The sequence below is a fragment of the Pectinophora gossypiella genome, chromosome 14 (genome assembly GCF_024362695.1).
Source record: "Pectinophora gossypiella chromosome 14, ilPecGoss1.1, whole genome shotgun sequence".
Taxonomy (NCBI): domain Eukaryota; kingdom Metazoa; phylum Arthropoda; class Insecta; order Lepidoptera; family Gelechiidae; genus Pectinophora; species Pectinophora gossypiella.
In genome coordinates, this window is record NC_065417.1 from 8,902,806 (window position 1) to 9,046,984 (window position 144,179).

A 144,179-nucleotide genomic window follows, 5' to 3' on the forward strand; every position below is an offset into this window, starting at 1 on the left:
AGTAGGTATGCATGTAAGTGACACCGTAATCATTTGGCACTTGACTGTACTGTGATTGAAAAGCTTTAAAATCATTTTTCGATGAGGACAATATAAAACCTAAGCGAAATGACATCGAGTTTCTTTGCGATATAGCCTTTAATGTAGATAGGAAAATTGCTATCTAAACAACCTGAGTTTAACCCACACTTTATCATAGTCCAATTATATGTGAGTGAGTAAGTAGTAGTAGTAGTAGTAGTGTGTGTTGACCGTGCTTTGGAAGACACGGTGGGTTGGTCCCGGTTACTTTTTACTGATTTATGTATGTGGTTATTACGTGAGCCACGTCAGGGGCCTATGGCAGCTCAATAATAACCCTGAGCCAGGGTTGATACACACACGATACAAGAAGTAAGAGTATGTTTAAATACGCGACTCTTTCTCGCCTCGACATACGTCATCCGTCACTCTCTCACAGTGATGCAAAAAAAGAGCGAGAAAGAGTCGCCTGTTTACTGTGCTAAGTGTGCTTTGTGTGTGAGTGTGTGTATGTGTGTGTGTGTGTGTGTGTGTGTGTGTGTGTGTGTGTGTGTGTGTGTGTGTGTGTGTGTGTGTGTGTGTGTGTGTGTGTGTCGCAGTACACATTACGTCACATTCTTTCGAGGATAGTTTGATCTTCAGAGGTTGTTACTAAAGCTTTTTATATTGAAAAAGTGATAAATAACCTGTAACACACCGGTGCTTTCCCTTACCAATATGAATAATATATATGTATGACCCCCACACTACACACTACATAACACCCTTTTCAAGTACCTTGTGTTGAACGTATGTAATGTAATTTAGTTAATAAAAAATACAAAAAGAAGCCTAAAACAAATAGAACAATGAACAGAATTTCTTTTAATGAATTTTATCAGACATTATGCTCAGAATTTTGGTTCATTAGCACCAGACAACGTCTGACGTTTAATTACGAAACTACAGCAAATAGATACAATAGGTTGCCTGCAAAATTATACAAAATACAAATATTCTTTATTACACAGAGAAAAAAATGATTACAATGGTAAAAGAGGTTTATCTAATACAAAATGATATGTTAGGTACATTCGTGAATATATCAATACAATAGCCCCGATTCCCGCAAACACCTCATAATTTTACTATAAGTTATACCTGTCATTTTCTTATCCGCCGAAAAGGAAAGGGACGGATGATTGACAGCTCTTAATTTTAGGAAGAATGTGTAAATGGGTGAATACAAAATGTTAAAATTGGTGGCGAACATATTATTTTTTTATAACTTGGCACATTTTGATATTCACCCACATAAATGAATATCCCAGGCAAACCAAAAAGGTATCTCACTGGTATGCAAACCGTTTGACGTGTGCTGTCAACATAATTCTGTCGGATTATAGGCCAATGTAAAATTTTTAGACGGTTGTTTTAGATATGTGCTTAAAATTGACGTGTATTCCATAAATTTTATGCTTGTCGATTACCCGTCCCTTTCCTTTTCGGCGGATAAGAAAATGACAGATATAAATTAAAATAAAATTAGATGGTGTTTACAGGAATTAGCACCAATTACCACTTTTATAATTTAAAGCCACTATTATATTGTATTCACTAGGTATCTACTGACGGGTATTATTTGTTTGGATTTTATTCAACTTATTAGGTTATCAAATCACTAGAGACAAATATTGAAAGGATAGAGTCAGTGGTCATTGTCACCTTTAAGTATTTACCATAAAGATCAAAACAAAACATACAACAAAGTAGATGTTTAGTTCTGAATTCAAAGTCTGTTACAATATAATAATAATATATAATTATAATCATTGATGAACCTAATAGAAAGCAGCTTTTATAAAAGCATGTGCAAAGTAAACATATTAATGAGGCCAATGAAAATTGTAATGGGAAGGATTCGAAAAAGAAAAGTTCTTGAAGGAATAGAATAGAAAGTGTTTATTATAAAAGGACGCATGCCGCAGATAAAAAAAAAAACATCACTTAAAATTTTCACAAAACAATTAAGTACTACAAAGCAAAAAGGATGTTCGTCGCGGCGTGAACCATGACGCTTTTTATGGTGAGCTGGTAGTGAAGAATATTGTGCTTATCACTCTTTTGTTTCGATATCTTTACCAAATAAGAATAAGATTGGAAGGGAGTGTTAAATTCTTTTAGACACTTATAACGGATGAAGGATAATAGGATTACGAAAGTAGTATGTAAAGCGAAGGTTGGCGGTAGGACTGGTAGAGGAGGATCTAGAAGGACGTACAGTCATGAACAATATCATGTACCTACTTTAGAACCTTGTCGCACTACCATATTGGACATTTAATGAGAATTTCGGCTGAATTTGTTAAAAAAGTTAACGTGACATGGTTTCAAAGTGTACTCGCACACTCACATAGTAGTACTCGTGTCCGTACGTTGACCAAATTGGAGATGCCGTTTGAAAAGGTTCAGTAAGATCCACTCTGAACCGGCGTGCGTGAATGAAACGATTGATAAATGTGGTGGAAGCAAGAGAAGTACGTCAGGATCGAAGCAAATGGAATTCCATAGTCTTTGCTTACCCCGGTGGGGTAGGCGTGAGTTTATGTATGTACTAGCTTTTGCCCGCGACTTCGTCCGCGTGGCGTGTTATAAAAGAGAGATCTTTGTGTGTGTGGGAGTGCATATCAAATTTCAAGCATCTAACTTATGCAGTTTAGATTTTTTCATACAAATGTTTCTTTCCGCTAATTCCCGTTTCCGTGGGAATTTTGCAATATCCTGTTGCAACTAAGCTTTAAGTTAACTAAGATACCTGCATGCCAAATTTCAAGCGTCTAACTTAAGCGGTTTAGATTTTTCATACAAAAGGATTTTCTCGCTAATTCCCGTTCCTGTGGGAATTCCGGGAATTCCTTTCTTAGTGCACCTCTACGGTACCTAAGCTACGTCCCTTCCAAATTTCAAGTGCCTACGCTTAGCCGATTAGGCTGTGCGTTGATATGTCAGTCAGCCAGTTTCTCCTTTTATATATTTAGATGTATCTTTACCAAATGTACCCTCTTATTATGCTTTAATTAAAATCAATTTTGTATCTAGGATACAACAAAGTCTATTTCACTAGAACAGTATAAGTAGGTCTCAGGTACGCAGAGTGGCAAATCTTGTTCTATCGTTAACATGCAAATTCCCCAGGCAATGGAGTTTGGTGTACATTAGAAATACATTACCTACATAAGTTCACACGATGTCAAATTAATTCTGAAACTTCAATTGAACCTTACTGAAACACTAGTTCAGCACAGTTTGCGTAATTGCTGATCAATCCATTACCTTTGGCAGATTAAAAATAAAAAGGTGTTAAAACTCAATCTCGATTCCGTTATTTATTTTGTTGAGTGTAGAAAAATGAATGGAAATTGTAATTAAATTGCAGATTTGTCAAGTACTAAATATAGTAGAACATAGTATGTGTGATACCAGGGGAGTTAAAATGGCCACATCGAAGCAATTCATCAAACAAAGCAATATTGCAACTTGACATTTGCGCATATAAAAGTAAGTGCGCAATGCAAACAAATGTCAAATTGTATGTACAAGAATTTATAATTGAATATAACACTTATTTATTATGATTATTATATAATTTATTATTATGGATTTCGGCAATGAGACTGAAACAATTTATCTTAAGCGCAGTTTTCACTAACACAGTTGACTCGACCATTATAAACGGCGATACGATACACCACCTATCTTATCCACCTATTGGTCTAACAAAAAGCTCGGTGAGGTGTGGGTATTTAGTTCATCTTGCGATGGATGTACCTCTGAGGGTGCCTTTCCACCAGAGATGTGCTATGCTACGATGCTACGGATGCGTTTAATATCCACCAATCATAATTCATTGGTGCACATAGCATAGCACCGGTGGAAACGGATTCAACTAAGATATGTTTTTATATGGAAGGATGCGTGCTATAGATGTGTGCTATGGATGCGTACTATGGATGCGTGCTGTGGATGCGTACTTTAGCTATGTTCCGAGCAGAGTGAGTATGCCCACACAGTTACTTTGCGGAGGCGCATCTTAGCAGCGCATTTTCCTCGCACAGCTTAGTATTGGTGGAAAGGGTCACATAGTTTCGTAGCGCATAGCACATCTCTGGTGGAAAAGCACCCTTACTACCCTGTGGCAATATAGTCGTGAGCTAATATTATGTTATTACTATTATTTATCACATACCTATAGGTGAAAGGAAACATGCGCTTCGGAAGTATGTATCCAAGCTAACCTAACCTGTCTGAGCCATTTTGAAGGATTACGAAAAACGATAGTGTAATTGAATGAAATGTAATTGACATGTATTGTATTCCTATGTCACCTTACGTAAAATCTGATTTATTCTATCGATAACACGTAATTTATCGAAGACAAACTTGTTGAAGGTCAATTTAACATTTAAGAATCGACGTCATTTCGCAAGGTGTTATTAGCTGAGGAGAAGAAATGGCAAGAAACTGCAACAGCAACTCATCTTTTAAATCAATGTAGGTATACATTACAAGTTGTATAATGTGGGACCACATTTGATACCAGGCATTTGTATGATTTAAGTAATCATAAATCTTATAATAAGCTTTTTTACATAAAGTAAACATCACAATGAGCTTTAATTCTGATAAATTCAATATATTGTCCGGTACTTATTCTATTGTAAAAACGTATACATAACCCCAAAAAAAGATGAATTTAATTTACTTAATCTAGATTTTTTTATAGTATTTTTTAATTACATTTTAATGGTCTGTTCGGATTGGAAGGTTAAGGTTCACCGCTGTAAAAGACCAAACCTGTTAAATCTTCAGGTTAGATAAGTGGACCCCGTGAAAATAGAATAATGCAAACGAAGTGATCTTCTTCTATCGTGTGGGTTGTGAGGTGGATTACCAACCTCATCAAACCTGGTGTCAGGGTAACTATTGAGCCACCAAAGGCCGCTGACATGACTCATGTAACGACTTCGTACATACATCAGTAAGTAGTAACCGGGATAAAAGGCTTAACGTGCCTTCCGAAGCACGGATCGCCTTACTTTCAAACGATCAGGTGATCAACCGGAAATGTTCTAACCAAACTAGGGATTACAAAGTGATTTTTGTGATAAGTCCCCACCGGGATTCGATCCCAGGACCTCCGGATCGTAAGCCCAACGCTCAACCACTGGATCACGGAAGCCGTTAACGTTAACGAAGTGATGAAAAGCACTTTATAATTAAATCTCATTCCTCGATCATGCCATTACATAAAATGCCATATCAAAACAGCAACTACAAATAAATCGACTTCGAGTATCCTCTTTTACAGATTTGAAGGAACCTTTTGAAAACGATTTCACAATACAATTAACTTTTGTACTTATATGTTTATCTCCATGACAACTGACTTCTGTACTTGTTTACTACACCACTGTTATTGTTATTGTTACCATTTGTTTCAAAATATTTACTCATTAGAATTGGGTCGTGTTACTTAATCACTTTACTTAGTCAATTGTCAAACTGGCGTAAACAAGAGTGTTTGTATAGGTGAGCATAGATATGTGTCAGACGACAAATTAGAATCTTTTATATGTACTACCCTAAATTAAAGATAATAAGATAAAGATTTATACTTACCAAAAATATGTGGTGTTTCAGTTGTAGATGAGAGAACAATTTGCGTAAAAATTTTCATCAGACGCGAGGAAAAGAGATGCCACTGCGATTGGGGTTTACCCACAGATTCTAAATACAACATTGTTATCAAATTTCTATAAATATCGTAAACATACTCATCTTGACTCCGCCTCCGGCCCTTTGATTACGTTGTTTTGAACTTATTGTACAATCATAATTGACACAGGTTATCATTTCTATTTATTGGAATGCACAGCAGACGGAAGCGCCAGTCTGTGCCTGACACTAACTACAAGCATCCTCTTCCTAGGAAAACAATAATCCAAAATGTGTTCGAAAACATATTCCAAACTCCTGTGTATATTGTGCGCCGTAACACTTTGTGCGCGAGGAACAAATGCTATTCAGACAGTAACAGCAAGTGATTTTAGTTCACCACCTTATCGTTCGCGGCAAATAGTAAGCCTGGATTCCTGGATTATACAATGCAGCACACAGTTGGCCAATGTGATATATAAAGTTTGTACTGGAATTGTAAGGGTGACTGATACATCACCCGAAGAACTCCAGAAGGTAAGGCACCGTCGAGCTGCTTTGTTTATGGCGTCATTGTCAAGAATGAAGAGACAAGTAGCCAACGATTGCTGCTATCGTGCGTGCACTGTCTCCAACCTATTAGACTATTGTCCAGAAACTTGGGATTGAATCCGAAGAGACTGGGGTTTAGTCACGACCGGTGACTGTTCAAATAGAGCCGGGACTACAAATCCTGAAAGACAATGTTGGGAAACAATTTGTGGTTAGTAATACGGTGTGGATCCTCAATGCTGGTGTCTGCAATCTTCCTTTAAGTCTAAGTAAATTAATTGTCTCTGTCAACTACATTCGAATGTATGTAGAGCATTATATACGAATTTGAATTATTATGTACTAATTTGTAAGTATAAAAAATATCCGATCTTTATGTATTTAGATAAATAGTATGTATCAATAATATAGCTACTGATTTAGTCTAGAATAATCTAGTTGGGGGGTCTGCGTGACTTATGATAATAATATTTTTTTGTGATTTATTTTTATGTTTTATAACTATTATTTTCATTTATTTATTCACACAATAATTAATACATATTATGTTTAATAATTAATTGTGTTATAAATAAGAACATAATTATTGTCAAAGTTTATGTTTATTTTGGTGAGTGTGTGTAATAAATTTATAAATAATATATATAATATAGATAATAAGATATGCTTTTGAGTTATAAGATTTTTTACCGGGTGAGAGCTTTCAGCGTTCTTTATTTATCCGGGCAAGTGGCGAGTACCATCTGAAACAAATTTAGACTAAACCAGCAAAGTGCTTTTATTGAAAAATAAAAGCACTTTACTGTTTTATCCTATTTTTCAATAAATGCACTTTCTTGAAATAATTTCACAAAATTTCTACATGTCACCACAATAGTTCTATTTAAGTCAGAGCAACTTTACGTAAAAATATTTTATGTAGGTATGGTTCCAATGTGTTCAACCTTGATCTACACGAGATTGACCCATGCTCTGACAGTAGTAGATTTGTTAAGAAATGACCGCACCACACATGTCCACCTTATCATAAGATGTGCTTGTTACCAGTTATTTTGTTGTAATTAATATTTATTGCCATAATAATATCAATAAGTCTGCACATGTCGCATGCACTTGGCAATTTCGATTATCATATACTTAGTTTAGGTATTTAGATTTTGAACAAATTGGGTAAGAATAATAACACCTACATCTAGTTGGAGTAACATGCCTACCTATAAGATCCTGGACGCCTGATACAAAAATCTAATTAATAGTGTTGTTCGCCCTTCATTTGGCGATGTATGGGAAAGTAAATCTTTTGTCTATTATCTATTTTTGTGAAGAAAATTATACACCCCTAATTGTATCTATTTAGTCAATATTATTATTTAAAAAGCTTCCTTTTCTCTTTTAAACTTCTATTTTGTTGTGCCCGAAATATATATCGTTTGTGACGTGAAACTCATATTATGTAACTTACCAACTTGGTATGCAAATATAAAATATTGGAAATAATATACAGCTGTTAGTGGCATCTTAACGAATACTGAAGGGAATGATTGCGACCATGATTCTGAGTTAATATCAAGTGGAATTTTCCGTCGTAAAAGTATGGAACTGAAAATAATTTAACAAAACACAAAAAATTTTCATGAATAATTCGACAGGAAAATAACTTGGAACAACTCAGAATCATGATCTGAATCATCCTCCTGAGTATTTTGTTATGGTATCATTAACTCCCTGTATACATACACGTCGTGCTGCTGGGTACAGTCTTCAAAAAAAAAGCGTAAACGTAAGTTAAAAACATTAGTAATATCAGTTGAATAAAATTCACTGATGTCAATGGATAGATATAAGTTAATATTCTATGAGGGTGAAATAAATAATATATAACAATGATATCATTTAAGTAATTACATAATAATATACTTTATGATCTCATTTCATTGTAATTATAATTGTTGCTTTTATATATTGAAATAAAATTATATATGAAGCAGTTTTGTTTTATTTGATAATCATATGAAGTGTGACACCTTGTTAATTATGTAGATCTACATTTTTTTTTAAGTGTTTTAGTAGTTCACCTCCTATCACGTTTGTCTAACAGAAAGTTCAGTGAGGTACTTAGTGTCGTGGACGCGGCGTGGACGCGGTTCCCGTATCCTCGCCACACGGCGGCAAGGAGGAACACCGTTGGGTTTTAGTGGCTATACCGGGTGGCGACACCCGGGGGGTACCACATAGCCGGCGTGGTATGCGTAACGCATTTCCCAACGTTAAAAAAAAAGGTACTTAGTTCATCTTGTGATGGATGTACCTCTGACTACCCCAATTGGGATGTAGTCGTGAGCATATTTTATGTTAGTCAATTAAGGCAAGTAGTCTGAAGTAGACTGTAGTAGACTGGTAGCAAAACAGCAACTTTCATAATACATATATGGCTTCAGTTTCATACGTTTTCATACGTTTATAACTGCTAGAGCAAATGAGCGTCACATCAGCTACCCACATCAAATATATTAATTCCCTTTTGCAGTAACAAACAGTGGCACAGGGGGCGGACTGCGCCGGGTGTCACCCGTTCAGGGGCGATTCCCATTAAAAAATTAAACATACTACAAATACACACACACACACGTAGAAGCTTACGACTATATTCTAATTGCCGTAGTTAGTGGTATCCATCGATCGATGATCCGAAGGACGTAATATACGATCCCGACGACCTGGTTACTCTAGCCCGTCCCGATTAATCAGCTCGCAACACCGAACACTTCAGGACCCCGATACCGACCCCGTCGGCGTGGTTGACGATTACCCTCAATCAGCGCTATCGACTCTCTAGGGTCGATTAATTCTTTCAAATATTTTTCCTCTCAGACGACGCCCAGAGCCGAGGTTCGCGCCCAACTGGGCACCCTCTGGCCTGTTGCCTAAAACGTTGCACCGGGTGAGAGCCTTCAGCGCTCCCCATTTGTCTGGCCAAGTAGTTATTGCCATTTGCGGCAAATGAACAATAAGTCACGTCAAAAAAAAAAAGCGAGATGATCAAAGTATCCACACCTCAAAGAGCTTTCTGTTAGACCAAAATGATGGGTGATTAGCTGTATCGCCGTCTATAATGGTCGAGCCAACAGTATTAGTGAAAACTGTACTTAAGATAAATTAATAACGCATTCGTGCAAGTCTGGTATCGGGGTTCGATTCTGGACAACTGGCGCTCTCCGTTTCGGAAGCAATGGCGGATAAATGGCTACAGCCTGATTTATTTTACCATTCCGCAACAAGATCCTTAGTGAGATGATGATGATGACATTTCTTGGGGCGACACCATGATATCCAGACCGGGTGCCACATAACTACGCCACTGGTAACAAACTCCCATACATCCAGTTGGCTGTATAATTCTAAAATACCTATCTAGGTCATATATCGTAGCACCGTCATCTAATCGGACCTTAATTTGATTTGCGTGCAAAATGGCCGCTAGATAAAGCGCTTAGTAAAGGCGGAATAGAATTTATGTTATCATGGAAAACTCAACAAAAAGGGCTCGAATAAATTCTCCTTTCTAACTCAATAAAGCCTTGACGGCTTTATCGAAAGACTGGCTGCATAATATCTTTAGGTGTTATACATTTTGTGGAGGATAAAATTAGGATGATTCTATTCTTTAGTAGACATCCGTAGTACAGACTAACTACAGTACTATACTAGTGTCAATCTAGAGCTAAATAATACAGCCAACCTGTAATTAATGAAAGTGCAGCTTCACGAAAAAAAAATGGCTATATACAAAACTTTATTTAATAGATACCCAAAAACCAACAATAATTTTTAAGATACCAGTCAAAGACTACTTAGAGAAGATATAAAAAGTGCAGCTCTAGCCTATTAAGGCGATTATCACATGACGCGGATTTTGAACTGGTGCAGTGGGTGTACCGCGCGGCCAGGCCGTGATAGTGTATTGGCATAAGCGAATTACATACAAGCCAATGGCTTTGGCGGCTCAATAGTAAAGAGGTTGGTAATCCACCTCACAACCCACACGATAGAAAAAAAGCCTTATTATTCACTAACAAAAGTGTGGATTTTGGATTATATCACTTCATCCCATAAAAAATATGACTTGTCTAGTATTGAAGTAATAAAAAAACAAATCTCGTTGCAATCCCAGCGTTTGACGACAGGATATTTGCAATATTATGCAGGAATCTCAGATCACTTCTACGTGATATGACTCAGTTCCAACTACTCTTCCATTTTATACGAAATTCCGTATGGCGGCGGTAATACCTTGTACAGAATTGTGTCAATTGAATGCTTCTTGTCTTTCTAGATTTATATATTGTCATAATCTCTTCTGTCGTGTGGGTTGTGAGGTGAATTACCAACCCCATCAACCCTGGTCATAATAAAAATGTAACATAACATTTCGCCTGTTCCTCAAAGCGGTAAGCCGAAGTATAGTATATACCACAGATCATATAATACTAACGTACAGATGCCTCACGTCATACAACGAAACTGTGCCGTCCTAACTCGGGCAATTCTTCGGGCTATTTTTAGTTCTAATAAATGACCACTAGATGCCGCTAAAACGCCCCTTTTTTAGCGGCATCTAGTGGTCATTTATTGATGGGATCGAACGAATCGAGCGACATCTAGTGAAATTTCAGCTTACTGAGTGCAAGTTATTGCAAGCACAATATATTTACTTAGAGTTAGAGTAAAAATTAAGATAATAGATGGCGCAAACGGATTTTTTTTCTCAACGTTGACATGTTAGTATTATAATCTGTGACAATGATCTGTGACATTGTCAAGGTGACAGTTGTTAGTTGACATACGATTATATCTGATGTTTGGTGGGCAAAGAATACAAGGTCTTTGTTTGGTGGGGTTTATTGATTACGTCTTCATTTTGTATTGGCAAAAATATATCTCCAACTCCTGTAAGTATCTAATTAGTTACTAAAACTGGAAGATAATTAAAAACATGGCTAAGGTCCTACCTAGAACGCAATCGTCCCTTATCATCCCGGGCGTGTCGTAAACCCGACTGAGGAGAACCTTTATGAAAGACAAGTCTTTTCTAGCATGATGAAACATTACATTGGACCACCGGTTAAGCACCTGAGGACTTTGTATAAAGTGCTTCCAAATTGGTCTCTGCTTACTCGTGGCTCTGCCCACCCTAATCGGGATTACAGGCGTGAGTATAAGTATGTATGTAGTAGATACTTTTTTGTGTAGCTGTCACCTATCTATGGTACAAATCATAATATACTGTTTGTTGAAAAAAAGTTAAATAAGTCTAGTTAGGCAGTGAGCGTGTTGTGAATTTAAGCCTGTAATTTATTTCAGATCTCTAAAGACGATGATAACCATTATGAAGAATGACATGCAAAGGCTATTGGAACCACATATCAACAATTTTCTGACCATGACCAAGTGATGAATATGATACAAGTCTACCTCATGAAAGCCACACTACTTTTCAAAGAAAAATATTTTCTTTGGAGTTGTAGGTATTATAGTGAAAACTTAATCCTGACTTCTGTTCTGCATAAATGAGAATCGCACTATGCCAGGTATGTATGCTTAAATTATTATCCCATTAACCCATTTCTTTGAGCCCGAATATCTAAATGTTCAATAAAGTAGATAAATTTCAAACTCCTCGGATTACATGCGTAATAGGTCATCCATGTGTCTAAATGTAAAAAATAGAGCCTACTATTACTACTCATTGGTATATGAGAGTATTAACTCACACTTACTCTCCTTCTCAGGGCGGACAGAGCAGAGATTTGGCACACAAGTTTTGTCATACATTGCAATATACCTACTATTATTATATAGTCACTATTACTCTAATATAAAATAGGTCATAATGGTAGACTTGTTTGCATCTCAAACGATGAACCCGGTTCAAACCCTGGTACCGGACTTGCATTAATTTAATTTAAACAGTTCACATCTAGCACAGTTGGCCTGACCATTATAGGTAGCGATACCGCCTATCGTTAGCCTAACGGAAAGCTCGTGAGGTGCGTGTGCTTAGTTCATCTTGTGATGAATGTTACTTTGACTACCTCAATGGGATGCAAGATCTTGCTTATGTTATGTTATTATATTATCTGTGATACATAGATAAACTAATGCCTATAATACCTAATGGGTGGTAGAAATAAGGGCGTTTTACCTACCATTAAAACGCAGATTATATCCGGAGCCTTATTCGAAGCCTTGTAGACATATTTTGAGATAGCATTCCTGTTTCACGACTGTGGCAACACCTTGATACACGTAGTTTCCGCCCCTACCCGCCGTTTACCCCCACCATGTTCACCAGGCAGGTAAGGGTTTAGCTATGATGTGTCTTCATTGCGGGCTCAAAATATAATTTTAATTAAATATATAAAATACATATTAAATTTTATAAGATAAAATTTTCTCCCACCAGGCAGGTCTTGAAGCAAGGCTTCGAATAAGGCTCCGGATATAATCTGCGTTTTAATGGTAGGTAAAACGCCCTTATTATATCCTCCGCCGTTATTCGAAGCCTTGTAGACATATTTTGAGACACTGTTTGTTATCGCCTGGTGAACTAAACGCCAATGTGACAATAATATTAATTTTGATTATATTATATTAATGTTTTTTATATTAATAAGTAATAAATATACATAAAGTATGAATACAAAACTACAATATAGAATTATAGGTTTACGTATAAGAAAATTATATGTATATAGTAAAGAATACTCAAACAAAAACTTCAAATAGCTTCAAATAATGAACTAATGGAATGATGTACTGCCCGTCCACGTGTCCCACCTTGAATCTCTTTTCTGTAAAATCTTTTAAAAGTGTTTCCAGACCTCCAATTTGCTCTGGACATGATGACGTCCAAAGATTCATTATCCAACCAACTGCGGGAGGCTACAGCAGATCGAACACTACCTGGCGTCGCGTCTATACCAGCTTCTTTAAGAATAGACTTTACCCAACCTGCTATAATAGTTCTACTGGCCGGCCTTTCTATTCCACAAGCAGTAACAAATAAGCTTTCAGTCGAACATGCCAGACGTCTCTGTTTTCCTAACTCAATCAGTCTAGTTACCCAAGCGACTGGATCAAGATTAGGATATTGCTGATTGCTTAAAAGCTTCCAACCTGATTGAATATATGATTCAGAATCAGTTTTCGACCCGAACTTCGGCCAGAACACCACGCTATCTCTGGATATAATACAGGCATCCGGGGCTACACTCAATAACGTTAAATCATGGATTCTACGACCCGAACAAAGTAGTAACAAGATTGCACATCTGCGAGACACTTCAAAGAGATTGTCATTGTTAATCGTACTGTTTAATAACCAGTTTTCTAACACTTGAGAGTCCCATACATTTTTTGAATTTTGTTTAGGTTTTTGCAAAGAAATAGATTTTAAGATTTGCTTTACAAGAATATTTGAACTAAGACGTGTCTCGCTAGTCGCGTTACATAATTGAGAAACAACCGATTTATGCAACAATATACTTTTATGGGACAACTTTTCTTTTAGATGCAAATCCGCTAAGAATTTAGCTAAATCACTCCCCGATGGGTTGGTAACACAAACATCTGATACAGCGCACCATTGAACCCACCTTCGCCATGCAGGTCGATACGTATTTATCGTGGAAGCTCTCCACCCTCTTGATAAAAGCAGTTTTTGCGCATCAGACCACGAAGTTACAGCTTCCGACCACCCCCACATTTCCATACCTCCAGCGCTAGATCCTGGATCTTGGGAGGAGGACGGCCGGTCGAGGTATCCACCAGTACCTTCTCCAGTCTGTGAATTGTAAAAGGTGGTGCTATTGCCCGCGCCTTGAGGTCCGCTCTCCAGAATGACTGAGGCCACCTTGGGGCAACGATTAGATAAATCCCTACAGCTCGATTTAAATGCATCAGCACTCGGGGGATCAAATTCGGGGGAGGAAAGACCCATGCTATGTTGAACGACCACTCGAGGGAAAAGGCATTGTGTGCCCAAGCTGACGAGTCCCGCTGATCCAACGTTACGTACCTTGGAACAATGTGAGCTGTCTTCGAAGCAAACAGATCCACTTCCGGAGTGCCCCATTTTGCGACTACTACTTGCGTTACTTCTGGTAGCAGGTGCCATTCGGAAATTGTTGACTGACGAGACAGCCGATCGGCAATCGTGTTGTACTTCCCGGGGATGTGATACGGTAGAACATGAATGTGATGTTTGTAAAGAATCTGAAAAATATGATAAGTCAGGTCCATTAACCGTTTCGATTTGTTCCCTCCTTCGTTTTTCAGGTGAGCCACTACTGCTTTGTTGTCCGACTGTAACAGAAGAGATGAATGACTCAGAGAATGACCGTAACCTGACAAACATTTCAGTATAGTCAACATTTCTTTGTGGTTCGAGTGAAGACGCCCTTCTTCTGCTGTCCAATCCCCGCATAGAAGCTGACCGTTGAGTTCTGCCCCCCAGCCCGTCATCGAAGCGTCTGTTGTAAGAAAATTCATCTTCTGAGGAGGATGAAGGTTTGTCGTTTCCGTGCAATGTAACGTCCACCACTTCAACTCTGTTAGAGTTTGAGGAAGTAAAGGGTAACTGATACCTTCTGGAAGACGAAGAAGGACATTGACGTGGCGAAGCAAGTGACGAAAATTGAGACGACCTAGCGGTACAACTAGCCGAGCAAAGTTCAAAAGACCTACAATCCTTTGGAGCTCCTTCAGAGTCGCCGCCTTGTGCAGTAAGAGGCTGGTAGCAACGTCCCTTATCTTTTGAATTTTCGTCTCTGGAAGAAACTTTCGATTCTGCCAAGGATCCCATTGCAAGCCCAAATATTCTATTGATCTCTGAGGAGTAAGAATCGATTTGTCGAAGTTGACTTCCCAACCTAAACTCTGCAACGTTCGAGTTACCAAATCTCTCTGGTCTAGAAGAAGAGATTTGCTCTGCGAGACTATGAGGTAGTCGTCTAGAAATACCACTACTCGAATACCCTTTTCTCGAAAAATCTCGGCTGTCCAATTTGTCAGCGACGCAAATACCTTTGGTGCTGTGGCTAGCCCGAAAGGTAAACAGGTCATCTGTAGTAGCTGACCTTTGTATAACAGACGTAGAAAGCAGCGATGTGATTCCGCTATCGGGACGTGGTAATATGCCTGCGTCAAATCTAGTTTTATCATCCAGTCTTTTGGTTGCAAAAAATCTGGAATTCGATTGATAGAGATCAGTCGAAATTTGCTCACCTTCAGGTACTCGTTTAATCTTTTTAAATTGAAAATCGGCCGAAAAGACCCGTCGTGTTTGGGGATTAAAAACATATTGGATATAAAACTTGGGGTCCCGGGGGCTATCTCGAGAACCCGTTGTTCCAAAAGGCTGTGTATTATACGATCCATCTCCGGCGACGGAGGAGTCTGAAATCGGTTGATTAAGTCTGCCACCGACACCAGAGGTGGTTTGCTTTGAAAGGGGATTCGGTAACCTGATATTATATTTAACAGAGTTTCTGAAGCTCCCATAGTACGCCAAATTGGAACACAATCCTCTAAACATCCCCCCCGAAACCCCGTGTGGAAGTCAGAATTTCCTTTGGTTATTGGCAAATCTGGGGCGCAAGTTACATGTTTGTCCGGTTCTAGAGAAGCGCGGACCTTGTTGTTTTTGACTGGGCTGTGCCTGTTGAGTCCCTGTCCAACGTGGCCGGAACGCGGGACGAAAGGGCTGCTCACTCATGTTAGTAGTATAAGCAGGGAAAAACTGTCTAATTATGCCCTGATGGGGCGCAAATCTATAATTCATAGACGGTGCCCAGGAGCGAGCCGTCATTTGTTGGCCGCTGGAGCTAGGTACTTGCGTAGCCTGAGCTCCCGGCAGTATTCTTTTATCAGTAAAATTTGGTTTTTGAGCAATAAAAACTTTACTAATACCTCCAGAATTTTTAATAGAATTGGTAAAAGCTTCTTTGTCAAAAAGATGTTCATGTGATGGGGGTATTTTGTTAATTATTGTTTTTTGAAACTTGTCCTTTACATTTGTCAACAATAAATCGCGTCTTTGTTCTATTAAATCGGCACGGCGCCCACAAACCATTTGTAAACAATCATGAGAAATTTTTTGATAGTTGCCTGAAAATATTTCTTGAATTTTCTCTAATAAGGAACTTGCATCGACTAGGTCGGTGCCAGAAAACCACTCTAATAGTTGAGAAAAGCCCTGTTGCATTGCCTCATTTTGCATAATTAGACCATGTGTCAATGCAGCCATAAATCTTTCCGCCGAATTAAGACTACCCGGGCGGTCGAATGATTTAATTTCGTCGTTAACCTCCAATTCAACAAAGCCAGGCTGAGAGTTGTAAGATTTCAAAGTATCATAGTACCTAACATTTTTCCAATCACTAGATTGAAAATGTTGCAAGGACTGAAGCAAACTCAAATGTTCTGAGGATGTACCAGGGACCTTCGGATCTTTCAGATTAGTAACGAGCTCTAGGCCGAAAACATTATCTTTCTCCTTCGAAGACACCTGTCCGACAGGCACAGATGGGTCCACTTCATTATCAGCCTGATACATATGAGAATAGTAAATAAAATTTTGCAATTCACTTACTTGTTGGGTAAGGCGTTCAATTGCCTTACCTTCTTCGGTTTTCCGCCGCTTAGAGCCTGCATCCTTAGAGGCTCGCTTCCTCTTCCTTTCCGAGACACGTGGACGGGATTCCGGCTCTTCCGATTGCTCAGAAGTGCCGGAATAACTTGACGAACTATCACTATCCGCCATTTAGAACAAAATATAATACTAAAAAATTTAAATAAGAATATATATAATGAAACTACGTAATATTATATATAACAACCGAACACTAGCAGCGTTTCCTTTAAGACAGGTGTGCACAGCGCGAATTCAAAAACGCCAATGAAGACACATCATAGCTAAACCCTTACCTGCCTGGTGAACATGGTGGGGGTAAACGGCGGGTAGGGGCGGAAACTACGTGTATCAAGGTGTTGCCACAGTCGTGAAACAGGAATGCTATCTCAAAATATGTCTACAAGGCTTCGAATAACGGCGGAGGATATAATGTTTTGTTCTGAATATCATTGCCGATCAAAATTAATGTGCTCTAATAACTATTATATTTTCATTTGTAGGTAACATAATATAGCGAGTACCCTGGTTGAGTCAAGATAATATAAAATAAGTGGAAAGATAATGTGGCCCAAGTAGTAAAGGAAAGGATGTGCAAACAGCCGAATGTGAATCTGGCAATAATGTGCCTGTTTAAATGAGTTTTAGTTGAGTACCAAATAGTTACCTAGGTTTTCCTGGGAAAAACACTGATCCAGCTTTTCTGATTCAACTGAGTTTGTGTATGGTTTTGAATAAATAACTAAACAATAGAAATGTGTCTTTTTTATTTTACTATCCCCTTTCCATTACATAGATAGATATCATTTAAAGTAACTATAAATAATTAATTGTTCATTACAATTTGTATAAAAGTAGTATTAGTATATTATAATTAAGATACCTACTTGATTATTAAAATTAACAAATTTAATGAAGTTGGATTTTTTTTTAATGACTAGAATGAAAATACAATAAATATTCAATTAAACTACTTCTTTAATTCAAAAGGTATTACATTTTGTTATTGTTAGATACAATACTAATTTCTTTTTTAACACTTTGCATTTTGGCATGTCTTCAGTAATTGACAACCGTCTTCTCTTCGGCGTGTTGCACTGGTATGCTACTGCTGGCGGCTCCACGAGCTCTTCAAGTTCGCAGTCGCGAAGCCGTTTATTTTTGTACACCTTTTTCGGTGTCAGTACTTTAAAAGTACCTGATGAACCTAAAACGAAAAATAGTATGTATTAAATAATGTCGTGAATCTTATCTTCTTATCGTGGGTGGAATACCAGCCTCATCAACCCTAGTGTCAGGGTTATGATTGAGTCGCCAAAGGCCCCAAAAGATGAATGTAAAGCAAAGTTGTTGGAGATAACAATACCTAACATAAAGGAAGAAAAGGGCAATTATAACATTCATTAAAGTAGGTAGGTAACTAACGTATTAACGTAGCCATTTTATAAATATTAAAATGTGTATGATAAGTGATTCCTAAAAGATAGACATAGGTAGGTACTTATAAAAAACCACAATACATTGTTTTGTTATATCTCAAAACCATTAGGCAGCTTTTTCGATGAAAGCTCCCACTAGTCTTGATTTTTTTCGGACATAGATTGAACATCAACGCTCAAAAAGTGGGACGCAAAGTTACTGTTAATATAGCGACGTGACAGTATTTCTCCGCGGTGCGCGATTAGGCGCCGAACTGGCAACATGCGAAGTGCGTGGTAAAAAGTTGCAAATATAGAAGCTCAAAGAAAAAAATATGTAACACTTCTTGTAAGTCATGACATTGGTGTTAATTCCTGTAAACACATCTATCTAACTTTATTTTAAGTTATATCTGTCATTATTATTTTTTTCTTTTGAGATAGCCGCCAACAAACAGACGAGCGAATGGCGTGGGAGCTTTGTTTTATAATATTATTATAATGACAGATAGAATAAAAAAATAATAATGACAGATCTCTCAATGCGTCTTATCGGGGCTTCGGGGGATGCTAGGGCTGGTAGTTATTTCTGTCAGAGAATTAGCCTGGCGATTCAGAGGGGTAATGCTGCCAGCCTGTTGGGCACCTTGCCTCGATGTGACGCATTGGAGGAGGTGTTTTATTTATAGGGTGTGTTTGTTTTGTTTTTGTTTGAATAAATTGATTTTAATTATAATGACAGATATAACTTAAAATAAAATAAATAAAAATAATGATTAGATTACTGACGTGTTAAAGGCAACCAGACGAGATATAGAATGTAAACAAAGTTTCAGAGGTTCAAAACATTTATATTTGAATAAATTATCATAAAGTTCGAATTTTAATCGCTGTCGTCTGTACTAGACAAAGATGATTCGTCGGAAGAGTCCGAGTCAGCTGTGTTTATGATAAAACTATCTATCGTATTATCAATCATGTTGTCAATACTGTGTTTAAATCAACAACTACTCATAATACCAGCAAAAATCAAAAATAAAAGTAACAGAAACGGAATAATAAGAACAAAAATCTAAGTAGGTAAATACGGGGACGAATAACCGCTATAATATATACCTATAAGCCCTGTAAGCGCGGTGCACTGTTTTGTACAAGATTGTAAACAACTACGTCTCAATTCCGTGTGTCGAGCAACTATAGACTTTATGTCGTTATAAAGATAAGATCCATTCTAGCTTGTTGCGTTGCGCGAGGTCACGTGTTATTACGATTGTAGGTAAGTAGGTAGGCAGGTACCTACGCAAATGATAGGTACGTACGATGCGATGCGATGCGTAGTAGGTACCTAGGTATGTAGGTAAATCTGCCTGTATGTTTGTTACCCCTTCAGGCTTAAACAACTGGTTACGTTATGGTAGGTTACATTACCTACCCATCTACGACAATCGCCGTCTGCGTAAAGTTGAAAGCGAAAAGCTACTTTTCTACCTATAGCTACCTAACTTACCTAGGTAGATACTTACCTATTAAGGTATTATAAACTGCTTATATACGTCCCACTGCTGGGCACAGGCCTCCCCTCAATCAACCGGAGGGGGTATGGAGCATATTCCACCACGTTGCTCCACTGCGGGTTGGTGGAGGTGTTTTTACGGCTAATAGCCGGGACCAACGGCTTAACGTGCCTTCCGAAGCACGGAATCATCTTACTTTTTCGGACAATCAGGTGATTCAAGCCTGAAAAGTCCTTACCAAACAAAGGACAGTCTCACAAAGTGATTTCGACAATGTCCCCATCGGGAATCGAACCCGGACCTCCAGATCTTGAGCCTATCGCTCTAACCACTAGACCACGGAGGCTGTCAATTTGTCATTAAGGTATTAAGTAGGTATTATAGATAGTAGGTAGGTATCTTGGTATAGGTACAATAAAGTAATATTTTACGTCTTTAATTATTTTAAACCCTACAATTTATGTTAATACGGCTTTATTATAGTTTAGTTACTGAAAATGGTTCGGAATCGAGACGTCTATAGGCACCTATCGAACCTATATATCATCACAGCCCGGACACTTCATACAAACAACCTATCCCCTACTTTAAACATTTAACTAGGTAGGTAGGTACCTACATTAACTTGTCTACATCTAAGTAGTAGGTAAGTTGTAATTAGCTAGGTACCTAACATTTCAAAAAAACTCAAGGTCGGTAGGTATCATTCATGTAGGTAATAACTCACTATCACTATACTAAAACCCAATATTATGTAGATATTCAAGCAATAGGTAGGTACCTAACCTACAATAAAAATTTGATTGTATTTGTATTAATTTAGTGGTAGGTAAGTACCTACCTACCCAATTGTAGGTAATAACTTGACAAATTAATTGTGCTTACCTGGTGAGGAAGTGCTTGAGCGATTTTGAACGTCTTGAGTCTGATATGGTTCTGGAACTGCACTTCTCTGGAGTCTTTTTCTATGACCAGTCTCATTTCGTACATACTTGATATTGAAATGGTCAATGCATAAATACCTTGACCGCAAATTTTCTGCAGGCAAGTGGGCAATGTTCATATTACCTACAAGAAAAGAATATAATTTTCAATAAAACATAAATAGCCTATAGATGTTCCACTGCTGGATCGTCTCTACCCTCAAATAACAGGAGGTAATCGTTTTGGTGGTAGCCCGGACCAACTATATAATTTCTGAAGCAAAGCTTACTCTTACTTTTTCGGACAATTAAGTGACTTAGTCCGCAATGTCATAACTAAACAAAGATTAATGGTTGGATCATGGTAGTGGTTCCCTGGAAGAAATTGCTTAAACAGGCCTCCCATGTGTACTGTAGTAGGTATGTTGCATAAATTTTTGTATGTTCTAACTGTTTGTGATCATTAAAAATATTTGATTTGTGATGAATAATCTCACAAAGTAATTTTGATAATATCAGAAACAGTACCCGGACCTCCAGATCATAAGCCTAATGTTCTAATCAATAATACACAGAGGCAGAATCTACTAAAACAGCAACTTTTGACATGTCTTATTAAGTTCTTGTAGGTACCTACCTATACATAATGTATGTATAGATTGTTACCTGCTGAAAGGTGGTCAGGTGTGAGCGAGACCAAGATACTAGGTATACCTCATTTGGGTTCCTGGCTTCTGTACACAGTCCCGATGTGTGAAATTGGTACAAAACTGTAGGTTTGGTAGATAGTAGTTTATCTTAGGTATCTATTAAGACTGTATAAGAAGAAATAAATTAATGTTTTATTTTTATTTATTTTCATCTTAAATTAAAAGTAAATGTGTAAGTAGATATCTGGGGGGCCAAAATGGCTACATCAAAGCAATTCATCTAAGAAAGCAATATTGCTATTTGACATTTGTTTGCATCGCACACTTACTTTTATATGCACAAATGTGAAACTGCAATATTGCTTTCTTAGATGAATTGCTTCGATGTGGCTATTTTAACCGCCCTGGTCTATAAAATGTTCAATAAAATAGTCCAAAATTCAGCAATAATTATGTACTTGATTGACTTTTTTTAACTTTTGTCCCTTTTATTCCACAGTTCACTTGGAAATATAAATCCATCGCATACAGTATTGGTATATAGTAGGTACTTTACAAGTTTTTGACTATTCCAGTGCTTTAGTAGTTATAGCAATTGGTTCAGAATCTGGAGGCCCTGAGTTCCCAGTAAGAATATGTTAAAAATCACTAATTATGATTTTCAAGTTTGATTAGTATATCTATATGCCATGCTAAATTACCCAATTGTACAAAAGTTAATTTAATAATTAGTAGTAGGTACCAAAATAATAGTCTAGCAAGTAGGGGGAGTGGCAATAACTTTCCCACCATGTTAATTAGGTATTTCTTTTTATTTTATTCCAGTTTTGATTGTCATTGATTCTATCAAATTGTTTGTTTGATAACTTTTTGCAGTTTAATATTAAAAATAAATAAAAGTAAACATTTAACTACTTACCGCAATTCTCAAGCCATACTTTTAGGCGGTTGACGTAATCCCACGGAAAACGGAACATTGACTTCTGTTCCGAAGAATTTGTACAATTATAATAAGAACAATTGTGTGCAGACATTTTTTATAACCACTGTTCCTGTGCCGCTACGTGAAAGCAGGTTTCATGAAGCCAAATCAAAGTCCGATTTCAGTCCAGGGTCAGTTTGTAAACCACAATACACAAAACGTAGAAGGCGCGTTCGACTCGTAATTCAAACGAAAACAAACATTTTCAAACATAGGTAGGTTACTAACCTACCTATAGTCCGTTCAAGAATGATCTTCATAAAAGGTAAACAAATATGGCTGCCGATATTTTTTATCTGTGTCAAACTGCAAACTAGTGAAGTGCTGAATTGATTTTAGCTCAAGTTATTTTATCAAAGTGAACTGACTCTCTTGGGTTGTTTGAATATTTTGTATGATAATATTAAAATATATATTGTATGTTTCTTTGTGGTTACACTAACTCACTTTGAAAGTATTTTTTTCTGCGCATTTCGGCTTATTAAGTACAGTACACTCACTTAAGTTATTCACGGAACTGACTCGTTTTCCTGACCTGAATGAAATGTCTCATCACTAATCGTCAAATTGACAGCTAGCCACAGATTAACAAGAATTTATGATGTCAACTTTTTTGTGTGAGGTTTTGTTTGATTTTTGTTTTTACATGAAAAAATGTGTTTTTAATAATTATTTTACGTTAATTTCACATTGAGCTAAGAAATCATACATCTATTGAGTGCTACGGATGTTATTAGAAGAATACTTTGCGTAGTTTAGGTGAAATTCGAACATTCTTTGTAGTAACAGGTTTGTTTACCTTTTATGAAGATCATTTTTGAACGGACTATACGTTATTTGAAAGTTGCGTTTTTTTTGTTCTCAAATTTAGTTTTAAATGATATTTATAGGTGGTTATATTTTTTTTTTAAATTTGATATTGTATCTCCCATAATTTATGAGAATTACAACTAAACATTTAATTAATTCAATAAAATGTATTTTGCAAATAAACACAAACTTTTAAAAACGTAATATTTTATTATCTGTGGCAAAGCTAGATCGATGTTGCAATAATTAACGATAGATGGCGCAACTTTAAGCGAGCTTCTTACACATAATTATAGATGGCGTTAATAAAAACGAGAACGTTCAACCCCTCAACAAGCTCCATACTCGACGTAGTTCCGACGTAAATCCGCTAGAGTAACCACTAAATTTAAAAATATAAAAATCTCCATTAAATGCCAATATCTTTGATTAACTTTTGGTTGAGTATAAATTTTAAATTATAAAACATAATTTTAGTGCCTATTTATCGATTATTGGCTTTTAAAGAAACTTTAATTACAAATCGGTACTATTAGCGTCATCTATTGAAATTTTTTTGAACAATGTTTCCTAATGTTCGCGATGAGAACCCATGGTATATACATACACCCACCTCCTCGCCAGCTGTTTGAAAGAAAGAAAGGAAGGAGGAAAGAAAGAAAGACAGAAACGTTTATTATAAAGGGACACCACAGTAACAAATATAAAACAAATATATTTTATAAAACACGGAGGACTTACAATCAAAACACACAATAAAAACAACTTTGGTTTGGTTGTTTGCTTGTGTAATAATTATTCGTTTATTTTAGGCTATTACGCCCTAAAACAACTAGATAAGTACGTATTTCTTAACTTTTAGCGAACCTGTCAATCTTAATGACTATTAAGATTTATCTAATGTGTTTTTGTTAGAATTACTTATTTCTCGTATATGAGCTGTTACGAGCACATACCTACCTCTATAACACGTCGCGTCGTAATAGCAAAACACAGGCGTTTTTCATTACGACGTAGGCTAAATGAAAAGCGTTCTTCGTTAGGCTCCGCAAATTAGTTCCATTCATCTTCCTGCGAGATTATCTACAGCGTTCACCGCACAGATGAACTATTGTGCACTGATGCACCATGCAAGCTTGCATGTACATTGTATGGGGAGAGGATTTACACGTCCCCATAATCTAGTAGTGCATTGAATGAATACATCGAATATGATAGTATTTTTTTGACGTGACTTAGTGCTACACGAGAAAAAAAGAAAAGAGAGGAAAGGGAAGACCAAGAAGAGCTTATATGGAACAGATGAAAGAAAAGATTAACGTCGTGTCTTATGGGGAAGTCAAGGAATTGGCCTTTGATAGACTAGAATGGAAAATGCTACACCGACAAGAGCGTGGCTCTTAAATTAATGATGATGATGAGTGCTACTCGCCTAACGTGACTTACTTACTTTTTATGTAAAAGTATTTGCCTTGGATACCCTATAGGTACTTTAACTTGATGGTAGAAATGGGTAGCGCCGAAAGCTCTCCTCTGGTAAATAAAATATATCCTTTGTTTATTATCGCTGCTCTCTTGGGTATCTTCCAGCATGATGTCTTATGTATTTAGCAGCTGAGACTCTTCGCTCGGTATTTGTCCTGCTAAATAGTGAATCTCATCCAAAGTAAATCTTCCATAAAGCCTCGTCATCACTAGGAGACTCTTGTCGAGCGACATCAGACGACATCGCTAGACTTCGCCCAGCGACTACTTCTCTCTCCAACTCTACTATCTGGCAAACTTGCGAAAACAAAATTTCGTGTGATATTGGGCGATATCGCCCGACACTTGTCGTTAGGTAAATAAGGGAACGAGGCTTAAAACTAACGTCAAAGACAGTTCGTCTATTGAACACTTTACGTGTATTTGTAATTAGTTATCTTCATAATACCCGTCACTACACAGAATAATGCACTGATGCGCCGTACTAGCTTGCACATAATTTCCGGCCGTCTAGCGGTGGTTCGGGTTCGGGGGCAAAAATCATACATCTACACAATATACTGATGGAAAGGGGCGGAGAGGAAATGAAGATACGAGAGTGTTCATTCATGAAATAAAGTGCTTAATGGCTATTGATTGCGGCACGTTCTGTCGCTCCGACATTCTTGTTTTAAGATGTATACTTTATATTTCCTAATTGAAATAGACATATCACTAAAACCACTTTGTCTATTTCTTCTATCGTGTGGGTTGTGAGTTGAATTACCAACCTCATCAACCCTGGTGTCAGGGTTATTATTGAGCCACTAAAGGGCCCTGACATGGCCCATGTAACGACTACGTCTTACTTACATCAGTAAGTAGTAACAGGGACCAACAGTTTAACGTGCCTTCCGAATTACTTTGTGGTCCCTAGTTAGGTTAGGATATTACCTGCTAATCCCCAGATTGTCCGAAAGTAAGATGATCCGTGCTTCGGAAGGCACGTTAAGCCGTTGGTCCCGGTTACTACTTACTGATGTAAGTAAGTAGTCGTTACATGAGCCATGTCAGGGTCCTTTGGCGGCTCAATAGAAACTCTGACACCAGGGTTGATGAGGTTGGTACTTAATCTCACAACCCACACGATAGAAGAGATTGAAATAGAAACTATTTGAATCGTCAGAATTGAAAGAAAAGCGTTGTTCGTTAGGCTACGCAAAGTTTTAGTGTCTTTTTTATATTATTTTCAGTTCTATATTTTTGCGACGGAAAACACCACTTGATATCAACTCAGAATCATGGTCTGAATCATCCCTCAAAGTTTTAGTTACGGTGCCACTAACAGCCTGTAATAATTATTTCATAATATAAAGTAGGGACGAAATTATGAGTAATTGCTATGTTTAAACTTTTGGATGTACTTTAAAAACTTTTGAGGTTATTGTACTCGTTACTCGTGTCGTTTTGTCCGACCAAGTACTTAATGCCATCTGCGGCAAATCTACAATAAGTCACGTCAAAAAAAAAAAAAAAAAAACTCGTGTCGTTAGACGCCTTCAGCGGCTCTATAATAACCATGACATGCGACAGAAGAAGAGAGCCGTGGTAACCCAGTTAGTAGAACGCTTGACTCTCATTATGATGTTGCAAGTTGGAATCCATCACGGGCAAAATATTGCATTTTTTTTCGAATTTATTTTTAGATCATAAATAGGTGATTATCATGTACTTAGCGGTGAATGAAAACATCGTTCAGAGGGCGTAGGTACTAGTTATGAGCACACGTATTCCACCAAACGAATCATTATATACTTACTCTGATTGCTATTTTAAATTATATACTTAAAGGTACGTCATAGACATGAAGAACTACACGTACTTTATCAGGCTCCATCATGTACTTCTTCTCTTCTTATCGTGTGGGTAGTGAGTTGGAATACCAACCTCATGAACCCTGGTGTCAGGGTTATTACTGAGCCGCTAAGGGCCCCTGACATGGCTAATGTAACGACTACATACTTATATCAGTAAGTAGTATACGAGATCAACGACTTAACATGCCTTCCTAAGCACGGATCATCTTAATTTCGGACAATCAGGTGATCAGCCTGTAATATCCTAAACAATCTAGGGATCACAAAGTGATTTTTGTGATAAGTCCCCACCGGGATCCGAACCCGGGGCCTCCGGATCGTGAGCCCAACCCCAACCACTGGACCACGGAGGCCGATACGACCATGTATGTTATAAACATTGTTCCAAACACCCACATTATTTCATCCAACCGGCAATATAATGACGTAAATTTCAAAACACAGTTAAGCTAGACCGACATTGCAGCCGAAACGACCCGTGTCAGATGATAAAGTTTCTTTTACAACTCCATTTATTACTGAAATGAACCCCGAGTTCACAGTGTAAACACTGGTAAATGTGAAGTTATGGCACCCATCGGAATACCTCGGCAAACACGTGGCATCTAAGTTATTGCCTAGCACGGTGGTACCCAAAATACCAACGACAGGTGCCCAAGTAGCAACCGATTGTCTTAAATGAGAATTGTAGATATCTTGAAGGCAAGTAGACTAAATCAAACCCTTGTCTTGGATAAGTCTTATAGGTCTCCAAGATATCCCTCAAGATATCTTGAAGATACAGTTTAGTAAAAGTGGGCACATACTTTAACTCTTATACAAGACAGACTTAAGACAACGCTAAGTCAGACTTAAACCCTACTTTAGACAATGTTCTTGCATATTCTAAACTTAGAATTCTTGTAGTATCACTTAATACCAAGAATGTATACTTGAAGATATCTACAATACTTAGTTAAGACTATAGGATTGAATTGCACTGAGTCAATTGTAACTTAACGAAGTAAAACTTCAGGTCATACTAAAACGATTTTTACTTCACGCGTCTTTATTTTAGAATATAATGGCGAACATTTATATTAACACAAGAAATGAAGTCTGTAAGAAAATGGCGTCTAAAATATTTGTTAAGTTGTTTTAACAAAAGGTTATTCTGCCGTTTCACATACAGGAAATTATAAACGCATGATTGTTTCTCGTGTAAAATCGATAGAAAGTGTTAAAAAACAGAAGGGCCTTTAATATACCAGAAAAATAATAATAAAATTCGGATTGATTATACAGCAAATAAAAAAAATGGTGACATATAGTATAGAGAAATTCATTTTCTATTAATATGTGACAGCTGAACGCAGTAATTTTTACTACAACAGAAATATATATTAATTTACTTCAGTTTTTGACGATAATATTGTCAAAAAAATATTACATGTTTTCTTCCTGTAAGTGCAAAATGGCGTTAAGTAATATTTTTCTAAATGAAGTAAGACTTTAGAAACAATTGATTTCGTAAGAATCAGTTTAGAAAAGTAAAGTCAAGTTGCACTTCATCAAGTACTAGTTAAGATAAATTTTACTTCAATTGTCTAGGAGTATACCAACTTAAGACAAAAAGTATTTAGTGAATTCCTACTTAAAACTCTTATATCTTAAGTGATCCTCTATTTTGATTTAGTAAAGTAATGTCGTAAAATCATGTTTGTTTATTCTGTGCCAGAATCATCTATGTAACAAGTAACAATTAAAATCGAACAAGCTTAAAACCTATGGAAAGTATGTTTGTTTGAGAGGTAAGTTTTTCGACTCGTGGAAGATAAAAAAATATTGTTATGCTGAGTTCTTACTTGGATAGGAATGTGATTTACTTAATTATTTAATATTTATCACAATTGGAACTAACAAACATAAACTCAATTTGCTAATGAGTCTCCGCGCATACATTCTCATAGGTACCTACATGGTTCGCTGACGCAAAGTAGGTACGATCACCGCGCTTCTAATTGCCAAAACAATGTGATTATTGTAAAAATTAACGAGTATCCTTTGAATATTGTATACACGAAGAACCCTTGCAATTTGATTAACGTCGTGTGTGTGTGCGGTAGTTTCTAATCCCACCTAAAACATTATTGTTAAAAAAGGCGGCCGAATTCCCGATGTCTTTATCAAGCTAAAAAAATAAAGGAATCGAATCTAATGTCCACTTTAAATGCATTTAACCATACACAAGTGAATAAAGCTTAGTTAAAAATAGGTACATTTTTAAAATTATTAAAAGAAAGACTGAAAGAAGAAAGAAAAGTATCTAGACACGCGTTAGCATGTCAAGCCAAGTTCAAGAAATAGAACTGGCGAGCCGCACCGTGTGTATTATTACACGAACCATTTGGAGCCACTTTTGACCCCCTCATAAATCAAATACTATTTCACATAAACGTATCAAATTTGGCTCATATATTGAAACTTGTGAGATACATATATAAGTGTTCTAAATTTCATAAGCTTATCTCAAACGGTTATTTAGATATGTCCAAAATCCTCATTTTTATCATTGACTGACTGACTGACTGACTCATTTTTATCAAAACTCTAACCCAGTTCCAGATGACCTAGAGAGTTAAAATTTGGTATGCAGATAGGTAATTAGATGAATATAAAGGAAAAAATAAAAAAACTGGCAACTTTTTAATAATTAGATTCCATCATGAACGCTTAACATAAATACGTAATTAGTGCCTGTACCTAACTATAGATGTAAGAATCAGTAAGTAATCAAAACTCATGACAGCCGGCATTTTTGTGGTAGGTATGTAGATTAACTTAACATAACATACAATCACGCCTGTATGCCCTATCGGGGTAGGCAGAGCACTAAGTGATCATAAAACCACTTGATGCCACATTCGACAAGTACTTTAAGGGTAGGTAAGCAAGTTGGAACATGTGTTTAGCGGTGATAGGTTGTCAGCTTTTCGCCCACGATACAACACAACTCTCATCCATTTTACTGGCATATATTTTTTTTTAACTTAACGTGAATCTTAAACGAGCTTAATAGGTATTCAAATGTTTTATACCTATAAAGTCGACTTTTAGTTTTGAATTTGTCCTTTTAAAAGGACCCGCGCGTTACGAAGATATGTACTTACCTACAATAAGACAGACCTTAGGCTACAATATATTATCTTATGTTATAAGAAGATATGATATGTTATACTGTTACTTATAAATAAATTTCAGGACTGACCATTGAACTTGGCACGCATTTAGATCTCACTTCTTTTGTCGTTGAAGTCAACAACCAAAGCATTGCATAATATTGAACTTGGCTCTCATTTCACATTTATGTTTTTGATTGGATTTATTTATTATTAGACTAATAGGTACCTAATTTTATATTTGAACTTAGCAGGTTTTAATATAAAACTCGATTTTTCATGGTGTAGTCGTGCCGTGCGCTTAGACTAGGTTAGACTAGCTTAGTCATTTTTGAGAAGATTTGTGCGAGACGTAGGTACCTGGGCCGCCACACGCTGGATCGGATTTGAAAAACAGGAATTTACGATTTTTTTGCCAAAATTAAATGATTGTGTTATACCAATCGATATAAAAAAAATGATGGCAATGAAGAAGATATCGCATCGCTAACAAAAACAGTGGGATGTGCATTATCACAGGTTAATTTTCTGTATTTAATATTCTGCCTTCGAAAACCACCAGATCCTTTTATTATTTGGTCTTCATCCATCTTTTTGCTTGCTTCTATTTCGATTTTATCGTCCATTGAATAGACTTTTCTTATGTTTTACTTATTGTAGTCAAAAAAGAATAAAACAGTCTTGTATAGGAGCAACAAATAATAAAAATTGCCTTAAGTATATCTAGGCAATCAATTTTTACTTTACAAGACTAAACTGATACTTCACTAAATCAATTTAGTGTTAAGTGAGCCTTTAAATAATCTGAGTAAAGTAAAAGAATACTTGTAGACTTAACATTAGGCTGAGATAAGACTAAATAGTTTTGTGAATACTTAACTTGGTTTTGTGTATTCTAAATTATCTAAAGTAGGATTTGTTGAAAACTATATAGTATTAAAGAAGGAAATGAATTTATGAAGTCCTAATAAGTCCTATTTGATTTGGATAAATCTCACTTTAGCTAAAGTTTAGACATATATGACTTAATCACAATTCTTGATTGCTACTTGGGTGAAGGGAGACGGGATCGTTATCGAAGCAATAATTAGAAGAACAACTACTAACTAATACTACTGAATGTGGAGGAAGCAAGAGAAGTGTCTCAGGATCGAAGCAAATTGAATTCCATAGTCTCTGTTTACCCGGTGGGAAATAAGCGTGAGTTTATGTATGTATGTATGTACAACTACTAACTTAAATTGATCATCATCAATTTAAGAGTCACGCTCTTGTCAGTGTAGCATTCTCCGTTCTTGTCTATCAAGGGCCTTTGACTTCCTTATAAGACACGACGTTTACCATATCTTTAATTTGTTCCATGTTAGCTCTTTTTGGGCTTCCCCTTCCTCTCTTTCCTTCTTTCTTCCCTTTTATGATGTTTTTATTATATTCGTCGTGTATTATTAAGTGTATGTACGGTCACGAGCATTAATATGACAAATTGAACTGTAAGTCTCTGTAAATGTCAAATATGTCAGTGCGACAGAGTCCTAAAGTGGGTACATTATATTTTTTCTTGACTTGCGTATTCCTATCGATATGGGTAGAGCCAGATAAGTCATCAACAAGATGGTTCGTGGTCACGTATTCGTAGCCGTAGATTTTCATTATAAAATTAAAGAAAAAGAATTAATGAATTGTTTTTCCTTATATTTCGTACAAAATTAATATTTTCTAAAAATGTGTGTATTTGTCACCTCATTTTGTACAGTGCTCTTAATGAAATAATATCATTAATAATAATACCATTTACCGTCAAGATTTTAGACAAACTTTATTTATTCGAATTTTGAGAACCGCTGTCTAACACATTATACGGTTTTATGATGGCGGTGCATAAAGTCACGCAATAAGCAGACAAATTGTTATAATGTGATGAAAATGAGACTGTTTCAGGATTGTCCAATTTTGTTCGCTTGTTTTTTCGCTTAAAACTTTACCCATTTTCATGCATTTTAAATTATTTTACGGTAAATTTCGCTCAAGTAGAATTTTAATATTTTAATGGGATGAAGTGATTTTCTTTGTACAATTTAAAGTTTAAAAAGTTTCGCTTGCAGGTCGTTATACTTTGTTGAGTTACTTTAATTATTGGCAACAATTTTGTATACTTTTTGAGCTTAATAATAATCAGTTTTAATACAATTGTATAGGAGTTTTCTTTACAATCACGATTTTTTACAAAACGAGATTTTGTGTATATATCACCGCACTACACCATAGCAGTAGATAGACATAGTCTATGGCACATAACAACAATTTTTAGCATTCATGTCTTATTCATACGATAATTATGTAGTTAAAGGTTACTAGTACATAGTATTTATTCCTTATTCTATGCTTCTTCTATTGTATGGGTTGTGAGGTGGATCACCAACCTCATCAACCCTGGTGTCAGGGTTACTATTGTGGCCAAAGGCCCCTGACATGACTCACTTAACGACTACGTAACGACAACGTACTTACATCAGTAAGTAGTAACCGGGACCAACGGCTTAAAGTGCCTTCCGAAGCACTGATCGTCTTACTTTCGGACAATGCGGTGATCAGCCGGTAATATACCAAACTAGGAATCACAAAGTGATTTTTGTTATATGTCCCCACCGGGATTCGAACCCAGGACCTCCGAATCGTGAGCTCAACGCTCAACCACTGCACCACGGTCTTTACTTACATTATCAGCACGCTATGATACCAGTTTTCTAATTTTTCATTTAGTAATAACTACGTTAAAAAAAGCAATAGAAAGGCTGTAAAATTGTGTTCATCATGTTTCGAAAACGAATGTTTTTACAATCAATTTTTATTTCTTAAATCATGTACCTACACATAATTTGCTAAATATGAATTTGCACAACCAAACCATAAACCAAAAAGGATACAACTTTAGAAAATAATAAAGTTACCATCTTGTTATACGTGTGAACTAGACACAAAAGGAAAATAAATAAAAGTTAGTAGCTATCGGTCTTGTCCGCGCTCAAACTTCCGTGAACACAAACCCTTTGTTGTTAAATATTAATGTTCACACCACACCCCTTAGGGGATACAAGAATAGTTGCAAAAACTGCGCAACTGTTTATTTGTATCAGTTTTTAGGGTTATCTAGGCCAAATACCCTTTTGCCCGATTGAGGGTAACGAACGAAATACACTCTCGCCAGAAAAAAATAAAAATCGAACTTATTGCCATTAATCGATCGCAAATCTTGAACACAATTTCATATGTCGAACGAACGACCGGTGCGATTATGATTTATAAGTGTTCTACGTTATCTATATAATACTTATATATTGTTATTGTTAGAACTGTTAATCTGTTACCTATGATAATTGATGAATCTGCAGTGCACGGTAAAACTTTTCAAGTTTATGTGTGTATATATATATCATATATTATTATATTAAAAAACAAAACATAACTAGCCTATAATACGTCCCACTGCTGGGCACAGGCCTCCTCTCAATCAACCGGAGGAGGTATGGAGCATACTCCACCACGCTGCTCCAATGCGGGTTGGTGGAGGTGTTTTTACGGCTAATAGCCGGGACTAACGGCTTAACGTGCCCTCCGAAGCACGGAATCATCTTACTTTTTCAGACAATCAGGTGATGTAAGCCTGAAAAGTCCTTATCAAACAAGGGACAGTCTCACAAAGTGATTTCGACTATGTCCCCATCGGGAATCGAACCCGGACCTCCAGATCGTAATTAGGCTCACGCTCTTACCACTAGACTTATATTAATATCGATATCATAGGTAGATAGGTAGTATTATATAATACTGACTGTTTTTATTTTTTCACCTAGTGCTACACATGCTTAGAAATAGTTATGAAATAAAATAAAAGAAATATCAAGAAAGAGATAGCGATATGATGATTTCTGAAGTAAAGTAAAAAAGGTAGAAGGATATGACCCATGTCATATCTCCTAAACCATAAATAATTGCTGAACATACATGTTTCTGGTGTTTCTGGTAACCAATGAACCCCTCTATCTAATTTTCATTTTGATCATTTTAAAGTATCGTTGATCTAAATATCGAATTGAAACTCAACAAACTCGAATTCAGAGCAATAGCCGTCATATAGTGCCGCTATTTTACTTGCGTCTGTCCTTTTGTAAATGTCAAAATTTTATAAAAAAAATATTTATATTAATAATCCCTTTTGAACCTTTTATGTTGTAAGTATTTATGTATGTGCGTTTGTAGACTTCTAATAAACGGGGATAACTTATAAATTTGTATTATTTCGTTCTCCGACAAGCTAATAATTGGAATCGAAGCGTAAAAATATAATATGTCAATTTTGCGTAGGTATGTCATCTACACGTGTAGGGATGGAAACATCGATAGGCAACCTACTTTCGGGATTGTTACAATATGATATACGTGTATAATATAACACAAACAGTCTATATTGGTTCCATTTCTAGATACAAACAAATGTTAGAAATTGAAGCAACCAATAAATACTATAAGAATAAAAATTTTACCACTGGCACGAAAAAAGCAATAAAAATCTTTCGAATATACAAACTCTAAGTAAACTAACACATTATTATTATACATTATAAACGTTACATAATATAAACAGCATACCTATACGTCCCACAGCTAGGCATAAGCATCCCCTCAATCGACCAAAGTGTGAGTCTTTGGCGCAGGACAGCGACGCTACCTACTCCATTTCTCTCTCGGAGAACTTTCCACCGGGTTATGAGCTGACCAGGCCGATCTGGAAATCTTTAAATAGACGCCGCACGCAGGTTGGCCGAAGTAAAGATAACCTGTCCAGGTGGGGTTTTCTCAACGGATCGTACCTGAGCTGCATGTGTGGTGTTACGCCGTATGCCACAGACTATGGCTCATCTAACATCTTGCCCCGCGTGCCCTAATACCTGTACGCGAGAGGAGCTGATGAATGCCACCGAAAATGCTGTCCGAGTAACAAAATACTGGGCTGAAAAAATCTAAATGCCATCGAAATGGCAAGAAGAAGAATCAACTGGACGGGGTATGGAGCATTCTTCACCACGCTGCTTCACTACGGGTTGGTGGAGATGTTTTTACGGCTAGTAGCTAGTAGTCGTGACTAACGGCTTACTTTATTATGATATTGATTTTTTTTTTAATTAATAGGAAATATAAAATAGGAAAATACTAACATTTCGTATGCTATCTACTTACATGAGTACTCATGTGAGTAGTACTACTCACAGTACATACCTCCATTTGGTAGCGGTCGCATCCCGCAACGGAGTTATCCGTATCGCGGAAACTCTTCCACGGACTTCTGAACTTCGATGCGGACCACCCGGTCAACTTCGCCAACTTCGTAAACTTTAGCTAAACATTTTTTCCAGCCGAGTTCATAAATTGTCGACGAAATTTATTTTCCTAGTTCCGAAAACAGCGGCCATATTTCTTAGTCTATACTTAGTTAAGCCAGAACACAGGCCACTTACCCGACTAAAGTGTCGCTGAGATAAAAAGTTTTCTTTCATTTTATGCTACGCGAGTTTTGCTTACGTGAACTTTTGGTATGTTTTACACACGATTTAATGCCTAAGTGTGAAAATATATAGGCAACTTGTACTACTGAAAAGCGAATGAGTACCTAATGGTGTAGTAATCTACTTCTCTCCTGAACTGAGAGAAAATAAATATGTGCTTTCCTTTTAGTACACAACAGAGACATAGATACATCCCCTACTCAAGCATTAACCTTGCTGCCTGGGGTTGCCTCATAACTTTATGCTTAAAAACAAGAAATAAACACTTTTTACTTTTATTTATTTTATTTATAACATCACGCCTGTACCCCCGAAGGAGTAGGCAGAAGTGTATAGTATAGTATACACAAACTCCTCGCCTGCTAAGTTTAAGTCCCATGTATGAAAGCACATAAAATTAATACGCTAAGCTACTTATTTCACCTCAGGTTCGTTATTAAGTCACGGATCATAGAAACAAAGCAGATATATAGATATATGCATTCAGCACACCCATGTCGTCGGCGTCTGAAGCGGCCGCACCAAGACATATCTGGCTGGATGGACCACTACATCGATTTGTCCACGCTTCATTGCGTAGTAATATAAGCGCTAGTTGTGATTGCGCGATATCAAAGAAGGAATGAATTATGTGGAAAGTTTTGTAATACGATCGTTACCTCATAAAATATGATTTTGTGCATATTTCGGTCCCACCGACTATGCTCCCGCGGCATCTCTTCATAATAAGAACCTGGGGCCAGAGTCAACAATACCTACGGCATATTATAATACCAGAGCCATAAGTGGTACATAAATACCACTTTATGATAACTGTCTGAAAGCCTAACTAGAATTTATATGATGATAATATATATGAATGTACTCGAAACGCCTCACAAAGGCAAGGTTTATTTAAGCAACTAAGAGTTAGGAATCACGGTAGTGATATAGGTATCTTGCACACCCTTTTATCAGAGCCTACGAGCAGAGAAGCATATTTAATTTATGCTTTCATTCCTAAAAGTTAACCATCTTAGGCTGTTGTGTGTGTGTGTGTGTGTGTGTGTGTAGGGGGGGGAACATGAATTAAATACTTTTCTGATTTATTATTAGTTCTTGACAGTCTTGGTCGATGGGGCCCTAATAAACTTTGTTAAAAGCCCCTAACATAACAACATAACATAAATAGCCTACGTATATACGTCCCACTGCTGAGCACAGGCCTCCCCTCTATCAACCGGAGGGGGTATGGAGCATACTCCACCACGCTGCTCCACTGCGGGTTGGTGGAGGTGTTTTTACGGCTAATAGCGGGGACCAACGGCTTAACGGCGTGCCCTCCGAAGCACGGAATCATCTTACTTTTAAAAGCCCCTAAATAAAAGAAAAAAGCAGATAATAAGTATGTCCGCAGTAAGATTAGGTTAAGTCAGATAGTACAGGCGGTGAAACTGGCCCTCTGTCTCTTATCTCATCAATTCATATTTTTATCACAAAAAGTCAGAATAGATATATTAAGTTAACTTTTTCATTTAAGCTTATATACAAAATATTGTTAACAAGTACTTCTCAAGTTTTTTGCATCGTAAACAAAATTTCCTAAACCAATTGGGACTCACTTTGTTTTTTCAAAATTCCATTAAGTTAATAGGCCATTTCAATATTCAATTCATGACATAATGGAGTAAAAGCTTGAAAAATGAACGAGATAAGTAAGCTTTCATCGTAAATTATTATTTTTTATCAAAGGAATCGAAGGTAATTATGTAGACTATTATATTTTTGAGTACCTACAGAATAGCCTAAGTACACCCTGTCTACGACATGTGCTATTGTTCTCACATCGATTTTCTACCTTATTGATTTGAAATTATTGTGTACGGCGACCTGCTCTGAATTCGCATGAGTGTAGTTCTTCATTTAAGTAAGTTTTTATTTCGTCAGGTGCAGGTAACAGAATATAAAGATAATTTAAATAGATTACACACAACAGGACAAAAGTTAGTAACGTTACGTTTTAAGTTTATTTGTGAAGTAACATAGATGATTAATAACTGTAACATGTAGGCACTTACTTTGTTGTATATCTAGCCTATTTATGTACATTACTGAAAAAAAAAACTTAGTGAAAGTTTTCGAAACAAATTGACTCCTGAACTTTCTATTAATCATTCAATAAACTATGTTAAATAAAAAGTTATTTTACTTAGTAATACAAAGTTCAGTAGTCATACTGTTTTGTAAACAATAACCAAAGTTTTGCTAAATATTTTTTCAATACAAACCTACTTTGGCAATTTGCACTAGGTATCAACTAAATCAATTAACGTAGATACATAAAAGTAATTTATCATTCAACTTTTAAGCTTTTGAAAGCATTTTATAACAAAAGCTTTAGCACTTTTCGTTATTAAAACAGTATTTCAACTTATAGCTTTATTTTCCCCTAGGCTTAGTTTATTGGCCTCGATATAACACGAACCGTCCCGTATGTCATTTCGTAGCCTGCGGGCACAAGAAATTGCATGAAATGCATCTACGGTACATGACCAAGTATGATGGACCTCCCGCGTTCCCCTGTCTTCTTATAAACACACGCTTAGGACACGCATAGGGTTTAGTCGAGGGGTCGAGAGATACTGGTTTTAGTATTATTCGTGTGGGTTTCATATACCCCTACAGGGCATATTGGACGCAATCTGTGATACCTGACGGGATCCGGAATTTCATTATGGTCCATTGACTGCTTATGACGAGCAAGGGAGTGAAGCGTCCCGTCAAATTGTTCGCGACAAATATTGTTTGTTTACTCCAAGCTTGAGCGAATGATTTTTCGTCAAATATGGCTAGTGAAGATCGTAATGAACTGTTTATCTATACAGAGGTTAGTGACGTCGTAACGAAAAGTTTGAGGGATGATTCAGAACATGAATCTGAGTTGATATCAAGTGGCATTTTCAGTCGCAAAAGTATAGAACTGAAAATATTAATATAAAATAAAAACACTTTACAATTTTAATATTTTTTCATACTTATATATTTTTCTACCTGATATTAACTCAGAATGATGAGCTGAATCATCCCTCTCCGTATTCGTTACGATGTCACTAACATTCTATATCTGTCAAAGCTAATATTTGATAGAACTATTTACTTTACCTGTAAAAAGCATCATATTTTTTAACCTTAAATTCGATTTTCTCAAAACACGAATTTTGGACTTCTATTACATTTCACGGAAATTACAGATATATGAGTACCTTCCAAAGATTTTTTGTTAGACAAAGAAAGGGATACATTTGTATCCAGCCAAACCAAATAGCTATTTTAGTCTATTCTCGGGTGTTTTTCATTCAACGATAAACCTCTCTAGAAAAAATTCCTTAGGTCACACACCTCACTTATGAAAGAAGGAACACATCCACGTCATGTTATGAATTAAAATAAATATACTGACAGCAACGCATCGTGTGGTATGTTTCGCATATTTAAAACGAAGCAGCGTCATAGTTCAGACACCGCGTCGCGTCGCAACGCACAACGAGTCATATAGCCATTCTAAGGTGAAATAAAGACTGTTCTTAATAAATATAGTCCATTGTCCCCCCTGTTATTACATAGATTACAGGTTCTTTTGTATGCTTTCTCGAGACATTATGTCACATTGTAATGTGAAAGAAAACTGAATATTTTATCTTTGCCCCGCCTGTTCGAACGAGACGGAATAATTACAACTCGCTTCTCACTAAAGAAATTGTTCTAGTGACAATTATCAGGTTGGATTTGCTATGGAATAACGAATATTTCATTTATGTGTAATGATAGAGGGGTGTGTAAAAGCATTTTCATTTATTTAAGGCCCTTTACACAGTGCGACTTTTCGCTGCCTCACTGTCGCGATAAGGGTGCCTTTCCATCAGAAATGTGCTATGCTACGATGCTACGGATGCGTTTGATATCCACCAATCATATTTATTGGTGCACATAGCATAACACCGGTGGAAACGGATTCAATTAAGATATGTTTCTTTTTATATGGAAGGATGCGTATTATATATGTGTGCTATGGATGCGTGCTGTGGTTGCGTACTTTAGCTGTGCTCCGAGCAGAGTACCTACAGTATGCCCACACAGCTACTTTGCGGAGGCGCATCTTAGCAGCGCATCTTCCTCGCACAGCTACATAGCTTAGTATTAGTGGAAAGGGTCACATAGTTTCGTAGCGCAGTTTATACATCTCCGCAGCATAGCTGTATAGCACATCTCTGATAGAAAAACACCCTAAAGCATCGATACTTCAATCTTTAGGTACACACACGCGCTTCTTTATGTGGCGATCGGCAATACAAGCACGATGCAGTAGCGATACAGCTTCCGCTTCGGGACGGTACTGAAAAGTATCGGCGTCCGAAGGACGTAAATATACGATCCCGACGACCCGATTACTCTAGCCATAGAGGCAGCCAATCAGCTCGCGACACCAAACACTTCAGGACCCCGATACCGACCCCGCCGGCGTGGTCGACGATTTTCCTCATTCAGCGCTTATCGCTATCGACCCACTAGGGTCGATTAATTCTTTCAAATATTTTTCCTCTTAGACGATGCCCTGAGCCGAGGTTCGCGCCCAACTGGGCACCCTCAGGCCTGTTGTCTTAAACGTTGTACCGGGTGAGAGCCTTCAGCGCTCCCCATTTGTCCGGCCAAGTAGTTAATGCCATCTGCGGCAAATCTACAATAAGTCACGTCAAAAAAAGCGATACAGCATAGCATTGCAACTGTATCGCGCACATTTATTAATGTTGCTATGGCACATTTATTTATGGTACTATGGTAACGACCTCCATGCTCTAGTAGTTGAGCGTTGTCCTCACGATCCGGAGGTCTCGGGTTCGATTGTCGGTGGGGACATATCACAAAAAATACTTTATGGTCCCTAGTTCGGTTAGGACATTACAGGCTGATCACCTGATTGTCCGAAAGTAAGTTGATCCGTTGGGTCCCGGTTACTACTTACTGATGTAAGTAAGTAGTCGTAACATGAGCCATGTCAGGGGCCTTTGGCGGCTCAATAGTAACCCTGACATTAGGGTTGATGAGGTTGGTACTCCACCTCACAACCCACGTGATAGAAGAAGAAGAACTATGGTAGCACGGCGACTGCATCGCTACTTACGCGCGTCTGCATCGATGCAAACGCGATACTGCATTGCAATTGTATCTATACAAATTTCATCATCATCATCATCATCAGCCCATTAACGTTCCCACTGCTGGGGCACGGGCCTTCCCTATGGATGGATAGGGAGATCGGGCATTTAACCATCACGCGGGCCTAGTGCGGATTGGTGGTTATTAACGACTGCTAATAGCCGGGACCAACGGCTTAACGTGCATTCCGAAGCACGGAGGAGCTCGAGATGAAAACTTATTTTTTTGTGGTCACCCATCCTATGACCGGCCTTTGCGAGCGCGTTTACCGCTGCGCCACCGAGCTCCTCCTATAGCGACGTTATCGCGCTGCTGTAAAACGCGCGCTTACGTCCCTTCTTCTTCTTACGTGTGTGTTATGAGGTGAATTACCAACCTCATAAACCCTGGTGTCAGGGTTATTAATGAGTCGCCATAGGCCCCTGAGAAGACTCATGTAACGACTACGTACTTACATCAGTAAGTCTTAGTAGCATCGCATCGTTAACAAAAATCGTGGTTTTCACTATAAATCGTGAATAAGCACACAGAATATACCCAGTCCGATTTTTACCCGATCTAAACAACATTTATTATCGAAGTCGTACAACCAGTGAAATAAATCTAGTTTGTAAGTCGAATAGTGATATAAGTACACTATAAAGTAGAATTAGGAAGTTAGTAATGGAGTTATCGAGAACTCGACGAGAATAGCCGTAAGTAGAAAGTAAACACCTTCTTAGAGAAGTTAGCTCAAGATAAAGGCAGTTAGGATAATTTAATCAACGCTTTAGTTATTTGGAATAGTTGATTAAAATATACATCGTACTTAAATATCGATATTAAGTTTTAGAGTGGTATTAATAAACGAATCCTCAGCCTTGAGACTGCTCTCAAGATCATGTCAATGTGACAGTTCTCATATAAAAACAGAGACTTGAGCATGATCTTGAGGGCAGTCTCAGCTGAGATTCGTTTATTAATACCACCCTTAGTTTGATGTTCATTTTGATGCAAACATTTTTGATATCTACAAAAATGGAATGCGTTTAGCATAATGTAAATGAATAAATTAAGTACTTGTATTTTTTTAATACTTGTATTGAGAGTAATAAATAAACTAAAGACTTTGGTACACCAAAAGCAGGAGAAGGTCGAAACTAATCAGAAGCAGTTCCAACGCAGGTTCGCGTTACAACCGCTACAACTGAACAATTGCTGTCATATTTGATTCTCGTGCAATATTCTCGATGAACGATGTATTTTTCTAGTAATTTTACGCACTAATTCTTTGTTTTTTCCATCAACTGCGCTTTCACTGCGAAGGCTTGCCTTCAAACTGGCGGAGCGCCGTGCCTACGCTGTTAGTGCTTTTGATGTGCTGTATTTCACCCCGGCCATGTCATAGAAGTACTGGGGCAAAAGGCCACATCGAAGAAATTCATCTAAAAAAGAAGTATTGTTATATGACCTTTGTTTGCATTGCGCACTTACTTTTGTATGCGCAAATGGCAGATTGCAATATTGCTTTTTAGATGAATTACTTCGATGTGGCCTATTCAACCTCCCAAGACTATATTCGCTCGAATCATTGATTATAGAGCTTTATTAGGCGACACAAGTGATGTGGCCACCACATGGACGTTTTGCTAATTAGGAGTGTTGCTCATTAGACGTTACGCGCGTCGGGCGATTTGCTACTTAGACGTTCAGCGTGGGAGGGTGGGATGTTATCCATCTTAGAACTTTATAGGTATCATACGACTCTGTTATGTGCAGGAAGTATAACAAGCTAATAAACAGTATATTAAACAAATAATCGAAACCACACGACCGGTTGCACCCGGATTTCATAACAATTAAGTATATTAAACGAGTAGTGGAAAAGTACTCTTAATAATCAGTTTTAATACCGAGTGTTTGTTTGTACGACTTACTATAATACTAATTATACGAGTATTATCAAATTAAATTGGTTCCACATATTAAACCTTACATATTATGTATTCCGTGAAATAAATAAAGCACTTATCTAATTAATTACACGTTTTTAAATGATTTAAGTAATATTTCTTTTTATTATTGTTAAATTTCAGTTTTGAAACATATCACTGACTCAATTATGGAGGACCAAAGAACCAAATCGGTATTCCAAAATGGTGAATCTATTTGGGCGATGGACTCAATACTGCAGTGCGCGGCACCTCGATAACACGGTTCATCATGCGAAAAAAAGTCATCGAATTAGAATGTAACAATAAATGTTTAGATACATTTAGTATAATTACAAAACCAAATATTATAAAAATAACGTTTTAGGAGAACATTAACTTCTTTCACCCTAAGGTTGCCCGGCAGAAATTGCTGTTTAGCAATAAGGCCGCCTATTGTGCTCATTTTTATTCGTATGTATATGTATGTTATGTGCAATAAAGAATGATTGATTGATTGATTGGTTGAATATTACACTTAAATTGATAACTGAACGCCGAGGCGCGGTGAAAAAGCCCCGCGCTGTTTCTAACCTGATTCTGCTCTTGGTGTGTCGGAGCCTTTAGTCAGTAGAAAGCTCCTGTAGCTTGCAAGTTTACTAGCGTAGGAAGCCGGAACTTCGCACTTTGAGCTCTTAGCCGGTAATGAGGCAACTTCCTTGTTTTTCTAGTCCTCATCTACTACTTTACAGCGTCCATTGCCGTCTTTGTTTAGAACAAAAATGTGAATATGTACTCTCAGTTTATTTTTCTTAAGACTAGTGTAGTGTACTTTTTTTTAGTTTTGAAAAAGATGGCGCGACGTGTTAGACCATTTTTCAAACTGTGGCACGCACAAACTGGTGACAGGGAGGAGTGAAAGAAGGGAAGAGAGACCTTTGCCATGCAGTAGGACATTAATAATAATTATTATTTTAATTAAGTTAAGTAGTCACATCTAATAGTATAATTAACCATAATAAATATTCGTAAAAGGCCCAAGTTTCAAATGGCAAGGAATTGGTATGGTATCAATTCTTAAAATTATTATTTCTTAAAATATCTTATTCTCAGAAGGCTCGATTCTTTTAATAACTAATTTTCAAAGAATATGTAATAATTATATAATATATTATATCGATAATTTAATATTTATAATTTCTAAGAATTTTCTTTAAAAGAAGTAATTTCTTTGTATTCATTAGACGTTTGCCAACTAGTCTAGGGTGAAACGGGTCGTTGTACTACAAATTCCTGGGAGAGAAATTCACGCTTCATTTCGAATAAAAAGACTACAAATACCTTAAATTTAAGTCCATAATACTCCACTTTATTCAAATTTTAGTCTGAAAATAATAAGCTATGTAGCTCACATTAATTTCGTATACTTACTCCTTAAATTAACTCACCACATTATCTCTACAAAGGCAATATTTCAAGTAAGCCGTAACCTTACTTAATTTTCAAACACTTTATACCTTTCACCAACCTACTTGTATTACAAGGTGAAGAAAGTAATTTTGGATGGTTCTAGTGAACTTTAAAAGTGAGCCCTTGAAAGGGATAAATCAAGTCCCCAACATGTGACCCCTGGAAGGGTTCTGGAGGGCCCAAGTCCCACTGAAGGGTAGAGTGTTCCATGTTCCGTATGATTTGGGTAATTTGCTGTATTATGTTTACGGTTCGCAAAGGTGAAATTTTACCTTTGGTGGAAAATTCAGGTACTTAAAATAATTTTAGTAAAGACCATCTCAAATGTTTTGGAAAACCAGGTCAAGAGTTGGTTTATGTTGGATACTATTATAAAGTCAATACAAGCTCATGACTATATACGGCCTCCGTGGTTCAGTGGTTGAGCGTTGGGCTCCGGAGGTCCTGGGTTCGAATCCCGAGGACATATCACAAAATCGCTTTGTGATCCCTAGTTTGTCCGTCACCTGATTATACATTGTTTTAAGTTTACGCGGTTATTATTAAACGCGGTAAGAACCCGTTATTATGTGCGTTACCTGATTGTCCGAAAGTAAGACGATCCGTGCTTCGGAATGCACGTTAAGCCATTGGTCCCGGATACTACTAACTGATGTAAGTACGTAGTCGTTACATGAGTTTTATTGTTAATTTTTTTTATGTTTTATCCCTTCGCGGGTTGTAAGGTCAGACAGGCAGTCTGAAAAAAACCGGACCTGTTAAATCTTCAGGTTAGGTAAACGGACCCTGTGAAAAACGGGATAATGCAAGGGAGAAAAACCATAAAGCAAGGAAATATGTAAAAAAAAAATGCACAAAGATAAACATAACAAATGAGACAAACAGAAGAGGTACTTTATTGAAAAATAGGCAACTTCAAGGTGCAAGAAATAATCTTTACGAGCTAAAGCACAAAGTTGTGTTTTCAGTAAGCCAAGTAATCTACAACATCTATTATTATGATGCCTACACCATTTTGAATGCGATCCCGTAATAAGCGGACCCTGTAACAGGATAACGCTAGGGAGATGATTTTCCCTTAATAGAGTAATTTTTATTGATATTAAGCAAGTACTTATAGTTTTTTTTTCTACTCGGCCGCGAACCATTCATTTTAGTTATTACATTTACTATATCAAAATTCATCTGAAAATACCGTTTAATTGTTAACAGTGTACGTAACCAATAAAGACACTTATACATTTATACTTACGTAAATGTAGGGTTGGGAAACACGGTATCTTACGCCTGGGGATAATCTCGGCAACGATTTAGCGGGCGAGCGCTGTGCCCAACCCTATTGTCCCTAATTGGGGTATATTCGATTATGTCCCAGTTCCCGTTTACCAAAGCTGTAATTCCCATATTTTTTGTCTTTATCCTGACAGATTTAGCTGCGTTAGCCGAGATGGGAATTGGGCTTATTACCCAGGGCCTTATTTTGTGATTTCGGAGGTAACTTAAACCTAAATAAAGCAGCGATATTTATGGTAGTAATATAATCATTTTTGGGGATTCCTTCTACAATTATCCTACACGAAGTCATCACTACTTTAAGAGCCACGCTCTTGTCGATGTAGCAGTCTCTATGCTTTCCGTCTTGCCTGTACTTACGTTGCTATCTTAAAAACATAAAATATTATTTAATATAATTATTATTAGTTTCTTAAAACGTATCAATTAGGAACTTTCATTCTTTTTGACTCTCCCAACCCTGACATCAAGTTTGCTTAGGTTGATCACCGATCTCATTTTCATTTTCATTTAAGTACCTACAATTTTGAAACCACTAAAGTACTAACTTTTTTTAAAATATCTGTTTCTTATGAGTCTTCCAGTTATTATGGCCAGATTATTAATTTATAATCCCGTAACCTGTTTTTATGACTCAATTTTCTAAAGTTAATGCTGTAAAATAATTTATTTACGGCGACTTTTCCAAAGAAAATTGAAGTTTATATGTTTTATATTACCCTTGATAATGGTGCGCTGAAAGCAGACGTACGGGGCACGTTTATCGATCAACCGCTAATGGAGTTAACCGGAAAACTATAAATTCCACCGCCCCTTTCTAAAAGGATAGCCACACAGACAACTCCGTGGCAAATGGGAATTTAGAGCCCCTGAGCGAAGCCCTAATTGACAAAACATACTCGATTACAGTTCCCCCTTCGAGTGTGAACTAATCGGTGTCAACGCTAGAAACACACTAGAAATAGATAGACCCTTTATTGAGCACAGCACTATTTTACAGAAACAACTTAACAATAATGTGGACTAAGGCGGCTTTATACCTAAAAGTTTTCTCAGACAACCTTGAAGAGAACCTACCAACCAACCTTGGAGTTTTACTTATGGATGGAAAAGGTCTGTAAATTTGCCTACTAAATGTAATGTACACGCATAATATACACAGGGTAGTGACATCCTAACGAATACTGAGGGAGATGATTCAGACCATGATTCCGAGTTAATTGATGTGGAATTTTTCTCACGTACAAGTACGTACAGGTACTAGTACGTTTGGGTGTTAGTAATATCGTAACGAATGCTGAGGGGGATGATTCAGATTATGATTCTGAGTTAATATAATATCAAGTCGAATTTTCCGTCGGAAAATTCATGTAAATTTTTGGTTTTATTAAATTAATTTCAGTCCCATAATTTTGCGACGGAAAATCCAACTTGATATTAACTCAGAATTATGGTCTGAATTATTACCCCCTGAATATTCGTTACGACGTCACTAACACTCTGTAATAAAATAATTTGTGTATGATAATAAAATAAATATAAAAAAATACCGTAAAAGTAAGATGTTTCCGTGAAGAAAGGCATATTTAGCCCTTGATCCCATCCTGGGCTACTAGCCCAAACGCGTCCACCAAGCTGCATTGGAGCAGCGTGGTGGAGTATACTCAGCACCTCCTTCCGGTTAATTAAGAGTAACCCTGTGTCTTATAGTGGGACGTCTATAGGCTGTTTATGACCAATAAAAGAGCTCCATTCGATTTAAAACTGAACTTTTGTTAAGGCTCTATAAATTCTCCGTAAACCGTGTTTTACTTCATCACTTAGCTCATGAAAACTTCCCAGACACATTTTGTTGAAGCAAATCACTTTTTAGAAATAATAAAAGGAAATGTTTTTGAGATAGTTACTTGTTTATAGTGTCAATACCACACGTATATTATAAAAATGTTTTGCTGAAAAAAAATTTAGAATTTTATTTTTGATATTGTAGTAATGGAGTACAACTATTATGGCCGAGCTGATAACTTGTAAACAGATTTGGGTTTGTAATTCATGTTTCGATAATAAATTATTATCACGTGTTCAGCGGTCAAGGAAAACATAGTGCTGAGCAAACCCAAATTCCCGGAAAACGAGTTTCGGAGGTATGTGACCTAACCTGTATTGGGTAGGTTTTCCCTCCGCAGGTTGAAAGGTCAGACAGAATGACAAGGATTTCTTCAGGTAAGGTAAGCGGACCCTGTGAAAACGGGAAAACGCTAAGGAGATGATGACTATCTAAAGATTTATTTTCGTAAATGTACCGCCTAAACCACGCCCCTACCACAAGTACGTTATCAACCCGACACGTGGATATATTGGCGGCCTGAAGATTGACGAAAATAGCAAAATTTCCCTGCCTGTATAACCTTTTTATTAATATGGACAATGGTTTTCCTCAAAGCAATTCCTTTGTAATTAGTAATGTATTAAGATAACTTATTTGATTGACTGGCCAAATAAACATTATTAATACACATAGAACATGTGTAACAAACTCCGACATTGGAAGGGGAAGGGGGGAGTGGATAGTGTCCTTTCTAATATGATGGACAATTGTTATGGGCGATAGACTGATTCCTTGTCCGAGGTTTTTCTTGCAGCTTCTTTTCCCCGGGTATACAGGTTGTGAGAAGCTGCAGTAGTTTTAGGCAGATGAGACGTTCGTTATGTAAAAATCGACGATTCAAAGTGTAACTATGTTACCTACTGAATAAAAATATTTTTGAAATTTGAAATTTGTCACCATGAAGTTTAACATATCCATCTTAGTACTGCGTATCAACAGTTGCAAGTCGTCTTTGATTACTGGCCCTCCCCATTAGGATGTGGAACCGGGCTTCCAAAATCAAAAGTATTTCGACAAACACGTTATTTAAATTTATTTTGCATAAAAAAAAAATATTTTTTTTTATTTATTAATTATTCATTATTTTCAATAATGAAAATAAGTGCAAAATTGCTCCGCGCACACACAGTTACTCTCCACCATATATCCTCTTCCCCATTGCCTTCTCCACGTGATCCATCTTTCCTTTATCGTATTGTGTTCCACTTCATGCATACTTCACTCTACTACATGTATTACGATGCTGAAGGACCAGTTCAGTTCAATTAGCGATTATATTTCGATAAAGATAACATTTTACAATCAATCGTCTATCAGATTAGGTCGATTGAATATTTTTTCTCTAACAGTATGTCATCATTAGTCAATAATTTAAGAGCCACGCTCTTGTAGGTATAGCATTATCCATGCTACTTTTTAGGGAAAAATAGGGCAGGGGTTTTCCTCTTGCCTTCCACCCCGCAGTACTTTGTAGTAGAGTAGTCTATTTCAAACCCGTATTAGGACTTCTGTCTCCCGCCTCTGAATAGTACTGACAGTTACAGCTGCCCTCTGTAAGGTTGCAGGTTACAGTCCCTGTGACTTGCTCTTTCTGTCTTGCTTTGCCGTACCTATGGCTCGCATCTCGCCTCTGCAACCGTTGAGGTCTTCACCCGTATCCCTGGGCAAGGTTTTTACGTCATATCCCGAAGGCCTGGGCCGCTACTCCGAACTTAGCCAACATCCCACTCCGGTCTACTGGAATAAGAGGCGCCCATCCCCGCGGCAAGGACGCGCCGAACAGGAATTGCCCCAGTAGAGGGCAGAGAAGATGACTCTGCCACCCTCCTGAGGCCGAGTTACATACTTATATACATACATACATAAACTCACGCCTATTTCCCACCGGGGTAAGCAGAGACTATAGAATTCCGATTCGAATTTGGGGCAGAGTTAATTGTTTAAAACCAAAACCAAAGGCGACTACAATAATGTAAGTATGTAGTATCTAAGTTGCAGAGCACTGTCTTTCTCATACGAGAAATCTAGTCGAAAATGCAAGCTCATTTCTTTATAGCTTCTTTTAACCGTGGAAACTTGTATGTTCTGTGTATAAACCCGGGTGCATTGACATTCAGTGCTGATAAAGATGGGGATATTGAAATCTCGTACATAAAATGAAGTCCCTTGACGTTTCCAACTCTCTCAATATGCTGTAGAGAGGGAGATAATATGTAAATTATGTCATACTAAAAGAAATCTGCGATGTATATGACAATCTGTGCATGCATATGCATATGTGATTATGCTTTACGACCACGTCTTTTGGAATGTTTTTCTATCCTCATGCCAGACCCTTATGTAGTGTATATAAGTGTTTCATTTATTATTATTTTTATAAAATTAAAGATTTCCAACTATGAATCCGATATTCTTAAAGTTGACATTGAAATTAAATGGAGATATTGTTAAATAGATGATTTAAACCCAATCTGATGATTTAAGCCAATGGTCTGGTCACCAGAAGTCATAGAATAAACTGTAGGTGATAAATACTGGTGGCAGTGACATCGTAACAAATACTGAGCGGGATGATTCAGACCATGATTCTGAGTTGATATCAGGTGGATTTTCCTGTCAGAAAATTGATGTAAGTTTTTTTTTATTTTCCGTTCCATACTTTTGCGACGGAAAAAATCCACTTGATATCAACTCAGAATCATGGCCTGAATCATCCCTCAAAGTTTTCGTTACGATGTCACTAACACCTTGTATTGGATAGATTTTGCCCCAATACGACTGTGGGCTTTCGAGTGCTCGCAGCGGGTTTTCTGGGTGAAGCACAGTCAAAACACTCGAATTTAACACGAATATTTATTGCTAAAGGCACACGTTACTTTTTTTTTTGGAAATTAACGCGCTGGTACGTGATTCGTCGTGGATCGCGGCAGACGAAAAGCATCCCAGAAAAACGAAGGTGATTTTAAAACAAATGCAAATTGCACTCATGCCAGCAAAAAAATTACATAAGCGCCTGCACATTTAAAAATAGCAAATACATTTGAACATGTTACTAGTTTTGCAAATTACAAAATATTTCTACTTGGTGAGCTCGTCGCTAACAGCGACCATGGAGCGAACTGGATTTACCGTATCCTCCCGGTAGCAGCCACTTTAGTCTGTCTAAACTATAAGCTGTTGAGGAGTAAGGGAGAATGTATGTCTCCTTCGTACGCTCGGGATAAGGAGGCACACGGAAAAACAAGATTTTGTATGAAGTGTGCAGACTACGGTATGATCGTGTCGACTGATTGCCTTAAAGTAGTCAGCTAGTAAATAATTATATCCAAGAAGTACTCCGCATCCGCAACAAACTTAAGTAAAATATCGTTCTATCTTATAGGTGGGACATACTTCTAGATGCTCCCATTTTTGCGGTAAAATAAGTCCGCAATCGATACTTTTATCGACTCTTCGGTAAACTTGTAACGTCTTTTATAGAGGTTGCTGTTAAATATTTTATGGGGTCACTGACCGTCGAAAATCAATTTAAGACAAGGAACTTAAAAGAAGGGGTCGCTTATCTACAGTTGGCAGCTGGTCTGAGACAACAGAATCAATGGAGCTGGGGTGCTGATTTTATTAAAATTATATATTGTGGAATCGCTCTTGCAGATTTTCCTTTGTTTTCGCGTTATCGAACTCTCTAGCTCATTGGACATAATTATTTGGGTTTAGCTCGGGTATCGAATGCTGAATCGTATCGCGATCTGTCTGCAGGTGTCTTAATTCAAATTTGAACTTATATTAGGTTTTGGGACCGAAAGTAGCTACAGCAAAATATATAACTATGTATGGTAAATAACCTCCTTTATGTTTCGCTGTATTCGGCTAAATACTTAGCACATAAATCTGTGCCAATCTTACAGAATAGGCTTAATATTTAGCGTAACTAATTCAAAACCTACATAAAATAAGATCACGCATATATCTCGTTGCGGTAGGCTGAGACCATGAAATTCCACTTACTCCGATCTGACAACACACCTTCGCTTTTTTTACTCTCAAAACACTTCTTAATATATAATAAAGTCACCTTTAAATTTAATTTTTGTACTGTTTTCTGTAGAATATAGTAAGTATTTTAGTATTCGCAACGCAAATATAATACAAACAAATTATAACATTATTTCAATTTTACCTATTCAACAGCATTAACTCTTCTTGTTATCTTCTTCCAATCCTTTTATCTCCCGCTGAGTTGTAGATCTCAAACAACAGATTTCCACTCCTCGAGATTTTAGAGGTAACAATAATATAATATAATATAAAAAAATATGTTTATTACTCTCACATCAACACGATAATTGGTAATTAACAATAAAACAAGATTAAGATGCAGTTGTTGGTGAGAGAGACTGGGGTCTGTGAGAAGCGTTAGCTTGTAGTACAGAACCCCAGGCTCCCTCACCCCCCTCGAATGATTAGTGTCTATAGCTACTTATATTATGTTTATATAACACAAATTAGAAAAGATGAGATTTGATGATACATAAGACAAACATTTTAAAAACATAAGAGATATTGTATGTGCGTGTTTGTGTGCGAGTGCTTGTGTGTGTGTGTGTGTGTGTGTGTGTGTGAGTGTGTGTGTGTGTGTGTGTGTGTGTGTGTGTGTGTGTGTGTGTGTGCGTGTGTGTGTGTATTTGCGTGCTTAGCAATAGTCTAATTATCTTAGATATTTTTAGCTTGCTCCCATGACATGCCGAGAATTCATTAATAACTAATAATTTAATAAAAAAAAACTTCTGCTTTTGTCCATGAAGAAAGACTTAATGTCTTGGGTCTATGCGGAAATAAACAATACCAGTGACAGAGACTTAGAAGTACATTAAGTTGGGAAAGGTAGCGAACACGACTCCCCCGCCACTTACGCACCTCTACACGGAGCAAAGAAAATTAGGGGCGGCTTTTTACTACTTAATATTAATGTATTTACCTTTCAAGGGACGGAAAAAGTATGGAAAAACTCCGTAAAATGAAACGTTGCTGGGAGATGCACATTTCATGTCGGGCAGAAACAGCGTTTCAGGTTAATTGAAGTATTATTTATTAATAAGCTTCCACCCACGTCATTTACAAGTGAATCTTGAAACGCTATACAATATGTGCTTGGTAATTTTTAGAAGCAAGTATTTACTTGTTGAAATTTCTGTAACTCAATTATTTATTACTAAAGTAACTAATTTATTCACCCGTTTACCCACTTGTTGTTGTTATGCTTCTAAGTGGAATTCCGTGGTCTCTACCTACCCCACTGGGAAATAGGCGTGATCTTATGTATGTGTGTATGACTACGAATACGTACGAGACTACTCTGGGACAGTCATTGTTTCATTTCCTTTATAGTGTTTTTAGAAAGCATTTTGCTGTTTCAGCGCTCCCCCGCGAATAAATTCGATGTCCATTCGACCGTCACATCCAAATAAACACCTTCCCACATCCAAGAGGAAAAGTCATTGGGGAAATTCGTGGGGCGCGCACCGGGCGTGTTTTCACTCAGTGCCGTTTGCGACGACGCCGCGAGAGGGCGCGCTCACGCCCGCCGGCCACGTGACTTGTTGCTCGAAACACTCGCGACCAAAACATGTACACCCACCCTAACCTCACTCCATAACTCGGAAATGCACCACAAACCGTTTCTGACATGAATTTTATAACAAAACCCCTCTACCACCACGCCAAGTTATTCATGATACTCTCCTTCGCGTCAGCCGTTATCCTCGCCGGAATACTCCTGCGAACAAAAAGTAAACAATCGCAAGCAACATGGGAAGAAATACAAGAGTACGAGAACAACACTGAATACGAGCCGATGACAAATGCGACCGCCCGGGAGCCGAAGAAAACGCGAAGAAAAGAATACCTGTACCGGCTGTTGACAAATACGACCCGTTCTCTCATACAAATGGAAATAAAAGCTAGGAGACTGGAGGAAAATATGCGTAGGATTAAGGAGAAGACTGCAGATTTATTGTGGAAGAATAAGGATAAAGCATTGTGGCATATTCTATTCAAAAATATAAGCAGGCACATTTCAATACGACACGAATTCCACCAGCACTCGAGTCTGCGTCGGATAATGCAGGACAGCCACTCGCACAGACATAAAGTGGAACGGAGAAAACTTTTGTTTAGACGATAGACGTATTAGTAAAGTTACCCTATAAATATTTGTACGCGAAAGACTTTGAAATATATTGAACTGACAATAATCGTATTTTAAGTCGTATTACGTTTTGTGCAGTTGACTGGAGGCGAGCTAGTTCCACGATCACGTATGTACCATGTGTCTGTCTTATTCCTTCAGCTACAATTTTATTGTGCAGTAGTATATCTTCGCCTTTCTCGAGTCTTAACGACGCGACGCACGCTGAATGACATTATTGCTCGCGTATTTTGTAAAGGAAACGACAATTTGTTTTTATCTCCGGCTCGTAATGATATTAAACACGTACGCTTATCATTAATCAGATATTTGTAATGAGATCAACACAAATACAGTTAAAATATAGATAAAACAATTAATTAAATGCAAGTATTATCTGATTTTGTCTACTTATTTTACTCGTCGATACGATGATTACATCAAGAAGACAATTTTCGCGCACAATTGGTATTAGTCATATAAAATGAATACCTATGAAGAATCGTTTGGAAATATGGGTACCAACTTATCGCGCAAGAAGTTTTTTTTTTAAAGAGACATATCTTTAACTATATGCTCCGGATGATAAACAAGTTACCATATTCTTTATATATTTTTGCTTCTCCTGACTCCTGATTCATCAGACAAAATTAGAGGAGATAATATAAGTACATATATCGACGAGTCCAACATAAAAAGTTAACAACCATTACTGTTATCTATTAGGTACCTACTACTGTATGTAGCGTCAGCAACAAAAGCAAACTATTTTTTTAAAGGGAATAAATTTTTAAATTGTTCTTAATAACGATTGTAATATCATACCATTCTTATCGAAAACATGAATCATTAGTAGCTTTGAATATCTACTGAAATATCTACATATTGAATACTGAAAGCTATAGCCGTAACATGAACCATCTGTATTTTAATATACCTAAAGAAACTAGGTACATAAAAGCTTATTTCCTAGCGAGTTAAACAGAATTACCCTCCCTTCAGATTCTTTAATCGTTTTGTAAATGAAATATTTAATTTAAAAACTAAACGTTTTAAAAAAGGAACATTTATTTTTGCTGACAGTACAAAACTTGTCAAACGAGTGCGCGACGTATGACGAGTTTGTTTACATGAGACGCTTAGTTAGTGTTGTTATCGACCGGCATATAGTCGCATCAGTTGGATTATTTTATTCAAAATGTCTTGCTGTGAGTATTTTTTGCCTTATTTTAATAGAAAATAGACATAAGTAGGTAGCTGTGTATATAATTATAAGGTAGATTATTCAGGTAGAGTTTGTTCTTAAATCAGTTGAGGTTTTGACTTGCGAATTCAGTGTCGAACAATAATTAATGAAATTAAAACCAAATATAATTTTCGCTTCAAATTTATGTTTTATTGGTAAAATATAATTTGTTATTTATTTATTACATTCAAAACATTTTTTCATACAATCATTTTATGTATTACAATTCCACAATTCTATAAATAGGTACCTACTTCAGATAAAATATTACGATTGCATTTTCATTTTAGTTATCATTCGTCGTGATAGTAACAGTTCCCGGGAAGCACGTATCAATATCTGAGTTTTTTTTTTTTAATATAATCGTTGATACCTGTTACGATCAAAGTATTCAAAGTCAAACAATATTTTTCGTAAATAAGTTTTCGAACATTGATTTTGTTCGTCATTCCGCCGTAGTAACATCATATTCTTTAAAAAAAACAGTCACCAAAAACGGTTCAAAAGTGGTCGGATAGATGCTATAGAATAAGGTAGCAAATCTATCGAGCATATTTTCAATGACATATTGTACCTTACGAAATCCACAAACTGGTAAACGATCAAAATTACCAGACAATTTTCTTGTTAAAGATGTTATTATACCACTAGACGCAATAAAGAACTTCTTATAACCTGTTCATGCATGAGGCTAATACTAATTTTACTGTATAAACACTTAGTCCAAGCGTACAGCATACTAATTTAATGTCTATGAGAGTAGACGTAAACAAGTATACACTTAATAATGATGCAACGTAGTGTGTATTTCTGATAATATTAACGACTTTATTATATTATAATATTTTTTCGTCTATAGGCCCCTGACATGGCTCATGCAATGACTATTTGAGAATTGGTACAGTAGGTAGTCATGACTAATTTAAGAGTCACGCTCTTGTCGGTGTAGCATTCTCCATTCTTGACTATCAAAAGCCAAATCTTTCACCTTTTAAGACACAACGTTCTCTTTGACCTGTTCCATGTAAGCTCTTCTTGGTCCTCCCCTTCCTCTCTTTCCTTGTAGCTTCCCTTGTAATTATGATATTTTAAATAAATCTTTCGTGTCTTAGTGTTCAATCATGTTGTCTTTTCTTTTCTTTTTCTTCTCTTACAGTAGGTAGTAACCGTTACCAAATTCAAATTTAAAATATCTTTATTCGGTTGGTAAAAAAGTTAACAGTTTGAATCGTCATCCTTTTAGTTCTTTACATAACGAACGTCCCATATGCCTAAAAGTACTGCAGCTTCTCTTCTGCAGACGGGGAAAAAAAGTTGCAAGAAAAACCTCGACATGACGTGCTTTCCGAAGTCTGCAATGTCCGAAAAGCCAATCTCACAAAAGGGTTTAACTTACCTATCTGTCTTATCTATCCACTACCATCATGCGGCAAAGTCTTAGTGTATTTTTTATCCTTAAAATATTTAATTCAAACAAAAAGCGTAACATCGTATTTCTATGTTCTCATTATTCATTAAACAACTGTTTATTTACAGGAACATAAAACTGGTGTGTTTCTTTGTAGAGTTTAAAAACATATTGCCAATATTCTAGAACAGTTAAAGTCAAGAACTTGGCTAAATTATTTTGAACTTAATGGTTTTGCAGTAAGAACAATATTAATTTACCAACCAGATGTTACACTACTATAGGTATTTCTACTGGCTCGTAGTGTGTACGTACAATGTTAACATCAGTCAAAGTGTTTTACTAACAAAGAGAACAGTGTATCAAGAAATCATTCTACTTACTAGCCAGCAAATCTTCTGCAACTTTGTGATCACTTAATGATTTTTGTTTTTTACAGCACTTACCCGTGCTTAGGGAAACTCACAAAGAGAATATTTAAATCGAAAAAAAATATGGCTCCCGAACCAGATTTTTTTTTCGATCTAAAGGTTTTCTCTTTTTGTGATCACTTATTTAAAAATAAAAAGATTTATATTTTTGATAGGTACCTACTTTTTATGAAGTAAAAACCTTATCCGTATAACGCATAGTGCGTACTTTATTTATGTCCTGAAATATCACTTTCACTCGTCTCTAAAGCACTTTTACTTTCTATAAGTTAAAATGTCAAGTAAATGCACACTCACACTTACATTACATTATCATCCCACCCCTTCACGAATTCTATAGAAAGCGTTTAAGCATCAAGGCTTGCCATTTGCAGCCTATCCCCAAAAGATTTTCGGTGCAGATACAAGAATAGGATCGAAATGATACGCATCATGTGAAACCGTCCCTATTTGTCAGGTCTGTTAGGAGCTTATTCGTCCGTGTCACGTGATAAGCGAAATAAAGGAGACGGCAAAAGGTCAGGGTGTGAAAAAAGTGTCAGACACATCATGCCCCTTGCAATTTATCATGCCAGCCCGGAGGCGAGACTTCAAAGCGTCTCACTCGTCGCGTCTCAAAAGAAACTGCTCAAACACGCCCTACAGACTTTAATCTTACTGTTTAGATAAAACTTCTTTTTAAAATGAATCTTTAAGAAGTTCCCTGGAGTGAGATTGTTAAGATAGTTGGGAGTTGCAAAAATAGGGCAAACATTTTTTGTTATTTGAGCACATTTGACTTTGCTTTTGTCAGGTTGAGATACTGTTGGAACTTTTTTACTTGCCGTAAATGTTAGTAGATTTAGTTAACCGCATTTGTATCCGTAAAATATAGAGATAAGTTAATACCAAAAAATTACGCATACAAAAAATCATAACCTCATTTCGTTCCGTAATTTGTACTAAACAAAAACAGTACTTACACACTTTTGGGCCTATAATTTCTCTTGAGGCTGCCGTTAAAAACGCCATCTGATACTTCCACCAATTAAGCGAGGAAAGTTATAGAATGCGTACGCCAAAACAAACAATGGGCCATTGATGGGATTACCTTGAACAAAGGAGTCATTTATATGCGGCCTTTCTAACCAAAATCATTTATGAAGTCCCTCATTCCACATTGTAAGAGAATAGAAACCACGGGACTAGCTGAAAAAGTACCTGTCGTGATTACTAAAATTGCTAGGGGAGACACGTCCCTCTACCCAACCCTCGTTTGTGCAACGGAAAAATAATGTTTTGATGCCTATCGCCTATTTATTGAGAGTGACAGTTCTATTTTTTTGATAGGGAATTTTATTTCGGGGAGAAAATTGAGTGTCTTCAGCCGAATATTGGTTCGAAGGGAAATATTAATGGAATTTTGTATGATTTTGTTGTTGGTTTAGGATGTTTTCTGGTTCGTTGATTAGATTGGATTGTAGGTATTTGGACGTTCGTAGATATTAATAGATACTTACATAAAGCATTTTGAAATATTACTTAGTTTGCCTAGTTTTTACCTAAAAAAATCTGTATAAATTACTAGCCTTTTGAACAGATTCATTTTAATTGAGTTTTACAGTTCAGCTGTATAGAACACTAATTGCATTATCTCACTGTTGAGCATTAATAAGGTCTGACGGTTTTGGAAGTCACTTTTATTAGTTGGCAACTATAAAGCCGAAACGAATTTTGAAGTTGACAGACTAATTGTATTTATTTTAGGCGATTCATCAAGAGTGTTTTTGCAGGCAAGGGTCCAGGGTACGCCTCTCCGATGGCCGCGTTCAGGAATGGACCAAGAGAACAACTTCTGTACGTGGTCTGCGTTCAACCGGATAAGACGAAGCAGGATTATCTGGCTACGATAGACGTAGATCCCAAGTCGCCTACTTATTCCCAGGTTTGTTTCAAGTAGTTTCCGTATCATTAATAAACTAGGATGTGTATTGAATGAAGTTTCCTTAGCAAGTTTACAATGACAGTTGATAACAGAGAAAAAGTTATTTACGCGGCGTACTTATATTTATTTGTATTCGTACTTAGTGCATATGTCGCAGCCAAAAAGCTTAATTCGCCATTTAAGTAACAACCTAGGTTTCTTATTGTGTCATTTAACTAACGGCCTGAATAATATTCAACCCTATCGTCTAATACATCATTTAATAAACTGGTTAGCACATAATTAGGCCGTTCATACAATAGGGGATCATGCGAATAATGTACGTTTTTAATCTGCTCGAGGCACAGCTAAATTCAAATATTTTTTGGCACTAACTTTTACCGTTGCACTATATTTTTATTAAGACTTATTAAGATTTTATTTAGAGAGCTAGTTGTCTACGACATATAAACAGATTGGTAATAATTACATTGGTAACAGTAAGTACCCGATTGTCCAAAAAGTAAGATGATCCGTGATTCGGAAGGCAAGTTAAGCCGTTGATCCCGGTTACTACTTACTGATGTAAATATGTAGTCGTTACATGAGCCATTTCAGGGGCCTTTGGCGGCTCAATAATAACCCTGACACCAGGGTTGATGAAGTTGGGTATTCACCTCACAACCTACACGATAGAATAAGATAGGGATATTCCGGGAAAACTTCATTAAATTGGATCTTGATTGGGTCTTTTAATATTAGATATTAATGCTGCCGGTTATGTGTTTATTTACATAAGAATCAAATTATGAGATCTGAATATTAATACACTGTGTATAGCCATTATTTTGCTGGATCTTAATTTATTTATGAGCATTCCACTAACAAAGTACGTCTGTTTTGTTTTTCTGCAGAACCTTGCAAATACAATGATGCAAATAAATTCTCTAGTCTAAGTCTGTATACACTAACGCTTGTAGGAACACAGTGTTGGCAGAACGCAATAACGTTCAACTAATCCCCAGGATTTCTGTACCCCACCAGAAAGTATTATTGTATACTTTGCTAGAGCAAGGCTAGGAACTAAATTAACAAGAGGAATGTAATATAGTAGCCGAAGATTTGTTGCTAGGATTCACTAAAGCCTCCGGGAATGGAACAAGCTAGATAATAGTTTTAAATTACGTCAGACAGCTACGTAGGGAGTAATCGATGGTATGTTCTAGTTGAGTAGACTGCGGAGGTATTTGTTAAGGGATTATGAGGTCTTGCTGTGTCTTCTTCGTCTATCGTGTGGGCTGTGAAGTGGATTACCTTTTCATTTTTCTTCACGTGACCGTAATTCGCCGCAGATGGCATTAAATACTTGGCAGGATAAATGGGGAACGCTGAGGGCTCTCACCCGGTACAACCTGGTTTGTTTTTGTTTTTAAAAGTTCTTTATACATAATAACAACTCAACTCAACAAAACATAGTCAGCGATAAACAAAATGAATTAATGCAATACGCCACGTAGCCTTTAAAAAACTTATAAAAGAAAAATATTATAAATTGTATACAGCTTTATATACAACGTTTATACGTGTTATGGGCATGGTGTGGGGACAAAACCTCTTGGGGTTTATCGACGTCATATTAATAATGTTTTGAAACAATAAATGTTTAAAAAAACTCACTGTATAACTCACTATACACTTTATAATTTACTTGGACGACGAGGTCACCATCTCCCTAGCTTTATCCCGTACTCACAGGGTCCGCTTATCTAACCTGAAGATTTGACAGGTCCGGTTTTGTGCAGAAGCGACTACTTGTCTGACCTTCAGTTAGGTCAGATACCACCTGTCCTGAGACATTAAACTGATGAAGGCAGTCTTATTTTATAACTCATCAATCTCAATAAAATAGTTTTATTGAACACTTGTCAGAGATCATTAATGTTTAAAAAGCTAAAACCAATAAATTAAATATCGTTTTAACTTATCTGTCTAATTGAGACGAATTCATACCGTCAAATTTATTAACAAAGTTGTTGATAGGTTTCTAAATTAAAAGTCATATAATGTTATTTTTAGATGTAAGGATTACCTCTATTGAGGTAAAAGAATAAAGAATCTACGTTCTTCAAGAAAGTTTTAAAAAGACCTTATTTGCAAAAGGTGATCTGGCGTACTCACGTGGGAAGTGTTGGCGATGAGATCCATCACAGCGGGTGGAATGTTTGCTCTAGTTGCCATGACAACAAGGAGTTGAAGAGAGACCTCCTCATACTGCCTTCACTGCACTCCTGCAACATCTTTGCCATCGATGTCGGAACTGACCCTAGGAAGCCGAAGCTTCATAAGGTAAGGGCCACTGAGACTTTTTGTTTTGTTGGGGCTATTTTGGACGTTTGCCATTGCTGCACGAAAGCTGATGAAATAGCCTTTATTAATTTGTACTTATTTTTTATTTCTCTCTTCACATTTTCATCGTTCCTTTATGCTGTATGTGACTTTTTGCTTTAAAGTCACATAATTCACATTCCAAGATCGTAAATGGCTAACCGATACTTACCCTCATTGCAAACATATTTTTTTACCTGAAATCCCATACAATATTGCAACAAATACAATACATCTTCAATACAGAATTTAAACATAAACAATACGTAAACAACAAAGTAGGTGTCAAAAAACAAGTAAAGTATTTTGAACATACTTACCACTCAACTTCAGAAGTTACGATATTCGCACAAGATTGAAGAACAAACAATTCTCTTGTGTCATTAAAAATGTAGTTGTGGCCTTATAAAGTTGGACGTGAGGGTAGAAATTCGCTGGTGCAAGTCGAATCTTGTTTGGAAGCAAACTCGTAAAACTGAATTTTTATGTCAACAGTTCAGCAAAGTTTTTTAATTCCTCGCTTTTTATGCTTTGAATTTACCCCTAGAGCGCGGCCCCATAAGTTTGTTATTGAGATCTTAGAACTTCAACGATCAGGATATTTGCATAGTTCCCAAATTAAAATGAAATGTTTTTGAAATATAAATTAAGAGACTCGTTAAGAATTCTGAACGCGACGCCCGAGTATTGGTTCAGGTAATATTTTTTCGACGAACAGACTTCATCAAAGGAAGGAAAACGGTGTAAGAAAATATTTTATTATAAAAATACAAGAGGCAAGCTTTAAGTTATTTTACTTTGTCGTTGCTTTTCTTGGGACAATATTTTCACAGTTCCTTTCTCACTGTTTAAGTATTTAAAATCTGTCTTTTTTTTTACTTTTTTATGATGGTGTTTTCGCTACACAGAATCGGTAAATATTTCTCTTAAACAGTTCAAAGTCAATAATGCTTTATAACCAACGAATATATTTTTTTGACGTGACGTATTGTAGTTTTGCCGCAGATGGCATTAATTACTTGGCCGGACAAATGGGGAGCGCTGAGGGCTCTCACCCGGCACAAAATTTAAGACAACAGGCCAAATATTTATATATAAAGGAACTAATAATATGACAAAAAATATTATATTTTACTAGGAACAAAATTTAATAACGCGAACCGGTGATTGGCCAACTTCGGCTTTATAATTATCGCTGGAGCAGCAAATAGTTTGGAAGTGAATCGCGCTAGTTCCGAACTCATCTGGAATCTGTCGTCAAACTCCGAACATTCTAACTCTTGAATCACCTACTCTGGATACACCACTAGGTTTCTTCAAGTGAAAATTTCGCAAAATATTTAAATTACGTTGTGGTTCTTGGTCTTTGTATACATGATTTAATCAATGTTGTATATTTCCAATTTGAAATTTTAATCTTAATATATAATTATTAAGTTTTCTGCTAGACTGGAAGTAAAGAGAAAACATAAAATTTGTTCAGCACTCTAACCCACATTATGATACTGAACAGAACAGCAATTTCTACCAAAATTTATAGCATCATGGAGTATCATGCCACCACAGACGCGAATACAAGACGCTTCCCAATTCAATAAAGTTTAACGAGTTTTCTTTTCTAGACCGTGTCAAAGCAATCTCGAAAGTTCCTACACGTTCACGGTCTACTCCCTAATCTCTCACGTATCCAAACTTACTCTATTTAGCGGGAAAATAGCTCCCTTATCTTGGCTTCATTGCGTCGAAAATATCATTACCAGGTAATAGACGGGGCCGAGATGAGGTCATTCAACTGCAGCTTCCCTCACACCGCTCACTGCCTGGCAACCGGCGAAATCATGATCTCCACTATGGGAGATAAGGATGAAAACGGCAAAGGAGATTTTGTGCTCATCGATGCAAAGACTTTGAAAGTGACAGGTGAGACCTTACGCATAAGGATGAAAGATTTCCCAATATACGACCCTTGCTTGAAACAGATTTTTCTGGGAAATTGCATAAGTTATGTGGATAAAAAACTTTGTTGATGTGACATACAATTTTTTTTTGAAGTACTGAGTGTTGTCGTTTATTGGACGTTGAAAGTAAAAACGTAATACCTTAATACATGTGTACGTGTATGGATGATTGGAAATCGAACTTGTTTGACATTGTAAATGTATTGTAAACAAGGTCATTTAAAACATTGTGTCCAAAGCTATTCCATTAAAGACTCAATTTCGAAAGCATTTTCATACTTGTAAACACTGCATTTTCCTGAAGAAAGTAACTAAAAGAAAATACGAAAGAAAATAGACCCTGATCAGAACAACCGACTTATTAATAAATCGTGTAACATTTATTTCGTTTATCTTTTTTACTTTTTTGTCATGGCCAATTTCATAAGAAAAATGAAAGACTGGTCCATTCTTTCTGTAGAGATCGATATGAACTTCATTTATCATGATTATCTACGATGAAGCGGATAACATTATTCAAGCCAATTGGAAATAATTCCCGACATTTGTTCCAATCACTAATTCATTACAGGGACTTGGACGAAGGGCAAAGTTGCTAAATTCGGTTACGATTTTTGGTACCAGCCCTATCATGACGTCATGGTCTCTACGGAGTGGGGTACTCCTAAATATTTCAAGACGTGAGTACTTTTATTATTATTACTTTTTTTCGAAGGTAGGTCGAACCTATAGCTTGCTAGAGTGACGTAACTTTGACGTAACGTAGATTATAAGTATTGTGAGAGCTAATGCCACGTTTAAATACAGTTTCTTGTCATTTCTTCTTCTCAGCCATAAAACCTAGCGAAATGACTAACCTGATTCCAAGATGTTAAATTCAAATTCTCTGTTCTATCTTTATTCAGTAGGTAACATAGTTACACTTTGAATCGTCAATTTTTACATAACGAACGTCTCATCCGCCCTTCAACAATTGACCTTCAACAAGTTTATCTATGATAATTATGTTCAATAAATGAATCTGATCTCTGATATAGGTATGTAGTTTGCCCAACGTACATTTTTTATAAATTCATATTTTTTTTTCTTATATAAGTAGATAAGATCATTACAGGTCAACGCCGGTCATTCATGATTGAGGATAAGCCAAATATACATCTCATACCAATGACTACTTAAAAATATTAGAGATCGCAGGTTTCTTTAAATTGACCAGCCTGGTAGAAATAAAGCAGTGGTAACAAAAGTTTAACATCGGAGCGTGCAACTTATATTCCATATTTTTTCCAGCGGTTTCCATCCAGATGACGTCAAAAACCCTGAGCGTTACGGTACCTCACTCAACGTTTACAAATGGTCGACCAGGGAGTTGCAACAAGTCATAGATTTGGGTCACGAAGGCTGCGCGCCCCTCGAAATCAGATTTCTCCACGATCCAAAAGCCGCGCAAGGATTTGTTGGGTGTGCTGTTGAGGCTAATGTTTACAGGTAGGCGATTTGTAAGGGCTGATGCGGCTTAGGACGTAGATAAAACTTGCTACACTGGTTGTTTCGATATAGCATCGCGACGAATCACGTGGCGTAATCTTTGTGACTTATGACGTCACATCCTACAGGACATAATATCAGGGACAGCGTCTCCTTCATATTCCGTACCATTATCAATAAATAAATATGACATAAGATAAGGATGAAGGATAAAAACATGACGTAAGATGTCTTGCTCTGAAACAGTTAAAATCAATGAAACAGTTAAAATTTGGTATCCGTTACTTTCTTATTTCATTATGCAATTCATACTACATCCAAATTTTCTCTTTAACTCAGGTTCTATAAAACAGCTGATGGAACATGGAAAACCGATAAAGTCATCGATGTGCCGGCGAAAAAAGTTTCCAAAGATGGCGTACAATCCGAGCTTAACGGTAACTCGTACTTTGTTTGTTTTTACCTTATTTATCCTGTATTAACTTTAGGTCGAGACGAGAAACGCTCTTTGTTTCGGACTACACATTCTCGCAAAATGGCAAAGATTTTGCTGAACGTGATCCATACGTATTGTGCAATATCTAGAAAGCCAAAACCATATAAGCTTTGCTAACAAATATTGCCCAACATACTGATTTAAACATTACTGTAAAGCGTTATTCAATCTTTTCATAAACAAGAGAACTTACACGAATTGAAGATCTAATTATTTTGTAACTATAAAATTCAATTAACCCGTAATCGTTGCTAATAGTCTAATTTCTTTGTTCCCCTTTCATAAATTATGTGGCTTTGTGTTAAGCTTCAATGCTATTCTTCGTCCGTGACATGACAGTTCTATTAACTTTTTCCCCTAGGTTTAATGTCCGACATCCTTTTGTCTTTGGACGACAAATACTTGTACTTCACCTGTTGGCTTCACGGGGACGTGAGGCAATATGACATTAGTGACCCTGCACATCCTAAACTGACAAGCAAAGTTCAGCTTGGAGGTCAAATTATAGAGAACGACCTTCAAGTTGTTGAAGACAAGGAGGCAGAGGTAAGTCCCCCCGTTACCTAACTCCTATTAAATTAATGCTTCATGACTCCACACAATAATATTACTGCTGTGTCATTCTTTTCATTTCTGTTCGTGGCTTTTGTTGTTTGCTAAATTACTTTCAGACATTTCCCCGATGTTATTTCATTTAGCGTTTAGCTACTGGGTAGAATTTATGTTTGTTTAAATTAGTTTATCTCCGGCACTCTCGACTTATTTTAAGCAGTGATAAAGTAGTTGTTGTGTTCGGACTTATCAATGTTACTCGCAATGTCATTGGTTTTCATTGACCTTCAACAAATTCACTTAATATTTGTTTATTTTATAGAGAAGTTGATGTTTACCTTTTGTGACACAGGGTCCGCTCAAACCAGTGGTGGTCAAAGGAAAACGTTTGCATGGAAGCCCACAAATGCTGCAGCTCTCTTTGGATGGTAAACGTCTCTACGTGTCATCGTCACTTTATTCTCCGTGGGATAAACAATTCTATTCTAAGATGGCTACTGGGGTAAGTTATAAAATTTAGTGATTTGAATATAGAAAAATTAATAACCCCAAAAAACGAAAATTCTTTTGTGTTATAAATTATATTATTACATTTTTTGATCTTCGAAATATTAAAAACTGTCAAAAACACTTCCGAGTCTCAACACGGTATTAAATAAACTTTACGACCTAAAAGAAATGCAAAAGAAAATGAAAAACACGGAATGACGAAAGTGGTAATTAGCTGCGGCATAGCAACCGAGGCGACAAAATTTACAAATTAAATTTTCTTGAAACAAAGCCTTCTGAGAAGGGTCAAGGCCTTCTTAAAAATGTGAGAAAACGTTTGAGAACAAGTGTAATAACATTTAAGCTTGAAACAGTAACTGAAAGTGATTGTATATCGAGTGTACAGTTATATAAAGTTGGAAACAGTTTCGAAATATCCCTGTGTAGGCTATGTTTTATTGCCGCTACTGGCAGAAATGTTTACTATCCCCCATAAAATACGTCCCCACACAGAAAAATGCAGAATTTCCGCACTTTATTAAACATCACAGACCTCTGAGCTAGGTCATTCACAACAGACAAGTTACGTAACCGGGCATGAATAAGTTAGAAAATTAAAAACAAAAAGAAACAAAAATGCCTACATAAATAATAAATTGTAACTTTGAAACTATTTGTTTCCTTATTGGAAAAAATAACTTTAAGATTCTGCGAATATTACTTTAATTTATAAAAATAAAAACATAATTTACTCAGTTTATCTAGGGCGTTCTTTGCCAGATTTACGAGAGAGCAAAATATCACGTATTGTTAGCATAAAACTATGCAACGGAAGAAAATAAGTCGATACTCTCCAAAACACTTTGCAGATACCTGTTTAGGTACTTTCTGAACATAACGTGCTGATGTTTGTAACTACTTCAATTATCGAGCAGATTGCCGATTTGGGATTTGCCGGTTGGGAATACACCTGCCGACCAGCTCGTCGTACAAAGTATTTTATTACGGGACACTGTGACGGGATCACGGGACCCCAACAGACCGCAATAAACACCACTTATACTATACATCAAACCTTCGGTCTCCCTCTATTTATGCATTTTTCTTTGTTTATCCAGACCAAGGCTTCCGTTGTGTATTTTACGAGATCCTATGTCACCTGAGCCAACTGAATTATTTATAAAGATACGCCGGATTTGTGGTACAAATAGCTATCATAGTTTAGCATGTGAACTAGGGTAGTGGTTCGAGTAAAATATTCATATTACTTACTTTGTCTAGTATAAAAATGATACAATGTAATTTTCTCTTTACGAGAGTTGATATACTGTTTATATTTTTTCGAGTCTGTATTGTGTTCGCTGCTTAGGGATTCCTAGCACATCGCGGTCGCCGAGCCGGAGGCTAGAAACGAAAACTAAAAGGACTTGGCTGCAATTATTTTTCGATGAGCCGTGGATTTTATAGGACTTTGTTTTTTGTGTATTTTGCGTAGTCCTCGAGAAACTTCGGCGCTATAGAACTATTACAATATTAACTGCCGATCGATTACTATCGGACGTGTTACTATCCAAAGGCCGGGTTCAAGGCCTTTGTTTCAAAGGACAATGGTAGCTCTATATTGATTATGCGGAATTTATTTAACGATCTAAGTCAGAGGCTATTATATAGATCTAAGGAGAACTATTTCTGTTGTCTTTCTCTTGCTGTCAGAGGTCAATAGGTAAAGTTATATGTTTGATACATAAACTCACTGTTAGCTCCGTGATAGCCTGTTTGGAGAACGTGAGATTTTCATTAGGTGACGGGTTCGAATCCGGCACGGGCTCTAGACGACTGGATTCGAGTTAATGAGTTTAAATTCATTTTCAGATTATAAGTAGATAATTGATACGTGGTTTTCAGGATTTGAGCCCGGTTAATGGCAATAGGCTCGCCCTCTAAGTCTTAAACAGTGATGAGGAGTGGTTTACCATATACACATAATATGACTGCCCCTTTGGGGGTAGACGTCATGCTATATTATGTTATGTTACAATTATTTAACCTCTTTCAATTTGTTATTTTATTTACCTTTCATTTTGTTTTCCCTAGGGCGGATGGATAGTGAAACTGGATATCGACACAGAGAATGGAGGCATGAAGTTAGATGAGAACTTTTTGGTGCATTTCGGCGATGAGCCTGATGGCCCCGTGCTGCCACATGAGATGAGGTAAGCGGCAAATACATATGTGTATTTAATAATTATAATAAGTTTATTGCAAAGAAAGAATTAATGAATAAGTAAGATGATCCGTGGTTTGTCCCGGTTACTACTTACTGGTAAGTAAGTAGTCGTTACATGAGCCAAGTCAGGGGCTTTTGGCGGCTCAATAGTAACCCTGACACCAGGATTGATGAGGTTGGTATTCCACCTCACAACCCACACGATAAGAACAACTTTGGGTATCTTTTACTTTTTCACGTCTTAACCGCGCTGTGTCAGACTTCTCTGATATGCAGTAAAACTCAAGAGTCAAGGAGTACATCATCGCTTTATAGAGGAACCACGTTAACGCCTTTTTGAAAAATTACATTCGAATTAATTATTGAAATGAATAAAATTAATTTTAAGAATGTTATTTTTCAAGAACGCGCTTACTCAGTGAAAGACCACGCGCGAAATCGCGGGTAAAAAGCTAGTAATATACTTTTTTTACCCGTGTACAGAATAGGTATATGCGTTAAATACTAGCCTAGAATGCCCACCTGCCACTGCTGGGAATAGACGTCTCTATAGATTGTTCAGGACAGTGAGAAGTAGAAACTCTCTAATATACTTAATCATTATTTTTGCAATTTCAGATACCCCGGTGGAGATTGCACTTCGGATATTTGGTTGGCTGAAGACTAAAATATCGAACAGTGCTACAGTGCCAAAATATTTTTGTATCCGTAAGCATAATAACTACCTTTAAAATGTTTCATTTGTATTTTAATAAATATCAAGCAAAATACGAATCATTTTTGTACAAATATCGAATAAGGCGTATTAATAAATAAAAATAATAATGTCATATCAACTATGTTGTTTTACTTAATAAAATGATAGTATAATAAGTGATTTACTATTTAAATGAAATTTGAAAATAAATAGTTTTTTATTTCTATTCATGTTCAACCCGAAGATTTGTCCACCTCGATATGGATTATAGGCGTGTGTTATATAAGCACCCTTTGTTTGTTATCTTTACATTACATACTTGTTTTCCCGGACATGCGTATTTGTTTTTTTAAGACGTTACTTTTAGAATAGAGAATACCGCACTTTATTACAAAAATAAAGGAAGTAGACTATGTCCTAAATAATTCGGTATTTAAGGGAAAAAAAAGTTACGCTCATAAAATTCTAAAACTATTTCGAGATTCGTCGTAATTAGCTATATTTCTCTATTTTTAGATCTCAAATCAGTCGGATGGTGTTTATTTTAGCAATAATCGTGCATTTATTTGACCTCTAAAGGTAGTCTGTTTGTCGTTAACAAATGTTGTTGAAATAATAAATACTGTAGTGTTTACATAAGTACATAAACACATCTTATTGTAATACACGTAGGTATAATTAAATATATAAATAAATATGTAATTATTATTAGTAACACCCAGTGTCCCACTGCAGGCATATGTAATATATTATAAAATACTTGAATCGATATAATCGATTCACATATATATTCTGTCGTCTCGGGCAATGCACTACGCGGTGGCCACAATTAAAAAGTAAACTGTACGGGTATGTACGGGGGTGGAGTGAAGACGTAGTGTGTGGCAACGAGCCGATATTTATTTATATAATTATATTGAGACGAATACACTACATATTTTGGCGACGAGGAGGTGAGTATCTGTTTTGTTTAAAAGGAAAGGGCAAACATTAAGAACTGCAACTGTAGGTATGTATTAGAAAATTGTTCAGCGGCGGGATGTTTGAACGCGAGCAGGAACGGACAGACTATCATCCTTCTGATAAGTAAAAAGTCCAGAAGAATCAATTATGATGTGATTAAATAGTTTTCTTATCATTTGTAGTAATGTAAATAAATAATCCTCATAAGGATTATCGCGAAGGAATATCGTGAAAACCCGCCAAGTTATTATTTTTAATTTATTGGTAACTAGTGTTGTCAATGCGATATTCAAATAATCGAAAAAATATTTTTTTGGCCTGGTTTCAGAGTCGATGGCTAAATATTTAAATTATTTGATGAAGTTATTTTTAAACATTTTTAGTTGTTTTTTTTTTAAATTGTTAAATGGCTGTGACTTTATTATACGAACGTTTTAAATTTAATTTATTATTAAATCCTTTTAAAACTAGATACTTACCTTAAAAAAAAGGATTGTTTTTTTTATTAGTTGGCATTTAAATATAATAGAATAGAAATAGTTTATTGTTTTTTTTATATATTTTGTCGTTTACAATTAACAAAATATATAAAAGAAATTCTGCAAAACAAATTGTGATCTAATGGTGGTCTTTGACCATGCCTTAAATGGCGACTTGGTGGTCTTTGACCATGCCTTAAATGGCGATATGGTGGTCTTTGACCATGCCTTAAATGGCGACTTGGTGGTCTTTGACCATGCCTTAAATGGCGACTTGGTGGTCTTTGACCATGCCTTAAATGGCGATATGGTGGTCTTTGACCATGCCTTAAATGGCGACTTGGTGGTCTTTGACCATGCCTTAAATGGCGATATGGTGGTCTTTGACCATGCCTTAAATGGCGACTTGGTGGTCTTTGACCATGCCTTAAATGGCGATATGGTGGTCTTTGACCATGCCTTAAATGGCGATATGGTGGTCTTTGACCATGCCTTAAATGGCGATATGGTGGTCTTTGACCATGCCTTAAATGGCGACTTGGTGGTGTTTGGCCATGCCTTAAATGGCGATACGGTGGTCTTTGACCATGCCTTAAATGGCGATTTGGTGGTCTTTGGCCATGCCTTAAATGGCGACTCGATAGTTTTGGATCATGCCTTAAATGGCAATATGGTGGTGATCGACCATGCCTTACATAACGAAATCAGTTGTCGTTGGTCGTGCGAGTTGGGTGGTCCATTTCAATGGTCCATGCATCCAAATGAATAGAACAGAACAAAAAATTACTACAAGGGGGCGACACGCCTAGGAGCAGGACATTGATGTCACTTGGAGTTTTTACAAAATAGTAATAAAAGGGCATAAAAGGATGTTCATTGAAATAACAGGGTCTAAATCAGCATAGGTCGCGGCGTGAACCACGACCCTGGTATTATGTGGACGCTGCTGAGTGAGGCATGAATACTGTGTGCGATTTCAAGAGAAATGATTGCTTACAGCATGGAAATCTAAACGATAGAAAAAAAATACACTGTGACATGGTCCTGTGGTACAACGTGTAGCTTCTCAATCGGGGAGCGAAGGTCTGACCCTCGGTGCCGGACTTGCACTAGTGGGTAATTGGTTTGTCTTGAGTGTGGTTTTCGCTGGTACGGTTAGCTCGACCGTTGTGTGCGGCGGTATGGCTCACTTATCACGTTGGTCTGACTGAGGGCTTGGTGAGGTGTGTATGCTTGGTTCGTCTTGCGATGGGTGTGTCTTTGACTGCTCCGGTTGAGATGTGGTCGTGAGCTTATGTTATAAAAATATATATATTGTAAAGGTGAAGGTGATGGTTGTTTGGTGATTGGTTTGTTGCTGTTAGATAATAGCGATGGAAGAAGGATTTGAATATTTTATTGAAGCAGCTGGCGTTGATACAACAGTTAAAAAGAGACATTGCTTGTTGCATTTTAGAGGACATGAACTACAATATATATTCTATAATATTCCGGGAGCTTATGTCGCTGCTTACGGGGAAGACGTTTTGAATATTTCTATAAAACGGTGGATGAATATTTTGCTCTAAAGCAAAGTCTACGAAGTTCATAATATTTTAAGACTCCTCGCAAACGGGAATCATAAGGTAGCAAGAGTGTATTCACAAACATGGAAAAAAAAGTGCTTCAGATGAGTTATGGAAGAAAACCTTAGGTGAGGAAATAAGTTAACACAAGGTTGTACTTGCAGCGAATACGAAAAATAAATAAATTTGAAAGCTGTTGAACGACAGATAGTAGATTTCAAAAATACAGACACAGGGTGTCAATAAGACATTTAACTTCAAATAAAGCACAGTCAAATCTGACAATAATTGGAAACAAGAGTGTGAAATATGTGGAAGCAAGAGACATATTGCTCGAGACAACACGTCCCGCGACAGGAACAATCTGCTTAAAATGTGGGATACTTACTTGGACACTTCCGCAACTAATGTAAGACGAGACCAACACGAAAAATAGGAAAATTGACGCAGATGAAGAATCTAAAAAGAGGGAAAATTTGAGAAACAAGTAATAATGAAGGAACATACATACATACATAAACTCACGCCCGTAATCCCTAATGGGGTGGGCAGAGCCACAAGTAATCAAGACAACTTGCAGCCACTGTTGATACGATGTCGTAAGCTGGATATGATGAACCTTATGGTGATAAGGAACATCCAACATGAAGTCTAGTTGCAAACAAATTGATAATAATAAACTATTTATTTAAGGCTAGAAAGATCCATATAATAAATACCTTAACCATGAGACACGAGGCCTCGAATAAAAGCTCTTCAATGAAGCTTGATTTGTTATTTGAACCCTCTCTAACTAAATATAATAAACTATTGTAAACTCGTAAAACTTGGACCTTCCTAACAGCTCTTGAAAGATGGTGGATGAGAGGTTCTGATAGGGTGGATATGGCTTGAGGTGCACCTACCCCATATGGGTTGATGATTAAATATCCTGAGGTCGGTAAACGGACAAACATAAATATGCACTTGTACAGTTAACTGGAACAGAACTCGCATGCCGATAGCTTTGGCATATCAACAAATGATCCAAAACAACGGGAGGTGTTAACGAAGTGACGGGGAAACACCAAATTCGAAGGGTATGGAAATTTTGAAAGTGTGTTATCAGCGAGACATCTAGCCAGGACATCAAGTTGGTGCCATTAATCAGAAAGGTTGATATCGTTACAACCTAAGTATGAAATATAAAAAAAAAATACTTTAAAAAAGAACAGAAAACTTGTGGTGCTATTGGGAAAGAAAAATATTCGGCCTGAAAAGTGAAATTTCTTGGACATGAGCTCTTTGAAGAAGAAAAAAAAACTTTAGAAGAATACACAATACAATATAAATCTTTTTATTGCACTTAAAACAAACATATTAAACAAATATAAATAACAAATGTACCTATGTTTTCTATCAAAGATTCTCTACTACTCAAAGCAGAAAATTGATGAAATGAATTGATGATTGAATTTATCGATTTCATGCCATAATACGTAAGAGAGTGGTCTCTCTCTCTCTGTATTTAATTTAATTTGTTTATAGTTTTTTTAATTTCTTATTGTAAATTAAAGCTTAATTTTGACAATGTTTTTTTTTGGTAAATATGTCGAAATATGGACCCTGTGATGTCTGAATTAAAGAACATATTATTATTAAAGCGACTGTAGAAAAGCAAAGTTTCTTAATGTTGGTATTGGCAAATGGATAAGTACCAACCCAATTTAACAACAATAACGGAACCTTTAAAGGCAATACCGCGACAAAAATCTGGAAGGAACAAAAATATCATAGAAAGAAGGCACTAATTGGGAGAAACTTAATTGAAAAGCGTCCCTAAATTATTATTTAACTATTTATAACACACCGAACACCGTTACCGACAAAACACCTGCAGAGATAAAAAATGTGACGCGTAATAACCCCAAAGACCTGAAAAAAAAAAAAAAAACAACAAAGAACATAAAGAGAAAGAGAAAGACTATGCCGACAAAAGACGACATGCGATGATGCGACACAAAACCAAAATAGGTAGATATCGAAGATAGGAGTTGCTTGAATTAGGTACGAGCCAATTATCCTGCTGAAAAATGGAAACCTTGAACTACTGAACAATGAAACAGGGCAGCAAATAAAATGTTACATTGTCCAGTTCAAGAAAGTTTAAGGGCAGTGGCAAGTAATGGACAAGATGCTAAAAAATGTTATTTCATAATTAAACTTCTAACGATTTAGTTAAAAGATTTATTGAGGAGACTTTTATTATATTATGGCTAGATATTAATACAAACTAGGAATGAATAAAATTTGATTAAAATAAAGGTTTGTCAAAACAAGGAAGGGATGTAGTGTTTACATAAGTACATAAACACATCTTATTGTAATACACGTAGGTATAATTAAATATATAAATAAATATGTAATTATTATTAGTAACACCCAGTGTCCCACTGCAGGCATATGTAATATATTATAAAATACTTGAATCGATATAATCGATTCACATATATATTCTGTCGTCTCGGGCAATGCACTACGCGGTGGCCACAATTAAAAAGTAAACTGTACGGGTATGTACGGGGGTGGAGTGAAGACGTAGTGTGTGGCAACGAGCCGATATTTATTTATATAATTATATTGAGACGAATACACTACAAATACAATTTAATATAATCTATGGTCATCACTAGAGTAAGGTGTCCTACGAGTGTGCGCTGAATACTTAAATCACAGATTATATAATACTAACGTAAACATATGAAACGTAAAGCTTAAACTTAATGAAATAACTTCAATAATAATGAGGATAACTAACTAACCCACACAATTTTTATTAGAAGTACTAAAACTTAATTTAAAAAATGCAATGAATAACAAAGAGCAAAGGTATAAACGTCATTCAGCCTACTTTAGGACATTTTTTTTTAAATTGTAAAAAAATAACAATTGCCTAAAAAGCAAAAATATTCAAATTAGTTTTGTTTCGTTTCATCTAAGAATATAAAATAAACACCTTCAAAAATACCCTACATACCCAACGGGCTTGCCCTCGAGACTAGTTGGAAAGTTCAACTTTCATATTCAATTAGAAGTAAAATTCGGATAGGACAAACTAAGACAGAGTAGCGGTCAAATAACAAACTTTTATATTCAATTATTATACGAATCGCGTTGAAATGTCGTACAAATTCGTTTTCGCCGACGAATTTTGCATTTAAATGGCAAAAGTATTTAATTTGAAGATTTGATTTTACAAAATGTAAAATAAAATACTTCCCAGTAATCTACAAATCGTCTGTCATTAGGATGTGCAAATTATGATGGTAATAGCTTTTAAAAAAACATTTATGGAATAAATAATTGTATTATTTTGTTGTAGGCAACAAAATACGGTAACAATGGGGTAAATACATACATATATAAGATCACGCCTATATTTCCGGTTAGGGTAGACAGAGTTACTAACTACGTTTCCACTACGACTCCAACTGGGTAAATGGCCAGAACGATTATTATACTTTTTTACCAATTTACCAAATACCTGTTGTCCTTTCCCCACCAAACCGACCACAAAGGCGCCGTTATCGGATTGGGTGTGAAGAATAAATTTCCACCTTCTGGAGCAAACAATAATGTAAACTTCGATACCACACGTCTCCTTTACGGGGCGCCATAAAATAAATAACGTGCTTTATCTAACGGGCCCCAGTGAGCAGTTGGGGCCTTTATACGGACTTATTTATGCTAGCGCGTACTAGTTGCAGTTTCTGATCAAAAACGGTCAACAAAATATTATACAACGCAGCAGAAATAAAGAGTCCTTTGTATTTAATCATCATCATCAATTTAAGAGCCACGCTCTTGTTGGTGCAGCATTTTCCATGCTACTTTTTTAGGGAAAAATAGGGCAGTGATTTCCCTCTTGCCTTCCGCCCCGCAGTACTCTATCTAACGCAAGTGGGATGGCGCCCAGAGTAGTCTATTACAAAGCCTAGGACTCCTGTCCTCCGCCTCTGAATAGTACTGACAGTTACTGCTACCCTCTGTGTACCACGAACAAAATATAAAAATGTCTATGGTTTTGTTACTATTAAAAAGGTATTGTCATAGACAAAAAGATACTTCCTTCTTGGCATCAAAAATGGATGCATAATCAATATTTTCTGTGTTAAAAAATTATCTAAAACAATACTAAAATTATTATGGTGATTTATAAAATAATAATAATAAAAGTGTAAAAGAAAACAATAAACTTTAAAATATTACTTTATGTGGTCGTTTAATTACCAGCACATCACTCAACCATCACACCTAGAACGCCACACTCTGTCAGGTTCCAGGTTACAGTCCCTGTGACTTGCGATTTGTATTTAATAACATTATTTTTAAATCATGTCATCTTCATCTCTCTAGCATTATCCCGCTTTTCACAGAGTCCGTTAACCTAAAGATCAAAATAAAAATAAATATATATTTTTTAAAATCATGTGCCAAGAAATAAAACTTAAAAAAATGTCTAAGTATTACTATTAATTTCAGTATCACTAGATATTTGAGCATTATTATCTAAACAAGTTTCCGTTTCGGCCAAAATTAAGACCGAAACCTGAAAATCCTCACTTGGTCACTTACTAATTAACTAACATTTTATGATAATCTGATGGTGGGCGTATTTTTATATACATAGGTACTTTACCTACGCTACGCACGCACATACATTATCATTTATTATCTACTAATGGTACGAGGACTAAGAAGAACTTCACAGATTTTCTTAACCAATACACAATATCTTGCTTTCAGATGTGAAGATCCTGGATCTTGCCGTAAAAAGCCAGATACGAACCTTTTTCGTCAATTACGATCCCAATTTTACTTTTCAAAGCTTGAATAGGTCGTTGTCGAGGGTTTATGTCCAGTGGTGAGGCCGAATCTAATCTAAATACGATGATCGGTTCAGGGGCGTACTTACTTACCTTTGGTTTTAGAGGGTCCTGTTGGTTTTATTTAGGCTTCTCAATATGTTTTAATTCTCTTGGTTTTTTGACTTTTAGACACTAAGGTCTTAAACTTGTACCTAACTAGTTCTTACTGCAGTAAAAGCTAATTCTCAAATCACTGCAGGGTTGTAAAGCTAATGGTTAGATTGCTCTTGACCACAAAAAGCGAAATACAATAACTAAGGGAGGTCCTTATTAGCCCTACTAAAGTACCTGGACCAATGGCAAAGGAGCAAAATCGAGATTGCTTTCACGATAATGAAAGAGGCTTAAAAGGGTCCGAGAATGTCCGAGTGGCATTAGACGGTAGTCGTTACCATTACTGGTCTTAACAATAAGAAAAATTTAAATATTCATTTCACTGCGCCCTTCAAAGGGCACTTAAGCGATTGCTTCAGTTTTTTTGCAAAGGTAATAAGTATCTGGACCATCTACTGAGTGCGACGGTAAAAACGACTTCGTTATTTTTTTTTCGACAGAACCGATCTTGCTTTTATATTTTATTTGCATGAGCGAGTGGAATGATATTGACTCTTTTTGTCTCGTTATCGGTTTCATTATTACTTTTCAAAGGTTTAATGGTATTCTATTCATTATCGTACTCATCGTTTTCACCACAGATCCGAACCCAAATAATGAATGCTTTTGAGCGACGTTTCATTACCTATTCGGAAGTCAAACACTTATCTTGCCGCAGCGATAGTTGCCTTTGATTACAGAGATGTAAATTCTTTACAGAAAGATTAGTAATCTACCTCATCTAAGTAAATAGTGTACGAAAATTCCTTCCTAATCTTTGGAAGTATCAGCAATTCCAATACCACTGAAAGTATAGCAAGTTTGTCTTCTCTGCTTATTCAATTGGATTCTCACATTACGTCGCCCACACATGTGTATGTAGGTATATTGTGTATATAGATTTACTTTTTAAAAACACAACAGTTTGTGTTGACATTATTCACTTTCCAAGCTATTTGCATTGTAATTCCACAATTACTGGCACCTCCGACGTACAGGTGTAACGTACGAGTATGCAATATGCATAGAGCAATTACCGCTGGTGCTGGTGTAAGTGGCAGTTGGAACTGATTTTCACGGATATGGCTACGTGGTTGTATAATGTAGGCAACGGATTTCTTGGAACCACGTATTCTTCGTTTGAAATTTGCATGATGTAATCAATTTTTGCGTAGGTACTCTAGAAGGGTGTGGAAGTAATGTATTTTATGTGTATTATGTATGTAGGTATATTTTTTAGGACGAAAAACCTACGGACGATATTACGTTTTACGATAAATTTTTAAAATATTTTTTCAGTTTTACTGTAGTTTACGCATACTTTAGTTTTTGTTATTAACATGTTTTTCGACAGAAACTATTTGCTGTAGATTTGCGAATTTTATTTGTCTATTGGTCGGCACACAAATGAAATTAGAGTGGTACAATAGGCCACTGTTTACTCACATAGTAACCCTATCACCAAGGTTGATTGGGTCAGTTTTTAGTCTCACAACCCATACCAAAGAAAAATAAGAAGATGAAGAAGAAGAACGGGCTATAGAGCGCGCCATAATAGGCATCCACCTGGTAGATCAAACGTTTAAATTCGGCAGTGCACTACACTCGAAGGTCCCTTCAATTATATGAATTGTTAGACAACAGGATGTACTAAGGCGTTTACGGAATGATGGCCAAGAGATGGTATATGATATCAAGGCAGACCACGAGCTCAGTCGTCGGATGGCATTCTAAGGTATGCCGGACAGTTGCAGTGGAGAGGACTTGCAGTAGCAGCAGTGGGTGGATACATGCCTAGTAGATAGATATATTGTAATAGATAAATTGGTATACCGCGGGGTCGATCGTAAATAGAATATAGGTACTTATTTCTTATTACAAGACAACTAGAATCCCAGTTTCATTTTAGTTCAAGAAAAATTGCTGAACTAAAGGAAGTTCTTTCATAAATTCATCTTATTGTGTTATCATGCTGGAACTAAAAGAAATAGAGTTATGAAACTGCAGAAAGATTTACGGCGTCGCCTTATGGCGCGCGGAAGTTAAACCCGAAAAAGTCTGACCTAAATCCACCGACAACTTTAATCCATTTACTCGAATCTAAGCGTTTAACTTATTTTAATTTAATGACTAAGAAACGGCTGCGAATAAATTTAGAGATAAACCCGAGATAAATTATAAACAGAAAGTGGAGAAATGTTTCTCATTTCCTTTATCTAGTTTCTACCGGCTTAAATCAACGGATTAGCACTTCTCCGCGAGCGAGATGTAATAATCAGTTTGTACCCTTTAAATTGCTACGAAATTATTGCGTTGCCCGCCAGAGTCGGGCATTAGGAAAGAAATAACTCTCTGGAATGTTCCCATATAGGCCATAAGACGTTTCCTTGCGTATTTCGCATAGCAACGGGCCCTCCCATCCGTCTCCCAATATGTTCCCCGCCGTAGTCTTACGAGTTTCGTAATTTGATTCCACTGAAATATTAACTGAGAAAATTTGCACGCAGACAAATGGTGTATAACGGAGGGGCGTTGTTAACACATTCGTGTTTTGTAAGCTGTCTTGCTTACTTAATGACTACAAAAACAACTTGTTGAACTGAACTGTCGGGACTGAAATCGTATTATGTTTATTGATTTCTTTTAGCGTCTATTTACGTTCCTTTCAAGAGAAAAATTTCGTGATTAGGTGCTGCGTTGTTTACGCTAAATATTTAGGATGACGAACCATAAAACTTTATTGCAAATACCTAAGACAAAGATTAAATTCCAAGTAAATAATTGTGATTTTTGTAAGACTTACTTTAGAAATTGTATAGATAACTTGAGGAGTTATTTTAACGAGTATCCGATGTCGAAATAGGACGGTGTTACATTATTATAAATTATATTATGTTTCGAACCAATCTTTTTCAATATGGCCCCTATTGTGATTCTGTATTCTCTTTAAAGAACCCATCGCCTTACTAACAACAAAGGGCATTGAATTCTATTGTGTTTTTACGTAAACGCTATCGGTACGAAATTTGCAAGTTTTTCAAATGAAACTCAACGGTATCTCTGATAGGTAAACGTAGGTAAGCTCTTCGTAAATAGTCCAATTCTCGATGCGCAATTTGCATTTCACACATGGAGTTTTTCTCTTCTAAAGCGTTGAAGGTAGTCTCAAAATATCCCGTGCACGTCGAACAAGACTCCCAGGGTTAACACAACTGCGGCGGAGCAAAAAGAAGGGTTATGTGCTTTACCGCTTTGTATGTGTGTATATTTATGTTTATAACATAACATAACAAATACTTTATTGCACAAACAGGAAAAAACAAAATACAAAACAAAAGAGAAATAGAATGTTGATGCACGTCATCTGACAGAATTTAACAAATGAATCACAAGAATCGTCCTGATTGTCTGCTGGTTATAGGCTATGTGCCGTCATGCTAAATTTAATGTGGCGCTCTCTAGAAGACAATCTGATGACGAAAAAAATATATTTAAAAAAAATAGTTGTGTGTTAGGTATCAAATGAAAGAGCTTAATTTGCACATTTCAAATATTCACTATTACTAGTTTTTATTAGTGAGTTTCTTTGTATTTACGCGATAATCACGTTGAATTGATGACTCAGACATGGTCGGGAAAGGTTTTACCTCCAAATCTTGCATAAAATACGTATCGGAAGCATGTTATCTTAATAAAAGACCCCAAAATAATATAAATATAAGTTTCAAAACTAAAACACGACTAAGTACGAAAAAATTATGCTCTATGCCACTATGCTTTGTCCTAAGAGTTTACTTACCATGGCATGCGACCACGGCTATCTTCTAAACATCACTATTTGGAACAATTTCAGATAAATATACCTTTTTTCTTGTTTCATACTTTTTAGAGCATGATTTTTCCGTTGTCGGGTTTTAGTGTTTAAACTTGCACATGGTGTTATTGAGATCGCAACGAATATTGAGGGGGAATGATTCCGCTCATGATTCTGAGTTAATATCAAGTAGAATTTTCCGTGGATAAATTCATGGTTTTTTGTGTATTTTTAAATTATTTTCAATTTTATACTTTTGCGATGGAAAATTCCACTTGATATTAACTCAGAATAATGAGCTAAGTCATCCCACTCAGTATTTGTTACGATGTCACTTACACCCCGTACAAGTACGTACATGAAGCCATACAGTAAGTATGGGTGTTAATGAAACTGTAATGAGGGAGATGATTCAGACCATGATTCTGAGATGATATCAAGTGGAATTTCCTGTCGGAAAACTCATGAAAATTTTTGTTTTTTTTTTAAATTATTTTCGGTTGCATACTTTTGCGACGGAAAATTCAACTTGATACTGACTCAGCATAGTCTGAATCATCCCTCAAAGTTTTCGTTACGATGTCACTAACACCCCGTATCTTTATGTTCCTAAGAATAGGGTCTGATTTTCCCTGAGTTTCAAAGGTTACTGCTACGTTTCAGAAATATAATGAAGCTTGTCGAAGGGTATATAGCTAACAATAGGGTGAGCCTGTATTGAATGTCATATTATATGCGTAATACAAGCATGAAAGCAACTAAAAGCCATCTGGAAGCACGTTATTTTGTGAGGCTTTAAAGCCATTTTATGCCATAGATAATGGTTATTTTCCTCAATATTTTTATAGTAAGCGTGAGTAAGCTATTGAGTAAAGTAGTTTCATAGTAAAGTTTCCAAGAAATTTCGTCTTTTAAGGTAAGCCAGTTCCGTACTTGGCACATGCACTTACGGTAGTGAATATTGTAACGTTTTGCTGGTAGACTGTGGGCTACAGTTTCATCAAAAGTAAAAGAGCATGAGACACTATTTATTCTATACAGTAAATTTTCTATCGGTTTTACTACTCTCTTAAGAGATGTATTATTTTCTGACCCTATTATTAGAACAAATAAAACTACTATTACGAACTATAACCAAATTTTAATGTTAACAGTAGGACTTGCGTATTGGATCACCTGTGCATTTTTTCTATATAGAATAAAATATGGACATTAAACATTCATTTTAAATTAAAATACGGCAAAATCTAGTGTGCCATTCGTTTTTGTATTCATGCAAACCGCACATTGGCGCTGACGACTGTTACATGAGTAAACTGGCACTCTTATTATTTTTTCCAGCAGTAAAGCCTTCGTTTTAAATTCAAAGCGCAATCAACTCGAATCTATCTATGTATGAACACGACACATCCTGCCATACAAGCGGTTTTGCATAGCAAACGACGGTCCAGTACGTAAACCAAATAATAGGATGGGATTAAAACGTACGCATGGAACGCGTCCGAAGAATTAGAACGCTGATTGAAATGGTAATGAGAATTTGGGAGCTTTTGAAGACCTTAATGTTTGCAAATACGATGGAAAATTGAAATCAGAAAACCTGATAGATTTATAAACGGGGTATATGGAACTCGGTAAATAGAGAACGGCCGGTTCTGACCCCTTTTTTTCCTTCCTGTTTTATTTACGGATCTACAGAAGAAACTACATTACTAATAGTTTTTTTAAGGGGGAGTTACATTTTTGTTTATTTATTTGTACATAATAAAACAGACACAAGGAACATACAGAGAAAACAGATAGTACAGGTAAGCTTATCTCTAAACAAAGAGATTTCTTCCAGCTGACCTACAAACCTATTACTAACCTATTATTATTGCGGTTTTTTGTTATCCAAAAAAGTAAGTCGGTGTATGGTTTATAATATAAAATCAATGAATGTTTTTTGGAATATTGTTTGGGAATTTTTTTAAAATATATTATAATATTTTTTTATCAAGAATGAAAAATGTTAGTTGACAAAAATCCTAATGGCACAATTAAAACTTAAAAGGGGCTTGAGCTTCATAACTTTGGCTGGAATCCTGCGGAAAACAACGTATCGTAATTTGTCTTCATTACGTTACTGTATAGGTATATTTCCTGCTATATTTTCTTTAACAAGAAACAAACAACAAAGTGTAATAGCAGGAAGATATTAACCCTTAAAATCACATCTTAACAACCTTCGAGAAATTCATGTCAAAATACAATGAACAGAGAGGAAACAATGTTCATCTTAATCTTCTTTCTTATAATAGAAATAGGGATGTGAACACCATTGATTTTATCGCTACAGCGCTACAATACAATCTTTGTGCGACACTTGACTAGCACAAAACACGTGGTGTTATCTCTAATTCAATTCTCGCCTCCCCGCGTCTATAATCCGCTTCCCTGTTTAATATTCGACCCGTTCCGGGCCTAAATGGTAATGAGGTATCTACCCCGTTTTATCCAAATGAAGATACTGTTTATACCATCGTAACGCGAAGGTTATCCGGTTAATCTTCCGACAGAAGCAATCGAAAACACATTAAAGTCTTCTCGGGACGTTTACGGTACTCTCGATTTATGTTAGAAAAAGGTGATGGTAATGAAATTGGTTGGGAATAAGGAAAAATGAGATGGAATGATGCAGCGGAACAAATAGATCGAGGAAAAGACGAAAAAATGCTTAACCGTAAGGTCATGATATATTGGGTTATTTTATTTGGGCATTCACAGAAATCTTTTCTTTCACGATAAATCGCATAACAGCGTATTTGTTACTTCCTTAATCAGACAAATACAATTTAGAAGTAGAATGCCTACTGCGAAATAAAACGTGCAGTAAAAACAAAAAAGATTTTACACTATTCGGCACAAATAAATTAGCTGTTTACAACCCTTCCCTGTAAAAGGGGTTTAATGAATTTTTAAATCGGCATCGAAACCGTTTCGCGCTGCCGACAACTTTAATTAAAAGCCAACAGCGTGAAAATGGCGACGATTTCGAAATAACTCGAGGAAAAAACGTAAAATGATTTCATTTAGTTTTGTTTTAGTTCCCACAGCTGTTGAGCGGAGATTCTAGAGTCGCAACTTGACAATACGTGCTCACATTTTAACAGACGCTTGCAGCGAGAATAGAACGAATTTAGTAGAGTGTGCTTGCTGTGACTTCCGCAATTTGTGTAATTTAGTTTTCAGATACTCGAGTTGCTCGAAAAAGAAATAAATTTTGTGAATAAACACATCCAAAATGTTCAATGCTGCTGCAGACATAAATACACAACATTTCATTGCTTGTATTTTGAAAATCGTCGTCAACAAAGAAGTGTATAAAAGAATTCCTGTCTAAATTTTAACTTTCTCATAGCATTAACTAAGATATCAAACACTAGCTTGAAATCAATACCTACTGCATCCATCAGCAAGATATTATACAGTAATTGTACGTTGGCGTCGGCTGGCACCGAAACTGGGTTTCTAATGCAAATTGATACCTCTCAAGAATTCTCTTTGCTCTGACGGTAATGCACCTGCATTAGGGAGACCGCAGTCTAGCGTGAGATGTACTTAGGGTACTTACCTCATTTCGTTCATCTTAATTAGGTAGGATTATACCCAGGGTTAACTGCCCCTTTTAATCTTTTGATGAAGAACCTTTTTGCGAGATACGGCGAAGCAGAGCAATTACTCGGCTATTAAGTATTAATAGTTCATGTTTCGTGCGAGGTAGGGGTTAAACCATTTCATAGTCTCTATCTGATGTGTTAAGCTTGAGTGATGAGGGTGCTTTCCATTAAAATTGCAAACTTTAAGCGATAATCGATTTGTAGCTCCACTTAATTCGTAGACCATTAAAGTTTTATTAGTTCGAGTGTATCTATTTGCTGTTGTCTACAAAGTTTTCTAAGTGGCACTTACCTATCACTTTGTTTCGCAAATAAACATGAAATGATGTTGACGAAATCAAATGTCTTTTATTGGACTCAATCGCCAATTTACAAACGAAAATAAATTTGGTTTATTCTGCAAATACGGTAAAATTCTGACACGTATGTACATAGGTGTAGGTGTACAGAATTGGGATAAAGGAATGTAACACCTCCCGCCATTGGTAACAGTGTGAAGTGAAATGCAAACATCCCTTTGATTAGGCTTCCGTCGTTATATGCAAATACATTCGTTGCAGAGGGTTGAAGGGACCTCGAGGGTGTTATTTGGAAAATTCTCAAAACAGAGCAACGAAATAAGGTCATGCTTGAAAGTACTAGTTAATCATGTTATTTTCTGGAAAGAAAATTTAAAGGAGTTTTCGGATGACGTGATTCATAATGTGCTTATACCTGGGATATAGCAAGTTGCAAGCGATTATGACAAATAACAGTGACAGTGATAAAATATATGGCATTGACGAATGTATGTAAATTGCATGCACCCATGGCTCTATCTGCGCTAATAGGAATGACTTATAACGTTATTTTGTGTATACAGGGTGTTAGTGACATCGTAACGAATACTGAGGGGGATGATTCAGACCATGATTCTGAGTTGATATCAAGTGGGATTTTCCGTCGCAAAATTCATGATTTTTTTTAGTTTTTTTACATGAAAATTTTTGTTTTTCTTTTTATTATTTTCTGTTCCATACTTTTGCGACGGAAAATTCCACTTCATATCATCTCAGAATCATGGTCTCAATCATCCCTCAAAGTTTTCGTTACGACGTCACTAACACCCTGTATAGTAGGTACCTAGTTAAATAAGTATTGAACATGAATTAGAACTTGAAAAATATACGCATCCCACTCATTTTTGTCTTCTCAGTTAAAATTATAAACTAAAGGTATGATAAATGGTTACTTCAATTTAAAGTTTTGAGATTGAAAACAAAATTATAATTAGCATCCAAAGTGGATTTTAACTTTCACGATCACAAGCACAGTTTATGATTACAAACACTCCCACGCATCTTAACTTCGATTTTGTATGTAGTTGGCACGTGAAAGGGTTACACTAGGGTCAATTCTATCATTAGTTATTATCCAGCTCCTGCTCTCAAAACAATAGGCTATTTTCCAAGTAGTCAAATCAGTTACTTTTTACTGAACGTCAAAACATGAAATTAGTATGTAATTTGTATGAAAAAGCACACTGTGACGTCATAGAAAATCGTGATAAAATCGAACTTATTATTACGTGTTGCTTGATTATTCATAAATAAGTTAAAAAGGAAAAAGAAATTGAATTTTCGTTAGTTTTAGATCTGTTTTTTATTTAAAAATCAGAATTTCATAATTAATCGTACCTACACGACCCAATTTGACAGTTGTCTTTTTTTTAAGAAGCGATTGCAGCCGATAAAATCACGAGTGCGAGAGAGATCCTTATATTACTGTCATCACAAGTCTTTTCACTACATCCGATTTGTATCTGATCCGAATCCGAGAATGACGGATAGTAGGAAGTTACTTAGAGATATAGAATGAAGTGCGTAAGCTATTATAAAAATGATTGTACGACCACTTCGGATCCGTGGTTTGACGGATTTGAATCGGATAAGAATTGGGTGTAGTGCGAAAAGTTCCCGAGTCTAACGTCCTTTATTGACGATAAGATTATTTTTCTTAATTTCTAATGATTAAATATGAAGTGAGGAAAGAACCTATACGCTAAAGTTAACGTTCGTACGAATCCGAAGCGAGAACCAAAGACAGGGGTCTCATATCGCTAAAAATATATAATTTTTGTTTAAATGATGTTCTTTACGTTACGATGTTTTCTTACAACATTTAGCAAGAATTATCGTTTTAAGATACCAAAATAAACAAGGAGTCTTATGACCATGATTTTAACGCGGTCAGAACCTGACATTGGTGCCGATTCCAATACATACCATCTAACTTTTTTTTTAAGTTATACCAGTCATTTTCTTATCCGACGAAAGGGAAAGGGACGGGAGATCGATAGGTATACAATTTATGGAAAACGCGTCAATCTTATTTTAAGCAGTAATTTAAAAAAAACCCCAAAATTTTGTATTGCCCAATAACCCGACAGAATTAACTTGACAGCACACGAGAAACAGATTGCATATGAGCGACGTGCCAATTTTATTCGCCGGGGTTATTCATTCATTTTGAAATTATCACACAACAGTCAATCATCCCTTTCCTTTTCGGCGGGTAAGAAAATGACTGGTATAACTTAAAAATTAGAATGTGTCTACAGAAATCAGAGCCATTATGCGCTTTAATTTAGAATGAACAAATTAAGAAGTAGCTACAGACTCTTCTAGTCGTCGTCTAACTGGGGCATTATAGCTTAGGAACCGCCATTTTCTTCGAATTACAGAAAACGATTTGAAAAAAAGGTTGGAAAAGAAAAAAAGTCAAAGAGAAGGCTGAAAATATTCGTAAAAGAATTCAATCGAGATTAAAATTCCTACCCTTTATTTTGGAGAGTCAATAGATCGAAATGAAGGCTAGAAATCAAAGGCTCGACCTTATTTACAAAAGAATTCGATGAAGCCCTTCCCTAAATATATTCAGAGATCAACGATCTTTTACATTTTCAGTGCCACGTGTAATTTTTTTATACTTACCTAAATTTCTTTTACCCACCAAAACATTTTTGATCGAGTTCCTTATGAAAATCATAATGCCTGTGTCTAAGATTTTGATTGAAAAGGATTTAAGTAAACGGAAATGTATTTGCTTTCAATTGCCTTCAAATAAAGTTGTGGTTGCAACATATTATATGGTTGGTTTGTCTCTTAGCTTGTGACTTCCATTTATTTATTGCACAGTCAATTGTAAAAAAATGTATTAAGTACTGTACTTATTTTTAATAAAATAAAATAAATATTCAAACTTTAATTTTGTTCACGTCACGTATCCTAAATTGCTGTTGAGTTACTTATCTTTTTATTTATCATCTAATTAATATCTCGTCGTTGAATTTTGCACTATCTAATGTCGTTATTAAGTTTATTTTAGAGTTGTTTCGACCCTTTATATACCTGTCATGACAGATTACATTTATTCCCAACAACTACCAAATTAAATTGATTTGATTTGATTACCTGTATATAACCCGCAACGTGAATAGCGTGGGTACAATTACTAAAACCCCTGATTACAAAATAATGGAAGCTTTCAAATTTCAACTTTCAGTAGGGTGTTCGTATAACTTAGTTTGTCTTGACGCATATTAGTGCTTATTGTGACTTGTTGGAAGTTATAATATGCGTTTGGCTAAAACTTCAATAGTCGCAACAGTTGTTAATTTTGGCCAATCGTGGGATAGGAATTAGATCCGTCGAGATGGAAACTTAGTAACTAAGGGAGACTGAGTTACGCTGTTTTGCCTATATGCGTGGATATGACAGCCCGTTTCTCCTGTATTAAGCCAGGCGCGCAATACGAGTTTTTCGCCGCGCGGCAGAAAAAAACAGCGACATAATGTCGTACTTTAATACTGCGCCGCTGCGGTGACTCTGCCGTCAAGTGCGCGCAATACAATTTAAAACTTTTTGGTAAAAACTCGTAGTGCGCGCCTGGCCTTATATTATATTTAGATAAATAGACAAATCATTCACAGTTACCGCAAGTAGGTGCCTACCAGGAAAATACATATAGCAAGCAAATACAAGAAATTCACTCGAGCGTAACCCAAAGGGTTGCTGTTCCTATACCCAGATGCTCAAGCCTAGTTTAAACCGACGTGAATTATTCAAATCACGAGGGTGATCATCCCCTAGCAGTAGATCAGGAAGTGAGACCGATGTTGGGGATAGTTGGGGAGAGACACAGAGCAAGGATTCAAAACGACCTCGTCCTTTACTAGAAGTGCCTTTTTACCACTAGAGCGTAGAAAAATACCTAAAACCTATTTTGGGTAAGAAAAATAAGTACCTACTTTTTTACAATCATCGAGCGGGTATGGCTGTAAAAAACTGACGAAATTGTTTACAGTGAATGGAGCATTTCTTAGTATAATATTTCTTGTAGAGACAATTACTACAAATGACAAATACGTAATTGGTACATTTTTTATAACTAGGTATCGTAAATTTTCTGCTCATTATAACCTTAACTTTAGTCTAAAAATTTCAAGTATAATATGCGTCATGCGTTTGGAGTCGGCTTTATGTAATAAAATAATTTCAATAACTTTCACCTCTTTGCGGCGGAGCATAATTTTGGTTTCATGCTCTGTGGAAGGAATGGAAACCCGGTAAGTACTTAAAATAGGGTAAGAAGTAAGAAGGTAGTTTTATTGGATGAAATCACAACATGAGGGCCGTAAGATGTATTGAATGGGTTTGGTTAGCGGTGTGTAACAATTATAAATTATGTACTAAGTACCTAAAAAAAATAACATACAAGTCATGTATGTTTTCTGATTATTTGTGATCCTGCCACACCCCGGACACTTTATACAAACAACTTCGTTGTACACAGACACTACACATTGACATTATCGTACACGCACATCTGTGTGTGTTACGTCTGACACCATACGATTCAAATCGTTCGAGGGATGGGGGGGGGGGGGGTGAGGTAAACCTAGCTCAGACGTTGGTGGGGAGCGGAGAGTTACGTATAGAACCGTAGTAATCGTAGCCCCATTGGAATGTATGTATGAATTCTAGGTATGTGCAAAGAATTTGAATCGCTCAGACAGAAATAAAAACACTTTAAAATTTAATCAAATGTAAAGCGAAAATTGAAAATTCATTTGTTGTGAAAGTTTCCGTTATTATCCAAGAAATAATAATTTGCTGATGTGTTTTTGGAAATGTATACTTCATCGACTGTTCTTATCTATCTATACTAACATTATAAAGAGGAAAGATTTGTATTTTTTTTTTATTGAATTAACTCTAATGAGCAGTTATTACTACTGGGGCGATTTCAAATAAATTATTTCACCGTTATAATGCAACATTATCCCTAAGTACTGAGGCTATATTTATAACTAGAAATAATTAGTGAAGTCTTATTTATTTATTTATTTAAAAAGCACAGCCACATCACATACATTAAAACATTTTACATTTAGAAGGTGACTGTATTGTGACTAATATATATGACAATTACGGCGTAGATAACTTATACAATTAAGTAAAATTAAAATTACACAGTAGACATAAAAATTATAAATTAGAAAAATATTAGGTAAATATAATTAAATAAAAAAAAATCAATCAATTTCTTATTAAAATGTACTCTTAAAAAATATATGTCCATCCGTGCGAAGTCAGGACGGGCCGCTTGTCAACAATAAAGTTGTGTTTCTTAATTAATTTACTGAAGATATCAAGTCTTCAGTACCTAATAACAGAGGGGTCTCCCTAGATAATGTTACGTTTGATTGAGATGGCATGCTGCATCATTAAGGAAACCGTATGATAGTCCCAACGCTTTGATTTAATATTACTGCCTGTATGGCTGCCTCCTGAAATATTAAAGTAACATAAACTTACGCCTGTGATCCCTAAAGGGGTTGGCAGAGCTACAATCACAAATCATACCTGCTGCTTGCAGCCACTTTGATGGTAGATGTGTAATTATAATGTGCGGAATGGTCACAAGTATGTTCGACGGGGGTGAGGTAAACCTAGCTCAGCCGCTAGTGGGGAGCGGAGAGTTGCCGTTCTATACGTAGTATTATTCCGTAACTCCATGCAAGCATGAATTTATGTGTGTAGCCCTTCGCTGATTTATCATAATCCATCAATTTTATAGAGTAGATACCTTCTATCACTAGATATACAGACCACCTGATAGCATTCTATGAGCCCAGTAGAAGGTGAGATGGACAATATGATGAACGTTATGGCGATCAGCCCATCGGATTTCAATTGAATAAAATCATTATCGTAAGAAACCTCGAATATTTGGCAACCCTACACTAAGAGCTGTCCTATCTTGATAACGTTATTGTTCATTTGAGGGTATTAACGTGATACGACATAATGACATGGTGGGACATTTATACAATAAGAGATTGAATCTTAACGGACGTTTCTAAAGGATACAGTTTGTAATTAAACGCAAATAACAACAAAAACGCAGAAATAGTACGACTTTTTTGGGATTGTTCTACTAACAAATCGCTTTCCATAAGTCTGACCAGATTTTTCAAACCAGTGAAACACTTCTTACTGAAACTATACTATTTATTATTACTATCTTCTTCTTGTCGTTTCGATGGCATTAGATTTCTTCAGCCCAGTATTCCGCCACTCGAACAGCATCCTCGGTGGCACTCATCAGCCCCTCTCGCGTGCAAGTATCAGGGCACGCGGGGCAAGTTATCAGATGAGCCATAGTCTGTGGCGTAACACCACACACGCAGCTCAGATCCGACCCGATGAGAAAACCCCACCTGGACAGGTTATCTTTACTTCGGCCAACCTGTGTGCGGAGTCTATTTAAAGATTTCCAGGTCGGCCTGGTCAGCTCATAACCCGGTGGAAGGTTCTCCGAGAGGGGGACAAATGGAGTAGGTAGCGTCGCCGTCCTGCGCCAAAGACTGCATCTGGCTTGGGAAGCCACATTACTATAATACTACTATTACTATAATAATTACGGAATTTGCGCAATGCCAACAAATTTCAAAAAAGTATTGCTTTCTTAGATGAATTCATTCAATGTCGCCTTTTTAGCCCCCAGCTAAGCTTATCTCTAACAAAGAGGTACTAGAGGGACTCCTCTAGTGCGGGTTGTGAAAACAAAAATGGCTGATACGTCAACCCGGGTGTCAGGGTTATTATTAAACCGCCAAAGTCCCCTAACATAATACTTAAGAAATCCTTTTTTTAAGATAATATTCTTCCAATCCAAAGCTATAAACCTATGTTTGAGGAGACGACGCAACGCTTATTATTTCTCGATAATATATAAAAACAAATAAAATTATTTACCAAGTCTCTCCCTAATAATTTTATTATATAAATACACATCCCCGCTCAGTCCAAAATGAGCAAGTTAAATAAGATTAAGCTTCAAAGACGCTGATTAACAATAATTCGTTTATAAAACAAAGGGAACTGCTCTTATGGCTTCCGAACTCCTATTTTAGAACATAAAATTACCAACACCAAAGCTTTAAATGATAGGAACGTTTTGATTCTTTTAACATTCAGGTCTTCACAGCTTGAAGTTCAAAACATAGTAAGGACATTTATCACTGTACTCTCATATATATTCCTTAGCTCGACCTCTGAATAAGCAGGCATTTTAGATTCCGAAATCTGGCTGAAACGGTTTTAGGTCAGCACTGGAGATATCCCCAAAATACGTCAGTTAGAATGTAAAAACTGTACCCTCGTCAGAAAATGATGGACACAAGTTAAGCTCCCTTTTCTTTTCATTACTTATATTTAATATTTCTCCACCAGACACGAGATTGTTCAGGAAAATATTCGTGGTTCTGAGAAATCGGGTCATTATTTCACTTATTCTGAGAGAAAACTACGTTCCCATCTATAGATCGAAAGACGGATATATCTGTATTCATGGAACGGTTTAGACAAAACTAATTTATGAAAATGAAAATCAAATCAAATTTGTTTTTCAAAGAACCTTGAATGTGCTGCTTAAATATTTATCCTTCCGATTACGCGGATTAAGTGCAGTTTTCACTGACACAGTTGGCTCAACCATTATAGACGGCGGCGATAAGGCTCGCCACCTACTCGTATCATGTTGGTATAGAAAGTTCGGTGAGGTGGGTGTACTTACTTAGTTCATTTTTCTGCGATGGATGTACCCGTCACTAACCCAATCGGGAGGGATACAGTAGTGGGCTTATGTTACGTGCGTATTCTAAGAAGAACTGACAAGGAGTTCATATATATACAGATATATATTGCACAGTTTAGTTTGCTTTTTATATTTTATCTTCGTTAGAATTAGCATTACAGAAACCATTTCAGCGTTCCCCAGTACATTCTCACGAAAGGAAACAATATACCGAAACGCAAAAAAGACTTTTCGGCTTACCAAGCAAAATGATAATTTAAGGGTTATACGTGGACATATTATAAACAACTACGCGGCAAGTAGGTGAGGGTACCCACGTAAGCACCCATATATGTGGGCACTTTATTCGGATTTACGGATGTTTGGCCCCCATCGTCCGGTCTAGAAAAATGGACGGCCATGCATTAGGGGAAGCGAGGGTTAAAACGCTTACGCGTATCGTAGGGGTTGAGGTAACTTTATTTTTATTTTTGAGGTGTTAGGGTGTCACTCGTAGGATTTACTGGTTTATTATGCGTAGGAAAATCGCCAGATTGTAGGATAGACAATTCTGTCGTGTCAAGGGGTAAGGAAATGAATGGTGTCCAGTTAGTTACGCGTTTTATGTTCATAACGAGTTGTTTCTGTAAATTGTTTGGAACACGCTAACGGGGTGATTTGGATTTGAGATCATAATCTGTTGTGTTTAAAAGTAGAATGATTAGGGATGTGTTTTATCTGCCTATTTTTCAACTAAAGCAACTGTTACAAACATACACTTAACAAACGAGCGGGTGGAGTAAATATTATCGCAGAGAACACAAAGGATCTATATAAAGCAGTAAGTACATAAACCACTTTCCTTATCATCTCAGCTGAAAAAAGAAAGAATAGCGTTCAATACGGGAGCACCTATTTTCCGATGAGGGCAATAACAACCAACAATTGCTTTGTGTTGGTTTCAAATGAAAAATAGTATGCCCCTAGATTGCTTTCAAACCCTTGAGTGTGTCAGATTGGAGGTTATTTACATCCCATCGGCTGGGTTCCTTCCTTTTCTTCTATTTTGACACCGCAACGCTTTGGGTTTTCTACGCCTCTTTTACGCGTTTCATTTTTTTTCCGCGTATTTGTAATTTCTCTTGCTAGTTCATGAGCAGTTTAATAGTTATTTCCTATTTAAATATCTACATACATCATCTCCCTAGCATTAGGTCCGGCTTTTACAGAAGCGATTGCCTGTCTGACCTACCAATGCAGGGCAGGTCACATACGTCCGAAATACATTTCTCGGGAATGTGGGTTTCCTCACGATCTTTTCCTTCACCGCTGAGCACGAGATAATCATTTATTATCCAAACATGAATTCGAAAACAAATTCGACAATAATATTGGTTTAGGCCTATGCTGGATTCGAACCTGCGACCTGAAAGTGAGAGGCAAGCGTTCTACCAACTGGGCTACCTTGGCTCTCTTGAATATCTACATACGTACTGACGTAAAATATGATTTATTACCACTAATAATATAATTGACGCTTGTGCTAACTGTCGCGGATTGTTTATAGAATAGAATAGAAAAAGTTTATTATAAAAGGACGCCACACACAAAAAAAAGTCAACAACATCATATCAAATTTCCACTAAAACAATTAAAAAAAGCAAGACGGATGTTTGTCGAAATGACCATAAGGTGGTGGTGGACGTCCTGAGATAAAAGGGCCTCACTCAGCACAAGTCGCGGCGTGAACCACGACGCTGGTATTATGTGGACCCTGTTTCACACATATTTCATTTAATTCTGTTACTACTTCTTTAACTTTCAACGGTATAGAAATATAAGTTAAAACGAACGTTTTTTTCGATATTATCGCCGCTATGAAGTAACAATAGTGGTTTTACCGCAAATCATACATACATACATAAACTCACGCCTATTTCCCAACGGGACTATAGAATTCCATTTGCTTCGATCCTGACACCCTTCTCTTGTTTTCTCCACATTCATCAATCGCTTCATACACACGCGCCTGTTCAGAGTAGATCGTCGATCCTTTTCTAAGGACATCTCCAATTTACCGCGAATCAATTTGAATGGAACATCCAAATTAGGATTTTAAATTTTCAAAATAACTGAACTTTACTGGAATCAAATTGGCAGAAAATGAAAAGAGGGGCGGATTATACCTCAGAGAGTTGAAAAGGGCAGTCAATTAATGAATGAATGGACTTAATTTTGTCAAGTTTTCAATGGAACAATAACTTTCATTCAGAAGTTGTTAAAATTAGGTCAACGGGAAAGTTATACAGCAATAAAATAGTGTTATAAGGGAATTAGCCAGGGTAGGCAACAACGAAACTAAGGACTGGATTACGTAGAGGGCTGTGTTGGTCGGATCGATGAATTATGCGACACGCGGAAAATTTAAACATATGGCTATGTATAAGAATGTTCAAGTAGATGCGATACACCAATTTGTTTGATATGCCGCTCAAAGCCCCAACCAATTTACATTCCCTGTAAATGAGATCTCATTGTTTTTCTGTATGTTCGCTGAATGAATAAATAAAAAATGATTTACTGCGGACGTGTCTTGTATCTTTAGGCTTAATACCATATTGGATTGTGGACAACCGTAGTGGGCAGTGATATTTAGTTTACGAGGGACTCGTAAAGGCGAATTTCATCGGGTTTTCGCCGTCCTTAACCAGTTTTATTGGCCTGTGCCGTAGAGGTCACGACAAAATGGCTCTCACGCTCATTTTGATCACGCTAAGGGTAGCATTTCGGGTAATGGTAAGATAGGACGAGTGTAATTTTCGTTTACGGCATTGGTTATCGTGTCTGAGTAGGTAGTTTTGCTTTTATTTCTGCTTCTACACCTAATCGCTGTGTACTCGTTTGATTCGCACAGAGTAGTAAAAAAGCCCGTTACATACTCAACGTAAAAGGTTTTTCTTCATTTTAACAAAACAACCTTTAAACGTACCTATTGGTACGGGTTTCTTGCCGACCGATTGATTGGTACATTCCACCACGCTGCTCCACAGCTGGTTGGTGCAGAAGTACCCAAACCCCAGTCATTTAGAAATATTAATTACCTAAAACGCAGTCGACCGGGAGTAGAACACGGAACCTGGTCAAGCCATTACACCAAATAGATGTCGCAACACACATAAAGTATGCCAATGTTAAGATATTCAATGATACGTAGGAAACACCACTATTGCCGCAGTAGAGCCATCAGATACAATACATGTTCACATTTGCACGAAGAGATTGGATTTTCTTGTCGCCATTACCCTTTTTTTCGACGGATACAATATTCTTTCTATCTTATGGGAAAATTTATTTTTCATCGACTTATATGGGAGAAAATGGCGTCACAATTTCCACTAAGTCGGCCCCTTGAAGGTTTTGTTGAACTTTTAGTTATGATGGTGGTCGCAGGTCATATTTTGTACTGTATTTTTTTACACATTCATATACTCACGGCCTTAATCCCTTCTGGAACGGGCAGAGGCACGAGTAATCAAAGACTACTTGCAACCACTGTGGAAACATAGTCGAGAGATGTGTATGATGAACCTTATGGAGACATAGGATCAAGCCACAATGCCTTTGTCAGATTTCACTACATGGCCGGGAAAACAAGCAGCTGAACGTGTTCTATTTTTTTTTACCAGCCTGTAGTCCAGAATAGAAGCATAGGTCGAGAGAGATCTAATTCTACATAATTCATAACTCTGTGACAGTGAAATTATTTTTTCGATCATTGATAATTTTTAGGTATAGAAATCATCACATTTTTTTTTTTTTTTTTTTGACGTGACTTATTGTAGATTTGCCGCAGATGGCATTAACTACTTGGCCGGACAAATGGGGAGCGCTGAAGGCTCTCACCCGGTACAACGTTTAAGACAACAGGCCTGAGGGTGCCCAGTTGGGCGCGAACCTCGGCTCAGGGCGTCGTCTGAGAGGAAAAATATTTGAAAGAATTAATCGACCCTAGTGGGTCGATAGCGATAAGCGCTGAATGAGGGAAATCGTCGACCACGCCGGCGGGGTCGGTATCGGAAATCATCACAAAGAGCTACAACTAATTATGTAAAGACTTAAGTCTTTTTTGCGTCAATAAAGTTCAGTATAACACAAGCTCGTACGTGTAAGAAGTTTAAAATACCTCTAATACTGCTTAGAGATTTTACAAACAATTTCTTTCCGACACGAACTGCACATTACGAGTACTTTGGATTCCGATACCTCGAGAGGCTTGCTCCAATGAGGGGGGGGAACAATACAGCCACTATTATGGGGCTTTATCCGCCTTGTAAAACCTTTTAGAGGTGTACACTCTACACAAACGTGTGCAACATTTTGGGAAAGCCAGGCGAGTTTAGGTATGAAGGTTTTTTTTTTGTTGACGTTACTTATTATAGGAGACGTGGTAACCCAGTTTGAAGAACGGTTCGTATCCAGCACTGGCCTAACCTAATCTAACCTAACCATTGATTTTGGAAATTATTGAAAAAAAACGTCATCGTGAGGGGATTAATTCTTTCAAATATTTTTCCTCTCAGATGACGCCCTGAGCCGAGGTTCGCGCCCAACTGGGCACCCTCAGGCCTGTTGTTTTAAATGTAGTACCGGGTGAGAGCCTTCAGCGCTCCCCATTTGTCCGGCTAAGTAGTTAATGCCATCTGCGGCAAATCTACAATAAGTCACGTCAAAAAAGAAAAAAAGTCATCGTGAGGAAACCCACATTCCCGAGAATTGCGTTTTGGTAGGTATTTGACTAGCGACATGATGATTGATGTTGTGTCTTAATTAGTTGGGTTGCCTTAGATAGCAGTAACGTGTTGGCTGGACAAATGGGGAGCACTGAGGGCTCTCGCCCGGTACAAAATTATCAACCCTAATGGGCCGATAGCGATAAGTACTGGAAGAAGGAAACCGTCGATCACGCTGGTGGGGTCGATATTGGAATTTTAAAGTGTTTGTTGCCGCGAACTTCTTTCGTGTCGATGACAAGTCGAACAACGTAACTTACTTATAATTTATCAGCCAAAAATGCTGTAACGGCAATTGCGCAGGCGGAAACCCTTATCAAGTCCTCCCGCGTGCCGGTTTCAGGGCACAGTGGGCATGCGATTAGGTGGGACATGGTCTGCGGAGCTGCTCTACACTCACACTAAAGGTCCGCCTCATTTGTGAAACCCCACCTGGATAGGTTAATTTGATGCCGTTATGGATAGATGAAGATTTGAAACAGAAATAATAATAATCGGGCCTCCATAGGCCCGAGATATGAAAAAGACATACAATAATAATAAAAGTTTATTTCGGACTTATAAAAAAAACATCCATATTTGTTAGTAACATTACAAACTTAAATCTAGTATTAGTAACAAATAAGTAATCGAGGCCGGTTGGACCCCCGATGGCGGCAGACTATATTTGTTTGACTGCGTGCAGTCGTATCCATCGGGCCAGCAACCGGGGCCAGAAATAGTTAATTTATTTCTTAAAAAAAAAAGAATGGAATATTGCAGTAGTTGGCGTGTTTTAGGCGTGTCTGATATACACTCAATTGCACGATGTTTATTTCAAAAACAGGACTGCGCGACTTCATTTGTCATGCATGCATGAACGCTTTATTCATCGCTCCGGTTTGCAGCCCACTGTTTTGAATATGTACTCCAATGTATTTCCTTGTTACTAGCCGTAACAACTGTAACACCTTGTTAAAGTCCTAGGTAACTAAAATTATCTACAAATAGTACTTTGTACCTTGTCATTTAGCGCGTAAAGAATATTCTTTAGATGTTAGATGACATATTTCTACGATATAAACTCTGATTTAAACAAACGATCCTATTAAAATGTTAACTTCCATAATGGAATAAAAATGAATTTTAATGAAACGCTTCTATTTTAATTTCTATAGAGGAATAAAAATTATTTTTAAAATGAAATAAATCACAAATGTTGAGTATTTCTATTTTTTCTACCCCTTCTAACATTAAGGCTTAGTGTGCACTAAGATAAAAATCCGCGCTATATTTTTCCTTAAAAATAAGAAAACGTTAAATCTCTGAGTTTGTGAATAAACATGTTTGTAGCTGAAATTATAAGTTTCCATTTTTAAAGTGTTTAATGAGTAAATAATAATTATTATAATTCTTGTAAAAATATTCCGTCTAAGCCTTCAAATACTTAATAGGTATTTTCAGCAGTTCAAGGGCGAGAAATTTATATCACGCATACTTACATTTAAAAATACCGCACAATATTTTTCGTGCAAATAATGCCTTAACAGCCTATAGAAACAGTTGCTATGGCAACCGGTAGACACTTAGACAAGGGGAGGCTCAATATGAACTGCACCATTTGAATTTCAAGTGCTATGCAAAGTGAATCCGATCTCAGCCTCGCTTTAATGTACTACGGCAAATAGTAGGTATTATTTTACTCATTCTCCTCTGCAAGACTGCAAACTTTAGTACGACAGCTTACCAACATTATTGCTTAGTTGTTTTACATACTTACATAAACAGCCTATATACGTCCCACTGCTGGGCACAGGCCTCCCCTCAATCAACCGGAGGGGGTATGAAGCATGCTCCACCACGCTGCTCCAATGCGGGTTGGTGGAGGTGTTTTTACGGCTAATAGCCAGGACCAACGGCTTAACGTGCCCTCCGAAGCACGGAATCATCTTACTTTTTCGGACAATCAGGTGATTCAAGCCTGAAAAGTCCTTACCAAACAAATTTTGACAAAGATTTCGACAAAGTCCCCTTCGGGAAACGAACCCGGACCTCCAGATCGTGAGCCTAACGCTCTAACCACTAGACCACGGAGGCTTTTAGCTGTTTTAAGTATATTAGTTTATTACGTGAACGCAACTTTTATTCACAAATCTAATTTTTAACAATTTTTTTACAAAAGCGATCTATCCGACCTTCCAATGCGATGGTAAACCACCTAATTACAGGTTGTGTCATATCGCCCAGAAAATAAATAAGTAGGTAAGAGGAAAGACAGTTTCTAAAGCCTCTAAAGACCGAAATATTTCAAGTATTCATCTCTGGGAGGTCCACGTTCGTCAGATAATCATAATAACATCGCGCAGTAGAATTATATTCTATTCTATTCATTTTGTTCTTGTCAAAATAACATGCCAAATGCAAAAGGACATCACGCTCTGTGATCAGCTGATCAGCACATCTATGTGAGCTGCAACTCTCATTGACAGCTAATCTGTGGAAATTCTAGCGAACCCGTGCGAATCAATTTCAATCTGTGAAGCTTAGTCACATATAGGTACCTATGTATCATTTTCCCGATATATTGAAGACCGAATTATATTGATGAGGGAATTATTCAGCTCATAATTCAGTGGAATTTTCTGTCACAAAATTCGTGTGTGTGTATTTCATTAAATTATTTTATATCCCAAAGCTGGCAGTCATTATTCGCGAATTTTAAGATGAAAGACTTTACATTAATGTAGGCGTGTAGCTGAGTGAGTGAAAGGTGAGTTGAGATGATTGTGTGAGAAGTAGACGAGTAACATGAGTAGTACAGAAGGTATAGAGCATAGAAGGGATGTATAGAGAAATAATAGATTGAGTGAAGGAGTGTGAATGAGTGAGAGGGATAGAAGGAGTGAGAAGGGAAGGAGAAGGGAAGAGAGCTGATGGCGGACGGAAAACGATGGTGGTGTAATACGAAGAGGATAAAATAAAAATAAGTGCTTGAACCGTACTAGACTGTAATTGAGCAAACCCAAAATCCCACAGTAATTTGCCGTGCGAACCAAACCTAAAGAAAATTTTTAGTGAACTTATTTGGTTCCTCATTATTTTGCCTCTGATTTATAGCATATCAAGAAATACAGCCGCATCAATAATTAAAGTTAAAAAATCTAAGCTAAATAAGCTATAAAAAGCTAAGCTGTGCTTTAAACTAATAAATAAACAATATTGTTTATTGCAAACACACATTACTAGTATGCAAATAAAGAATATTGAATATATTGAATATTGAAATAGCTTCACCCGCCAATATACCTAATTCTCAACTTAGAACAAACTATATTGTAACAACTACAATAATTTAAAGTTAGACAAACCGCTTTCCAATGTAAACAATACTAAACCGATGGAATTCAATTACCAGTTATCAATTAAGTACATCAAACGTCGAACTAACTTTGTGTATCTACTAACAACATAGAATGCTAGTTAAAAGGTTTGTTCTCAATTCGCCAGGACGGAAATGTCAGGCTCAAGAAACAGCCCAAGAAACTCGTTGAGAACACGTTTATACACGTCCATTTCTTGTTTGTGATGTAACTAGTTGTTAAGTGCAATAAAGTATATTATATTTCAGTCAACAGAACAAAAAAAAATTTGTACATAGCCCAAGAACCGTTACCTATTATCTAACTTTAGAACTCCAAAACCTAAATTGGTAACGGGAATAGTCCTGGCTGTATCCTTCGCCTTGTTTGTGGTTCGATGTAATGATCAATTAGTAGCCATTGCAGTACAAAGGCGGATCAATTTCAAGTGTTCTTGCACATTCTGTTTTATTTGTTAATAGGTAATAAGCTATTTCTCTTTTCGAAGAAATCAAAGAGATTTTCCAATTAAAACTGTTATAATAAAATCTACTAATTGCCATCTTTGAATCGTATTTTTAACCATGAGCCGCTGCCTTGTTGTAGCATTGTCTACTTATATATACTTAGAGTCAATTAACATATTTATAAGACTTCATATTCGCTGTCTCTTCAATGTGTTCCTTGTAAGCTCTTCTAGTAATTATAGTAGTAATAATAAGTAAGTAATAGTAAGTATTACTTCTGTTTTCCTACTTTTCATCATCATCCCGTTTTTCACAGGGTCACATACCTCCGAAAATGCATTTCTCGGGAATGTGGGTTTCCACACGATATTTTCCATCACCGCTGAGGACGTGATATAATCCAACTATCAATTCGAAAACAAATTCGACAATCATTGGTTTAGGCCTGTGCTGAATTCGAACTGCGACCTCAAAATGAGAAGCAAGCGTTCTACCAACTGGGCTACCACAGCTCTGTTTTTCTTACTTTTGTTTTCATAAAAATATACCTTTAGATATACCTTATATATAAAAGGTCTGTCTTACAATAGTTATACACGTAATCCAAAGCGACTGGAATAAAGATGAGACGCGATTGCCGAGAGAAATATTTGTAGAGGACTTATTTCATACCCCAACGGACCAGAAAATTAGGAAAAGAAGTACAATCATTGCAATGCGGTCTATGGATGGGCATTCGGCGTATAAAACATATTTTACTATAGACATAGAGTACCTAATAGTTGATATACCTAGTAGATACGTACATACTTAGATTCTCGCCAGTGATGACTGATGAATACTAGAATCAGTAGTGTCTGGTGGGATGGGCAGGGTCACAAGTAAAGGGGGGGTTTGGAGGGAGTTAAAAAGACCACATGGTGTTAAACAATTCATCGAAATAGCAATATTACAATTTGACATTTGCGCATATAAAAGTAGTGCGCAATGTAAACAAATGTCAAATAGCAATATTGCTTTTTAAATGAATTGATTCAATGTGGCGTTTAAACCCCCCAGAAGACGATTCGTGGACTGACTCAGTTGAGGACTGTTGTATTGTAGGAAATAACGAACTATTGATTGATTTTCTGACGAGAATTTCTAAGATGTATAATACATGATAGAACCGTTTAGCGACAGATGATGATAGTGGAGATGATCATAAGAGGAAAGAATCCTTCTGTCAGTTTTTACGCTGAACACGTTCTGTTTTTCATTTGCCTCCAGTCCAGTATACAAATTGAAATATATTATAGAATAGGGAATAGTACAAATCGGTTTGGTATCGAAGTATGCAAATGAAGTGAAGTTTGACAATTGCCGAGTAATGGAATTAGTGGAGACATCCACGACGGCGATGTCGAATGTGAATCAATTAACAAGAACCAATTTGCTGACGTTCCCGATGCAGTTAGAATGGTCAATTATTCGACCGAAGTAATATTACCGCATAATGAGGAACTTTCGATCTCCAAAAATAATATAGGCGCTGTCTAGATTATGTGATAATTACCTATTTTCTCATCACTCGCGTACATAATTATTAAAAAATATAAATATTTAAATAATTTCCTGATATTTGGATCACATATGCTACAGAATTTTGCTGATACCTAATGTCGGCGCTGCAGTAGCTCCGGCGTGGGGTTATTGTTTGTTGTAGGTGTTTAGCAGATTGATGGGATTGCTTCAATGAAAGCTTCGTTTCTTGAGGGGGATTGTTTATTGACTTGATTGTTTCATTACATTTTGTGCGCGTACGCGATTGTTATAGTCGGTCGTTACGTGCGTGACGCGGAGATAGATAGAGAGAGTGAAATTGAAAGAGCACAGATAATATAGACCGGGAACGGAAGAACGTCTCGGGGTTGCCGTCTTTCAATACTGTTATTGGTGCGTTCACGTTGGCGTGAACACCTAATATTGCATCTCTTTATTTTGATCAGAATAATAATGGGTGGAAGATTTATTGTGCCTGGGTGTAAGAAAAAGGATCATCATTTATACCCAAAGACAAAGATATAAGATGCTTAATGTCTGTTATATATGAAATTAGAAGTTTAAACGAAGGCATTTTTACAGCGCCATCTATTTTGTTTTTGGGGAACGTAGCGTGGGAAGTCCCACATTGATGGGAATTTCAAGTATGATGTTATCTGGGAATTCATTTATTGATTTCTATGTTAATTTTCTTTTATCCGTTCAAACTAAAATTTGAGACTGAAATTTAAATAGAACTATTGGAATATTTGTTTACAATAGTTTTGACTTGTACCTATTCAATCCTATAGGTTTTTTTTAATAACGTGATCCTGCGAGGGTTTGTTCTATGTACGTTTGTAATAAGCACAATTCATTTCAGAGGTTTTCAAGAAAATAATTGCTGTTCAAGCTAAGCTAGAATGCCAAGTACCTATTACTTCAGATCCTCCTTTTTCACTCTTTTCAAACCCAGCATCAATCCGATGTCCGTGGTCACCCTTGTGGTTGATGCCGTGAACTTTTGCTTGTGAACGTCTTTTACCCTAAAACACACCCCGGATACTTCATACAAACAACCCCTCGTTTTACACAGACACAGTATCCTGAGCATGATTGTAAGTAGGCTGGACTGTCCGTACATGACTCGTTGCCCCATGAGTCACTTGTACAGGAGCAGTAAATAAATGTCTTATTTTTATTTATTTTTATTGTGTATGTGTGTGTATTGTGTATCTATGTAATACTAATATTAGTGAGTAAGAAATCATTGTTACTAACAACCTGGGTCCAGGTTACCCGTAATAAAAAATATTTTATTTTATTTTTATTTATTTTTTTACTACACATTGAAATTATCAACATGCGCAACTGTGTGTGTGACGTCTGAAGGCTGCCAATTACAATATCTAATTTAACCATCATTACTTAGGTAGGTAGTACTACTTACAAAATTTTCTTTTTCTGTAGCCTAGTTAGTGTCCCACTGCTGGGCAAAGGCCTCCCCCTTCTTTCACGAAACACTTCCACACTTTCACTTCTATAATAATCAGTTAATATTTATTAAATCAGGTAAAGTAAGCGGAGACCCAGGGTTAACGAACTCACAGACAGGAGAAGCAAAACATCATTATATTAGTAGCAGAACATATCGCCGTAGGCTACATCGAACGTGGAACAAAAACAAAAGCCAATTTGATTAATTGGTATCATACATACATAAACTCACGCCCGTAACCCCTTGTGGGGTGGGCAGAGCCACAAGTAATCGAAGATAACTTGCAGCTACTGTTGATATGATGTCGTAAGCTGGATATGATAAACCTTATGGTGATAAGGGATCAGCCTATCGCCCATAACATAGTCCATCATGTTAGAGGACACAATCCCTCTGTCGGTTTTTACGACATGCCCGGGAAGACAAGCCAGCAGCTGAAAGTGTTCTATGTTTTTTTATTAATTGGTATCAAATCTTTTTAAACAGATATTTATTATATATGATAAGAAAATTAAGAGATAACTATATTACAATATCAATACGATCACTTTATGCATCCAAAGCCAACGCCGCTACTTCGATAAAAGCATTTTGATCTCCCAATCTATCTGCATACGTCTTTCCATTAAATACAAATTCTTTCATAGGCACAGTCAAATGCACAGTAAAGTTAAGAGCCTTTCCAATTCTTTGCGATATCTCTGCAGTCCAAATTGCTTGGCAGATTTTGGGGATTTTATCAGACACCGGTCGTGGCTTCATAGAAGAATACTTCGGTCCAAGGTCCTGAAGTGTAATTTTTGACACAGGACCATTTTTCAGTTTCTTTGCAAGGTCGATGGATGTTTTACTAAGAATATATCCGAGTTTTTGACGTCTGTGATCTCGTGATGTTGCCAGGAACATTATTTCGAGGCTGCAGTCAACGCCATATCTGTAGACAGAATATGTAGTAAAATAACAGTGCATCGATCATTATCGTTTTTAATGTTTTTTTATTAAGCTCTGTCTCTCTCTCACACACACACACGTACTCCTTTTATCTCGTTCTACCTCCAGTTGATAGAGGGGAAGCCTGAGCCCAGCAGTGGATCGCATATAGGCTGTTTATGTTTGTTTATTACGTGTAGAAAGAAAAAATTAAGCACGCAAACTACAGATTTTGTTGAGTTGTTACATGTTAATCAATGTCCTTTACTTTACCAATCAACTATAATATACTACAATCCGGCCAAGTAGTTAATGCCATCTGCGGCAAATCTACATAAGTCAAGTTAAATACGGTAACATCACAAAGTACAACATGTTGTTAACATGCAAATGTCATGTCATGTCATGAGATCGAATTATAGAACCTACCTACTTACTTGTTGAAGTAAGTGGTTATCACGACATGAGAAAATCACTACGTACAGACATGACACAGTTTGCTGCTAACGAAATATCTGAGGACCTAATAGATAATCTGACTGAGCCTATCAGCCGGATAACTGTCTGATAGAAGTACTATCTGATAGATACTCTCTATAATACTCGAGTGTGACAATAGTATTGAACAAACTGAGCTATTGATATTATCGAAAATATTCGAACTATTGATACTAATGATCTTCTCTTCTCTCGTGTGGGTTGAGAGGTCGATTACTAACCTCATCAACCCTGGTATCAGGGTTACTATTGAGCCGACAAAGGCCCCTGACATGACTCATGTTACGACTACTTACTTACATCAGTAAGTATAGTATAGTAACCGGGACCAACGGCTTAATGTGCCTTCCGAAGCACGGATCATCTTACTTCCGGACAATCAGCTGATCAGCCTGTAATTTCCTAACCAAACTAGGGATCACAAAGTAATTTTTGTGATATTTCCCCACTGGGATTCGAACCCGGGACCTCCGGATCGTGAGCCTAACGATCAACCACTGCACCACGGAGGCAGTTACTACGTATACGTGTTGGTATATTATTGATAGTGGGGGAACTATAAAACAAATTATAATGTATTGGTTTTTGTGTGATACAATTTATCGTAAAGGAACTGTTTTAAAAACATATTATTATTATCGATCAAGATTAGCATGTCAGCTGTATAACGGATCGTGTATCCCAAACAACTAAATAGCTTGCATTTCTTAGTCGGGTTTTATATATTTAACCTTTCCCTTTAATAAGCTGCTGTTCTCAGTTTATTCCGCCGTTTGAATATAAGCTTACAGACTTCGCTTGCTTGATATTACTTGCCATAAAATAAAATAGCTATTGTCCTGCCATTTCTATTCTTTCAAAAGAAATTCGCAAATTAATTTTATGTCTTCACCGTCGCCGGCCTTGTACAGTCTAAGAAATATGGAATAAAGAAATACGGGCAAATTTGTGCCCATTTTTCCTATTGCATTTGCTAACAATTAATTGGTGATGTACATCAAACATGACACGATTCATTTATAACAAACATTATAAAAGGAAAAAGCCCTTCTTCTTTTTTTTAAAGGAGGGGTAGCCCTTCCTCTCTTCCCTTCAATTTTTCCTAGGTCTACACCTAGGATAACATTTATGAAACAAATAAAAGAGAAGGTGCAGGTCGTGTCGTATCGGGAGGTGAAGGTTTTGGCGGGAAGAAGAGAGGAATGGCGGTTACTCCACCGACAAGAGCGCAGCTCTAAAATAGAGAGAGAGAGAGTACGTCAAAGATGATCCGTGCTTGCGAAGTGTCTTAATTCGTCCGAACAAATGTTTAGAACTAGGCTAGAGCCGAGGTTCTGCCTATTTAACTTGAATATGGATATGACTGACTTACTTTTCAAAAAGATTGCATCTCCCGTCCACGTCTGCCATGAAATTAATAAGGGAGCGAGATGACTCCTGAGTACAGCGCTCCTCGGCAAATATTTCGAAAAATGGCTTCTCTGATGGATCTGTCGATGCTACCTGTAAATTGATAAAATCGTATAACAATAACTCGTCTGTCAGAACGCAGATCTCGACCGAACACAGTGCAAAATTTATTGTGTCTGGTATCTTGACAGACGAAAATCACCACACCAAAATCTGTAAAAAATATATAAAGAGCCTTATTTGTTATCATTTATTTCTTTCGATTATCGCGGCAAGTACTGTAAAACAACGTCTAGTTCAGTACAATTAGTAATTAAAATATATATTTCAATAGGTATTGATAATGTTTCATAATAACTTCAATGCGCGGTACAAGTTAGATCTGTCAAAGTATAGAAGCCAGTGTTGTGACGTCCATTAGCATAGTGATGTATCAGTCGAGATTAGACCGATTGATTCTGTTCTATCTAACAATACCAAGTACTTTGACGTCATCTATACCCTTGACGACGGGGGTTAAAAAGGCCAGCCACATCGAAGCAATTCATCTAAAAAAGCAATATTTCAATTTGACATTTGCGCATATAAAAGCAAGTGTCAAATAGTAATATTTCCTTTTTAAATGAATCGTTTTTATGTTGCCTTTTTAGCTCCCCGTGTAGTATAAGCGTGAAATCGTAAAAAGCAAAAAAAAATATTTTTTCGCATTTATAATAATAGTTAGGATCTCTACTGAAATGAACAAACCAACTCGGATCATTAAGACGTACAATTTCCATCAGAATGGCACTTGTATGCTAACGGTCTAATATCCATTAAAACTAAAATTCTAGGCAGAAATTGAAAATGCAAATATTAGAACATTTAGTATACTAAAAGCGGGCATTCGGAAATGTTAATCCAGCCATATGAATTCGAGGCGTGTTTAAGAGTATCTAGTAACAATAGTACTGAAAATTGTATCTATACGTATGATATCGTCACTATTAATAGACAAATCGATGATTGAGATTAGACAAATAGAACACTTTAAATGAGAGAGACAGACAGAGAGAGAGAAAATGTTTATTCAACAAATTGTGACACATTACATACGAAGTGTTACAAACAGATAAAATGTGTCTATGTCAGCTGGATCAGACTTCTACTAGAAATAAGCTGAACTATTTGTCTGTCTTGAGTATCATTATTTGACTTTGAGTTCTATTCCGTGTATAATAATCTATCTATCTAGGTACGTAGCCTGTATCCACCAACTGCTGGGTATAGACCTCCCCTCTTTAACGTTTTCCTTTCCGGACCTGTGCAAATCTCATCTATTGCTTTCCAGAATACGTCACAATGCCATCCGACCATCGGGCTGGTGGTCTGCCTTGATATCGTATACCATCCCTTGGCCACCATTCCGCACCGCCTTAGTCCATCTGTTGTCTTCCCGTCTTACCTAGTGTCGTCTTGCCAAACATGAACTATTAAATAAATAAAAATAATATATTTGCAACTAACCTGTATTTTATTAAAGGCCACGGCAGCTACTTCTCCGCTGTTCTTCTCTACAGCAACCAATGAGACACCGTCGAGGGCTGCGTCTGCGCATAGTTCTAGCAACTCTTCTGCAGCAACAGGGTTCTTATTTACTTCTGCTCCTGTACTCACTGCTTCATCTTGGCAGAACGCTTCTTTTATTATCTGCAAGTTTGAAATACCTATTATAATTGCTTTTGTAAGCATCGACATAATCTTATGATGGCCAACCGACATTAGTGGCACTTTGCAGAACACCTTAATTTATAGAGAGGTGATGGGGAGGCATTTCTCAGGGAGTGAGACAATATTGACTACCAACATTATTTATAAAATACGGAAACAGCTGTAATGAATTTTGGTGAATAAAATTGGGTCATTTGTGTTAGCTATCTGTATAAAACTACTCATGAAAATAGCTTTTTATTTATTATACAAGGTGTTAGTGACATCGTAACACTAACACCCTGTATAAAAATAAATTTAAGGAGTAACATGACAAAATACGAAAAAAGAAACAGCAATTTTATTGCTTTCTATAAAAAAGAATATTTATTTTTTTACCTACTTATTCCATTTTCCATGCGAACTGAGGTATATATTTACTATATTTTGTTGTATTTGCATTATTATTTAATTTACTTACTTTATAGTAACTGCAATGGTAGACTTTCTAAGAACTTACCGTTAATGCTCCAGGGAGGGTAACAGCTGACAGCGATTCTATTTTATATTTCCCTGGAATAAATGAGACTTCAGTTTATATTTAAACGTCTTAGATTCCATTAAAACTTTAAAGCGACTTACCTTTTCCTTGTGCCACGTAAATAATTATATTGGCCATTATATTGTTATCTACATTCATAAATTCATGCCCATTGTCCCTAATAAGGTGGGCAGAGCTATAGTAGTCAAAAGAGAACCTGCAGCCAAGTTTCATATCAGGTACTAAGATGAATACTGGTGCTAATTCTCTCATATATCTATGATTTTCTTATCCGCCAAAAAGGAAAGGGATGGGTAATCGACAAGCATAAAATTTATGAAACACACGTGAATTTTAAACACGAATCTAAAACAACCATATAACAATTTTACATTGGCTAATAACCCAACAGAATTAGGTTGACAGCACACGTGAAACGGTTTACGTACCAGCGAGATACCTTTTTGATTCGCCCGTGATATTCATTAATTTACTCATTCTTCCTAAAATTAAGAGCTTTCAATCATCCGTCCCTTTCCTTTTCGGCGGATAAGAAAATGACAGGTATAACTTAAAGTATAATTAGGAGGTGTCTGCAGGAATCGGGGTCATTATGAGCCGTATTCTGATAGGTCATCAGCATATCCTATAGCTTTACGGTCAGTACAGTTCAGTGCCTACTTAACGGCTTCTGTGGTCTAGTGGTACGAGCGTTGGTCTGTCGATGCGGAAGTCACTTTCTGGTCCCTAGTTTGGTTAGGACATTGCAGACTGATCACCCAATTGTCCGAAAGTAAGATGATCTGTGTGTAAGCGCTCAATAGTAACTCTGACTGAGGTCGATCAGTGACCTCTCAACCACAGCTCACTTTAAAGAAGAACACATACAAACATATATACAGCTTACATATACATAAACTCACGCCTATTTCCCACCGGGGTAAACAGAGACTATAGAATTCCATTTGCTTCGATCCTGACGCACTTCTCTTGCTTCCTCCGCATTCATCAATCGCTTCATACACGCACACCGGTTCAGAGTAGATCGTACTAAACCTTTTCTACGGACATCTCCAATTTGTCCATTTGAGAATTTAATTTGATTTGGAGAGAAGAATTACAATTTTAATAATAGTTACTTTTATATTACATGATTTAGTATATTTGTCTGAAGACTAACTATTGGGCAGAGGGGAGTGATGTAAAGTGTGTTAAATTCCAATTTACAACAAGTTCCAACTTACTTTTGCGATTTACAAAAAAGACAAACAACTGATACGGCGATCATAAAATCAAATGATATAGTATATCAGAAGTAATGTTACTTACCCGATTCCGTAGTACACCACTCCATTTTATTACTGATTTACAAAAAATCCTAATCAAAACCTATTCTAAAACACACTGATAAATGGTCACAAACTGAGCAAATCGTGGCGACGTGCGCTCGCGCCGCGTATCGGTTGAAAACTGTCTTGTCGTTGACCTTTGGTTATCTGTCACTAATTCACTATTCATTTTATATTTACTTTAGTAGGTACACACTGGTACTGATTCCAACAGACACCTCCTAATTTTATTTTTAGTTTAAGTTATACTAGTTAAGTGTTTTTTATCCACTGAATAGGAAAGAAACTGATAATTGGCTGCTGTTAATTTAAAAGAACTTAAATGAATGGATTCATTAATATCTCGGATGAATCGAACAGGTATCTTGCTAGTGTAAGACGCAATCGACGCGTGCTATCAAATTAATTTTATTATCTCATGTTATTAGGTATAATATACGTCACGTGATCTATACCTAAACGTGAAAAAAATTGAAAGGATTGTTTACGATTTCCGCCTAAAATTGTCGTGTGTTCCACATATTTTTTACATTATGTTCAATCAAAGTCTTCCTGAATGCTGATAAGTGCTACGTTATTACATATACTCGTAAAATTACTCCCATTCTATTAAATTACTAGTACCTACCTTGATGACAGTCAAGTGAAGAGGGTAACTTGGGTATCTACATGGACAGTATGGTTTCATTTAATTTGCACATTGAAAATATTATAAGCTTAGGTTTCATTTATAGAATAACCAATTAAAAGAATTTTAACCATAAAAATATTATTTTATACTTTCGTTCGATCTATTTTGGACTTCGGCTGCGTCCTTTATACAAATGTCATATTTGATCACACTGAAAGAGTTCAAAATAAATTCGTCAAGATTTTAATTTTTCGCACCCAATGCAATGGGTGTTAGTGACACCGTAACGAATACTGAGAGGGATGATTCAGACCATGATTCTGAGTTGATATTACGTGGAATTTCCTGTCGGAAAATTCATGTCAATTTTTGTGTTTTTTTTTAAATTATGTTCCATTCCATACTTTTGCGACGGAAAATTCCACTCGATATCAACTCAGAATCATGGCCTGAATCATCCCTCAAAGTTTTCGTTACGATGTCACTAACACCCTGTATAGTTTCTAGAGGACGAGTTTTTCACTTTGCGTCTAATGGTTGCAAAGTTAAAATGGCGACGGCTTGACTCAAATGACGTCACGTCAACCGCGGCAGACAAAGTTTCACCATTAAGTTCACCCGTAATATGAGTAGATATTTTTTTTGAAAGACGCTTGGTGTCTTTTTAGCAATCGTAAGAGAAATTTCTCATGGAAAGAATAGTATGTCCTACCTATCTAGTCGTTACAAGAACCATGTCAGGGGTCTTTGACCGCTTTAATTTAAGGTTAGTATTACACCTCACAACTCACGCGATAGAAGAACATAATAAACGGCTCCATGAAGCCTGCTTGCCTGCCTGCTTGTTTGGTGGGTCTTTCAACAGTAACGCCGACACTAGGTTTGATGACCTCACAACCACACGGGAGAAGAAGATTATAAACCTAATAAAATACCTTGATTAAAATGACGGCTGAATGCTTAAAGAACGGTAACTCTCCGCCCCCGCCCCGCACCTAGTCGCATCGGGTGCCGTACCTCACCCCCTTTAGATCTTACTTTGCCACTGAGGTGTAATGAGGAGCGCTCGCGGATTTTCAGTCTCGGTCGCACTTACTGGGTAAGGCTTCGGCGGTAAGAATGAATAATGAATGATTTTTGTATGGAGCCGTGGTAGCCCAGTTCGAATCCAGCACAGATTATCGAATTTGTTTTAGAATTCATGTTTGGATCATAAATGATTATCATTATCACGTGCCCGGCGGTGAAGGAGAACATCGTGAGGGAACCCAAATTCCGGAGAAATGCATTTTCGGAGTTATGTGACCTAACCTGTATTGGGCTGGTTTTCCCTTTGCGGGTTGGAAGGTCAGACAGGCAGTCGCTTCTGTAAAACACCGGACCTGTCAAATCTTCAGGTTAGGTAAGCGTACCTTGTGAAAAACGGGATAATGCTAGGGAGATGATGAGTGTTCGAGTTATGACACTAGATTGTATTATGTATTTCTGTACTACTTCCGTTATAATCAAACTGTTTTTAATAAATTATAGGTAATATAGAATATAGAGGTCTTGCTTCTTTGTCTTTTCCACCACAGTCTAGAAACTTAAAAAAATCTTACTCTTGAAGTCGTCAGTACCTAAATACAATATTGCAATGCAGTGAAGTATTCTCAATACTATGACAGGTCAAGACCAGAATGCTGATTCAAATGCAAGCAATCAACACTCCAGCCACGGCTACGGAATTCAATTTCTCTAGTGCAAAGCTATCGACTATGAAACGATTGCACGTTTTTACTCGCAATTCCTTAACCCGACCCCCGTAATAATGTCAGAAGCTACTCGGATTTAAGCTTCTTTGAATTTAATATAAAGTAACTCTAGATTTATTTAAAGAAACAAATTGAAATGGAATTAAATAAAATGTCATTAGATGTAATTCCTAAAGTTACAATAATAATCTAATCCCATTATACGCGGACTGCTTATGTACCTAAGCACATTGCTGAATTAAAAATTCAAACAAACTAATACCTAGTACATTTATTCCTTTCGCTAGCAATTCATTATAAAATTCACTTGGTTCAATTGTATACTATTAATTATATTATTCAAATTTACTTTATCTATATCTTCCTTATGCCAAAATTAACCAGAAGACAATTTTGAATTTCTGAGAATTTGGCCTTTGATAGACAGGAATAAAATGCTGCACCGACAGGAGCGTGGCACTTCAATTAGTAATGATGGCGCTGAATATATTCAAACAAAAGCCAACATTGTCAAGCAAAGTCAACTATTCTCAATAAAACTACAAAATAAATATGCTCAATATATCGTGGAAGTCACTGAAACAATCGCTATGTACGTCACGGATGCCCTTAATGAAATATATCAGACAATACGAGGTATTCCACTGAAGCGAATCCCGTATTCAATACACGACTCTTCCCCTTGTTAAGCATACGTTGTCGCCCACTTCATTTGCCAGGGAAATGTTCTGGGACACGTGTAGCGATAGCAAAACAATTTATAGGATTTTTTTTGTAAATTGCTAACGATATGACTTTTACGAACGTAATGGAATGAATTTGGAACCCTTTGAACTTTACGGAAATTTGTTTTGTAATGATGCCGGGATCAAATTTACAAGTAATTACATAAATATATATTGTAATAATTTGTTCATGAAGACATTACATGATTTTATATCGCATGTATATCAAATGTTTGGCAAGTTATTTTATAATAATAACTATAAATATCGTAACTAATACTGAGGGAGATGACTCAGACCATGATTCAGAGTTGATATCAAGTGGAATTTTGTGTTTGTTTTTTAATTATTTTCAATTCTATACTTTTGCGATGGATAATTCCACTTCATATTAACTCAGAATAATGAGCTGAATCATCCCCCTCAATATTCGTTACGATGTCAATTCCACCCCGTACAAGTACGTACCGGACCCGTACAAGTGCGTATGAGTGTTAGTGATATCGTAACAAATACTGAGGGGGATGATTCAGCCCATGAATCTAAATTGATATCAAGTGAAATTTTCTGTCGGAAAATTCACGAAAATTTTAAGTTTTTTTTTTAATTATTTTGAATTCCGTACTTTTGCGATGGCAAATTGCACTTGATATCAACTCAGAATCATGGTCTGAATCATCCCTCAAAGTTTTTGTTACGATGACACTAAAACTGTATTATCTGATATGGAGGATCATATCCTATGCGGCTGATTGAGAAGAGGCCTGTGCCCAGCGGTGGGACGTATATGGGTTGTGTATGTCTTTTTATATTTATGTATTTACTCGTTATTACGTTATTAGATATATTTATTTATTTAATTTTATTATGTTATATTGTATTACAAAATACATTTCTTTATTAAGCTCACATCTACTTCCTGTAGTATGTATGTAGTCGTTACATGAGCTATTTCAGGGGCCTATAGCGGCTTATTAATAACCCTGGCATCAGGGTTGATGAGATCGGCCGAAGAAATATTTCATCCAGTTACCTAAATATAGCTTCGTATCTGCAGAGAGAATCCAATTAATAAAATAAATATTCGGAAGAAGACCATCCGCATAGAGAGCACCTAAATCAATTACCAGAATCAATTGGTGTCTTACAAAAGAGGTCTATACGAGAATCCAGAGGCTTTCAGAACTCTCCTGGCTTTTATCAGACGAAAAAAGGTACAAATTGAAAGAATATAGATATTGCTAAATGGATTTAAGAATTATTTTTAACTTACTCTTCAAGTTATTAGTTTAATTCAAATCGATATGATACGAAATAAACACAGCGGAATAAAATATGATTGGAATTGTATTTTGTAAAAAAAAATAATTGAAATAATGGATAGCACTCGACACAATTTGCTTTTAGAGACCTAAATCAAAATTCGAATAGACAAAATGTCAAGAATCTCGACTCGAGTTCTTGACTCGCTTCAAATTGTATTTCGTATATAATGAAAATTCTATTTCACATTTTTGGTAAAGCGAGCCTCAAAGGAATAGATATTAAACATTAAGGTGCAGTAAAGTCCCAAAATTGATTCGGTTTAGGTACTTGTACTAAACCAAACCACACGTGGTTCATACATTTTAATCTCTGCGACACTGCAGAGCTGTACCAACCGAAATTCTAACTTCAGCTAATGCAACAAGCGTCATTTTGCAACAATACAACTTGTAATGGTATATTAAATAGTCCGAATACTGGCTTTATCATAAAATTTTATGCAAATAACGTAGCAAAATACGGTTGATATGCCCAATTACTCTCTTAGGTACTCTTAAAGTGCCCGTGACGATGTGAAATGTGGCTTTCAAAGCTTATTTTGGATATTATGTTTTTGATAGACGCATTATTATACTTTGGAGCAATATACCTACACTTTTTACCTTTTTTTGCGAGTAGGCGCCAATACTTCAAAAGCGCACCCCTGATGTCGGACAGCAGCGGTATCAGTACTGGTTGGAGGCCGAGGAAATGGATTCTGGTAGGGCTCTAGCTAGAAGATCACCGGTTGAGAAATTGGTCGGTATACTGCGGAACGGAAGGCGATTGGGGCAACCACCGTTCTTCACGCCCTATCTATGGAGTATTGAAGGCGATTACTGCACTGACAAGAGCTCAGCTCTTAAATAAAGAGAGAGATTAGGTACCTTTTATGTCTATTTGAAGTTATGTAGAAAAAAAAGGTTTTTTTAAACCCCATCGGAGCTTAACTTATTTTAAACTATTTGTGCTGCATAATAAAGATGGATGTACGAAATAATTAAGTCCGAATATACCTGCACGCCTAACACGCTAACGACGCGGGTAGAGCGAGTAAATGTCAAAACGCGAGTTGTCAAATTTGACAGACGAGTTAAGTAAGGTTCCTCGTTCACGCATTGACATGCTTCCCACAGACATTTAGTGAGACTTACCTACAGTTCAGTTTGTCAAAAAAGTTAATGTGCCATGGTACCAAAGTGCATACATACTAATGCTCGTGACCGTACACACATCAAAGATTATAAGCGTGAGTTTACGTACCAGGTAAGTGTATGATAAATTATTGACACCCTACTCCGTTTTAATTTGTTACCATAATATCCTTACTTTTCCCACGCCAAGTCCGTTTTAATAAAGTTCCATTGTGACGTTCACAAGATCGTCCTTTTATTCACTTTATAAGAAACAAATTTGCTTCTAAACGAAAGAGAAGTGGCCTCCAGTACTTAGGTATACAATTTTTCATTAGATGTATTTCGTCCGTGAAAAACCTACAAAAAGCGAGAGGATCTTTTACATTTAAAAGTATTCTAAAGATAATGTTTTCACAGAGTGTCAAGTGATTTTACTAAGTGCTGCTTGTTGTTAAATTGCTTTTGTTTTAATAAGGAAACCATTATTTACATAAAACTCTCTTTTTCCCTATTTATGACGGTTTTGCTTAAGCCTCTAAAGTACTTGGACATTTTGTGTTTCAAAAAAATTCTTAATGTGAATGAAAGAAAACACATTTTCAGATGGGACACTTTTTCATGAACAACAACCAAAGAATCAACAAGGCAATTATGTAATTATTTTTACGTGTAATTTTAGTAAAACGCTCTTCGCCGCCCATCTCCGCGTCAGTGAAAACCCGGCCTAAGCCGCTGAGGAGTAAGGGAGCGAGCGCGCGGACTGTGTCTCATTCGCACTTACTCGTTATACGACACACTATACGAAAGAGATTTCTGTATGGAGTGTCCCGTGTGTGCCTCAAGGTAAAGATCAAAATACTGGCAGTCACGTCTAGTCGCAAAGTAGCTACTGTTGGTGACGTCACGTAGCATATTTCCGCGTAATATTTTCCTTGGTCGTACAAATGTGCGATTGGTAACCAATATATGCCGTCGGACTCTGATGATATTGAAACTGTATTGCGATGCCATATTGCGCCTTCCAAGCAAATAGAGATAGAGGGAAACCACTATATGGTAAAGTCGCCTACGAACGTAATAACTGCAACATGTCTGTGAATGAAAGCTTCATATACTTACTTTATATATATAAAAGTTCATTTAAATGACTAAGAGTCATACCTCACTAGGACACCTTGTTGGTTGCGCAACGAACAAGACATTAAGGTGATGACCGGCCTCCGTGGTCCAGTGGTTGAGCGTGGTGCTCATGATCCAGAGGTTCCGAGTTCGAATCCCGGTGGGGACTAATCACAAAAATCACTAGTTTGCTTAGGACATTACAGGCTGATCACCTGATTATCCAAAAAGTAAGATGATCCGTGCTTCGGAAGACACGTGAAGCCGTTGGTCCCGTTTACTACATACTGATGTAAGTAGGTACCTAGTCGTACATGAGACATGTCATAGGCCCTTGGCGGCTCAATAATAACCTTGACGGGTTGATGAGGTTGGTAATCCACCTCACAACCCACACGATAGAAAAAGAAGGGTGATGGAGGGGTTATACAACTAAATACATTTTGTTTGTGTCGCGACAGTGGTTGCGCAGTAGTCCTAGTGAGATAGGGCCCTAAGAAATATTCCGTTGACTTCTTTAACAGACAAAGACGAAATATTTGATTACAATCTGTAAGTTTATTTACTGAATATTAACAATATTTATTTAAGTTAATATTTGATTAAATATTAACAAAGCGTTTATATTGGATTTAATGAAATTCTATTAGATAAGAAAAAATAAAGAAATGTAATTCTGACAAATACTTATCGTAGAAGTCTGAAAGTAAGTTGACAGAAACTATTTGATCTTAAGTACGAGTACTTTTCATTCAAATGTTTGTTTCTACTAGGTACTTACCTATCATGTCAGCTCTTAGTTGTGTGTACTTACTTAGAGTGTTTAGGTTAGGTTAGGTTAAGTTTCAACCTCATAATATTTTAATCTACTAAGTGGTGTATAATACGCGATCATTCTGAGATAAAACCAGAACAGTAGGTACTAGATAAGTACTTGTATTTGTATTTTATATCTAGTAGAGGTATTTTATTCTTGTTGCACCATCCCGCATCCAAGTTGTTTGTAAATGTTTGTTTGTGGTTGCCTGAAAGAAATTGCTATAGAGCAATAAGGCCGCCCAAATTGTATTGTATTCATGTGTTATGTCTGATTGTTTAAATATAGTTCTGTGCAATAGAGTATATTTATTTGATTAGAGATTGAAAATGCAGTGGGTGGGGCACCAGCCTTTTGTTGAAAAGTACAAGCCCATATAAAGAACCAATGAATTGGCAAAAATTGCACCTTTTCGGTATATTTCCCGCCGTAGATATCGCAACAACACAAACATAAATATACCAAAAGGGATGCAACCACAATGGGCTGCAATACCCATATTTCATGGAATTTTAACGTTGCAGCGATTAGCGCAGTGGAAGCCCTTTATGGGCCGTTATGGACAGGGAATGGGCATTGGACATTAATTCCTGAACACGCAGAATGTGACGTACCGTCTCGCCACTTCGATCCTCCCCTTGAAACGTTATACCACCCTGTCATTTTCCCTCAGCTTGTTAACTCAGACATCAAATACCATCGGACATTTCATTTCAAAAGAACCATCTTTTAAAAGAAATATACTTCGAAAACATCTCACGGTTCCTTTGATAGTATATAAAATATTATTCCTTACTACACCGAAGTTTTACGTTAAGAAGCTACCTTCATTACCACTCCATGCGTTTTCTCTTTATGAATCACTCGAAGCCACTAGCAATTTCCGAGACTAAAAAGTAGCAAAATGAGACTGACAAAGTTGCATCTTTTGCCGCGTTCTCTTCTACTTTTGTTCGTATTGTGGAGGTTTTAAAGTCGAGTGTTGGCGGAGTTTTGTTAGGAAGATGGGACGTTTTGCAGCCAAGTGAGGAAGTCCTCGAGACTGTAGGCACTCAGGCTGTGGTCTAGAAATTAATGTGGCGTGTCTAAAACCTTGCACGCACCTCCTCGCGCTCACGTTTTCAGCCTTTGTTCCGCAGACAACAATTCAGTGGCGGCGAAGAGACTCGACAATTTTTCCTCGTGAAATGAAAATCAAGATCTTTTGAATAGCTTTGAAGGGGAAGATAGTTATAAAATGAGGAATATATTAAATTAGATTAATCTCACTAACAAATAACAATAAAGAGAAGAACTTTTATACTTGAATAAAAGGTTGCGTACTTACCGATGCGCAAAAACACAGAAAGTAAGTAAAACTTTCTGTGTTTCATAGTGCATAGTGTTTCTTCTTCATTTGATCCTGGGTAATAAAAATACAAGGAAACCAAATAAATAAAATTGTACCACATTTAAATAATGATTCTATTATTCCGGCATTCACTAAATGCCGCGAAAAGTATGCAGGGCCATATATTTCCAGCACAAATTGTAGGCGATAAAACGAAAACCCGCAGAATATGATGAATGAAAATATTTTCGGTGGATTCAGATCAGGTGGACGACTTAATGACGAACGATATATCATCGTTATATCACATGAATAATGGAAGGTGATGGCAGAAATTTGCTGTGAGCATTGAATCGTGAAATCGCAGTCATTCTTCATGATTCGCCTGTCAATACTAAGCAGATATGTATATATGCGCAAATTTACAAAAATAGACCTAAATATAGGTCGTATTTTTTACTATATTTTTTAAAGCCTTCCGTAGAATATAACAAAAAATTTTGGAGAACAAAACTGAACCTTATTTATAAACAAGATTCACTCAAATGTTTTGTGTAATGTGTTGAACCAAGGTCAAATGAAACAAATCAAATGAAAACACTTTCTTTATTCGAATTTATCGATCGATAACCTCTTTTAAGTGTTTCAATGCTTCATCCAAAGCCATGTAAACTTCCTGGGTATCAGGCGCTCTTGCTTCTAAGGAAACTGTAGTACTTCTCATTTGGGACTTGTGCAGGATACTCTGTGTCAAAGGACAGAAGACGTCAGGGTTCATTGACTCGGTCCTGGACTTTCCTGTCAAGTAGCTCATGGGGACTCCTATGAGGAGGACAGATATAGCCCCCGCGAATGGACAGTATGTGAAAGAGATGCGAAAGAGAGACTGCAGTGGTTTCGTTGGCAGATGGTTTCTGAAAAAGTTAAATTAGAACTGATACTGTAATACAACCTTCGTGGTCTAGTGGTTAGAGGGCTGACTATTTTGAGAACCTGGTACGATTCCCGATGAGAATTGTCGAAATCATTTTATGAGACCGTTCTTTATATGGCTAGACATTGCAGGTTGAATCACTTGATAACGGAAAAGATAAGATGATTCTGTACTTCTCAACCCACTCCGATGGAATTTTGTTTTTGTGCTGGATTAATGCTTGAACTTGATTTTCGGTTCAGCCCGCTACATTAGGGATTATTGGATGCATGTTTTGGAATATATCAATGTTTAGACAATTCACATATGGTTGAACGGCGGTAAGCGTCGCTGTAATTTGCAAACGGCTACGGCTGAACGTGAATGGACGTCAATGTAACGTAATGTGTGTTCAGAAAATGGGATTGGAAGCAAAAGCCAGAAGTAATGAGTTCATAACTTCCAAACTACGAGGAAAATTATATTTCAAATATTTCATAAATGTAAACTTTTAAAACAACTGTATTAGTAGAATCAATGAAGGGTTTCACTTCTAACTTGCCAGGGACACGTCCGATTTTTGTGATGTATTTTTTTCTTTTGTAAGCGTAGTTTTTTATATCATTTAAAATTATAAACATCTTGAGTGGCGCAAATAAATACTGTTTAGGGTCACTAATCGGAAGCCGTCTATGTTCAGAATCAGAAAAGTACTTTAAATCCATTTTGTTTTTCTTTGATCGAAATATTTATTTGGGCTTACAAAAGAAACTAAGCTTACAAAAGAAAAAATCATCAAAATCGGACCTGTCCCTGGAAAATTAGAAGTTACTTAGGGGCTTTATTGACTCCACTGTATTATGCAGCTAGCCTTCCGACGGCGAATTTAGTTTTCGCGCCAAATTCTCATGTTTCCTCGTCCTATGAATATCATAATCATAATCGTTTATTGCAAGTCTCAGTTTTACATAGGTGGTATACAGGATATGGACTAGGGCACAGCAACTTAAGCATAATATTTGTTAAGTGGTCAGTATTTACATTCATACCATAATAAACAATTATCCATTTTTTTATATATTGGCCAAGTAGGTATGTTGGCTCAACTACGCCTGATGGTAAACATAGAGAAGCCCTTATTGCAGTAGCAACTGAAAAGCAACGCAATGAATAGTTTCGAATCAGTTGCGACTACCATACTGGCCTACTTGGTGCTTCTTCACGCTTCGCTTAAAGGACCCCATATTGTAAAAAGGAGGGAACACTTGAGCCGGCAACCCGTATATTTAACCATTTATAAAGAAATAAATATACTTTTAACAGAAATATACGAGTAGTCTAATACTAATAATTAATATTCGTTCAACTTATCAGATAAATAATATTAAATATCAAAGTAGGGTAATATTTGTACCTAACGTATATTTCTTCTACGATTATCGGTCGAGTTATCTAAAAATGACAGCGTATAATAATATAATAAAAAAACTCACTTCTCAATTTATAATATCAGTACAGTAAGGATAGTGCACAAGCATACCGTCTCTATGACAACTGGAAAAACTTTATTCTTTCACTATCGATAGCATAACAAATTACAGAGCTCATATTTTCTACTCATGTTGCAACTAAGAAAAAGTCTAAGAACAAAAGTCATAAAACTGCGGGAATCGAGTAATAGTAATATGGCCAAAGTTTTAATAAGGGGGAATAAAAGTGAGCCGAGTCGATATCACCGAAGTTCCGAGAAGATTAAAACTTTCACCGGGGATCTTTAACCGAGTGTGAAGTCATTGCGGTCATAGTAAGAACCATGATGGCGTTATAATGATAATAACCGCGTAAACTTAAAACAATGTATGATGGCGTTATACAATAATTCCCGCATTTTTAGTCTAGACAGGAGGTTGTTACGTTTGTCAAAATACACAAAAACAAACTTTTTTCAAGTTTGGATCATAGATAGTTGATAATCACGTGGTAGTAGGTTACCGTAGCAATAAGGCCTCCTGTTGTACTATCAAACTGATTATAACTGTTTATTTTTATTATTTATTTTAAATGCAATAACGGGATTTTTATTGTATTGTAGTGTCAGGGGTGCGAATCCCGGCTCGGGGTTTAAACCACAGATTTTTTTTTAATTTGAATTATATTTTTTTTATAGTTTGAATTATTTTTTGGATCATAGATAATTGATCCATGTGATTTCCAGGAGTTTTGCACGGTTAATGGTAATAGGCTCGTTCTGTTTTACATAGGACTTGAACTTAGCTGACGATGAGTAGGGTATTATACATTATATATATTATTTTTTTTGACGTGACTTGTTGTAGATTTGCCGCAGATGGCATTAACTACTCGGACAAATGGGGAGCGCTGAAGGCTCTCACCCGGTACAACGTTTAAGACAACAGGCCTGAGGGTGCCCAGTTGGGCGCGAACCTCGGCTCAGGGCGTCGTCTGAGAGGAAAAATATTTGAAAGAATAAATCGACCCTAGTGGGTCGATAGCGATAAGTAATACACCTCTGCCTGTTCTTTTAAGGATATCGAGCAAAAAACTACAAAAAAGGTAAAATCAAACGCTAAAGTTTCAATTATACGTCAGTCAATCTTTTTTGAAAGTTCCCGTAGTTCGCACTTCCACTCAGACTTTCAGCGAGTTTCAATCAAATTAGTACTTCCACTTAGTCTAGGGTTTGATCAAAGTTCTAGCATGCTTCTGACACTCCTTTGTGTCCGAGCGCTCCCGTCTCTTTCACTTTATTACTCTAATAATACTCGTAATACTGAATATTACTAAGAAAAGTAACTTAAAAGCACAATTAATAATGTATACCTTTAAATGGAGATTTGGTTTTACTTTTACATTTTTAAGTTTCGCAGAAGTGTATTGTAAATTATTCTCAGGCTTGATTTCTCGAATCAGCTAAAAATGTTGAATGAATAATTTGAATATGTAAATCTTACCTAATATTTTATTGGATCGGGGAGCCAAAATGCCATGGAAATCGGTAAACACTTACCTAACGCTAATGAACAGAAAGACAGTATGAAAACATTTTAACTGGGCTCTTAGATATTACAAAGAAACAGTTCAATAGCCGCTGGGTTACCATTAAGTACTAGAATAAACTCCTTACAAAAACTTCTATGCCTCGAAGGTAGGCAGATAGACGCCCACGTGTAACAAATATAAATTATAGTTACTTAGGAACCCTGTCGCATTAACACAACTTGACATTTAGTGACACTTTGTTTCAATTTGAGAAATAAATTTAAATGCGACATGGTTCTAAGGTTAAAGTTTATACACCACGTTTATATTTTTAGACGGCAAAAAGCTACTTACGCGGCATTGGGAATACTCTTGGCAACGTTTGCCAGGAGTGTGTAATTGGCTTTTCCACATCCTGAAGTTGACAGCGGTTTGCCCTGGAAGGTCAATGCTCCAGTGGCTATCGCGTTCTCAGCCCCTATGAGCAGCCAACCGCAGAGTAACAGGCTGAGCAGGCAACCGCTTAGAGCGCCCTGAAAGATAGATAAGTACAAATAATTACATTACAATACAATGAATAACCCCTATGTATTTTTAGAACACAAAATGTCACACAATAAGGTACAGAAATACAGAAAGACGGCCTTAAGAGACATCTCCCTAGGACACCACAGTGACGCAACCACAGTCGCTCCACCAGCAAAATGTATGCAGTTGATATAGTATAGTCATGAGCAATATCATGTACCTACTTTAGAACCCTGTCGCACTATCATATTTGACATTTGATGAGACTTACGGTTTAATTTGTCAAAAAAGTTAATGTGACATGGTTTCAAAGTGTATACATATTAGTAATCGTGACCGTATAATTTAGCTTGGCTGTCAAATATGCGCTTGTATATTTTTATTGAGGAGCTCGGTGGCGCAGCGGTAAACGCGCTCGGTCTGCGATTGTTGAAGTTAAGCAACTTTCGCAAAGGCCGGTCATAGGATGGGTAACCACAAAAAAAAAGTTTTCATCTCGAGCTCCTCCGTGCTTCGGGTAGCACGTTAAGCCGTTGGTCCCGGCTGCATTAGCAGTCGTTAATAACCATCAATCCGCACTGGGCCCGCGTGATGGTTTAAGGCCCGATCTCCCTATCCATCCATATGGAAGGCCCGTGCCCCAGCAGTGGGGACGTTAATGGGCTGATGATGATGATGATATTTTTATTGGTAAAGCGGTAAAAATATAGAATCATAAAAGCGAGAAATTGGTCTTTCCATATATGTACAAAATACTGAGCCTTCAGATATAAGTACGATTGAAAGGCACAACCTTTGTGGTGTAATGGCTAGACATCTCGACCACTAAACCTAAGGGTGCCAAATTAAATAACTAACTTTTGTGAATTCATTTAGAATCGAGTGTTTGATCTTCGACACAAAGAGTCGCGTATGCGGGATACAACCTTAATATATTTTTATTAATTTTACTTCATACTTTTATAACAATATATTAGCAACAATATCAGCATCTTTCTAGCATTATCCCGTTTTTCACACGGTCCGCTCAAGATTTGACAGGTCCGGATTTTTACAGAAGCTGACTGCCTGTCTGACCTTCCAACCCGCGAAGGGAAAACCAGCCTAATACAGGTTAGGTCATATACCTCCGAAAATGTATTTCTCGCGACTGTCGGTTTCCTCACGATGTTTTCCTTCACCGTTGAGCACGTGATAATCATTTATGATCCAAACATTAATTCGAAAACAAATTCGACAATCATTGGTTTAGGTCTGTATTGGATTTGAACCTGCGACCTCAAAGTGAGAGGCAAGTATTCAAACTACTGGGCTATCACGGCTCATATATTAACAACATAATATATTTATATTAAAACATCGATCCTTAGTATTGACAAGAAAATGACTCTGCCCTGCAGTAAGACGTATAGAAATTAATATTATGGCTATTATTATAATCAGCAGTAGGGCGATATAGACTGTTTATTATGTCCGACGATTGCTACTAATAACTACCGACTACTAACATGCATTTTTCTATCAAAAGTCACGTAGTATTGTTAAAAATCGTGACACATTCGTCTCTGACCACTTCAGGTCGTCAGACTATTTGTGATTCTCTTCAAAACCCCCTCACATGATGAGGGGAGACAATGTCTGACAAAGCTATGTTGCAGATCTAGTCATTCTGGTTCAGGGGGGTTAAAATGGCCACATCGAAGCAATTCATCTAAGAAAGCAATAATGGGCTTTATGGAGCTTAGTAACGCATCAGCTAATTTAAGTTTTTATTTACAGAGTAGGTAAGTACTTACTAGTAATGTAATCAAGAGTATTAATGACTTTAATATTAAACTGTTTCAAGTCGCAAGAGGTCGATAACCCTGATTTTCAATGAATAGCAAACCACAGAACTGAACCAACCGTTTACTGCACCCTGAAGCCCTGAAGTTAGCAGCGGTTAATAGTTATAGTTTAGCACTAAAGTATGACCGCAATATCCTGTGCGAACTTCATAGTTCATACTCAACGTAGAGTGCGGTTCCTGTGGTAGAGCTCAATTAAAGTTGAAATTGTTTGGCGTTTATAATTTTCACATTTATTATAATGAAGTACTGTTATATTTGAAGTACTTGCAAGTAAATGAAACTGATAATAGATTACATACATTATCAAAGCGATTACTAATTAATTAAAATAAATACTAGATGAAAATCCATCTCCTGATTTTTCATGATTGAGTATGGTAGTGCCATCTATACAAACTTTTCCGGTACTTGCTGTATGCGAAAATGCTACAAGCATAGTCCACTGAATAGTTCCGCAAACTGTTCCTAGATGGCGCCAAAAAGGGTAGAAGTTCTATATTAATTCCATAGATGGCGTTATTAATAATAATACTTGATAGGATAAGGTATTCACCGAACAGTTAGCCCTAGAAAATACGATTCCTAAAGTAAAAAGTCCAAGTAATGTGCCAGCCGTGACTCCTGTGACACCTGATGCCACGTGCTGCAGACGATCCAGCTCTTTCGCCGACCACACTACGCCTGCGCCGTAGAGACCGACCAGCAAACACAGGGCCTGCAATATTAGAAGAAATGTTTTTTTCTCCCTTCCACAGTTGTATACGTTTGTATTAACATTGTGATTTGTAAGGTAGGTATACATACAGGGTGTTAGTGACATCGTAACGAAAACTTTGAGGTACGATTCAGATCATGATTCTGAGTTGATATCAAGTGGAATTTTCCGTCGCAAAAGTATGGAACTGAAAATAATAAAAAAAAAAACTCCACTTGATATTAACTCAGTATTCATTACGATGTCACTGCGAAAGTGTAGATTCGGTATTACAACTGGCTTGGCTTAATTGAAGAGTAAAGTTATGCTCGTAATTATTATCAAAGCGGGCAGAGCTAAAATCGTCAGAATATCGTCATCCCGCAATCCCGCATCATCATTTATCAGGGGATATTGTACTGAAACGCGACCGAGATATAAAAGTACTAAGTATCTGAGTATAAAAATTCGAATGATTGGGTTAAGTACCTTCATAATTTTGCAGCAAGCCAGTTCACTTGTATTCTGCGGCATCCAAGGTCTAATGAACTCTTCAAACAGCACTCCCGATATAGAGTTTATAATGGACGCTATACATCTGAAACATTCAAATCACCATCAACGACAAACAAAGATTTATTTTGTAAGTAATCAAAATACTTACCCTGTGGTAGCACTGAATATGGATATGATGAATATTCCGCAGATGCCAGGAAACATTGCCGCTAGATTGTTGAGGAAGTGTGGGACTAACTGAAACATGATTAATTAAAATATATCTAAGTACCTTCATAAATATATATAATTATATACGACAGAGAAATTGAGAACATGAAGGAGGATTTTGTAGTTGTTGGTAAGTAGAGAAGTCACTTTGACGTAAGCCACTCAAAAATATAACTGTAGCAGTGGAATTTACTAGTTCTGACAAGTACATGTACAACAAATGTTTTAAATTAATCAAGTATTTTTAAATTTGAAAAATAAAACTTACCTGTTCATGTTTCTTAATCTGCCCAGTCAAAAGAGGATCGCATCCAGCGAACCACGCATACAACGCCAGACCAAGGAAACATGAGAGCAGCTTCATCAAAATAACACCAATACAGGATACGGTAAGACATATTCTTGCTTGGCTTATGGTGGGCACAGCAAGAAGTTTCTGAAGAGAAGACTGGCTCAAGGCAATCTTCCAAAGCCAGTTTGTGCTAAGAGCCAGAGTTACTGCGAAGAATGAGGTGTGGTGAGCCAATTCCGGGTCTGGACTGAAAGACATACAAAGAACTCTTAGGTTAATTATTTCATTATATTTTTGTCATCATCATTGGCCTTATACGTCTGTTTCAGACGATTTATGACGTCATTGCCTCGAAGAAATGCACTTTCTATTTTTGTACTGCTTCAAAAAGTCACAAAATAATTACGGTGACTTTTGAAAGTACCTTGTTTAGAATTTTGGCAGCTCATTTGTTGCATAGTTTTTTTTAGTGTTGGCTGCAATATAAGGGGTTGGTAGATCATTCGATTCGTTTGACTAAAGGGTATCCTAATGTGCAATTTCAGTATGTTATTTAATTAAAACAAAATTTCACGACACCAAAATTGCGTTTTATTTGTTGATAACACGTAGGATCTGAAAGGACCTAGAAGGCTACAAAAATCACATACTTACTCATACAAAACCAGTCGTCCTCCATTGCTGGCGATCTCCCACATTTTCTTAAATCCCATTGGCAACAGGGCTAAACCACTTGGCAGGCCAGTACCGACGATTGCCAAGAAGGTCGTCATAAGACCAATACTGACAATGGCTCTAAGACCTCCAATAGCACTGAGAGTAGCGCAAGCCACGCATATTACTGCTGTAATACGACCGGCTAGAGAGTTTGTTACTGAAAAGGATAATCAACAATTAGGTATTTAAATTAATCATTTATTTTTCTTATCGTGAGGGTTATGAGGTGGAATACCAACTTCATCAACCCTGGTGTCAGGGTTATTACTGAGCCAGTAAAAGCCCCCCACATGGCTCATTAATAATTTAACTAACCTATACCCGAGTAATAAAATGCTAACGTATTTTTTTTTCGACTTGCAGGTACACAGGGCGCATGATTTTGTTGCGGTTTCATATAAAACCCTGGGCCCCGTTCCGCTAGACCCGTGTTCATGACTATGTATATTGCAAACATTCAATTAAACCTACTGGGAAGCAGACAGGAAACTTGGTTTGGTAAGCAAGGAAACTAATACATAGAACACCTTACCTAATCGAAATGCCATAAGTGGCACATAAGGCACGATGGGTAGCAGCATGAGTTTGCTGACAACAAATAACACCGCCGCTATCGTCCGAGTGTGTGTAGAGAACCTTATTTCTAAGTACTCAAAACTTGAAGACAACTGTAGTTTGTGGAACACTGAAAATATACGGAATTATAGACAATGCTAATCTGGTAATTTAATATCTGGTAACTTAATAGTTTATTTTACTCTTAATTATTTGAATATAGACACTATAAATATGAGTCACTTTGTTAAAATCGTAATGTACTTAGATATTAAAACTGTAATGTAATCCATCTGACGTAATCAGCTTAATAAAGTTACTGAAAAACTCATTTAGCGACCAATGTATTACGTATAAAGAAGTGTTTCGAGACTTTCGTGGATTAATTGTATTGGTTGGTCTTAAGTCGGCGATAAGCGAGTTCTTACTTCTTTAAAACACGCACACCTAACATACGTCATAAATAAATCATGTTAGTACAAAACAAAAGTGAAGAAGATTGTAAAAAGCGAAGAACTAAATTACATTTTAGCAAACATAATAATATTTGTCCGATAGCCGCAAACGAATATTGCTATTAATTATTATTTTGCGAATAGTAATCTACAAGTATTATCTAAAGTATCTCAGACTACCACCATAGAATAACCAATACTTGTACTGAGGTAGTAAAAAATAACATGTAACTCTACCCGTAAGTCAGAAATTCAGAATTCGTATGACTAACACCATACATTGATAAATACAATTTAAAATAAGCATGATATGTGTTATTTACCTGGTAAATATATAACAGCTGTAAGAAAAGTGACAATGATAAGGGAAAGTGCCGAAGCCCAGTATTGGGTACCCCTTAAGTAAATCTCCACAGGCACTCCTAGTAATGTTATGCTTGTAAGGTGGCTGAAAATTAACAATTATAGTGTTATAAATACATACATATATTCACACAATACGCACAAGTTATCAGAAGTTAGGATACAGCCATTATTAGTATTGATATTCAACAAGTACGATTAACTGTAATAGATTCATCACTATTGGATAGGATGCCATGCCTCAGTCAAATCGAAATAGGTTAAAAAACATATCTACTAAAGATGATTCGTCGATGGATATTTAAGTTTGTTTCCTTAATCATCCTTAGTATATTGTTTTAGATAATTGTATGTAGTTTTGATTGAGGGATGATGTTCTATCCAATAACACACAACAGCAAAGAACATTCTACGATTTTCTTTTAAACCTTGGACATGCGTGAATCATATTTCAAACACTATAAATCGTCTGTTAGTTTGTTTACCGTAGTGTCTATTAGCTTTGAAAAATTGTTTGATAAAAATATAAAATCGTGAGTTGGGGATATATAAAATTTTCTTAAATTACATGCATCATTTTCGAAGGAACCAGTACATACAATAGTAAATTAAGTGGAAAATGATGTTAAATAGAATAATCTGAGGGGTTAAAAAGAAGCAGTTCATCTAAAAAAGCAATATTGCAATTTGCCATTTCTACGCATATAAAAGTAAGTGCGCAATGCAAACAAATGTCAAATAACAATATTGATTTTTTAGATAAATTGCTTCGATGTGGCCCCTTTAACCCCCCTGATTAATTGTGTGACAGAAGATTTCTTACAATAGATTTACTTACCTGGCAATAAGAGCCAAAGAGATAGAAATCACCGACATATTTTTCCCTCCAAACAGGAATCCACTAACGGTGTTATATTTTCGATTCACAACATTATAATAAAGAACAATACCAATTATCACACCTAAATTAATTCCAAATAAACAATACTCTGCTACATTAAAATAGATTGGTGACACAGGCACGGTTGCGTTTCTCATTTTTTGTTTTTGTTTGTAAAATTAAAAAAAATAATTAAGAAATAAATAAAAAAGCATAAATGAATTCAAACGTGGAAGCGTGATTTCAGTTAGATGTCTTGATGCAAACAGTCGTGCTATCAGCGGCTTCATCCAGCATAATAAAAGAGATATTGCAAAGATAAAAGTGGATCTCTTCAATCTTTCAGTAAATATTATAGTTCTTTGTATTCTCTCTACAAATTCTACGATGATATCGTGTTAAATGTTTCCTGTATCCGTGGATCGATTTTTTTGTAATCTGTTTAATAACAATCTAAAAAAAATATTGCTGTATTTTAGTTCTAATTATCCGAATTATTTTTGTCAATCTTTTGGTGACTTGATTGAAAACACCATACTCGTGAAACATAATAAGCTTAAGACCTAAGCTTACACGATCAAACTATTTTTTGTTGTATGTTTTATATTACACTAACACTGTTGGCTCGACCATTGTAGACGGCAATACGGCTCATCACCTATCACGTTGGTCTATTAGAAAGTTCGGTGAGGTGTTGGTACTTAGGTCATCTTGCGATAGATCAATCAATCAAACACAGGACACGGACAGACGAATAAAGAATCACAATAGGCCTAAGGATGGTTGTACCTCTGACTAGCCCAATTAGCCGTAAGCTTATGTTATGTTTTAAATTAGCGGTTACATGGTCGTAGCGTCTTCATAGCCTAATGTTAGATGTCAATGATAACTGTTTTGAACTTCAAAAGAAAAGTGCAATGACTGCCGTCTTCTGTATCAGACGGTGTAATCGGTTTGCAAATAACAAAGTAAATAAGTAGATAGGCACTAAAACAAACATTTCTAGTCACATCTAGTACAGATTGTATTAGATATTGTGACGTACATTTTATGTTTAAACAACCAATATACATTATTATTTATTTGATGCTTACTTATGTAATAAATAGGTAATTCTAATACTTGGGATGATAACATCACGTGTGTAACGTTGGACTTTAATTTTACAGCGCCATCTATGAGTCATCATTGAAACTTGTTCTTTGGCTGTACAGCTGTCTGTCTTCCTTTCCACACAAGTGCGTCCTAAATTAGTTCTAACTAAAATCAAAAGATGGCGCTTTTAGCTTAATATTAGTTGTTTCATTTCCGTACAACTTAACAATAGATGGCAGTTTTATTTTATATTTTTCTTTCTGGTATTTTACATATTTTAGAGTTTTTTGATTGTGTACGTTAAATTTTCCACTAGACTGCATAGATTTTACCAATTATTTTATTCAAGGTAAACTATTACAAAATGGGGTGTTCCGACTTTTTATTCGTTAGTCAACTTTTTAATCATCTAAGTAGCTAAATGTGTTCTAAGGAAGGTAATATGTGATAGATTGGTAGGACCGTGTCTATCCGTACGAGTGTGTTATCTAGTTTTATGTAAAGAGGGTGGAGGGGTTATATTATTATGGATGGCGGGTCGCTCTTACCAACATTAGAATATTACCCTCACACCTGGTTCCCTTGCGACCTCCGTAAATACAGCATTTGCATTGCTAGTTTTATGGTTACGAAAAATTTACTTTGTATGGTGATTTTTTCGTGTTTTGTAATGTTTACTATTGCGACTTGGAGCGAGAAAGATTCCGATTGAAAGCTTATCTACGAAGATAAAATATAATTTGTTATTAAGATCGTCAAAGGGTATAGCGAGGTAAGGAAGACGAAATGGCCCCCATGGCCCATGACGGAATTATCATTTGTATTGGTATTGGCACTCTAAAAGAATACGAAATGTAAGGTCGTTGACCCCTGACCTTGACCTGTCTTTGAGATATTCGAGAAAGTTCGTACGCGCGCCGAGTTTTTTCAAAATTTTTTTTCCGAAAAACTATAAAAGCTAGAAGGATGGGACCAATTGCGTATAATTAGGGATACTTTGAAAAATATTCTGTATTTTTTTCAGAGTTCTGGTGAAATGACAACTGTGCAAAATAATTAAACAAAATATAAATATATTTTTTTAGTACTGTTCTATTATGTTTACCGCGCCAAAAAAAATATATAATACTCGTTGATTTATATACTTACACCACACAAAAACTGATCAAAATCAAAGAGGCGCTTCTTGAGTAATTATGAATTTACTTAGTGTGCGTACGGCTGGTAGGAACTAATTAAAGAGGTCGTTTTTAGATTAATTATTATAATTACATGTTAAACAGAATTTTAATCATCATCATCACTATTTTCATTTATTACAACATTGATTGCATCATTTGAAAATATTTTCGACAGAATTTCAGCAGGACGTAAAATGCGAGATAGATATCTCGCATGAGCTAAATAATATAATTATTACACTTGCGATATATGAAAATCGACTTGCGAAAATCGTATTTTGGGCAAAAGAAAACCCATTTATGCAAACTGTTTACAATCTGTACTACGAACGGGTTTATAGTTGATTTTGCTGGGCCAATTTATGGTACGGAAAATGATGCCACTATTATGAAGAAAGTGCTACAGGATGCTAAACTTAAAACTCTAGTTCGTAGTACAAATTGTAAACGGTTTGCATAAATGGGTTTTCTTTTGCCCAAAATACGATTTTCGCAAGTCGATTTTCATATGCCGCAAGTGTAATAATTATATTACTTAGCTCATGCGAGATATCTATCTCGCATTTTACGTCCTGCTGAAATTCTGTCGAAAATATTTTCAAATGATGCAGTCAATGTTGTAATAAATGAAAACAGTGATGATGATGATTAAAATTATGTTTAACATGTAATTATAATAATTAATCTAAAAACGACCTCTTTAATTAGTTCCTACCAGCCGTACGCACACTAAGTAAATTCATAATTACTCAAGAAGCGCCTCTTTGATTTTAATCAGTTTTTGTGTGGTGTAAGTATATAAATCAAAGAGTATTATATATTTTTTTTGGCGCGGTAAACATAATAGAACAGTACTAAAAAAATATATTTATATTTTGTTTAATTATTTTGCACAGTTGTCATTTCACCAGAACTCTGAAAAAAATTCAGAATATTTTTCAAAGTATCCCTAATTATACGCAATTGGTCCCATCCTTCTAGCTTTTATAGTTTTTCGGAAAAAAAAATTTGAAAAAACTCGGCGCGCGTACGAACTTTCTCGAATATCTCAAAGACAGGTCAAGGTCAGGGGTCAACGACCTTACATTTCGTATTCTTTTAGAGTGCCAATACCAGTACAAATGATAATTCCGTCATGGGCCATGGGGGCCATTTCGTCTTCCTTACCTCGCTATACCCTTTACCTAATTAGCTACCTATTTATGTCGTCAGCTACACCTATCTACACAAAAGTTACACGCGTCTTCTCCTCTATAAAGGTGTAGAGCAGAAAAATAGGTAATCGGATGCACTGTTTGTTTTTATGGAGTGCTGCACCCGTAGCATGCTGCCCCAAAGAAATGCGCGCGGTATGCGACTGTCACGTTAAGGCTTCTGGACAACCAGATACAATTTAGTTGGTATTAACTGGATTTATAACTTATACTAGGAAAAAAGTCTCTCTTTTTCTCGCAAGAAAAGTTGGTAGGTGCATTTATCACGAGTGGGAAGGATCAAAGTGGAGTAGGAACTCAAAATAATACAAAATGATAATGTATAATATTTTGTTACAGCAATAATTAAATTATTTAATATTCACCAAAAGTCCCATCATGCATATTTCAGTTCCGTATGTGACGATAAGAAATAAAAATTCAACCTCACGAATCCCAATATTTCATTATTTATAAAATTTCCCGTGGCCTCCCGATTTCGATACCGGTGTGTAATAGCGCGATAAATTCCAACCACGTACATTCCTATACACAAATCATCTAATACACAATATCGCAAATATTTCTTGTCCAGAACACTGGGTGACACGGGGCCTCCCGAACAAACGGAACCGGGGGTGGGGGGGACCAAGGAAATGCTGAAAAGGACACCTCCACACAACTATAGCGGGCGAAAAAGAGACAAAAACTAAGAAAAATTAAATTATATTTCCCAATGGTGTCAGCCAGTTATTAAGTGGCCAGACGCCATTTTGAATTATTATATTTTTTATTTCTTCTCCGTAGTTTTCCCTTTTGTACGCGGAATTCCTTTTATTTGGAATAGTTGAGGGACCGGATTGCAAATGGATTCAAAGAGGTATTAGTGCTGTAAATCAATCCGAGAATTTCGGTTTGTTCTTCCTGCTTTTTTAATCAGAGGGATCGTTTAGAACCTAATTTAGATTTATTGTTAGTCTTTGGCTTATATTTATATTTGAAATTATTTACATTATTTAAATTAATTAAAAATTAGTAAATACATTTTGGGTAATTATTCTACGTTATTCAATCATTTCTGTATTCTAAACCTGAACTATTTTCACTATTAATCTACTAAGTACTTAGTTAGTAAACATTAAACACTGAATCTATTACACAAATGCATTGCAAACAAAAATATAAGTGACAAAGCTTCAAGCGACGACGGCGTAAAATTGCAAAAGCCTGGCTGGAAAACCGTAGGGCCTTTGCATTTTTGCGGCCCCAGTCCTCGAGGCGGGAAAATTATAAAAATGAAAAAGAAAGGGGAAAACGGGAACAAAAGCCTTCCCGTATGTCCGCATGATTGCTCCCCCTGAGTGCCCTGAAGGCTTTATTAATTTAATAATACCAAGAAACTGGACCGATTCGAAGAGCAGGTAAGTATTTGAAAATTTTGAAAACATATGTCTGTGTGTAGTTTGAAGTTGAAGACATTCAAGATATATTTGATTATTCATAAAATAGGTACGAATGTCTATCGTATATTCTTAGAATCAATATTAGATTGTAATTTTGAGGTGGCCATTAAAACTTTTATCTTTGGCTAAGTATGACGAATAATTAAATGCGTAATTTTTATAACTTCAATTCTGTCGTAGGTATTAATGATGATAGGTAATAGTAGTTTACACAAAAAATAACACCAAATAATTGTAACAAACTATCTAACAAAACGTGAACATAATACGTCTCATCGTCGCAATATGGTAACTTCAGTGTAATATTCTCATTTCCGTAAGGGGTCGTGCAAAAAATGAACCTCGAAAGAAAATGGCATAGTTTAATCAAACCATAAGGGTTGGAGCTTAAAATAATCTTGGAGGGAGTTAGAGAGAGCCCGAGGCGTATGATAAAATGACGATAAACGGATATAGGGACGAATGAATTGGTCGCTTCGAGCTACGGTTTTTGCGTGTCTCTGTAGTTTTTTGGCGGCAATTTTCATGTCGTTCGCTTTAGTAATTTTCTTGAGGCTCTCTTATCGTCGTGCCATTTCGTTGATGGTTATTGTTTAAGTATTTCAAAAAGGAAACAATTGACACAAATCTCTACAAATCTCTCTTCTTTCTACTTATTGGCAAAGGTGTAATTATTCGTCATTTTATTTCGTGATTATAAACTAAGATATTTATGTACTAAGAATATTTGCAACCTTTTTCTCCTTTGCTAAATATTTCAAAGATACTTACCTATTTTAAGAATCTTCCAAATATTGCGAACCCAATAGGTAAAATATCATAAGAAAGTCATATCAAGAATTGCCGATGTTGCGATTCAAAAATAGTCACCCAAAAGGCTCGTTCAACAGGGAGACCATAATAAAGTCAGTGCACACTATGAAATTCGCATTGCCCGATGATAAAAATATATTAATCTTATTGTAAGTACATTAGATTTAGAACAGCCTACCGCACGTTTCCTAAACATCTTGGAGTTTTCAAGACTAGAGAAACACTTTAAAATTTGATAAGTAAACATGTCTAATATGGCTACAGCGTCATTTACTATCATGCGAGATGTGTCTATTAAAATATCATGAGTCTTATCATAATGAACCTAAAATTTATAATCAAGTCGGTGTTTCCGAGGGTATGCCGAACCTGGGGCCTGTTTAATAAAACTTACAATTGTAAATTACAACGACAATTTGATGTTCATTACGTAGCTAATATGAAACTGCAAAATATTCGTGATCACACACTCCGCAATGTACATCAAATTGTCATTGTAATTTACAATTGTAAGTTTTGTTAAACAGGCCCCTGGTGTTACATAGGGTTCGTTAGATTCTTCCACTAATCCCTAGCTCACGGAATCTCCTTGGCTTTATACCACGTCCGTCCACAGTCTTTGGAACTTGACCATACATAGCATCACACCTTTATCCCCGAAGAGGTAGGCAGAGGCGTATTTAGTGTAAACATCCAGTCCTCGCCAGCTATTTTTAAGTCCTAATCTTCTTCCATCGTGTGGGTGGATTACCCACCTCAGCAACTAAACAACCTCTAGCGTCAGGGTTGTTATAGAGCCGCCTAAAGTCTCAAAATCCCAATAGTCCTAATAGTAAGCTACTTTAATGACCATATCTAACCTGCTTAATAAAACTACTAAGATTGGCTGATCAAAACTCCATAGTGTACCCTCGGTTTTAAAGTAAAACTTCCTTTGAATCAACGTTATGTCATTTCCCATAGTGTGGATGTCATTAACATAAATTTTACGCATTCTTAGATAAGTTTGGATAGCTGCCCAGCCCCCTATTAGGCCGTTCCCTTAGTTCCCTCGAATTTACGGGATATTATTACGTATGTTATGAGCAAGCAATATAATAATTCAAGATAGCGTTGTATATAGCAACTGAAATTAGAAGGATGGAAAAAAGTTACTGTCATAATAGTTAATGTAGAGGAAATTGATATTTTGATTTTAAATGTTTTTGTAGATAATGATAAACAAAATGGCGTTTGTATTAAAGTTTCATAGAGTAGTTTTGCCTTATCATCTTATAACTCAATTCATAAAGGCGGTAGCTTAGGAAGGTGAAATAAATTATGCAATAAACTTGTGCTTAATATGACTTGAAAGTCTTAAAACAACTGGATTCAAAATGAACTGTATGTACTATAGGTATCTTGCTAGTTCATCACCTCAACATCATCTCTCTAGAGTTATCCCGTTTTCACAGGATCAGCTAATCTAACCTGAGTATTTGACAGATCCGGTTTATACAGAATGCGTTTTGGTGATCTATGGCATTTTCTTCACCGCTGAGCACCTGATAATAATTTCTGATCCAAACATGAATTAGAAAAAAAAATCGAACCTGCGCAATCTCGCAGTGAGAGTCGAGCTACAACGGCTCCATCACCAGTCCATCGCGACATTTAGTCCAATAATATGGGTAATATGGGTACAGATTGCTACTTAGCAATAAGGCCGCCTATTGTACTAATTCTATTTCTCTTTTGTTGTGTATTTTGTTTTTTCCTGTTTGTGCAATAAAGTATTTGTTATGTTATGTTATGTTATAACAAGAGAAAATGAAACATCCTCAAAACATTACTTACAACTGCAACTTTACTTAAAACATACTACTAAGTATACCTACTTTCGCGAACAATTGGAACGTCAATCATGAAACTAGCGTAGAATAAGCTTTTAGTAAGAATAATGGCCGCGAGTCCAATTCCGGGCGTTTCCTGTAAATTAACCATCCTAATACCACGTCTTTCGCACGCCTTTCAAAAGTCGAGAGCGCAGTTACCATCATTTTGTAAAAATTCCAACTTTGAAAACGGGAGTTTTTATTTTCAAATATGGAACTTGGAATTCATTGAGTTCTAATTTCAAATGCGTTTTTATTTTCTAATCGTTTAATAGAAAATTATTATCTCGTTCAAACTTTTTCATTATAAACATTGAAAAATAAATAATAATTTTTACATGGTATTCCGAATTTCAAAAAGATTTTCTTTTATTTATTTCAACTTTAAGTATAGAATACATTTTGACGGATATCATTGCTCAATCGGGACTGGTTAGGTTTCCTGGTATGTGACGATTTAGAACGTCCAACAGCATTAAGTATAATATATAATTACTTAATATACAAAAACTATTTGCTATGGGAATGCTCTACTTCTGTAGAAAAATGTCTTTAATGTTAAAATACGTTGTAGAAGTAGATAAGATAAGCTAACAACGATGGATTTATCGTATTCACTAATGTAAGGACTAATGCAATTTTGACAGTATAAAGCTATGGTCAATCTCTTTACCATTAAAAACAAGTCACAAAATTCCTAGTTTTAGGCTTTAGATTCCGTTTTTCCTAGTTTCAACATCACCAAAGGCATGGTCGCTCTACTTGCGAATAGAAAAATGGCGGGAGGCACACGACATCGGAATATATTACGTAATCGCACTCTAGTTTGTATGTGAGGTGTGCTACAGGATAAATGTGTTGGTTTTGCGACGCCTCCTACGCCGAACACTGATAAATAGGCCCCCTCTAATATTTTGTTCTCGAAATAGCTTAAATATATTGAATTGGACAGGTACTTCGGAAGAGGGTAATGAAGTGTTATCAAGTGTTACGTCCAAGGTTAGGTTATGTTGTAGCAGAAGTTGGGTTAGAATAGTTTTATTTTTAATTTACAGCTGGATGTGTGTGAGGTAAATATACCTAGAAAAAGTTTTTTTAGGTTAGGTTAGGTTAGTCTTACAACCATAACTGCCAGTGTTAAAGTGATCGGAAAATAAACTGAAAAAAGGACTATTAGAACAACATTAATGACGCGGGCGCATCTTTACAGATAAAACGTTGAACATAAACTTAGTACATATAGATATTATATTATTTTTATACACTTATTTCGATGAGTAGTACTTTTTTAGGTACACAAATTCGTTAAAGAAAGTAATGCACATTACACTGTCTTTTTATATAACATAACATAAGGTCACGTCTAGGTGTATTTTCAATTTGACTAGTCATAAGTAAATGCATTCATCAGAAGTTGAACTGAGTGTGCACTCTTCACCGAACTTTCGACTTTTTATATTTTTTTTTATGAAGCATAATGATAATAACTGATCGCCATGAGAACTTATAGACATAACAATTTCATATCGAAACCTACATATGAAAGTAGATAGGAAACTTAATACACTGTCTCTTTCAGACACTCATGAGACTTGACACAAGCACAGAAATAGGGTAAAAAACAATAGTTGCACACATAGACACGGCGTTACCGCTCTACCTTTTAGTGTCAAAAGTGTAAGAAGAATATGGGTAAACAAATCCTCCCATTTCCATCACATTTATTCGACGAAGCCTTCTGACGTCACTGCCCCCTTCCCCCTAAGACCTGATAGAGAGGAACATGTAATTTCTTTTGTAGGTAGTGTGAAACGACACACCCTATTGCTCCGGCGTACGAGGCTATGTAAAGGAGCAAGCTTTAGATTTGAATTAGTTGAATTTCAAATTCGGACTTTCATATATTTTCGTCTACGTCATTGAATTGGTGATTCCGTTAATATTCAATTGTTTCTGTTTAAATTGGGTAGGTATTTGACTGGGTTAAAGATAAATTATAAAAAGTTAAGCTAAAAAAAGAAGCCAGTCTATGATGATCAAAATCAATCCCATTTTACTTTTAGACTTATTTGTGAATTTTATTTATGAATTAAGTAACAATGAGTACGACGTTTGACCGTTTTTATCAATGACGTCACAGGATAATATTTCCATACAAACTCCAAAGAAAACTTTCGTTTTGATGTTTCATAACAAGCATCTAATTTGACTAGGTTACCAAGTAGCCTATTATTTGCATGCAGCAATGACCACTAAGTTTTGTAAGGGTATATCTTCTTTTGTCATCATAATTTGAAAGTAGTGACTTTAGTAGCTTTTGACTAATCATAATTATGTAAAAGTTGTAGCATGCTTCTCTAGGAAACGACAGTAAATGTTGAAACACAAAAATATTCGAATAAACGTAATAATACTAATAGGTTTTTTATATTACTCACTTAATAGGTACAAACACTATTATTTGGTACGTATTCATACAAAATATAATGATGAGGGGTTGCAAATTGGTTTCGTTACTCGTAGAGTTTTCGTCCATCATATTGTTATAAGTACTATATTTTTAGAATGTTGATCTCTATTGCACTAAAGCTTCAACGCTACACACACACACACGCACACACGCACGCACGCACGCACGCACCTTTGTGTATAACGCGTAAGTACTCAGTTACTATCCCGGATATAGGCACCGTAAAAGTCAATTTACGGTGGTCAGGGACTGTAATCTGGAACCTGACAATGGGCAGCAGTAACTGTCAGTACTATTCAGAGGCGGAGGACAGGAGTCCTAGAATACTTTCTAATAGACTACCTCTGGGCGCCATCCTACTTGCATCTGACAGAGTACTGCGGGGCGTAAAAAAGTAGCATGGAAAATGCTGCACCGACAAAAGCGTGGCTCTTAAATTGATGGTGGTAATCCTTTCTATGATCGTATTATTATGTAGACGTTACATAAGCCATGTCAGGAGTCTTTGGTGGCTCAATAGTAATCCTGACACCAGGGTTGAGGACTCCAGTCATTGACTCACAAGCCACACGAGAGAAGAAGAGAGTACCGTTTATCATAATATATAGAGTGTTACTGAACCACCATTAAATTAAGTACTTAATACTCAACCCCATAGCAATTATTGGCCTGATGAATACGTATGTACCTACTTTAATTCTTTATGAACATTTTATACGTAAGTAATGTCATTCGATCTACCTTTTTATTATTATTTTAGGTATGTCATAGACTGATATCACGTGGTTTCTATGATTTGCGCCCCCTATTAAATGGATCTTAAACATAGCTGGCTAGGAGAGGGTGCATATACTATACACCTTCGCCTACCCCTTCGGAGACACAGGCGTGTTGCTACAATATGTATGTTCTGTGTACGTTATACATATACAGGGCATGTTATTAGTAGCATCGTACCGATTACTTGGAGTGATTCAGACCATGATTCTGAGTTCATATTAAGTGGAATTTTTGAATCATCCCCCTCAGTATTCGTTACGATGTCACTTACACCCCGTACAAGTACGTACAGGTAGCCATAGTGCGTATGAGTGTTAGTATCACCAAAACAAATACTGAAGGGGATGATTCACTCTATGATTCTGAGTTGATATCAAGTGGAATTTGCTGTCGGAAAATGATTTTTTTTTTTTATTTATTTTGAGTTCCATACTTTGTGACGGGAAATTTCACTTGATATCAACTCAGAATCATGATCTGAATCGTCTCTCAAAGTTTTCGTTTCGATCTTACTAACACCCTGTATATTCGTAACATAAGTGATATATTCGTAATTAACCTTAACATAAGTAAGTAATGTAAACTTACTATAATAATAAATATAACTAATAGAATTTCGCTTTGAACTTATTATGAAATACTTTCTTTCATCCATGATATTGACATCGACGCGTGGTGATAGTGAAATTTTGTCAACACTATAGGGATGGGAGCCAATTTCCCAATAATGTCATTAAGTGTTACTTTCGCGATCGAACTCTCGAGCGAGGGACGTAAAGCTATAGACTTTGAACACTACAGAATACAGGGTGACTTGGGGAGTATTCAAAATATACTGTTCATTGATTTCCTTGCCAAATATTTTTCAGCTTTAATCATTAGTACTTACAAAGATTTTATGAAATTATGAGTAAAAACAGTCAGAACGTTTGTAAACGTGAACGTTAAGAAGATGAAACACAAGCCATAAAACTAACTTAAACATATTTCCTTCTAAAATCGACTTTACCGTTACCGTCTTCGAAAGCTTTTCAGTTATTACGTACATAAACATAAACAGCCCATAAGGCCTATAGACGTCCCGCTGCTGGGCACAGGCCTCCCCTCAGTCAACCGAAAGGGGTATGGAGCACACTCCACCGCGATGCTCCACTCCGAGTATGGTGGAGGTATTTTTACGGATAATAGCCGGGACCAACGGCTTATCGTGCCTTCCGCGTTTCAATTCTTATCGCGGTTAAATCTTATCATCTCGTGGCAACGTACCCTTACAATCTCATTGTCTTTATTAAATACAATTGTACTTGTTTATTCAATTTCATCCGACAAGGTTAGTTGGCAAGTCGTGCTAGCCTAGTTGGTAGAAGGCTTGCATCACACTTTGAGGTCGCAAGTTCAAATCCAGCAAAGGTTTCAACCATTATTATTGTCGAAATTGTTTTCGAAATCATGTTTGGATCATAAATGATTATCACGTGCTCAACAGTGAAGGAAAACATCATGAGGAAACCTACATTCCTGAGAAATGGATTTTCGGAGGCATGTGATCTAGTCTGTATTGGGCTGGTTTTCCCTTCATAGGTTGGATGATCAGACGGCAGTCGCTTCTGTATAAAAACGGACCTGTCAAATCTTCAGGGTAGGTAAGCGGATCCTGTGGAAAACAGGATAATGCTAGGGGGATGATCCGACAAGGTTAGTTATTGATACAAACCTAAACAGTATAAGGATGTAGGAGAGGGGTTAGGGTCCTATCTCACTAGGACAGGCCACGACAGTTGCGCCATTAACACAATGTATGTAGTTGTATAAAGAGTACCTCACTTGGTTGCGCAACCAATTTGTTGCCAACAACCGAGTCCCGAACATTTTCCTGCTGGTGGCGCAACTATGATATGCTAGGGTAGTGCCCTTAAAGATTGAAACCTCCCCTGAAGCGTAATGATTCCAGCGCTGAAATTCTTATTACCCAATCAGTAACTTTAAAGTCGTAAGACCGTATGTACTTTTAAAAACCAAGCCCCATTGTTTAACTGTTGTGTTTCAAAATTTCGGCCTTATGAGGTTTCAATTTCCAACCTTTTCAAACTAACACCTAACTATAGTATAGTAAGCCAAACCCCTAAATTCAAAATCCTAAATCCGCTTCTGAAGCTAGCTTCATAACGTCCGTAGTCCGTACCCACTTTGTTTACACGTCACATTCATTTTTGATTTCGTCCCGAACCCAATATCCTTGCGTCTATTTATTTAACATATCATATCAGCATTAGCTTGATATATAGGCTTTGATCCTTCGGCGTGGCCAGAGGGATAGTGTGATTTATTCCAGCATTATCGCTATGCAAAGAAATGAGAGCTGTCAACGGATTGGAATTTTCTTGGTTCTATTTGTTACTTTTTGCATTATTAAACGGCGATACAAGTAGTTAATTTTCAAACAGAGAATACGTATAGACAGCGAGGATGCAAGTCCACCCTACTTCAAAATTATAGCGTATATTTTATCCAAACAAAAACATTTTCAAGTAAAATAAAGCCAAGACGAGATTATGTCGAACGCAATGTCAAATAGTTCAGATCTCGTGTATAGCCAAGCTTATAATTCTATACGCTCTAACTACACAAACCCTAAGTTACCAAACTCTACACGTTAGGCAAACATGGGGTTTTGGTTTATCTGGTATTATCTAAACCTGAGTTATGAAGGTTCTAAAAATAGGTGAAACGTTTCGAGAAAAAGTAGGTAGTAACTTGCACTTCGCCTTTGCTTCTCTTGGCGGGAACACTACCGCCGTGCCCCCAAAACATCAATTTCAATAAGTAAGCATTTAAGTATTAATTTAAAGTTTACTGCTAGCTTCACTCCAAAACGACTCTTTCTTCTTCTGATATTTTATTGCAATACAGTATTTTAATTATTCACCTACTTATGTATATTTTTCTTCTTCTTCTAACGTGTGGGTTGTAAGGTGGATTACCAACCCCATCAACCCTGGTGTCAGGGTTACTATTGAGCCGCCAAAGGCCCCTGACGTGGCTCATGTAACGACTACTAAGTTGCATCAGTAAGTAGTAACCAGGACCAACGGCTTATTTTTTTTTACGTGATTTACTGTATATTTGTCTCAAATTACATTAACCACTTGACTGGACAAATGGGGCTCTGAGCGCTCTCACCCGGCACCTATGTACCGATTGAGCGATTTTCAAATGAATGCTGATTGTCGTACGAATTCATGTTTCAAAGTATACCATTCGTATTAAAGTGTTTGAGTACATAACCATGTTTATAAAAGCTTATAGTATTATACATAAACAAGCAAATAAAGTATCCAAAAACCAAGTAGGTA

General features: G+C 36.6%; 3 protein-coding genes and 1 long non-coding RNA gene across 4 annotated transcripts; 2 read left to right on the plus strand and 2 right to left on the minus strand.

Annotated features, from left to right (window-relative positions):
* Positions 1–19,947: 19,947 nt before the first annotated feature.
* Positions 19,948–98,904, plus strand: LOC126372897 (uncharacterized). The gene is made up of 3 exons (XR_007567237.1): positions 19,948–19,972; positions 33,275–33,403; positions 98,876–98,904. It is a non-coding gene; the product is annotated as an uncharacterized LOC126372897 (long non-coding RNA).
* Positions 54,349–68,674, plus strand: LOC126372867 (methanethiol oxidase). The gene is made up of 11 exons (XM_050018785.1): positions 54,349–54,463; positions 58,113–58,264; positions 60,404–60,589; positions 62,389–62,548; positions 63,158–63,266; positions 63,877–64,074; positions 64,414–64,511; positions 64,932–65,116; positions 65,475–65,624; positions 67,706–67,824; positions 68,457–68,674. Exons 1-11 carry the CDS (start codon positions 54,454–54,456, stop codon positions 68,503–68,505), a joined length of 1,416 nt encoding a protein of 471 aa, XP_049874742.1. The 5' UTR covers positions 54,349–54,453; the 3' UTR covers positions 68,506–68,674.
* Positions 98,905–104,223: 5,319 nt separating the features above from the next.
* Positions 104,224–110,295, minus strand: LOC126372881 (uncharacterized). Its single transcript, XM_050018813.1, has 5 exons — positions 110,148–110,295; positions 108,798–108,850; positions 108,095–108,277; positions 106,551–106,681; positions 104,224–104,684 (listed from the first exon to the last, which is right to left on the minus strand). Exons 1-5 carry the CDS (start codon positions 110,170–110,172, stop codon positions 104,300–104,302), a joined length of 777 nt encoding a protein of 258 aa, XP_049874770.1. The 5' UTR covers positions 110,173–110,295; the 3' UTR covers positions 104,224–104,299.
* A 9,281-nt stretch (positions 110,296–119,576) lies between these two features.
* LOC126372857 (sodium-coupled monocarboxylate transporter 2-like) lies at positions 119,577–130,212 on the minus strand. The gene is made up of 10 exons (XM_050018775.1): positions 129,916–130,212; positions 129,038–129,162; positions 128,237–128,389; positions 127,642–127,861; positions 126,964–127,234; positions 126,634–126,722; positions 126,459–126,567; positions 125,829–125,990; positions 123,252–123,430; positions 119,577–119,898 (listed from the first exon to the last, which is right to left on the minus strand). Exons 1-10 carry the CDS (start codon positions 130,113–130,115, stop codon positions 119,601–119,603), a joined length of 1,806 nt encoding a protein of 601 aa, XP_049874732.1. The 5' UTR covers positions 130,116–130,212; the 3' UTR covers positions 119,577–119,600.
* Positions 130,213–144,179: the final 13,967 nt, after the last annotated feature.

What these genes read in the sequence shown, in the direction of transcription:
- LOC126372857 (XM_050018775.1), bottom strand. Translation starts at nt 130,115, where the DNA reads ATGAGAAACGCAACCGTGCCTGTGTCACCAATCTATTTTAATGTAGCA. An exon ending in GGACGACTGGTTTTGTATGA is followed by an intron (nt 127,235 to 127,641) that starts GTAAGTATGTGA and finishes TATGTCTTTCAG; the next exon opens with TCCAGACCCGGAATTGGCTC. An exon ending in AGATTAAGAAACATGAACAG is followed by an intron (nt 126,723 to 126,963) that starts GTAAGTTTTATT and finishes ATCATGTTTCAG; the next exon opens with TTAGTCCCACACTTCCTCAA.
- LOC126372881 (XM_050018813.1), bottom strand. Translation starts at nt 110,172, where the DNA reads ATGGAGTGGTGTACTACGGAATCGG. An exon ending in CCCTCCCTGGAGCATTAACG is followed by an intron (nt 108,278 to 108,797) that starts GTAAGTTCTTAG and finishes TCAAACTTGCAG; the next exon opens with ATAATAAAAGAAGCGTTCTG. An exon ending in TGGCCTTTAATAAAATACAG is followed by an intron (nt 106,682 to 108,094) that starts GTTAGTTGCAAA and finishes ATCAATTTACAG; the next exon opens with GTAGCATCGACAGATCCATC.
- LOC126372867 (XM_050018785.1), top strand. An exon ending in AGTCGCCTACTTATTCCCAG is followed by an intron (nt 58,265 to 60,403) that starts GTTTGTTTCAAG and finishes TATTTGCAAAAG; the next exon opens with GTGATCTGGCGTACTCACGT. An exon ending in CGTACAATCCGAGCTTAACG is followed by an intron (nt 64,512 to 64,931) that starts GTAACTCGTACT and finishes TTTTTCCCCTAG; the next exon opens with GTTTAATGTCCGACATCCTT.